General features: G+C 49.0%; 5 protein-coding genes across 26 annotated transcripts; 4 read left to right on the top strand and 1 right to left on the bottom strand.

The window, feature by feature from the left end:
• Positions 1–25,933: 25,933 nt before the first annotated feature.
• LGI4 (leucine rich repeat LGI family member 4) lies at positions 25,934–75,965 on the bottom strand. 7 transcript variants are annotated; one of them, XM_060185711.1, is made up of 10 exons: positions 53,542–56,910; positions 53,194–53,265; positions 52,903–52,974; positions 50,321–50,392; positions 50,129–50,200; positions 49,828–49,997; positions 46,941–47,105; positions 46,340–46,845; positions 44,258–44,590; positions 25,934–28,642 (listed from the first exon to the last, which is right to left on the bottom strand). In XM_060185711.1, the coding sequence occupies exons 1-9, from the start codon at positions 53,709–53,711 to the stop codon at positions 44,276–44,278; spliced, it is 1,614 nt and encodes a 537-aa protein (XP_060041694.1). In that variant the 5' UTR covers positions 53,712–56,910; the 3' UTR covers positions 25,934–28,642; positions 44,258–44,275. The 7 variants fall into 7 exon arrangements, with proteins under 7 accessions (XP_060041694.1, XP_060041700.1, XP_060041696.1 ...); XM_060185717.1 differs by lacking the exons at positions 25,934–28,642; positions 52,903–52,974; positions 53,194–53,265; positions 53,542–56,910 and adding exons at positions 66,847–66,983; positions 75,758–75,803; positions 75,916–75,965 and having other exon boundaries at positions 43,716–44,590; XM_060185713.1 differs by lacking the exons at positions 25,934–28,642; positions 52,903–52,974; positions 53,194–53,265; positions 53,542–56,910 and adding exons at positions 63,551–63,770; positions 66,847–66,983; positions 75,338–75,458 and having other exon boundaries at positions 43,716–44,590.
• FXYD3 (FXYD domain containing ion transport regulator 3) lies at positions 35,751–42,673 on the top strand. Of its 6 annotated transcripts, none has more exons than XM_060185705.1 (7): positions 35,774–35,883; positions 38,628–38,681; positions 40,035–40,067; positions 40,156–40,179; positions 41,795–41,869; positions 41,953–41,989; positions 42,321–42,673. In XM_060185705.1, the coding sequence occupies exons 2-7, from the start codon at positions 38,642–38,644 to the stop codon at positions 42,514–42,516; spliced, it is 405 nt and encodes a 134-aa protein (XP_060041688.1). In that variant the 5' UTR covers positions 35,774–35,883; positions 38,628–38,641; the 3' UTR covers positions 42,517–42,673. The 6 variants fall into 6 exon arrangements, with proteins under 6 accessions (XP_060041691.1, XP_060041688.1, XP_060041693.1 ...); XM_060185707.1 differs by lacking the exon at positions 35,774–35,883 and adding an exon at positions 35,948–36,068; XM_060185706.1 differs by lacking the exon at positions 35,774–35,883 and adding an exon at positions 37,193–37,270.
• On the top strand, positions 59,000–63,350 carry FXYD1 (FXYD domain containing ion transport regulator 1). 7 transcript variants are annotated; one of them, XM_060185719.1, is made up of 8 exons: positions 59,000–59,138; positions 59,792–59,914; positions 60,264–60,328; positions 60,715–60,747; positions 61,332–61,406; positions 62,564–62,613; positions 62,801–62,852; positions 62,956–63,350. In XM_060185719.1, exons 3-8 carry the CDS (start codon positions 60,268–60,270, stop codon positions 63,348–63,350), a joined length of 666 nt encoding a protein of 221 aa, XP_060041702.1. In that variant the 5' UTR covers positions 59,000–59,138; positions 59,792–59,914; positions 60,264–60,267. The 7 variants fall into 7 exon arrangements, with proteins under 7 accessions (XP_060041702.1, XP_060041701.1, XP_060041704.1 ...); XM_060185718.1 differs by having other exon boundaries at positions 59,765–59,914; XM_060185723.1 differs by lacking the exon at positions 59,000–59,138 and adding an exon at positions 61,660–61,696 and having other exon boundaries at positions 59,765–59,914; positions 62,801–62,819; positions 62,956–63,081.
• Positions 63,318–74,795, top strand: FXYD7 (FXYD domain containing ion transport regulator 7). The gene is made up of 6 exons (XM_007539491.3): positions 63,318–63,426; positions 68,122–68,151; positions 71,384–71,458; positions 71,610–71,652; positions 71,788–71,828; positions 74,378–74,795. The coding sequence occupies exons 1-6, from the start codon at positions 63,396–63,398 to the stop codon at positions 74,398–74,400; spliced, it is 243 nt and encodes an 80-aa protein (XP_007539553.1). The 5' UTR covers positions 63,318–63,395; the 3' UTR covers positions 74,401–74,795.
• Positions 75,082–91,611, top strand: FXYD5 (FXYD domain containing ion transport regulator 5). Of its 5 annotated transcripts, none has more exons than XM_016195354.2 (9): positions 75,088–75,217; positions 75,938–75,998; positions 79,747–79,815; positions 80,466–80,534; positions 84,094–84,195; positions 87,974–88,048; positions 88,997–89,026; positions 89,126–89,200; positions 91,292–91,611. In XM_016195354.2, exons 1-9 carry the CDS (start codon positions 75,110–75,112, stop codon positions 91,339–91,341), a joined length of 639 nt encoding a protein of 212 aa, XP_016050840.2. In that variant the 5' UTR covers positions 75,088–75,109; the 3' UTR covers positions 91,342–91,611. The 5 variants fall into 5 exon arrangements, with proteins under 5 accessions (XP_060041708.1, XP_016050840.2, XP_060041709.1 ...); XM_060185726.1 differs by lacking the exon at positions 75,088–75,217 and adding an exon at positions 75,558–75,690; XM_060185727.1 differs by lacking the exon at positions 75,088–75,217 and adding an exon at positions 75,707–75,792.
• Positions 91,612–117,710: the final 26,099 nt, after the last annotated feature.

The following is a 117,710-nucleotide window of genomic DNA, read 5'->3' as shown; positions in this document are numbered from 1 at the left end:
TGGGACCTCAGCATGAAAGATTTTTTTCTTTTCTTTTTCTTTTTTTCTTCTTCTTTTTTTTTTTTTTTTTTACCTCTAAGGTTATTGCTGGGGCTTGGTGCCAGCACTACAAATCCACCACTCCTAGTGGCCTTTTAAAATTTAATTTAATTTTATTGTTGTTATTATTATTTTTTTTACCAAGGCTCTGGTTTATGATGGTGCTGGGGATTGAACTTGGGACTTTGGAGCCTTAAGCATAGGAGTCTCATTGCATAACTACTATGCTATCCTCCCACATCCATTTTTTCTGATTTTATTTGATAAGACAGAGAAACTGAAAGGGGAGGGGGAGATAAAGAGAGAAAGAGAGATGCCTGCAGGCCTGCTTTATCACTTGTGAAGCATCCCCAGTGCAGGTGGGGAGCAGGGGCTTGAACCTGGATCCTTACACATAGTACTGTGTGCTTAAGAGGGTGCACTATCGTCCAGCCCCCAGGCATTTGCAGAACCACTATGCTATCTCCCCAGCCCTCAGCTATTTTCCATCAGGACTGACTCTCATCTCATCTCTCAAATCTGACAAATGTCTTTGTGTCAGTTTCATTTCTAAGAAATCTCCCTGGCAACCAGACAGAGATATGTCTTTCCCACTCCCCCACCCCCACACTCTAAGCTTTTATGTTGTGACCCAGTTTAGCAGTCCTGCTAGGAAAGAAATGAGTGTATTCTCACCACAAAAGAAAAAAAAATTCTTAGCGGGTCAGGTGGTGGCAAACCTGGTTGAGCCCTCAGTTCCCAGCTGCAGGGGGAGCTATGTTCACAAGTAGTGAAGCAGGTCTGCAGGTGTCTCTCTTTCTTTCTCCCTATCTACTCCTCCTTTCTCAATTTCTCTCTGTCCTATCAAATAAAATAATAAGAGGAAAAAATGATCACCATGAGTAGTGAAGTCATCATGCAGGAACTAGCTCCAGCAACACCTTGGTGGCAACAAGAAAGAAAGAAAGAAAGAAAGAAAGAAAGAAAGAAAGAAAGAAAGAAAGGAGAAAAGAAAAGAAAGGGAGGGAGGTTAGTCGTAAGCTTGAATCTCATTGGACCCATTTGGGTCACATAATCATCTCTGGTCCTATTACTGTGCGCCTGATTATTGGGGTGAGAGGGGAAGGCTTGGCCCTTGAGAGTAATGTGACTTACGTGTGTGTGTGTGTGTGTGTGTGTGTGTGTGTGTGTGTGAATCCCCAAAGGAAAACGGTGTACTGTTTCAAGAAAAAAAAAATTATATATATATATATATATCTCCAGTAAGAAAAAGAAAGAAAAGGCACTACTTTGTAGGATGGAAACAGGACCCCAGATGCTGTTGGTTCAGCCCTGAGGACCATTTTCCCACTCAACCAACCATCCACAAACATCTCTTCCTTCATCTGGGCTGGAGGCTAAGGTGCAGCTTCATCTGCTTTGGAAGCTTCTGCAGATGGTGTAGGAGCACCCCAATGGCCACTAGAGGGCGCTGCTCCCTCACACTCTGAGACAAGCTCTTTCCTGCCTAGTTGCTGCCAGGTGCTGCTGGAGATTGGAAGCTCTGTGGAAAAACTCACTGGGCTCTGGTTTCCCAAACCTTGCAATAATAAGTCTTTTTAAAAAAGATGTATTTATTTATGAGAAAGAGGGAGATAAAAAGAGAACTGAGCATCACTCTGACACAGTACAAGGGATCAAACTTCAACACCTCATCCACTGCACCACCTCCTGGCCTGCTCAGCAATAAAGAATTTTAACAAGTTGCCCATCAACCCCATCACCTGTCCTAATTTAATTAGACACAGGATACATACATTTTGCCTCAAGGGTTATCACCGGGGCTTAGTGCCTGCACTACAAATCCACTGCTCTTGTGGCCATTTTTTTTTTTGGGGGGGGTAGGACAGAGAGAAATTGAAAGGGGAGGAGAAGATAGGGAGAAAGAAAGGTAGACACCTGCAGAACTGCTTCATTGCTTATAAAATGACCCCCCCCCCCCCCGCGCAGGTGGGGAGCTGGGGGATTGAACCAGGATCCTTGTGCCATACTATGTGCATTTAACCCGGTACCGCCCAGCCCCCGTTGTAACCTTTCAGTAGCGGACAGATTCTTGCTCCAAGAGCCAGTCCCTGAACACACAAAACAAGGCTGAACCCTGCCATGGCTCTGCCCGGCCCCCTTCTCCACTTCCTCTTCTCATTCTGTCTTCCCAGCCACTGTCATGTGGTTGTGTCGGAGATATAAACTGAGATATGACTGACAGTTGCTTTGTTAGACTTGCATCGAGTTACAAGGATGTGGGTACACATTTGCCTTTGTGATTGTCAACTGAGAAATGTACTCTGCTTGTGCTTACTGGAGTTACTCAGGGTGTGGCCTGTCCTGGGGGTTCTGAGCTGCTGTGACCCTGTCCCAAAGGGCTTGAGGGGACACTGCCCATCCGAGTAGGGACAGGGTCCATCTGAGCTGATGTAAACCCATGGGGGTAAGGAGGGTTGACTATGGTCCTATCTGGGGATCCTGATTGATGTAGCCTGATTGGGGGAGAGGGGGCTCTACTGGAATTGTGGGTGTTTAATCTTTGGGGGCCAGATTCCTAGAATCATACCATCTGCCAAACTAAACCCAAGAAGAAGCAGAGAGCTTAAATAGGCCAATCACTAGAACAGAAATTGAATCACTAATCAAAAATATTTCCAGGGTGGGGCAGGTGGTGGCACACTGGATTAAGTGCACATAGTGTGAAGTGCAAGGACCTGAGCAGGGATACCGGTTCAGGCCCCCGGCTCCCCATCTGCAGGGGCGTCACCTTGGTGAAACAGGTTTGCAGGTGTCTATTTTTCTCTCCTCCTCTCTGTCTTCCCCTTCTCTCTCAGTTTCTCTGTCCTACCCAACAACAAAAACAACAGCAACAAAATGGAAAAAATGGTTGCCAGGAGCACTGGATTCATAGTACAGGCACCAAACCCCAACGATAACCCTGGAGGCAAGAAAGAAAAAAAAATCTTTCCAAGAATAAAAACACAGTCCAGATGTCTTTACTAGTGAATGTTATTTTTTAAATGATAACTTTCTTTTTTATTATCTTTATTTATTGGATAGAGACAGCCAGAGAAAAGGGGAGATAGAGAGACAGAGAGACACCCGCAGCACTGCTTCACCACTTGTGAAGCGTTCCCCCTGCAGGTGGAGACCGGGGACTTGAACCTGGGTCCTTGAGCAGTGTAATGTGTACGCTCACCACCCGGCCCCCAATAGCTTTCTTTTTTAAAAAATATTTTATTTATGTTTTACTTTATCCAATATTATTGGACAGATAGAAATTGAGAGAAGAGGGAGAGAGAGAAGGAAAGAGACAGAGAGACACCTGTAGCCCTGCTTCACTACTCATGAAGCTTTCCCCGTGCAGGTGGGGATCAGAGGTCCTTGTGCACTATAATGTATGCACTTGCTTAAGTAGGTGCGCTACCACCTGGCTCCTTCTAATGAATTCTATTAAGACATTTAAAGAAGAATTAATTCTCCTCAAACTGTTCGAGGAAAAAGAAGGGGCTAGCCCTTCCAAACATGGCATATAAGGCTAACATCACTCTGATCCCCAAAGCAGTCAGTGACTGTACCAAAAAGGAAAACTATATCCCTGATGAACATTGATGCAAAGATCCTCAACAAAATCTTACAAAGTGAATGAATGAATGGTAATAATTTAAAGAAATATGCAATTGTCTGAATTTGAGGAACTAGTGAGGTAATTGACATAAAACTGTCATTACAAGCACAAGGACTAGCGGAAGGATCCCGGTTCCCCACCTGCAGGGGAGTCGCCCCACAGGCGGTTAAGCAGGTCTGCAGGTGTCTGTCTTTCTCTCTCCCTCTTTGTCTTTCCCTCCTCTCTCCATTTCTCTCTGTCCTATCCAACAATGATGACAACAATAACAACAACAGTGAAAAACAACAAGGGCAACAAAAGGGAAAATAAATAAATAAATATTAAAAAATTAAATAAATAAGACTAAAATTAAATTAAAATTAAATAATTAAAAAATTAAATAAATAAGTGTCATTACTACCTGACACGTAGGAAGTTCTCATAAACCAGCCTACATACCCACCCTGTAGAATGTGCTCCTCACCATGTGAAAGGCTCTGGGTTTGAGTGCTGGCTAGCACCACAGGAGTGTACCACAGCACCAGGGGAGGCTCCATGGATGGTAGAACAGAGCTATGGTGTCTCTCTTTTCTATCTCTCTCTCCTCCTCTCAAAGAATAAAAATATTGGGAGTCCGGCTGTAGCGCAGCGGGTTAAGCGCAGGTGGTGCAAAGCACAAGGACCGGCATAAGGATCCCGGTTCGAACCCTGGCTCCCCACCTGCAGGGGAGTCGCTTCACAGGCGGTGAAGCAGGTCTGCAGGTGTCTATCTTTCTCTCCTCCTCTCTGTCTTCCCCTCCTCTCTCCATTTCTCTCTGTCCTATCCAACAACGACAACAACAATAATAATAACTACAACAATAAAAAAACAACAAGGGCAACAAAAGGGACAAAATAAATAAAATAAATATTTAAAAAAAGGTTAAAAAAAAAGAATAAAAATATTGGCCCATGAGTGGTGCTCTCACATAAACTTGAGGCCCCAGTGCCCTATTACAATTATTATTATTTTATTTATTTATTTATTTATTGGTTATTATTATTTAGAAGTGCTGAAAACAGGCATTTCTGTCAAATACCAACTAGTTGAGTGTCAAAAAACAAGACAGGCACAGAGTTGAACACTATCTGAGAATGAATTTCTGAGAGGCAAAAACATTGGGGAGCCAGGCAGTGGTGCACCCGGTTAAGCACACATGGTACTATGCACAAGGACCCATGCTAGGATCCAGGTTTGAGACCCCGGCTCCCCACCTGAACGGGGGTTGCTTCACAAGCCTTGAAGCAGGGCTGCAGGCATCTCTCTGTCTCTCTACCTCCTCCTCTCCTCTCAATTTCTCTCTGTCCTGTCCAATAAAATGGAAAAAAAAAAAAAAGCTACCAGGAGGAGTGGATTCATAGTGCAGGCACTGAGCCCCAGCGATAACCCTGGAGGCAAATAAAATAAAATAAAATAAAAGGGGTCAGGCAGTAGCACAGTGGGTTGAGCTCAGCACTTGGCGCGAAGCCAAGCACAAGGACCCGCGCAGGACCAGCGCAATGATCCCGGCTCAAGCTCCTAGCTCCCCACCTGCAGGGACGTGGCTTCACAAGTGGTGAAGCAAGTATGCAGATGTCTGTCTTTCTCTCCCCCTCTCTGTCTTCCCCTCCTCTCTCCATTTCTCTCTGTCCTATCCAACAACAACGACATCAATAACAACAACAATAATAACCACAACAATGATAAAACAACCAGGGCAACGAGGGGAAAAAAATGACCTCCAAGAGCAAGTGAATTTGTGATGCAGGCACCAAGCCCCAGCAATAACCCTGGAGGCAAAAGTAAAATAAAATAAAACAAAAATAAAAAAAAAATTGGGAAATGTTTTAAAACTTTATTTTTAATTATTTAAAATTATTATTATTTAAAATATTTATTTATTCCCTTTTGTTGCCCTTGTTTTTTTATTGTTGTAGTTATTATTGTTGTTGTTATTGATGTCGTTGTTGGATAGGACAGAGGGAAATGGAAAGAGGAGGGGGAGACAGAGAGGGGGAGAGAAAGCCAGACACCTGCAGACCTGCTTCACTGCTTGCAAAGTGACTCCCCTGTAGGTGGGGAGCCAGGGACTCAAAACCAGGATCCTTAACGCTGGTCCTTGTGCTTCACGCCACCTGTGGTTAATCCACTGTGCTACTCCTTAAAACTTTATTACTTGGGGCTGGGCGGTATCGCAGTGGGATAAGCGCACATGGTGCAAAGCGGATGGGCCGGCTTAAGGATCCGGGTTCGAGCTCCCAGCTCCCCACCTGCCAGGGGTCGCTTTGCAAGCAGTGAAGCAGGTCTGCAGGTGTCTATCTTTCTCTCCCTCTCTCTGTCTTCCCCTCCTCTCTCGATTTCTCTCTGTCCTAACAACAACAACAACAGATATGACAACAATAACAATTACAACTACAACAAGGGCAACAAAATGGGAAAAATGGCCTCCAGGAGCAGTGGATTCATAGTGCAGGCACTGAGCTCCAGCAATAACCCTGGAGGCAAAAAAACAAAAACAAAAAAAACCCCAAAACAACTTTATTAATTAAAAATATATATTGACCTTGCAAAAGAGCTCACCTGGGAAGGTGCCTGCTGTTCTCAAAAGCCAGATTTGAGTCCAGTCTCCACTGCACTGAAGGAAACTTCCCTCTGCTCCTGTCTCACAGTTTCTGTTTCTGTTTCTGTAGAAGTTGGCCCAGAGTGGTAAAGCCCTGGGGACAATAATTAATTAATAGGGGTCGGGCGGTAGCGCAGCGGGTTAGTCTCATGTGGCACAAAGCACAGGGACCACCGTAGGGGTCCCGGTTCTAGCCCCTTCTCCCCACTTGCAGGGGAGTCACTTCACAGGAGGTGCAGCGGGTCTGCAAGTGTCTGTCTTTCTCTCCCCTCTCTGTCTTCCCCTCCTCTCACCATTTCTCTCTGTCCTATCCAACAACGAACAACATCATCAACAACAATAATAACCACAACAAAGCTACACCAGGGGAAACAAAAGGGGAAAAATGGCCTCCAGGAGCAGTGGATTCATGCTGTTAGGCACTGAGCCCCAGCAATAATCCTGGAGGCAAAAAAAAAAAAAAGAATTAATTAATTAAAAACAAGCACTGTCATATTTTTATTCTCCACAATCACAGCAGGCAAGTCTTACAGGTCAAATACTTCAGTAAGGGGGTAATCTTTCTTTTTTTTTTAAATGATTTATTTATTTATTTGTTTGCTTATTGGACAGAGACAGAGAAATATTGAGAGGGAAGGGGGAGATAGGGAGAGAAAATGAGAGATACCTACAGCACTGCTTCACCATGCATGAAGCTTTCTCTCTGCAGATAGGGACCTAGATGCTTGAACCTAGGTCCTTGGGCACTGTAACATATCCATTCAGCCAGGCATGCCACCACCGGGCCCCTGGGGTAAGTTCTCTTTATCAGCTGCTTGTGTGCACCTATGGCCAATCAAGTCCTCATGTCAGTGACCCTGAACTTAAAAAAACTTTTTGTATTATTTAATGAGAGAGGGTGAGGAAGAATCAGAGCATCATTCTAACACATGCAATGTCGGGGGTTGAATTCAAGACCTCATACTTAAAGGCCCAGCTTTTTATACAGTGCACTGTCCGGGCTGCAGCCCTGAACCTTTGGACATACCAAGAGGGGAGCAGGCTGGCAGGTGAAGGCAGTACTTTCAGGAAGCTCCCTCCACAGCCCAGACCCATTTAGAGAAACTCCGGAGTCTTGAGGTCACTGGGCTGAGTGGGGACTGTGAGCCAGCAGCCCCAACCAAGCTGAGTCATGTCAACCTGGCAAACAAAGATGGAGCCGAAAGAAAGAAGCCTCTTTTTTCCAGTTCCTGCAGCTCAAGTCACTCCACCTGTGGGGCCTTCCAGCCCAGGACCTGGCCACCAGGAGAGTGACTTTCTGTCGTTGATACCCCCCCTTCCTGATCCCCAGGATTAGCCAGCATAATCAAGGAGCTGCTATTTTACATCTCGGGGTTTTGAGTGGTTTATCACACAGCCAGGGAGCTGGGACAGCTGCTCACTTTTTAACTGAAGGATTTAATAACTGGCTTCTTTCTCTTCTTCCTTCTCCTTCAGACACGGAGAGGTAGGAAAGAGTAAGAGGCCACAGCACAGGACCTTCCTCCAATGCGGTAGGGGCTGGGATCAAAGCTGGGTGGTGCACATGGCAAAGCAGTGTACTATCCAAGTGAACTATTTGAACTGGCCATCAACCTGGCCCTCTGGAGAAGGGTGGAATTTTTGCGGGGCGCTTGTCCTGGGTGAGAGGTCCCTGTGCTGACCCTGCTCCCAGACCATCTAGCTCCACCCACAGGCCTCAGCCTCGAAGAAAACTCCCCAGGCCACTGTGCCCACCAGCAATGGGCTGCAGCCGCACCCAGCCCCACCCTGGGCCCCTCTCAAACCCCCACCTCAGCCATGCCTGAACTGGTCTAGCTAGCTACCCAGGGCTCAGGGCCACCTTGGGGTTGCCTTGGCTGAAGGGTCTGGAGGATGGTCTGTCTGTCTGTTTTTCTCTCTTCTCTCTGTATCTAAAACAGAAAGAAAACAATAGCTACCAGGGAGTCCGGCGGCAGTGCAGTGGGTTAAGCGCAGGTGGCAGAAGTGCAAGAACCGGCTTAAGGATCCCGGTTCGAGCCCCCAGCTCCCCACCTGCAGGGGAGTCTCTTCACAGGCGGTGAAGCAGGTCTGCGGGTGTCTGTCTTTCCCTCTCTCTGTCTTCCCCTCCTCTCTCCATTTCTCTGTCTTATCCAACAACAAGGACATCAATAACAACAACAACAATAACTATATCAAAAACAACAAGGGCAACAAAGAGGAATAAATAAATAAATATTAAAAAAAGAAAACAATAGCTGCCAGAAATGAAGTTGTTGTAGTTGTGTATTATTATTATTTATTTCTACCAGGGTTATCACTAGAGTTTGCACAATGAATCCTGGTGGCCTTTTTCCTAATTTGATAGGATAGAGAGATGATGAGAGGGGAGTGGTAGTTAGAGAGGGAGAGAGAGACACCTGCAGCGCTGCTTCACCAATCATGAAGCCTTCCCCTGCAGGTGGGGCCTGGGGGCTCAAACCTGAGTCCTTGTTCATGGTAGCATATGTGCTCAGCCCATATAGTTATTTAAATAAAATGCCTATTTACTAATGGGAGACAGAAAGAGAGAGACCCAGAGCACAGCTCTGACACATGTGCTTCTGGGGATTGAACTCAAGACCTCATGCTTGAGAACCCAACACTTTGTCTACTGAACCACCTCCCAGACTACTGAGCTGTGGAGGGACCAAACCCCGGTGATAACCACATTAGGAAAAAAAAATAAAGAAAAGAAAAAGAAAACTCTATGTATGGAAAGTTGGGAAGATAGTATAGTGGTTTATACAACAGACTTTCTTTTATGTCTGATGCTCTGGGGCCCCAGGTTCATTCCCCAGCAACACCATAAACCAGAGCTGAGCAGTGTTCTTCTGGTCTAAAGAATAATGATGACCAAGGACCCGGGTTCAAGCCCCCTGCTCCCCACCTGTATGGAGGTCACTTCACAAGCCGTGAAGCCGAGCTGCAGGTTTCTCTCTTTCTCTCTCCCACTCTATCTCCCCCTCCTTCCTCAATTTATCTCTGTTCTATCCAATAAAAATTGGAAAAAATGCTGCCAGGAGCAGTGGATTTGTTGTGAGGCACTAAGCCCTAGCGATAATCCTGGAGGCAAAAAATTTAAAAAAATAAATGGCAGTAATGGAGTGGGAGTGAGCTGGAGACCTGGGAAATGGGTCAGGAAGCTGACCTTGGCACTGGAAATCAGAAATCATGGATGAAGCCAGCCCCCACCCCAGTCCATGAAGGAGGGGCTGCAGTGTCCAGCTCAGCCCTACCCCCAGCCCAGCCCAGGTCTTCTTCCTCCTCCTCACCTCTCTTCCCTGCAGCCTGCCACCTTCCTGGTCCTGGCCGTACAGGTACTGTTAGTCTACATGGACACGCTATGCACCATGGGCCAAGAGTTCAGTGATCTGAGTACATCAGGGAGAGGATCAGGGCTGAACCACCCTGAATGGAGTTCCAGCAGAGAAGGTCCAGAGGCGGCCAGCAGAGGGCGCGCGTCACTTTCTCTGTGGCACTTGCACGCGGAAGTCCCTGACAGCTGGGTCTTAATCCAGCCCACAGGGACCAGGGTTCCAGGCCCCAACACTCTCCTCCTCCAAGACCCACCTCTAGTTCATTTTCATTCTCAGCCCTTGAAATCAGGATCCCCAGTCCTCCTCTCTCAGGATCTGGAATTCTGACCCACCCCAAGCCTCCAGCTCCACTCTGTACTGCTCAGTTCGGGTCCCCAGATCACTTTCTGGAACCCTGGGCCAGTGCATTTATGATAGAGAGCCTGGAGAAGCTGGTTGGAGGGCTGCAGGTGGGTCAGCTGGGCCCTATGCGCCCAGTCCTGTGTGCCAGGCCCCTCCTGTTCCTTCGGGTCCCCAGGGAGTACTCCCTGGGACTGACAGCTGCAACTCCAGCTTCATCACTTGTCCTGGCCCTGCTTCCTGGTGTCAGCGTGGAGGTGAAGCTGGGCATGACAACTCCACCTCCAGAGGCCCTAGTTTGAAATGTGTGGAATGATTTTTTTTTTAAATGACACCAGAATTATTGCTGTGGCTCAGTGCCTGCATGAGGAATCCACCAATCCCAGGGGACACAGACCAAGAAGAATTGACAAGGGAGGAGAGAGAGAGAGAGAGAGAGAGAGAGAGAGAGAGAGAGAGACCTGCAGCACTGCTTCTCTCCTGCAAATGAGGATGGGAGGCTTGAACCCTGGTCCTTGTGCAGGTAACGTGTGTTTTTTGGCTAGGTGCACCATCACCTGCCCCCCTCGACTGTTCATTGCTGATTAGACTACACATTCTTAGCTTTCAGGCTATGGAGAAGCAGGTGCCCTGGCAGGTTTGGATTTTGAGGCAGAGAATGTTGACACTCCCGCCCCCTCCACCAGAACACCTGCTCCATGTCAGGAATTTCTGTCTTGTCAGTTACTGCCCTGAGACAGACCCTGGCATCTAGTTCGTGTTTAGGTAGATGCTAAAGAGAGGGATTTTAATACTTTCATTCATTCTTTTCTTTTCATATCGATACACATGAGAAAGGGGCAGGATGAGGAGATGGCTCACTGGTAGTGCACCCCCCCTTTTAAAAAATCTTTTAAAAATAGAGACAGAAAGTGAAAGAGACCACAGTACCAAAGCTTCCTTCAGTGTGGTGGGGGCCAGGTTCAAACCTGGTGGCACACATGGCAAAGCAGCACACTGTCCAGATGAGCTGTCTTGCTGACCCAGCTAGTGAAGGCTTAGCTGTGCATGTGAAGATCTGAGTGAAAACCCTTAGCAACATATGAAGGCATCGTCCGTGGCACCACAGGAAGCTCCAGGAGTGGCAGAATGGTGCTGTGGCACCTCTCCTCTCTGCGGTTTAGTATTGCCCTTTCTGTCTCTTTACATCTGAAATACATCTGAAATTAAATTAAAAAAAATTCCACCACTAAGAACAGTGGAATCCCACAGATGTGAGACCCTAGTAGGAGAGAGAGCAAGAGCAACAGGGAGAAAGAGAGAGAGAGAGAGAGAGAGAGAGAGAGAGAGAGAGAGAGAGAGGCCATGCATCATTCAGCTCTGGCATATATGATGGACCAAACCTGGGGTTCTTGCACCTACCCCAGCCAGTTCCCCAACCTTCACTCATTCACTCTTTCAGCTAATAACCATCCAGGCTTGCCTTTGCTCTTGGGTCAGCCCATTGGCATCCTCATGTACAGTGACTGTGCCTCTCCAGGGCTGGCCGGCTCTCTCCACCACCATGCACTCCGCTGCTGCCTTCTCCCTGTTTCCATGCTGCACAGGGCTAGAGATTGGAGGCGAGCCAGAGAGAGGAGAGAAGAGGAGAGGAGAGGAGAGGAGAGGAGAGGAGAGGAGAGGAGAGGAGAGGAGAGGAGAGGAGAGGAGAGGAGAGGAGAGGAGAGTAAGACAATACAAGAAATGTTTATGACTTTAGTTCTGCCCTCACCCTCCTCTTAAAAACGTATGTGAGGGCAGCCCAGGAGATGGCACAATACCTAGATCGCCTGACTTGCAAGCGTAAGGTCCTGAGTTCAGTTCTTGGCATTGAATGCTCCAGAGTGGTGTTCTGGTTCTTTCTTTCTTTAATAAATAAATAAATAAATAAATAAGTAAATAAAACACATAAAACTATCTTTGGGGCTATGGAGGTAGTGCAGTAATGGAGCCTGGGACTCTCAAACCTGAGGTCCTGTGTTCAATTCCTGGCATCCCATGCGTCAGAGTTTGCTCTGGTTCTCTCTCCTCTCCGTGTATTAATCGAACAGACCTTAAAAAGAAAAAGTGTTTGACAAGTGGTAAAGCAGGGTTGCAGGTGTCTCTGACTCTTTCCTTTTCTTTTTTTTATAGCCTTTCCCAGTTTTTTAAAATTATTTTTTAAATATTTATTTATTTATTCCCTTTTGTTGCCTTTGTTTTTTATTGTAGTTATTATTATTGTTGTTATTGATGTCCTTGTTGTTGGATAGGACAGAAAGAAATAGAGAGAGGAAGGAAGACAGAGGGGGGAGAGAAAGATACCTGCAGACCCGCTTCACTGCTTGTGAAGCGACTCTCCTGCAGGTGGGGAGCCAGGGGCTCGAACTGGGATCCTTAGGCCAGTCCTTGTGCTTTGCGCCACGTGCGCTTAACCAACTCCCATATCTTTCCTTTTCTATCTCCCTGTCCCCTCTAAAGTTGTCTCTGTCTTTATATAATAAATAAATAAATAAATAAAATATTTAAAAGCAAGTACTTGAAGGAGGCTGGATGGTGGTGCAGCTGGTTGAACACACATTATTATGTGCAAAGGACCCACTTTCAAGACCATTGCCCTGGAGAGGAAGAACAAGCTTTGGAGGCCACCATGGGGCTACTTCTCTGATCTGCAGGGACCGGAAGCAGCTTGTGTTAGGAGGAAGGGGGCAGCTCCTGCAGGACACCCCAGGGACCCTTGGACCCTTTGCCCCCCAACACATGCAGCCAGCAGGAGCAATGCTCTGTACCTTTCTGGAGGTAGTGGCCTTGTAGACAGAGCCCACGGTCTGCCAGGGAACAGATGGCACCACTGGGCATGGAAAGAAACCTTCTGTCCCTGCTGAGTGACAGTGGAGCAGAGGGACTTATCTGTTCTCTGATAGCCACAGCCTTTGCCATCAGTAAAAAACACTGCCCCTGCTCCTGTGCCCCCAGACACCTGTAGCACTGCTACAACGAAGGCTGAGTGGTGGTGCACAGTTACCATATGCAAAGATCCAGGTTCAAGTCCCAGCCACTCAAGCATTGCAAAACCTAATGGAGAGGAGCTTGGCAGTGGCAGGGGTTTCTAGACCTTGCATCATCAGAGTCTGGTCTGAGTGGTATCTACTTTTCTAATTCCAGGAGATGCTTCATAATAAGCCCGACACCTGCTAATGCTTGTTGAGCACTGTTACCATCCTGGGTCTCAAGCTCAGGGCTCCTGGTACTGACTGTCACCTCCTCACTGAGAGAGATAATGGTTGTGCTCATTCCCATTTCTCTCTGCTGGGAAAACAGAGACTCAGAGAGGGCAAGTCACTCATCTGATGCTAGTTAAAAGAAGGAGTTGAGACTTGAACCCAAGAGTAATTTTTCATAATTTACCTCAGTTTTTCTTTCTTTCTTAATTAATTAATTAATTTTGGATAGAAACAGTAAATTGAGAGGGAAGGGGGAGATAGAGAGATAGAGACAGAAAGATATCTGCAGACTTGCTTCACTGCTTGTGAAGCCTACCCCCTGCAGATGGGGACCTGGGGCTTGAACCAGGGTCCTTGCACACTGTAATATGTAAACTTAAGCAGGTGTGCTGCTCACTTGAATAGTGCACTGCTTTACCATCTGTGTGACCTCAGGTTCAAGCCCCACCCCCTTGGCATTGAAGGAAGCTTGGGTGCTGTGGTCTCTTTCACTTCATCACTGCCATTCAATCTAGAAAGAGAGAGAGAAAGAGAGAGAGAGAGAGAGGAAGATAATCAAAATGTACTGGGTATTTACTTTGTGTCCATGCTGAGAACATTTAAATAATCATAGTAATCATATTGCTGTTACACTATTACCATGTCACTGTTATTATATGCTAGTAATAATAGTATCAATACTATTTGAACTCATCTATGCTTGTGAATGAATCAAATAAATATAATTATGAATTGTAATAATATACAATAATGGCTAATGTGTTTTGAGCATTTATTATGAGCCTGGGTGCAATCACAGTGACATAATGTGGGTGATGGTGAGAATTATGCTGGCCAGAGTGTGCCAGGCACTTGTGCTGAGATTGAGAAGTATATAATACTACAGTGGCGAGTAGATTCTGGTCACCCACTGTGTGTGCAATCCTGTCGTAATAGTGGTTATTTGCTGAGCTCTCATTATGTACCGAGCACAGGGCCAACACACTGTGTTAATGATAATACTCAGGACTGTAAAGAGCTTTCTTAGGCCAGCTGGGTACTAAATGCCTCCTATTCACGTTTGCAGCAAACCTTAAAGTCCTTTCCCAGCCAGCCCTCAGGATGGAGCAGGGTCTGCACTGCGGGGCTTGGACCTCAGACTGCTCTGAGCTTAGAGTTCTCTCTCACAGGGGTGCTGCTCTCTGTACCTGCCAGGACCACCAGCCTGTCCCCTGTGGACTTTTGTCTTAGCTTTTATCCCCCCTGGGAGTTGGCTCTGACCTCTTGGCTCCTACCCTTCCTGGTGGAGCTGTGAGGGTCTGGATATTAGGGTCTAGGAATCAGGGACCTGGGCTGGACTGTGAAGGCTTATGGGATGGTTCCTGTATGGAAAGTGCTGAGACTGAGTGAAGCCCAGTGCGGGGCTGCAGGCTTTTAACTGCAGACCGACCCCTCTTGCAAGGGAGCCAGGGAGGGGCGAAGATGTGCAGGGAGCATCCCAGAGAAGATCTCAGCACCTAGCCCTCTGCGCCTCCCCTACAGGCACCTGCACTCTCTGTCACTTTGTCGTGGAGGGGGGAGAGACTGGCTGGGAGCCAAGCAGAATCCTGGGACCATCAGTCAATCCCAGGAGGATTGTTTCCATGGTGCCATCTTGGATTACGGGGCTGGGCAGTGGCACACCTGATGGAGCACACACCTTACAGAGAGGTAAGGACCTGGGTTCAGGACTTTGGCACCTTCTCTCTCTCTCTCTCTCTCTCTCTCTCACACACACACACACACACACACACACACACACACCTGCAGGGGGAAGCTTCATGAGTGGTGAAGCAGGCCTACAGGTGTCTGTCTGTCTCTTTCCCTCTCTATCTTCCCCTTTCCCTCTCTTTCTCTATTTTTTTGATGAGACTTTTTTGTATTATCTTTATTTATTGGATAGAGACAGCCAGAAATTGAGAGAGAGGGGGGAGATAGAGAGGGAAAGAGACAAGAGGGACTCCTGCAACACTGATTTACTGCTTACAAAGCTTTCCCCCAGAAGTCGGGGCCTGGGGGCTCGAACCCGGGTAACATGGTAACATGCACGCTTAACCAAGTGTGTCACCACCTGGCCCCTCCCCACTTCCCTTTCAGTTTCTCTGTCCCTATCCAAAATAAAGAAACAATTAACATGAAAAAGGAAGGCAACACAGGAGACTCCACTATGGGGTGTGTGTGTGTGTGTGTGTGTGTGTGTGTGTGTGTGTGCGCAAAATTTCAAACTTTTCATTACAAAGATGTAAATCCATGCAGAAATTCTTCTTCTTCTAGCGTTTGCCAATGCAGAAATGATATTAAATTACAGAAATGCAGAGGCAGCTCCCGAAGACACATCCATGAGGGCCACAGAAAGGAAAAGGCAAGTTCAGCCCTGTGGCTATCCCTCTCTTAAATCCCTGATCCTCATCCCTGATTTACTGCCTTCACTCATCTTTCTACAGCCTTCCAGGTGTAGCTACCTTCCCCAAACTCCCTTAAACTGTGCAAGGTGCTTCAAATCTCGGTTGTTTGAGGTGTCAGCCCTCCCATCTCTGCACTGTCCCGAACAACCTCACCCACACAGGCACCTGCAGGTCACTGGTCTCTGCCCTGTCTGCCAGCATGCAGCCACACTCCCCACAGGGTGTAATATAATTTATTTATATATTTTCATTTTTTATTTGTTTATTGTCACTGAGGTTATCATTGAGGGGCACAGTACCGACACTACAAATCCACCACACCAGGTGGTCACATTTTCCTTTTTTTTTTCTCTCTCTTTCTACTTTATTTGACAAAACAGAGAGAAATTGAGAGGGGAGAGGAGATAGAGAGGAGGAAAGACACCTGCAGAACTACTTCACCAATTCTGAAGCGTTCCCCCCACCCCCGCCTGCAGGTAGGGAATTGGGGCCTGAGCCCAGGTCCTTGCACATGGTGGTATGTGTGTGTGCTTAACCAGCTGCTCCATCAACCCAGGCCCTATTTTGTTTTATTTATTTATTTATTGGATAGAGACAGATGGGGAGCAGGGTCTTGGCCTTGGGTCCTTGTCCATGGTAATGTGTGCTTAACAAGGTGTGCCGCTGCCTGCCCTTCCCTATGGGGTTTTAAAGAGGATCAGGGGTGGCAAAATGACTTCCTTGGTTAGTGTGCTTTTTGCACCAGTCTTTTTCACTCCCTGAACTCTGGAAGAATAGATCAATCAAACCAGGGAGGTTGGAAGCATGAAGTTATGAGTTCAATCCCTGGCATCCATGTGCCAGAGTGATGCTCTGGTTCTCCTTCTCTAGCCCGTGCTAATAAATGCATCCTTTTAGTAAAAATGAAAGAAAGGGAGAAAGGAAGGGAGAGAGGTGGGGAAGGGAGAAAGAAAGAGTGAAAGAAAGAAAGAAAGAGAAAGAAAGAAAGAAAGAAAGAAAGAAAGAAAGAAAGAAAGGGAGAAAGAGGGGATGATTTAGAAAAAGATAAGAAGAATAGAATAACCATGGAGATGGTTAGGACACTCTGACCCTAAACAATGATCCAGCAACTTTCTACTTAGTCCGCTGCACCACCGCCTGGCCCCCAACTTTCTACTTTTGACTAAAGTCTTGGAACCTCCACCCAACTGGAGTTGACCACGCTGAAGCCATGACATGTGACACTACTTGGCAGCAAAGTCAACCACATAGGATATTTAGAACGCTTGCCGACTATGACAACTCCACCTGGCATGGGGAAGGACCAACCCAAGACTCTGCTATGCCATCCCATCAGACTTTGGGGGAGGGCAAGGAGGACTGCTTGGAGGAGGAGCCCCTGCTAGGGACAGAATGACTCAGCTCCACCACCAGCAGTATCTATGGGCTCTGGTGTACTGTCCTTTAAAAAGTTCTGCCAAATTTGATCTGTTGTTTCCTCACCTTTACATTTGATGCTCCCTTGCAATAAACCTCTGCTTAATCATGTTGTGAGGGAGAGACTCCTGGAAGGTGTTGGAAAGATATTAGTGAGTATCCCCCCCACTTCCCTGAGTACTCTGCAGGTTGCCTAGAAGAGAGGCCAGACACCAAGATGTCTGCATCCTGCACCAGTATTTCTTCCCCCTGATTAAGCCCATAAAATGCAGATGAATGCAGATTGCACACCTGGAGACCAAGGCTGAAGTCAGTCCCCTCAGGGTCCATCTCAACATCCCAGAAACCCATGATAAAGTTAAAAGACAGGGAAACTAGGTTCTTTCTCTCTCTCTCTCTCTCTCTCTCTCTCTGGCCAACACATGTTTTTGCATGCATCTGTCTCTCTTTTTCTTTCTGTTTCTGCTTGCTTCATTAAACGCTTGCCTTCCTGAGACCAATGAGTCTCTTGTGTTTTTTTCCATATGGTTATTTATTCCTACCAGGGGAGCTTAAAGGGGCCCTCTATGCCCTTTGCCCTGCCCTGCTCCCTCCTGCTCCCCTGCAATGATGTGAGAGTTCAGACCCCAGCATTGCATATGCCAGAATGGTGCTCTGGTGCTCTTTCTCTCTTCTCTCTCTCATTAATAAATAAATAGATCTTTAAAAACAACAAAACAGAAGGGCTGATTGTTTTCATATGCACAACTATCTATTTTTTAAAATAATCTTTCTTTAAAATTTATTTTATTATCTTTATGTATTGGATAGATACAGCCAGAAATCAAGGGAGTAGGGGACATACAGAAGGAGAAACAAAGAGAGACACCTGCAGCACTGCTTCACCACTTGCTAAGCTTTCCCCCTGCAGGTGGGGACCAGGAGTGTGAATCCGGGCCCTTGAGCACCGTAACTGTGCTGCACTCAACCAGGCGCACCACCACCTGGCCTCTTCTACCTATTTTAATTGCCACCAGGGTTATGCCTGGGGCTTGGTACTGGCACTGTAAATCCATAACTTCTGGTGGCTATCCCCCCTATTTTTTCCTTTTCCATTTTATTGGATAGGACAGAGAGAAATTGAGAGGGGATGAGGAGGTAGAGAGAAAGGGAGACACCTGCAGACCTGCTTCACTGTTCATGAAGTTTCCCCATGCAGGTGAGGAGTGGAAGCTCAAACCTGAGTTCTTCATGGTAATGTGTGTGCTCAACCAGGCTGTGCCACTGACATGCACACCTTTTAAACAGCTGTGACTGTGATGCCATTGAGCCAGCTAGAAAGAAAGCATTAGCCAGGGGGTATGGGGCTCTGGCTCATCACAGGCTAGCTTTTCCCCCTTTTAGTTGAGAAACTGAAGGCTTCAGGGTGGAGGTGTGGCACATCCATCCAACAGTTGCTATGACTTCTGAGGGCTGCCCTGCATTTGTACGAGGTGTTGCCCACCTGTACACTTTTTTTTTTTTTTTAACCAGAGTACTGTTCAGTTCTGGTTTATGGTGGTGTGGGTAATTGAACCTGGGACTCTGGAGCCTCAGGCACAATAGTCTCTTTGCATAACCATTATGTTATCTGCGCAGGCCCCCTGCACAGCCTTAACCACTGAGGCCCTTTACTCATGGAGCAGGTGGCTGCTTCTGCCCCAGAGGCATTGCCTTGGAGACATGTATCTGCCTGTCCCAGGCACTCACTGTGGCCACCACCTGTGGAGCCACTGTGTGCCCCTGGATATCAAGGCACTGCCCTCAGTCACCTGTGTCCAGAAGTGTGTCTCCAATGGGCCTGGATACCTGCTTCAGTGCCCCCCTCATGCCCTTGGGTCCCAGGAGCTGTGTCACCTGTGTGTGTGTGGGGGGGGATAGGTTGTCACCTATGCATCATGGGAGCTGGTGGAGGTCCCTCTCATCACCTTTAATGGGACCCCTCTCCAGCCTCAAGTCCAGGCCAGCAGGTGTGAAAGTCTGGACAGTAAGAAGGAACCTTGAGATGCCACATCCATTCTCCAGCTGGACATGGATGTGACTTGTGGCCATCGCTGCTGGCAGGACAGGTTGGGGTGGCTCAGGGATGTATGGTGGGAGAGGGATCACAGTTCTCATCCTGCCTGGGGCTCAGAGGACCCTGGTGACAATGAGTGTAATTAGCAACAGGCTGTAGCAGGCTGCAGGGCACCTCCTTTGGTGAGGGTGCTGCCAAGACTCTGTCTCTTAGAGCTGGCCACAGGAAAGAAAAGGAGGGCAGGTAGGTGATGGCTCACCTGCTTGACTGCACATGTTACAGTGCACAAAGATCCAGGTTCAAGCCCCTGGACCCCACCTGCAGGGGAGAAGCTCCATAAGTAGTAGAGCAGTGCTGCGGTTCTCTCTCACCCTCTTCCTTTCTCTCTCTTTCCCTCTCTGTTTTTCTGTCTCACCTTCTTAAAGAAATATTTAAATAAATAGGGGTAAAATGGTCACTGGGAGCAGTGAAATCATTGTGTAGGGACCGAGCCCTAGTGATAACCATAGTGGGGGAAAAAAGGAAGAAAAGAAGAAAAAGAAAGAAAGAAAGAAAGAAAGAAAGAAAGAAAGAAAGAAAGAAAGGAAGAAAGAAAGAAAGAAAGAAAGAACCAGAAGTCTTATTTTCTCCCTTTACAATTTCCTTCATTTCACAGTTGGAAAAACCAAGGCATAAAGATGTAAAACTATGGGAGTGGGTGTTAGCACGTCTGATTGAGTACGCACATTATAATGCTTACGGACCCAGGTTCAAGACCCTAGTCCCCACCTGCTGGGAAGGGGGCTTCATAAGTGGTGAAGCAGTGTTGCAGAAGTCCCCCCTGCCCGCTGTTTCTCTCTCTCTCTCTCTCTCTCTCTCTCTCTCTCTCTCTCTCTCCTTTTTTCCTCTTAGCTTCTTTCTGCCTCTACCAAAACAATTTTTCAAAAAAAGTACTAGGTCAAGGTTAATAACTAGCAAATGGCACAGTGAGATTTGAACTCAGATCTCCTGGACCACACACCTTATACACTCAAGCACCAAACAGGCAACTCATGAAGCCTGACATCAGTTTGTACGCATTCCCTCTCCATCCCCTACTCGAAGGCCCTGGGCCTAAGGCCACATCTTATCTAATTCCTGCTTGATAGTTACAGTTCATGGATCAGGAGGATAGCTCACCAGGTAAGGTATCTGCATTGCCATGCACATGGCCCCAGGTTTGAGTCTCAAGACCACATGCAAAGCACCGTGACCCCAGAGGAAGCTCCAATGCTGTTAGTATCTCCCTGCCTCTCTCTGTCTGTCTCTACCTCTCTCTAGCCACAGAAAACAGTCCATCTGGCACAGGCGTGAGGCTCCAGCAATACAACAACAAAAGTTATTATTCAGAGGCCAGGTGGTGACTCACCTAGTAGAGTGCTGTTACCATGCACAAGGACACAGGGTCAAACCCCCCCTCCCCATCTCTGCTTACAGGGAAGAAGCTTCATGAGTAGTGGAGCAGTGCTGCGAGTGTCTTTCCTTTTCTCTCTCTCTCTCTGTCTCTCCTCTATCTCTGTCTCTCATTCTCTTTTTAAAAAGTATTTGCCTGAAGCAGTGGAGTCATGCAGGCAATGAGCCCCAACAATAATCCTGGTGGCAAAACAAAGAAAGAGAGGAGAAAGTTACAGTGAAGCTGCCAAACTGCTTCATGAACTATGTTCTGTCTTCTTGTCTTGACACATACCTCCCAGAGGCCCCAGAGGCCCCAGAGGCCCCAGAGGCCCCAGAGGCAGGCTGAGGATTAGGAAATTTCCACTCCTCATAGTTCCTAGTCAGGAGTTGGTGCCCAGGAGGAGCTTCCCTGGGCCTGAGTCTGTCTCCCCAGGCCTCTGATCTATGCTGCAGGGCCCCTGTATGCTCAGGCCACCCAGCCTGTGCTCCCTGGCCTGGTTCCCCCCTACCCACTCACATCCTGCAACGTGCCCTGGCGTATGCCCACAGCCTCGTGGATGGGGCTGGGCCAGGGCCAGCAAGGGCCCTGCAGGGAATCTTTCAAGCAGGGAACTCAGGCTCCTGAAACACAATTTGCAAGGGGACTGGGGACAGCACATACTCCCTGGGGCTTGCCAGATGTGCAGACAGCTGTGGGCTCTGCAGCCCCCACAGGAAAGTATAGTGGGGAGACCATGCTTTGCCATGTGCATCACACACGTTCAAGCGTGGCCCCCACTGTACTGAAGGAAGCTTCTATGCTGTGATCTCTTTCACCCTATTTATCTAAGAGAAAACAGAAGATATTCCTATCACCCATAAAAGTCCAAGTGATTAGGAAGCTCTGTGCATCAGTCACCAGGGCCAAGGAGCAGATAATGGAACCATGGATGCTCCTTACACACTTAGCACTCCAAATCCAAGGGCTTCCACATGGGAGCACTGGGGAAGGCTTCCAGGCTGTGCTTTCCTTAAAAAGAGCTTTGCACGGGAGTTGGGCGGTAGCACAGTGGGTTAAGTGCACGTGGCGCCAAGCTCAAGGATCCTGTAGGGATCCCAGTTTGAGCCCTTGGCTCCCCACCTACAGGGGAGTCACCTTCATAGGCGGTGAAGCAGGTCTGCAGATGTCTAACTTTTTCTCCCCCTCTCTGTCTTCCCCTCCTCTCTCCATTTCTTTCTGTCCTATCTAACAACAACAACATCAATAACAACAGCAATAAAAAACAACAGGGGCAACAAATGGGAAAAATAAATAAATATTTAAAAAAAGTAAAAAAAAATTTTAAAAAGAGCTTTGAACTTGGAAACATGGGGTTCCAGGCTTGATGGGAAGGCTTCACATACAACAGAGTGTTACTCCCTTTCTGTCTCTATCTCTACATAATGGAACAAATAAATTAAACTTTAAACAAACAAACAAAAAACCAGAGTATCTGCCAGCATCTTTTCATTTAATTATTATTTATCTTTGTCTCAACGAAATAATTCCCCAGGGTCAGGGGCTTTATTTTTTTGGCAAATAGACAAAATTCCTTTGGAGAGAGGAAATAAATGCCTGTATAAGTAAATTTCTAATGAGTCAGAGGCTAATATCTGTGACCAGGGAGATGGTGCCATAGATAAGATGTTGGACTCTCCAGCTTGGGGTTCTGAGTTCAATCCTAGTTCAGTGTTCCAGAATGGTGCTCTGATTCTCTCTCTCATAGGTAAATACATAAATCTAAAAAAAAGAAAAAGAGAGAGAGAGAGAGAGCTAATATAAAGCAGGAGAGGAAGCAAGAAAGTGTAGTGGGGTTTGATGCTTCCAGACAGGGAGGGCAGGAAGGAGCTGGAACAGACCCAGAGGAGATAAGAGAGGTACTCACCAGGGAGCCAGGTGGTGGTGCACCTGGTTGAGCAAACACATTGCTATGCACAAGCGAGCCCCCTCCTGGTCCCCACCTGAAGGGGGAATGCTTCATGAGTAGTGAAGCAGGTCTGCAGGTGTCTCTCTTTCTTTCCCTATCGACCTCTCCCCTCTCAATTTTTCTCTGTCTTGTTAAATAAAATATATATATAAAAAGGGAAAAAATAGTCACCAGGAACAATGGGTTTGTAGTGCCAGTACTAAGCCCCAGTGATAACCCTGGTGCCTGGTGGTGAGAGAGAGAGAGAGAGAGAGGAAAAGAAAGAGGAGGAGGAGGAGGAGGAGGAGGAGGAGAAGAAGAAGAAGAAGGAGGAGGAGAAGGAGAAGGAGGAGAAGGAGAAGAAGAAGAAGAAGAAGAAGGAAAGGGAAGGAGGAGAAGGAGAAGGAGAAGAGAGGGAGGGAGGGAGAGAGAGAGAGGTGGGAACACTTTTATAAATATACCAGAGGACAGAAATCAGGCAGAAGGAGCAGCGAATGTAAGGGTGCAAAATCTGGAAGGGTGCCTGGTATGTGGTTGGAGCAGCGTGGGTGAAAGGGTGAGTGAGAGTAGGTGAGGGCAGAGAGGCAACGGATGTGAGCTTTATTAGCTGCTGACCACAGTGAGGCCTTTGGGTTTTGTCTGAGTGTTCGAGGAGCCATTGAGGAGTGTTGAGCAAGGGAGGAAGATGAATCTGACTTGTGATTGTAAAAGACTCATTATTGGGTGCCAAGTGGAGACTGGATGACAGCAAGTAAAGCCAGCAGGACCGCCTGATACCATGGGGGCAGTTCTAGAGGAGCAGTTCCAGGCTGGCCTGCTCCTAACCTTGGCTGGAGGCCCACTCTGGGTCAATACCTATACTGTGTATCCTCAGGCAAGTCACTTAGCCTCTCTAGGCCTAGGTTTCCTAATCTATAAGGAAAAGAAGATGATGCAGTTGCAGCAGCCTAAATGCCCATCAACAGATGACTAACTAAAGAAATTATGGCCCGAGGTAAAAAAGAAATTATGGGATGTGTATTCCATGGAATACTACTCTGCAATTAAAAATATGATACTGGGTCCTTTGGGACAAGATGGGTGGAACTGGAGGTGATTATGCTTAGTGAAATAAGGAAAGAGGTGAAAGACAACAGATGACTGCACTCATATGTAAAATCTAAAGAACTGACATCATTATCTTGGGGGAAAAAAAAAAAAAAACAAAACCAGAAACAAACAAACTGTTTCTAAACTTGTGAGAACTATGGTGGTTACCTTTGGGAGGTGGGAGTATGAAGGCACAGAACTTTTGTGGTGGGTGTGGTGTGGCACTGTATACTGTAACCTTATAATCTTGTGGCCCACTATTAATGACAAAGAAAAAATGGGAAAAAAAAAAAAAAGAAAAAGGAGGTGGTTAATGTTCCTACCCTGTGGAAATGTTGTGAGGAGTAAGCCAGGTGGCATGTGGAAGGCCAGGCCTGGTAACTTCTCCCTTATGGGCAGTGCTTCTCATGCGTGAGATGACTGTGACCTTTCACAGTTCCTGACTAACAGTTTTCTTCAGTGAATCCAAGAAGAAAATGTGGGGAATTGGGCTGGGGAAATAGCACAGCTGTTTACTCAACAGACTCATGCCTGAGGCTCTGAAGTCCCAGGTTTAATCCTTGGTATTAGCACAAATCAAAGCTGAGCAGTGCTCTGGTAACTCTTTCTCTCTCTCCCTCTCTCCCTCTCCCTCTCCCTCTCCCTCTCCCTCTCCCTCTCCCTCTCCCTCTCCCTCTCCCTCTCCCTCTCCCTCTCCCTCTCCCTCTCCCTCTCCCTCTCCCTCTCCCTCTCCCTCTCCCTCTCCACCTTCCCCTTCCCCTTCCCCTTCCCCTCCCCCTCCCCCTCCCCCTCCCCCTCTCCCTCTCCCTCTCCCTCCCCCTCCCCCTCTCCCTCTCCCTCTCCCTCTCCCTCTCCCTCTCCCTTTCTCTCTTTCTCTTATAAGATAATATCTGGGAGGGACACAGTGAAAGTCCTGGATATAGTGAGTGATCAGAGGATGTTTCAAGCTATCATCATCTTCATCATCAGTATAATTATCATTCTTCCCTCCATGATCTCCAATTTTACCCTCACCACCATCAACTCCCACATTACCATCACCATCTCCATAATCGGTCGTGATGTAATTAGCATATGGCTGATGACTTGGATGTAATTAGCATTCGGGCTGACATCAGGCTGATGTCAGGACTGAACTTAAGTGAAAGAGGCTTTCTCTCTTCCTGCTCTTGGCTCCTGATCTCTCCTGGCTCCAGGCTTTCCTGCCTGCTTGAGGTGCCCGCCATGGCTGCTTCTCAGGGGAACTGCACACGTGTAACTGAGCTAGCTGGTAAACTCCAAGACTCCTCTCCAGCCATAATGGGTAACCTAAATCTCTGCCGATAATTGCCTATCTTGCTGTACCTAAAATACACCATTCAGCACTGCTGTAGTAAACTTTGATAGTTCTCAACCCAAGCCAAGCTGCCATGAAATTCCACCAAACTGCATTTTTAAATACAGTAATAATCACCAACATCACTGTTGTCACATATCTTCTTTCTCTCTTTCTTTCTGCCGCCAGAGTTATCAATGGGGTTCTATGCCCGCTCTATGAATTGACCTCTCCTGATGGCCATTTTTTTCTTTTTTCTTTCTTTTTTCAATTTTTATTTTTTTAATTTTTTTGTTTTCTTTTTTTATATTTATTTTCCCTTTTGTTGCCCTTGTTGTTCTTTACTGTCGCTGTAGTTATTATTATTGTTGTTATTGATGTTGTCGTTGTTGGATAGGACAGAGAGAAATGGAGAGAGGAGGGGAAGACAGAGAGGGGGAGAGAAAGACAGACACCTACAGACCTGCCCCACTGCCTGTGAAGCGACTCCCCTGCAGATGGGGAGCTGGGGACTCAAACCAGGATCCTTATGCTGGTCCTTTCAGTTTGTGCCACGTGGGCTTAATCCACTGCACTACCGCCTGACTCCCTATTTTTTATTTTAATAGGACAGAGAGGAATTGAGAGTGGAGGGGAAGATAGAGAGGGTGAGAGAAAGAGAGACACCTTTCCCTGGACACACGCTGCCTTCCCCACCAGCACTGAATTCTGCACTGCCTTGTGTCCAGCTCCTGTGCCGAGCCTGCCCTGCACCCACCAGCTGTCCCACCGGCTGCCCCTGCTATGCTAGTGTGACTAGGCTCCATGTTCAGTGGCACTACCTGCCTCCCCACCCCACACCCAGTATGGCGGCTCCTGGGGAGCAAGTACAATTCAGCTGGGGGAGCCTCTGGGATAGGGAGCACTCTGAGCAGTTCTGTTGCTGCCAGGCTTCCACCCACATGGATACTGCTATATCATAACAGTATAAATAAAGGCCTTTTGCCAGGCTGACAAGATAACAGCAGTTCAGTGGAGACCCCTGAGCTTAATGCATTTACAAGACAAAAAAACTAATAGTCAGCTCTTAGACACTCTGATTTTCAAAAGATTCACAGCTTCACACTTTCTTCTTTAAATTTTTTTTTGATTATCTTTACTTGTATATTTGATAGAAACAGCCAGAAATCAAAAGGGAAGAGGGTGATAGGGAAAGAGACAGAGAGACATCTGCAACACTGCTTCACCACTTGCAAAGCTTTCCCCTGCAGGTATGGGGGGGCAGGGGCTTGAACCCGGATCATTTCGCATTGTAACATGTGTGCTCAACCAGGAGCACCACCACCTGGCCCCCTCATTTCTTTCTCAGAGTGGAAATTTGGAAGGAGAACAGGCTTATTTCAAAGCCAGGTGAGTGGGACCTGGATTTGTCCACACAGAGTCTTGACCTGGCTGAGACCTTCATTGGCCTCTAGAGCTATCTAGATGGGTTGATTGATTGATTGATGCTAAAAGAAAAACATTGGCTTAACCTAAGCAGAAATCATGTAACAAGATGCCTATCAAAGGGCAGTGAGTCTGGATCCATGGAACTCCTTCCTTAAACCTTTTTGGTTGGCACTGGTTACAAACAACAGAAAATGTCATGAAAACTACCTCAAACAAGTTACAAATCTTAGATTATGTAGCTGAAGATTCCAGAGGGAGATCAGGCCTGGTTTGATCAGGGTGCTAACTGCCTGTGTTTCTCTTGACTTGTGGTCATTACAGCATTAGTTTTTCCTCCAGCTGGTGTTTCCATGGTGGCAAAATGACAGCAACTTCCAAGTCTCAAATGTGACTCTCCCACTCTCCATAGCAGACCTCAAACCTTTGCTCTTCATCCAATTTTGTTTAATACAAAACTCTAACACCTCTCTTTGGATCAGACTCCAGTGACCCAAGGCTCAGAGATTATCTTAGGATACTATCATAGGGAGAGAACCCACCCCCTCTCAGTTGCTGGTCACAAGGAAAAGCCTCATACTTCCCCAAACCAGGATTTCTTGTTGCAGTAATCTTCAAAAAGCATGAAGGGCCTGGCAGGCTCCCCTTGGAGACCTGAGGCTTTTGTCTGGATCCCACAGGGGTGGATGTGTTTTCCATGCCCGAGGGCCCCTGCCCACAAGAGCCCCATTGTTGGTGGTTGGAAAACACACAGCCTGCCCTTCCCACTCCACCCCCTTCCAGGATGGGAAGCAGCTTCTAGAATGAGTCATGCTGCCAGCCTCCGCACAACAGCCCCATTGAATCCAAAGGGCAGCCCTGGGGGTGTGGGACGGGGAAGATGAGCTATTCTTATCTCCAGACCGCAGATGGAGAAACTGAGGCCCACAGGGAGAGACATGCTGGCTGGAAGTGGGACTGTGAGAAAAAGATGGAGCTGGGGCTTGAACCAGCTGTGGTTCCAGAAGCTATGACTGACTTAGGGGGAATAGGGGTATTGGTTGATGCTTTGGTGGGACCTGGGGTAGAGTAGCTCTCAAGTATGCTTTTCAGAGGCTGAGAGATAGCTCAGTGAGTAGAGTGCATTCTTGGCTGTGTGCAGTGCTGGGCTTGATTCCCAGAACCACCTGAAAGCACCATGGACAGCAACAGGACTCCAGGAAGGGTGGAGCAGTGTCTCATCCTCTTCTTTTTCTGTCTCTCTCTCTCTTTTTTAAAAAAGATTTTATTTATTTATTAATGAGAAAGATAGGAGGAGAGAGAAAGAACCAGACATCACTCTGGCACATGTGTTGCCGGGGATCAAACTCAGGACCTCATGCTTGAGAGTCCAAAGCTTTATCACTGCGCCACCTCCTGGACCACTGCCTGTCTCTTTCGAAAGATACAGAATTTAAAAACAGGTCAGGGAAGGGGGATGCATGTGGTGGTGCACCCAGTAGAGAGCACATGTTACCAGGTGCAAGGACCCAGGTTTAAGCCCCTGGTCCCCACCTCATCAGTGGTGTCTCTGTCTCTTTCCCTATCTCCCCTTCTCCCCTCTCAATTTCCCTCTGTCTTTATCCAAAACAGAAAGATAGGAAAAAACAGTAAATGTCTCCAGAAGCAGTGGATTCATCATGCAGGCACTGAATCCCAGTGACAATGGTAAATAAATAAATGAATAAATAAAATTTTATGAAATAGGTCGGTGTATTCAGTGGTATCATTCATGTACAAGGCCCTCGGTTCACCCCCTGGGGATGCATAAAGAGAGAAGATAATTTCATTCACTCCATCCACAAGCATTTCTTCAGCACCTAGTATGTGACAGACTGTGCTCAGATCCAAGCAAACAGAAAGTGGGACAGACAAGGCTCCTCCCTTTCCGAGAAGAGAGGCAGTGAGCAGGGCAGGGTAGGTGTGTGGTTGGCAGTGCAGCTACAGAAAAGTCAAGGCAATGATGGAAGGGGGGAGGGCTTCCAGGCGGAAGACATAGTTTTAAACAGAAGGGCTATGGCCCAGGAGGTGGCATGGTGGCTGGAGCACTGGACTTCAAAGCATGAGGTCCTTAGTTTGTTTGCCAACATTGCTTGTGCCAAAGCTCTGTATCCCATCCCCTCTCCTGATGGCTTTCCTATTCTTTAACCCACTTGGGAGTATGGGCCCAGGGTCATTATGGGGTGCAGAAGGTGAAAGGTCTGGCTTCTGTAATTGCTTCCCCACTGAACATGGGCATTGGCAGGTCGATCCATACTCCCAGCCTGTCTCTCTCTTTCCCTAGTGGGGCAGGGTTCTAGGGAAGCGGAGCTCCAGGACATATTGTCATCTGTCCAAGGAAGTCTGGTTGGCATCCTGGTAGCATCTGGAACCTGGTGGCTGAAAAAGAGTTAACATATAAAGCCATACAAATTGCTGATTAATTGTGAACCTAAAGGCTAGAATATTGCAGATGAAGATTTGGGGTCTCCGTTTTGGAAATAGCTAGTAGGTCTATTTTAAGTATATTCCAAAGGGCCCATGACTTTAATAGCTTTTGCCTGAGCCTGACATCTGATATGCAGGTGGACCCAGGTTATTGTCTGGGGAGATGATGTTATGGCTGGAAAAAGGGCTAGAAAGCTGAACCAGGGAAGAGAGTAGCACCCAAGTATGGAAAAAGTGTATAAATATTGTTGACTATAAGCGCCATTGATTTGATCTGGGGCCTATATTCAGCATAGGAACCTATCCTTTTTTTTTTTTTTCTATCATCATCAGGGCTTCACTGTTCTGACATTTTTTTTAGATAGATGGATAAGTTTATAGGTAGACAGACAGGCTGATAATTAATAGATAGACCACACACTGAAGCTGAGTAATTGAGAAGGGAAGGGGAGATAGAGTGGGCGAGAGAAAGTGAGACACCTGCAAACATGCTTCACTGCTCGTGAAGCATCACCCCCTGCAGGTGGGGGCCGGGGGCTCAAATCCAGGTCTTTGTGCATGATAATGTGTGTGCTCAGTCATATGTGCCACCTCTTGCCCCCCTCCCCATTTTATTAGTTATTTAATGAAAGGGAGAGAGAACCATAGCATTGCATTGGCAACTGCAATGCCAGGGATGGAACTTGGGACCTCATGCCTGCAAATCCTGTACTCTACTACTGCTCCACCTCCCTGGCCTCAAGACTTTCCTTTTGACTAGAGTGAGGTACAGCTTATGGGTGGGGTGGGGTGGGGTGGGGGTTCTGGCCTGACTCAAGAGTGCCCAGGGTCCTCCCCAAGTTTCATGGGGGGAACAGACTGTGGGAGACACCAGGTAGAGGCTGCTGTGCCACCTGGGAAGATGTGGCCTGGGGGGGGGAGTAGTTATTTTTGGATTAGTCTCTGGGTCCTTTTGGAACCTGCTGCCTGTTTTTGGACCTTTAAATTTTGGCGGGAGAGGCTCTCTGTTGTTCTCCGTTACCTCCCCATCCAACCCTCACAGGGCATGGATTGGAATGATATGACTGAGATCCCAGCTCTTCCTATGAACTAACTGTGTGTGTGTGTGTGTGGGGGGAATTTGGGTGGTGACACCTAGTTAAGTGTACACATTACCATGCACAGGGACCGGGGTTCAAGCTCCCAGTCCTTAACTGCAAGGGAAAGCTTCACAAATGGTGAAGTAAGTTTGCAGGGGTCTCTCTGTCTCTCTTCCTCTCAACCTACCTTCCCTCTCAGTTTCTCTTTATCCTATAAAATGAGAGAAAGAAAGGAAGAAGAAAGGAAGGAGGGAGGGAGAAAGAGAGAAAAATGGAATGGAGGGGGAGAAAGAGAAAAGAAAGAATGAAAGAAACAGAAAGAAAGAAATAAGGAAAAGAGAGGAAAGAAAAGAAAAGAGAGAGAAAAAAAAGAAACAGCCTGGAGTGGTGGGTTATCATGTAGGCATGGCCTCAGCTGTGAACCTGGTAATAATAAAATAAGAAGAAGAAAGAGGAGGAGGGGGAGAAGGAGAAAGAGAAGAAGAAGAAAAGAAAGAAAAAAAAAAGAAAGGAAAGAAGAGACAAGAAATCAAAATAGAGGCAGCCAAGTGACCAGGAATGTACAGGTGAGGGGAGCAGCCCCTCTGAACCCCTGAGTTTCAGGGAGCACAGGCATGAAGTAGGATGTTGGCTGGGCTGCCAGGTGGCATCTGAGCCAGCACCTCCCATGTGATGCCTGCTGGGTCTTTGGAATTGCAAACTCATCTCCCCAGTTCCTGCAGCCAGAAGAAGCTGCCAAGCCTGAGCCAACCTTAAGCCTTCCTCCCTTCCTCCCTCAGCTAAGGAGGAGGACCCCAGGGTCTGGGAGCAACCACTCACTCCAGAGGAAGGAAAAGGAAGATGGGGGTGGGGGGTGGGTATGGGGGGGATGCAAAAAAGAACACAGGCTATTGTCTAAAAGGATTTTTTTTCCCCTTTCACTCTCTCTACCCTCTATTTTTTTTTTTTTTTTGCCTCCAGGGTTATTGCTAGGACTTGGTGCTGGTGCGAATCCACTGCTCCTGGAGGCTATTTCCCCCCCATTTTTGTTGCCCTTGTTGCTCCTGTTGTTATTATTATTGTTGTTATTAATGCCATTGTTGTTGGATAGGACAGAGAGAAATGGAGAGAGGAGGAGAAGAGAGAGAGGGGGAGAGAAAGATAGACACCTGCAGACCTGCTTCACCACCTGTGAAGTGACTCCCCTGCAGGTAGGGAGCCGGGGGCTTGAACCGGGATCCTTACACTGGTCCTTGCGCTTTGTGCCACCTGTACTTAACCCGCTGCTCTACCACTTGACTCCCAAGGAATTTTATTTCATTCACGTGGTAGCGTTTAGATTCTGTGACGCCATGTTACTGTACTGATCACACTAGGTAGTACTGTGCCACATGCCGTGTACTATGTAGCCATATGCACCGGCATACAGGGTTTCCTCAGTTCAATTAAATTCTCTTTAACTGATTCGCTAATCCTGAAGTTACATCCCTCTCAATTCTTTCACTGTCAGTTTTCATCTCATACTTTATTATTTTGTGTTGACTTCAGTATTATAATACCATGAAACCCAAAGCCCTTCACAAGGATTCCCCATTTGCTTCTTGTCTTTGTAACTGCACCTATGTTGTTCCTCCTTCTCCTCCCTCTTCTTTTTCCTCCCCGCCCCAAGATATATCTATTTATTTAATCAGAGAGAAGCAGTGCGTCATCATGCTGGCACATCCATGCCAGGGATGGAACACAGGGTCTCATATTTGAGAGTCCAATGCCTTATCCACTGTGCCACCTCCCAGGCCTATTCTTCTTTCCTTTCTCTGTTATCCTTTCTTCCTTTTTTTTTTTTTTAGATATTTATTTATTCCCTTTTGTTGCCCTTGTTGTTTTATTGTTGTATTTATTGTTAGCTATTGATGTCGTCGTCGTGGTTGGATAGGACAGAGAGAAATGGAGAGAGGAGAGGTAGACAGAGGGGGAGAGAAAGACAGACACCTGCAGACCTGCTTCACCGCCTGTGAAGCGACTCCCCTGCAGGTGGGGAGCCGGGGGCTCGAACCGGGATCCTTACGCAGGTCCTGGCTATTTGCGTAAGGCTATTTACGTGCGCTTAACCCGCTGCGCCACGGCCCGACTCCCCCTTTCTTCCTTTATTTATTTCTCTTTCTCTTCTCCTTCCTCCCTTGCTCCTTTTCTCTTTCTTTCTTCCCTCCTTTCCTTCTTTCTTTCTCTGCCTCCCTTTCTCCCTTCTTCTTTTTCTCTTTTCCTTCCTTTCTTTCTTCCCTCTCTGCTCCTCTCTTTTCCTCCCTTCCTTCCTCCTTCCCTCCCTTCCTCCCCTTCTCTCCTTTTCTTTCCTCCCTTCTTTCTTTCCTTCCTTCTTTTTCTTTCCTTCCTGCCTCCATTCCCCTCTCCATTTCTGCCTTTCTCTCCTCCCTTCCTGCCTTCTTCTTCTTTCATCATTGTGTCAGCGTTTGGAAAGGCTCAGTCTTCTCTGTCCCTAGCTCCCTGTCAAAGCCTTTTCAGGAGGGAGCCACACAGCACCACCAAGCTTTTCCTTATGGAAGCCTTCTCCCTAACCTGGGCTGGCTTTAAACCTTGAAGGCTGGGCTCCCTCCAGCAGGAACTACACCTCCAATGTGCCTGTGGAGCCCGTGCTGCAGCTAGGGAGAGGGGGTAGTGGGAGAGGGAGGCTGGAGATACAGGCAGCAGGAGCTGGACCAGGGATGCCCTCTCCTTCACTCCCTCCCAGGAAGACACAGACCAGGAGTGGGTGGGGCCTGGGCTGCCCTGGGAGGTGGGGAAGCCCCTGCCCCTGCCCCTCCAAATCAGTCAGGTCTCTCATGCAGTGTAAGAAGGCCTCCTGGTGTGTTGAAACAACCCCATGTTTCAACGTTGGCAGCTATTCGTTTTGCCAACACTTCATAAACCAGAAGAAACACAGACAATGGTTGGTTTTGTCCCTGGAGCCACTAGTGTGAGAGTCTTTTTTTTTTTTAAGATTTATTTATTTATCTATTTGTATCTATTTATAAGAGAGAAGCATGCAGTGCTGGGATCACATTTGGGGCCTCATGCCTGAGGGTCCAGTGCTTCATCCACTGCGCCAGTGTGAAAGTCTGAAGGAAGCTGGGAGGAGGCTACAAGGGCCACCCATGAACCCTCAGACCCCAGCTTTCTCCTGCTGGCTGCTTCTCTGTAATCTCTGCTCATGCCAGAGCCAATCAATAACCCCTCTGTGCCACGCCTGACAGCAAGCCTCACCTCAGCACCTGCCTCCCAACTCCTAAGGCCTGAAGGGCTGAGGAAAGGGTAACCAGGACTTCCTCTAGGTGCTCTACCCTGTGAGATATATTCCCCCCAACAGCCTCCAGCATGAAGCAGGCAAGCTCTTTCTCCAGCCCAAGGGTGTGACCTGAAATTGAGTGGTTATAGTGGGCAGGTGACTGCTGAGCTGGGACTTAAAATGCCAAGGGACTGAACTGTAGGGAACTGTGGGAACAGGATTCCAGGCTGAGGAAACCATTGCTGCAAAGGTTCTGAGGCAGAGGTGTGCTCCTGTGCCATCATGATCCAGAACCTGAACCCTCCCCCCACCCCTCAGAGTCTTTTACTTTGGTGCAATACATCAACTCCAGCCCAGGTTCTGCTTAGTAATTTCCCTTCTGATCTTGTTTTTCAACTTCTGCCTATGAGTGAGATCATCCCATATTCATCCTTCTGTTTCTGACTTATCTCACTTAACATGATTCCTTTCAAGCCCTCCAAGATGGGCTGAAAAAAGTGAATTCACTATTTTTAACAGCTGAATAGTATTCCATTGTGTATATAGACCACAACTTGCTCAGCCACTCACTCATCTGTTGTTGGACACCTGGGTTGTTTCTAGGATTTTGCTATTACAAAGTGTGCTGCTATGAACATAAGTATACACAAATCTTTTTGGATGAGTATGCTTGGTTCCTTAGGATATATCCCCAGGAAAGGAATTGCAGGGTCATAGTAGAGGTCCACTTCTAGCCTACTGAGAATTCTCCAGACGGCTTTCTACAGGGATTGGGTCAGTTTACATCCCCACCAGAAGTTCAGGAGGGTTCCTTTGTCATTGGGATGTTCTTGAGGAGACCCTTAACCTGCCTTCAACATGCTGAGATGGTCCTGAGATGGGAGACTCCAACTGGTGGTTCTGGGGCCTGATCCAACCATGGAAAATATCTCTCCTTCGGCCCACCTTCCTTCTCAATTTTGCTGTCTCTAACAATAAATAAATAAATAAATAAATAAATAAATAAATAAATAAATACAACAATTAAGAGGTGAAGGGCAGAGCCCTCTCTTAGTGATTCCAGATAGGGTATGTCACCGCTTCTTGCTCTAGGATGCCTGCAGTTCCTGAACTTCCAGAAGAGGGCAAACCTACTCTACTCCCAAGACACTGAAGGGGCTTCCCAGGGGTGCAGGGATCTTGAGCAAGAGATGAATGTGTCCAGATACAGAGATTCACTTCCACTAAATCTGGACTAGGGTCCTCCCCTGCAGACATTGGCTCCTTCTTACCTGGGAGGAGGAAAAGGGGTTCAGCTTAGCCCAGCACCTGAAGCTGTGGAGAAAACCCCTTACAGAGAGCATGCGGCTGGGCCAGTGTTCCCTGCCTTTCTCTTCCTCCCCACAGAGAAGTGGGGGGCCTTCCTCCTGCCCCTAGCAGATACTGTCCAGCAGACCCCTGGCCCCAAAACCTTCTTTCCTTGTTCTTCACTCCCCGTCCCCCCAGAATCCCTCCCCTTGTCTCCTTCCCTGCCCTCCCAGCCCCTGTGATGGTGTTGGGGGTCGACTGGAGTCCAGCTGGTGGCCAGTGCAGAGCCACCCCTTTCCTGGCCCTGCCCCTCCCCATGACCCCAATCCTCCGCCAGATATTCAAAGGCTCCTTGTTCTCCATCCAACCCCCAGACAAAAGTCCCTCTGTCTTAAAAGGCGGAATTGGGGGGAGGGGGCACCCCAACAGGGATTGTGGGGAGGACTGGACAGACCCCTAGCCGGAAGGAAAGAATGCCTTGAGGAGGGGCTGGAGTGGGAGCAGGGAGGCTAACACAGAAAGGCACCATATCCATCCGGAAAGGAAGTGACCCCCCCCCCACCGGAGGGTCCAGTGCCCACCAGGAGAGGCTGGGCTACCAAGGTCTGCCCTGGCCCTTGAGAGCTGGTTCCTAGTCTCCCTTGGGTGCTATGGTGACAAGGCCTAAGGCCCTGCAGTGCCCACCCCTGCTCCCACCCACCAGCCTCATCCCCCTTGTAGCTATAGGCACCTCAGCATCTTCTGCTGACCCTCCAGCTGTGTCAACAGCTACTAATGGCCTGGAAGGGGACATTAGAGCTCCCATGCTGGCCACCAACCCTTCCTCTCAGCAATACACACAATCAGAGTAGAAGAAATGAGGTTTCCATGTTGAGTGAGAGCAGCCAGAAGGGGCAGGACGTATACAGGATGAGCTCACTTACACATGAGACTTAAGAGACAAGGAAAGAAAGGGACAACATGGGTGAAATTTGGGCCTGGTGTCACCTGTTGCCGCAAAGCTAAGGACCCTGAGGGTTGGGGGACACACTGCTGGATGGATGGTGAAGGGGAACTGAAGGAGGTGGTGGAAGAGGTGGGTAGATACCTGTCACAAGGGGATAAGAAATTGTATCTGTGACAACTGTCTTGTAAATTATTCTTTCTCTAATAAAACAATTTTAAAAAAGAAATTAGATTTTACCAATGAGACGTACACACAGACATGCTAGACAGAGGCACTGCTAGGAAAGATCCCCAAATATTCCCCTTTCTGGGGGCAGGAGATTAGAGACAGCTGTCTCCCCTCAAGTGAAAGGCTGAGTTCCAACCCCACCTAGTCTCCTACCATCTCACCTGGGACTGTTGGACCCCTGGAGCTCCCAGGGACCTCCTGCTACCTACCAGTGGTTGTGTGTGTGGTGTGTGCGTGTCCCTTTAAGAGCAGGCACGGGCTGAGAGAGCCCCTAGCTTTCTGGAGGAAGGTTTGTTCTCTACCTGTCCAGGTTTGCTTAGGGTGTGGCAGCTTAGGATAAAGGCAGCACTGGGTTGAGCAGCCCACTCGGTCCCGGAAACTTGTCCCTGTAACCTAGGTAAGTGCTGGGGGGGGAGGGGGGGGGCCTCCAACCTTCCAGCCCCCTCCTGACTGCCTCCCAACTAGCTTTGCTGTGAAAAGCTCTGGAAACTTCCTCCTTCACAGTTCTCTATTGGGGGGGGAGAGCATGGTTACAAGAGATACAACCCCTTCCCCATTCTCAGGAGACTGGACTGGATGAGGGTAAGTCCCATAGTGGGCTTGGGGTGTCTTGAAGACTGATACTGTCTGGGAAAATCGGGGTGTTCCAGACCTCTCTCATCTGGGAGTGTCTGGGGAAACAAGGCTGGCAGGGGCTGCTGATGGGTAGGTCAGTTTTCTATGTTGACCATAGCTTGGGGGGTGGGGTGGGGGGAGTATCAGGGGTGACTGCGTAGACTTGGGGTGCCTCTGAGTTCAGCATGTGTGGGATCTGGGGACCTCTGGGTAAAGGGGACAGTGGCTTCCTGGGGGGTGTTGTTTAGGAACTCCAGGGGCAGATTTCCCGGATCCTGGGATCAGGGAGCAGGGGAGGGAAGAGTAGAGGGTGGGAGTGCAAACAGTCCTATGGAGGCATGGAGGTTCCCTCCCATTGCCAAGAGAGAATGGGGGAAAAGGCATCAGATCTGGGGCAGCCAAGAAGGGGGTAGGAGGGAGACACCCAATAGCAGCTCCCAGTGGCATGTGGGGAAGTATGTGTGTGTGAGGGGAGGGGTTGGTGGTGGTGCAGTTAGGTTGGTGCTGGGGATATTCTACAATGGAGTACTGAAGCTCTCCCACTCCCCAGGCTGTGATGTGTGATGAGCCTGCCAGGCCTAATCACAGTGCAGACACACAGGACAAACTGTGAAGATGCCAGAAAGGCGGAGTGTAGGATAAACACAGACCCCTCTCACTGGCCCATGGGCTTAACCAACATTACTTGGCAGACCTGTGTCTAGGCTCTGGGCCTTCCTGTCCACACACGCAGGACCCACCAGGATCTTGAGGGGTCCTAGACATCTCTCTGATGCTCCCCAAAGCCACAGACCCCTCTTCCCTGACCCATGCCTTTATGGGCACTCCAGCTAAAGAGATCAGCATGTGAGCACAAAAGGGAAACTGAGTCCCAGGGAGATGGGGGGTGCCTGTGAAAGAAAACAGGAAGCCGAAAGGAACTTGGGGCTCAGATACAGAGAGAGTGGGGAAGGGAGTATTGTCCAGCTGTTGACAGGGTCTCCTGGGGACACAAGGAATGAGGGAATGACAGATAGGCTTTCTACCTGGCTTAGGGGGTGGAGTGTCTTGTGGGTGGAACAGGGGTTGGTAGTGACTCACCTCAGGAGATGGAGTGAGTGAAAACCCCGCAAGGTCGCCTGGCAGTGCCCAGCACAGAGTGGAACAGAGTACTAGCTCCTACCCTAGAGGTTAGTGCAACATGTGCTGAGTGGCATGCTGTGTGCTCATGGCAGCTGGGCAGGGAGAGAGTGGGGGCTGCAGACCAGGAGGCAGACACAGGATGGTGGGTGGGCTGACTGACAGCTGACCAAGAAGGGATGGGAGGGCTCTCTGTGCTGGGCTGCTTTACCTGGGGCAGAGGAAGTATTTGCTGACAGGAGTGTGGAGGGAGACAGGCATGGGCAGGGACTTGGGTTGGGGCTAGGATCAGAGTTTGAATTTGGAGCTGGGATTGGGATGGAGTTTGAGGCTGGAGTAGGCTCTAGGGTTTGGAGTTGGGATAGGGGCTGGAGTTTGGGGTTGGGGTAGGGGATGGATTTGGGAGCTGGTGTCTGGGGTTGGAGTTTGAGGCTTGGATAGAAGCTGGAGTTTGGGGTTCAGATAGGGGCTGGGGGTTGGGGCTGGAGTTTGAGCCTGAGCTAAGGGCTGGAGTTTATCATTGAGGTTTTGGACTGGAATTTGGGGTTGGAGTTTGGGGCTAGTGAGAAGTTGGAGTTTAGGGTTGGCATAGGGGCTAGAGTTTGGGGATGGATCTTGGGGCTGGAGTTTGGAGCTGGAATTGAGAGTTGGAGTTTGGGATTTGGGGTTGGGGCTGGAGTGGTGGCAGGGCAGAGAAGGGGAAATACAGTGGGAAAGGTGGTAGGAAGGGGAGAGACAAGGGCTGGGTCCAGAGTAGAATCAGGGGCTGGGTGTGAGCAGGGCTCAGTGCAGGGTGGGGCAGACAAGGAATGGTGCTAGGGGGTGTAGCCAGACCCCATCCACCCCCTAGGCCTGGCCTCTGCTCCCCTACCCTGCTCAGCAGCCTGAGGAACCAGCTTTGTCCCTGCCCTGGCCCAGCCCACACTGAGCCTGGGCAGGCAAGCTTGGAGCTGCCTTTGCAGACACTCCCATGAACCCGGGCCTCCTGCCACCTGGCTCCCAGCACCCCATTTCCCAAACACCCCGGGGCCTTGAGAGTCCTGACTCAGAGCAGGCACTGCGGAACTAAGCCTAGTGTCAGACCCACTGCCAGGCAGGGTGACCCTGGGTGTCTACATTCATCTCTCAGCACCTCAGTTTCCCCATCTATGAGTTGGGACTAATAGCAGGCAGCATTTCCACTGTAGTTGCCTGGGGGATCCACTAAGCACCTCCAGTTGCCTCTGTCAGACCTCAGCACCCCACTTCACTTCTGCGCTCCCAGCCCAGGGTCAAGGCCAGTCTTCCTACCCTAAGTGAAGTAGATGTGCTGAGTGAGACATGAGGGGAAGCAGCCTGGGAATTCCAGGCATCCGGGCATCTGAGCTCGCTCGCTAAAGCTAGACCCTCCTTTGCTGCTCCCTCCAGGCCAGTGCTCCAACATGCAAGAAGTAGCCCTCCACTTGCTGGTCCTCTTGGCAGGTGAGTGTCCCTCCTCCTCTGAAGGCCTTTGGGCTGAGAGGTGGCCATACCCAGGATGCCTCGCTCCTGCTTTCTGCTTCCCCATGGGGGTATGGTCACTCTCTTCAAGAGTGAGAAGTGTGTCCCTGGTGATATCAAGGGACATTTCAACAGAAGAACCCTGACAGCAGGGTGTTGCAGTCAGAAAGCCACTGTCTTCATGTCCCCTGGGGGACATCAAGGAGGAGGTGCAGCCCTGAGCCACTGGGTCACTAACACCATCCTGATGGTGGAAGGAGCTGGAAGCTTAGCAGTTATGTCGCAAGTCACCAAGTCACAAAAAGTCCACATGCTTCAGTTTCCCCATCTGTAAAATGTGAACAATTACAGCTAATGACTCACTTTGCAGAGTTATTATGAAGGTGAAACAAGCCAATGTAGGACCCTGAGAGGTGGCATAGTGGCCAAAGTTTTATTATTTATAGAAACAGAAAAGTCAGAGAGGCAAAGAGCAAGAGACACCACAGCACCAAAGGGCCAGGCTCAAACTTGGGCTGCCCTCATGGCAAAACAGTGCACTTTCCAAGTAAGCTATTTCGCTGGCCCTAAGAGTTCTGCTCTTAAAAGCATAAAATCCCAAATTGGATCTCTAGAATAGCATATGCCAGAGTGTTCCTCTCGCCCTCTCTCTCCTCTTTCTCTTGTTAGTAAATAAAACATTAACAAAAATAAATAAACAAGTCAGTACATGGGAAGCACTTAGAACAGTGCCCAGCATAAAGTCAGTATTGTGAGTCCATGCTCAAAATAGAATTTAAAAAGTATTAAGTATTAAGAACAAAACAGAGACTTAGAGCTCACTGCTTCCAGCCAGGATTTAATTCTTTGCTTTGGTTGTTTTCATTTTTTTTTTTAAGTCATTCCACTGGGGCAAAAGTTCAGGGCAGTGATGTGAAGTCACATTTCTTACATAAAGTGCATGATGTTTGTCATTATTAAGCCATCTCATGAGGTGGGGATGCAGCTGTGTGTTAGCAAAAGCAGGGCAGGTGGGAGTGTTAAGGCACAGATGAGTTGTGAGAATAACTGGGTACATCTGACCACTGATCTGTTTCCGAAGGATACCTGGATTAGCTAGGTGTCTGGAAATTTGGAGGCCAAATAGGAGCCAAGAGACACCCAACTGAAATTGTTTCAGGTGGCAAAATACTGGCATGGTTCTAAGGTGTGTGGTGATGAGGGGGTACAGAGGCAGGAGGCTGGGCTGAACCCCTGTGCCTGGCATCCTCAGGGGACCCTGTCCTGACACCCCAGAAGCTCTATGCCCCCCCAACCCCAAACCATCATCTCTCCTTCTCTGATTCTCCCTCCCAGGCTTGCCTGCCTTGGAAGCCAACGACCCAGAAGGTGAGTCACACTGGGGGTCCCCTCTCCCTTACCCTCCCTCAGAATCCCAGTTGTCCTGGATCCATGTTCTGTTTTTCTTTCCTTGCAGATAAAAACAGTCCCTTCTACTATGGTGAGAACTGGTACCCCTTCCTCATCTCCCCTGACTCCATACAGTTCTGTGCCCAGAGCTCCGTGTAGGGTAGAGTGGGCTGAGGGTCTGTCGTGTGTGTATAGGTGAAGCAGGGATGAGAGCAGCAGGAAGGGGCTGGGTGGGGGGGGGGGGGCACAGACACTGAAGACTAAGTGTGGTGGATTAAAGGAATGAGGGAGCCAGCCAGATCTTTGGGGAGATTCCAGGCTGGAAGATAGCTAGGCATCCCTGGAAGTAAGGATGGTCCCAGGAAGCTGTGGCTGTGGTTTAGATCGACTGCTGGGAAAGGGGTCTCTGGGAGGGGTGAGCTATTGGGCACCCCACCTGGTCTTCCAGTGACCTCCAGGCTCTACTTGATCTGCTCCTGTCTCATCTCCACGCTTACCCTGTCCCTTCTTTGTCACTGTGCAAGGCTCAGACAGGCTCCTGTCCTGGGGGCCTTTGTGCCTCTTGACACCTCTACTTGGAACATTTTCTCCCACAAGACCTCATCCCTTACCTCTCCAGGCTCAAATGTGGCCTCCTAGGGAGGCCTCCCCCAACCATTTGTTCTAAAAGAAAAGTCACTCTTGGGCTGGAGAGACAGATCATTTGAATCTGTGTACAACCCAGGTTCTACACCAGCCACCACTGAATTAAAGGAAGCTTTGGTGCTGTGGGGTTGGTTTCTGTCTCTGTCTCTCTCCCTTTCTGTCTCTCTCATTAAAAAGGGGGGCATGGAGGGACCAGCAGGCAGTGGCACACCTGATCGAGTGCACACATTATTGTGTGTGCAAGGACCTGGTTCAAGCTCCCTAGCTTCACCTGGTTCATTTGGGGGCAGGGCATCTGGCCAACTCCAGCAAAGCCTTTGGAACTGCAGAGCATGGGTGCAGGCAGGAAAGCTCGGAGGCCCTCAGTGCACACTGTGGCTGGGGATTCTGAGTTCCTGTGCTGCCACCTGGGTCAAGGGGCAGAGCTGAGGGGGCCAGGCAGTGGCACACAAAGTAGAGTTTACATGTTACCATGTGCAAGAACCTAGGTTCAAATCCCCAGTTCCCACCTTCGGGTGGGGGAGGAAGCTTTAGGAGCAATGAAACAGTGTTGCAGGACTCTCCCTCTCTCTCTCTCTCTCTCTCTCTTTCTCTCTCTCTCCTGCTCTAACTCTCCCTACCTTCTTAGTTCTTGTCTTACCAAATAAAAAGAGGAGGAAAAGGAAAAATGGCTGCCAGGAGCACTGGATACTTCTAGGTACTGAGCCCTAGAGAACCCTGGAAGCCAAAGGAAGGAGGAGGAGGAGGGGGGAGGGGGAGGAGGGGAGGGGGAGGGGAGAGGAAGACAGGGAGTAGGGGGGGAGGAGGAGGAGGCCTCTAAGTCCTCTAATCCTGTGTATTTATCTTCTGACCACTCATACCCACCTGACCGTCCAGTGAACCTCTTGTCCGTGACTGTGTACAGACTAGGACGAGAGCTCAGAGCAGAGGGCTGAGGTTTACTCTCCCTGCTTCACCCTTACTCCTGCCCACCTGCGTGCCCAATACCTATCTAGCAGCTGTGTGAAAGCTTGACTGAGAAGGATGCGGGCTGGCACTGATGTCCCCTGGTTTTCTCCTAGACTGGTACAGTCTCCGGGTCGGTGGGCTCATCTGTGCAGGTGTCCTGTGTGCCATTGGCATCATTGTGCTCATGAGTGAGTGGAGGGGAGCCTCTGGGGTAGGGGGGCAGGCTGGGGGCTTCGGCCACCCCCCTTGACAGCTCCCATCTCCCCGACAGGTGGGAAATGCAAGTGTAAGTTCAGCCAAAAGCCCAGGTAAGGCAGTCCCTGCCCAGTCTTCCTCCAGCTGGATGGGCACCACTGGGGAGTGAAAAGCCACGTCTTGCTGAAATAAAAATGGCCTGGCCTCCAGGTTCTACTTTGGAGGAAGACCACCACTAAGATTGCCCATATTTCTCCCTGGGGGCTGCTTCTTAGAGAGCCCCAAATCCTGAAATGCTTCGGTGGCTAGGATGGGGCAGCCCTATGGTGGAAGAACAGTCATGTCAGGGCAAGTGGGGATGGGGTGTGTGTGTAGGGGAACTCTACTCTTGAAGGAGGGGACAGATGGGAAGGGACATGGATCTTACTGCTTTTATTTTTCCAGCCACCGTCCAGGGGAAGCCCCACCTCTCATCACTCCAGGCAAGATGGGACAGCTGGGGGCTGGTGTGTGTGTGTGTGTGTGTGTGTGTGTGTGTGTGTGTGTGTGTGTGTACACAAGTGTCAAGGAGATAAAGAGCTTGATCCATACTCACAAGCTGATCCCTTCATCTCCCTCAGGCTCTGCCCATAGCTGTTGAAGATGGATCTGTCTAAAGCCTTTGCCTTTCCATTTCCAAAGCCTGGATGGACCATTTCTTCCTCTCCAAGGACTGCCTTGCCAGGACTTCATTCCCCTACCACTGGAGAGACTGTTCTGTTCAGTCACTGATCTAAAGTGGTCTTGCCTCCTGCTCAGACAGCCTCGAGACTCCCTGTGTGTAGTGGGGGAAGCAGTGTGTGTGTGTGGGGGGGGGGGTGTTACAGGAGAAGGTGGGTGTCTGCTGGGCGCAGCCACTGACTGTTGGGAAAAGCTTAGAGGTCTGTTCTCTTGTGACTTGGCAGATGGCATAGTGCCTGCCATCTGTCTCCATGGCTGTGGCAGCCACAGGTGAAATGTAGTTTTTTTTTAAATACTTTTTTTCCTTTTTATTAATTTATTTATTATTGGATAGAGACAGAGAGAAATTGAGAGGGAAGGGGGAGATAATGCTTGAGACATAGCAACACCTGAAGCACTGCTTCACCACTCATAATGCTTTCCCCCTGTAGGTGAGGGCCAGGGGCCTGAACCTGGGTCCTTGTGCACTGTAATTTATGCACTCAACCAGGTGCTCCACCGTCTGGCCCCAAATGTAGTATTTTACAGCAACCCAAAGAGGGGACACTTTTGAGGGAGAAAAGGAGCCCAGACGGAGTGTGGGACACTCAGCTGGGCACTAGGACCATTCTAGGAAAACAAGGGTGTGGGTCACTCTACTAGGACTTGAGTGCCCAGAGAGGTCATGGTTATGACAGGGAGGCCACATGCCCCTTACTCCACTATATTACAGAAACCCTTCCTTATATTCAGTGCCCCTAAGAAACCTCTTTAAGTAACTCCCAAGGATATATGGTCTCATGGTGTGAGATCTCCAAAGGGCCTGAGCGCCCCTGAGACTCTGTTGCCTAATAAGCTCTTCCAGGTGTCCCCTGGAGCCACTCCATAGACCGCCTAAGACCTTCCAAATTACCTCCTGCAGGGCTAAGACAGGTCCCCGGAGAGACCCACAAAGCTCTCTTAATAACACCTTTATACGCCGGCGACATCCCCAGAGGCTGCCCATGACTCTCAGAGTTGGAGTGGTGAGCAGCCCAAATGCACCCTTGGGACCCCCCCCCCCCCACCCCGACCACACAGACCTCAGTAAGGACATTCCCCCCCCACCACCACCACCACCAGTAACCCTTCAAAAAGGGGTGGGGTAACAGCACGTTTATTGAGCTCTTAGCTTTCCACCCTTCAGAACAGGGCACAGGGATCCTCACCGCGCTCCTGCCAGTCACACCCCACCCCCTACCTCCTAACCCCGCGCACGCGCTGGAGGGACGAACCGCGGGCTGGGCCGCGAGCATGCGCGTAGCGGCAGAGTCCCCCCCCCCCCCGCCCCGCCTGGCGCTGGTGATGTCACGGGGCGGCACTCTGCAGAATAGAGAGGAGAGGAAGGCTCTTTCCACCGCAGTGTGTTCACTGGGCTCAGGTGATAGGAGATGGAGGGGAGAGGGGGTCACTTCCAGCTTCATTACCCCCACCGTGACTTCTGGATTCCTGCTCAGCGCTGGGCCCCAATATGAGCCCCCAAGTCACCCTTGGTGGATTCTGCCCCAGCTACCATGCCGCAGCCTTTTAGACAAGCTAGCACCTTGCAGGGTCCCTGCTTGCCACTAGTAGGAATAGGAGGCCAGTCAAGGGGTCGTCCCATGCAAGGGACTCCCCAAGCCAGCCCTTAAGGTCCCGCCTACCCGGGGTCCCCTGCGATGTCAGGCGCTGAGGTCCAGCTCGTGATGCTGATAGATCTGTGTGGGGCCCTTGAAGCAAGCAGCAAAGAGGAAGCGCCTGCCAACCACCGCGAGGTGGGCGAAGGCTCGTGGGGCCACCAGGGCTGGGGGCCCCAGCTCCTGCAGCGGCTCCAGGAGCCCCTTGTCAGGCTCAAGGCGCAGGACCTGGCTAAAGGCGAAGTCGCTGCCCAGAATCGCCAGCTGGTCCCTGGCGATGAGCATCGGCTGGAAGACGTGGGCGCCACGGGAGGGCAGCAGCTGCAGCAGGCGGAACATGGAGCCATCCCAGCGCATGACCTGTCAAGGGCCAGGCGGTTTAGTGCCTCACTAGGCTTTGGAAACAGCCTGAAGACACAGGCCTGTAGGTCCCCAAAGTACTGTGGCTCTCTTATCTCCTTAAGTGCCACCCACCTGTCCACAAACTCATAGTCATTTTTGCCCCTTCTCTATCTCTCATAAAGAATCAGCCAGCAGTTGTGCTGGATGGTAGTTCAGCTGAGGGCACAGGTGGCCATGTGCAAGGACCTGGGTTCAAGTCCCAGATGGGAAGCTCACAACAGGTAGAGCAGTACTGATGGTACCTCTCCTCTCTCTCTATTTATCTCTCTCTCACCCTCTCTTAAGAAAAGGAAAGGAGTGGTCCCGGAGGTGGTACAGTGGCTAAAGCACTGGACTCCCTAGCATAAGGTCCTGAGTTCAATCCCTGGCAGCACATGCACCAGAGTAATATCTCATTCTATTTCTCCTCCTATATTCTTCATGAATAAATAAAAAAATTTTTATTTATAAAGGAAAGGAAAAGAAAGCGGGGGGCGGGTGGTGGCACACCTGGTTGAGCGTACATGTTACTATACTCAAGGACCCCACTCCCTACCTGCAGGGGAAAAGCTTTGCAAGTGGTGAAGCATTGCTGCAGGTGTCATTCTCTCTCCCTCTCTATCTGCCCTTATCCTCTAGATTTCTGGCTGTCTCTATCCAATAAATAAAGATAATGATAATTTTAAAAAAGGAAAGTAGGGTGGTGGCACACCTGGTTGAGTGCACGTGTTCCAGTGTACAAGGACTTAAGTTTAAATCCCCAGTCCTCACCTGCAAAGTGGGAGTGGGGTGGGGGTGTTCATATGTCTCTCCTTTTCTCTATCTTCCACTCTCCTCTCAATCTCTGTCTCTATCCAAAATAAATAAAATGTTAAAAAGAAAGCTGCCAGGAATGAGGGGGTCTCACAGGCACTGAGCCCCAGAGATAACCCAGGTGACTAAAACAAAGCAAGACACAGCAGGCAGTGGAATCTGTCCTTTGACCCATCACAGTGTACATTTCTCCCACTTCTGGCCACACACTAGCCAGGCCACCACCACCCCCTCCTGGACCTCACAGTTCTTCCTCTCCAGGCTCCCTGTCCCTTTCTCTGAAACCTGGGCTTGCACTCATCTCACTAGCTACCCTTCACTCCAGAAGGACAGTGTCAGCAGGCCTGGGCTGTCAGCTTTGGGGGTGCAGAGGGCAGTGGCTGTGATCAAAGGTAAGCCTTAGAGTGTAGGGGGATGGGTGGTAGTACATCCAGTAGAATGTACACATTACCATGCACAAGGACCCAGGTTCAAGGCCCCTGGTCCCCACCTGCAGGGGAAAAGCTTCTTGAGTGTCGAAGCAGGGCTGCAGGTCTCTTTTCTGTTTCTCTCCCTATCTTCCCTTTCCCTCTTGATGTCTGTTTTTATCCAATAAATAAATAAATAAATAAAATATTAATTAAAAAAAAGACTTAGAGTGCATTAGAGCTACAAAGCCACCACTTGGAACACAGAATTAGAGTCCTGGGGTCAGTGTCAGTGTTGGGGTGTGTATGTGTAGGGGGGAGTGGTTTAGGACCAGCCAACCAGTTAGACCCCAGTAGGGTGGTGGGGTCCGAATGCCAAGGTCAATGCATCAGGTGGGGTCAGAGTTGAAAGGTGAGCCTGTGGGATTGGATCAGAGTTTAGAGGCCAGCATGCAAGGCGGGGTCAGCCCACACTGGGGGCCCGGTAGCAGGCCAGGCCCAGGCTCACCATGGAGTCCCCGATGTAGCGGGTCAGGCACAGGTACACGTCGTCGCCGTCTCGGAAGTGGCGTGTGGCGTAGACATCCTCGGCCTCAGGGATGTCTGTGCGCCTCTCGAAGCGGCCCCCGGCCCAGTGGAAGAGCACCGGCCGCTGTGAGGCGGAGGCCAGCAGCAGGTGTGGCCGTCCATCCAGCTCCAGAGCCTCGGCATCCGTGTCGCGGTGCCAGATGTGCAGGCTCTGGCGCGGGTAGAAGCCGGGCCCCTCGCGGCACAGCAGCGTGGTGCTGCCCGCCTTGGACGCATCGACCACCACGAAGCACGGCTGCCCATCCAGCCACAGCAGCTCAGCGTCATTGGGCCTCAGCAGCTTGCGGGGGGCCAGGGCTTGCGTAGGGGCCAGACGCAAGCCGGGACCTGGACGCGCCCACAGCTGTGAGCCCCCCCACAGGCGGGCTGCCAGCAAGAAGAGGCGAGGGCCCAGCACTAGGGGCTTGCAGGCCACCACCGAGGGCGCTGCGGGGGAGGCAGGAGCCAGGTCAGGGGGGGGGGGAGGGTGCAGAAGGGATAGGTAGGGAGCGCTGGCAGAAGTGTGTGCGGGTGGTGCTCACCTGACAGTTCCTCCTCTGGCCGGAATCGCTGCAGGCTGTAGTCCCAGGCCAGGATCAGGCAGCGGCCCGCGAAGGGCTGTGCCAGAACCATGTGGGGCTCCCCCTGGTAGGAGAAAGGCTCCACGCCCAGAGCAGACTCCCCCACTGTCTGGAACCAGGACAGCTCTGGAGGGGGGTGCAAGGGAGAGTCAGGTAGGCCTGGGGGACCCATAAGGGGCCAGGTCTCCCCACTGGACTTTGGTTTGCACATCTCTGAAGTGAGGACTAGCAGCTCTTCACCAGCTGTGAAGTAGTGCTGCAGGTGCCTCTGTTTCTATCTCCCCTCTCCTCCTCCACCCATCTACTCTCTGTGGCTTATAAAAAATAAATAATAATAATAATAATAATAAATAATAATACACTGGGGCCAGGTGGCGGTGCACCTGGTTAAGTGCACACATTAGAGTGCGCAAGGATCCAGATTCAAGCTGGGTGTTGGGTGGGGGTGGGGTGGGGGGAAAGCTTCACAAGTGGTGAAGCAGGGCTATAGGTGTCTCTCTCTCTCTCAATTTCTGGCTGTCTATCAAATAAATAAAGATGATTTTAAAAAATAACACTAAAGGGCTGGGTGGCGGTTGAGTACACACATTACTATGTGCAAGGGCCTGGGTTCAAGCTCCCAGGTCCCACCTGCTGGGAGTGTGTGTGGGGGGTGAGGGGAGCTTCACTAGCTTCACTAGTGGTAAAAGAGTGCTGCAGGTGTCTCTCTCTCTCTCTCTCTCTCTCTCTCTTGCTATCTCTATTTCCCCTTCCCTCTCCATAACTCTCTGTCCTACCAAATACATTGAATAAATACTATAAATAAATGCAATGAAGACCCTTATGCTGTTCAAATCCTAGTGATATGTTATGGAGTCCTCTTATCCGTAGATTAATGAACCTGACAGCACCATCAGATCTGTCCGTCTTTCTCTCATTCTTTCTTTTGCCATCAGGTTTATTACTGGGATATGGTGCCTGCATGATGAATCCACTGCTCCTAATAGTCATTTTCTTTTCTTTGTTTTCTTCTTCTTCTTTTTAAATAAAAACAGAGAACTTGAGAGGGAAGGTGAGGGAGAAGGAGAGAGAAAAAGGGACACCTGCAGCACTGTGTCACTGCTTGTGAAGCTTTCTCCCCATACCTGGAGACTGGGGACTTGAAAATGGGTCTCTGCACATGGTAACATAGATTTATTTTACCAGGTGTGCCACCACCCAGCTCCCCCCAGATGTGATTTCCTATGCTGTGGGGGCATTGTTAACTGCTCAGAAGCAGTGTCTGCACTGATTCCCTTTCATGGCATCCTTGTGAGGCACATGCTATCATTATACTCCCCATTCAGATGGGGGGCTGAGGCTATGGCCAAGGCAGCTAGTTGTCCAACAGAAGCCCATCTTCCCCATCTTCCACATAGTGCATACAGTTTCCCAGCTAGGGAGCTCCAGTGGCGCAATCGGTTAGCGCATGGTACTTATACAGTTTCCCAGCTAGAAGCCACATTTATCCTACCCAGTGTCCCCCTCCCTATAAACGGGCTCCTTTGGAACACAGTCTAGACATGGAACCCATTTATAGTGAGCACCATGCCTGCCTCAGCTGTGTGACAATAGTTAATCCTACCTTTGGTCCCTGCCCCCCTTTCCCCATGAACTTACACGTGAACATGCCACATCTCGGTTTCAACCCTCTCCATGCCTCACCTGCCTGGACATCTCACCTCAGACCCTTCTGTCACCCCTACTTCTCTGTATTTTGAGTCTGTTACAGTGACTTAGCTTTTGTGGTGATAGTGTGCTGAGGCTGTCCAGCTCAGTGGTGGTGGCAGCTGACTTGAGTGGCTGACTCCAGGTTAAATAGAATTTTTCACTCTATATGCCAGGCCCTGCTAGCAGGTGCCAGAGTTGGAGCAATGAACCAACCACCAAGAATGCTCAGCTGAAGGGAATCCTAAAAAAGGGGGGGGGGCAGCAAGGATGCCTAGGAGGTGGCACAGTAAGTAAAGCACTAGATCTACAAGCATGAAGTCCTGAGTACAATCCTCAGTACCGCATGGGCCAGAGTAGTGCTCTGGTCTATCCTCTCCTACTTTCGCTTCCTCTTGTGAAATACATTTTTAAAAAACGAGGGCTAGGTGGTGGCACACTCGGTTAAGTGCACTAGGTGCAAAGACCCATGCAAGAGTCTGGGTTTGAGCCCCCTGCTCTTCACCTGCACAGTGGACACTTCACAAGCATCCCCCTGGATGGTGAGGGTGACAATGGTGATGACAATCATAGCTTTCACATCTAGGGGATGAGGAGACAGCATGGTGGCTATGCAAATGACTTTCATGCCTGAGGCTCCAAGGTCCCAGGTTCAATTCTAGCACTACCATAGCCAGAGCTGAGCAGTGTTCTGGTAAAAACAAACAAACATTCTAAACCCCCATGCCCACTCTTTCAGAAGTTCCCGCTGACTGTCCCAAGTGACCCTCACTCTGCCTCTGGATTCTCCCATCTTTCCTCCAATCTTTCTAGCTATCACCCTTTGGGCCATTGATCTGGGCCTTTCTCTGGACAGTGGGTTCCTTAAGGGTGAGAGCCAGACTGTCCTCAAGGTCACCGGGCCTTCTGAGCTTGCGGGTGCCCTGACAGGTAGCAATGCTGTAGGTGAAATCAGGACAGTGGGCAACTTTGAATCATATTAACAATGGGGAGCTCAAACGTGGGTGATGCCCTCCCACCCCAGTCCCCACTTGCCAAACACTCTATAGGCCTGGACCCATTTTTTACACATTCCTAAGTATTTATCACCCCATTTCACAGATGAGGAAACCAAGTCTTTGGGTCTGGCAGTCACCTCCCACCCTGCCAGGAAGGCACCCACCGATGGCTCTGCACTTGAATGTCTTGGGATCCAGGTGGTGGAGCTGCTGCTGGGCCAGTGCGGTAGGGCCGGCGCAGACCCCAGTCCCCACGCTGGCGTTCACCATGGGGATCCACTGCAGCAGCCAGAGGATGCGGCAGTCACACTGGAACGGGTTTCCACGGAGGTCCCTGGGGTGAGAGGTCAGGGTGCAGGGTACAGGGTGGGCCCCGCGGGCAAAATGAGAGTTATGTGAGAGTCACTGCAGCCATGTCTCTTTCTCCAGCCCTCCCCTCCCTGCTTAGTAACCCCAGAGCCTCACACATGAGTCAGGGTCTCCAGGCCTCGGAACAGGAATCTGGGGAGGGTCTCCAGGTGGTTATTGGCTAGACTCCTGGGGGAGGGGGAGGAAGAAGAGGGGGGGTTGTCAGCAGCCTCCAGGAGTCCCTGTGTGATGGGGAGTAGGGTGCACCATGAGGGGCTGGGCTGGTGGAGGTGTCTTGGGGGGACGCACAGGTGCGTGAGTGAGCGCAGTCCTCTGAGGGCGTTCTTGGAGATGGAGCCAATCTTATTGTCCTCGATGAAGCTGTGGAGGGAAGGTGGGATGAGGGGGACAGGCAGGACTTCCTGTGGTGCCCCCCTGTGCTGGAGAGAACTCACCCCATGGAAACCATAGGCCACTGGGGCCAGCTGAATCCCTACCCCACCACCCCAATACCTTTCAGAGTTCCAGAGGGAAGTCTTCCAGAAACCCAGGCCCCAAGTAAAATCCCAAGAGCCAACAACCTAACCCCAAGGTCTCTGCTTCACAGAGGACACTGCCACCACCCCTGCACCAGTATTTCAGCACCAGGATCACAGATACCGCCACCATCACCTGCATGACCAGCGCCCCCGCCTCCATCACTGTTGTCTTCACCAACATCATGCCATGTCACCATTATCACCAGCACTGCCACCAGTGCTGCCAAAACCAGTATCTCCATCTGTTCTCATCAATGCCATCATCACCAAACCAACCCCCAGCAGCACCGATAAGCATCACTGAGAACCCAGCCCTCAAGTCTACGCCAAACAGCCACCACTGTCACCAGCAACACCAACATCACCACTGACCTCAGCACTCACCTCTCCACCTGCTTCCAGCATGGCTCCTGCTACATTTTTTTTTTATTTTTTAACCAGAGCACTACTCAGCTCTGGCTTATGGTGGTGCGGGGGATTGAACCTGGTACTTGACGAAGCCTCAGACATGAGTCTGTTTGTATAACCATTCTGCTATCTACCCCCGCCCCCTGCTACAATTTTCACACCCTACCAATATTCTTAACCACCCCCACCAATGCCGTTGCCATTCACCCAACACCATCACCCTGCCACAGCCCTCACCGGCATCAGCGCCAAAGCTGAGACTGCCAATGCTTTCAATGCTGATGGCAGCACCAGCACCACCGACTCCTTGACCTTTGTCATCTGTGTCACCACCACTTTTTTTTTTTTTTTGTCATCATCACCACCATCACGTATATGGGCTGATTTGTACAAAAAGAGACAGAGAGACTGAGGGAGAGAAAGAATGAGAAAAAGATAGGCCGAGAGAGGGAGAGAGAAGAAAACGGTACTGCAGCTCCCCCCTTGGGCTGTAGTCCCCCCATGCTATGTGCCGGGGGTCAAGCTTGGCTCATTTGCCTGGCAGGTCAGGTGCTCCGGATGAGAGATCTCTCTTCACCTCTCTCTCCCATTTTTTAAACTTAAAAAAATATATTTTATTGGGGTTGGGTGGTGGTGCACGCAGTTGAGCACACATGTTACAGTGTGCAAGGACCCGGGTTCACACCCCCAGTCCCCACCTGCAGGGGGAAAGCTTTGTGACTGGTGAAGCAGTGTTGCAGGTGTCTCTCTGTCTCTCTCTCTCTCTGCCCTCTAGATTTCTGGCTGCCTCTATCCAATAAATAAATAAAGATAATTTATAAAAAATATTTTATTTATTTATTATTAGATAGAGACAGAGAAATTGAGAAGGGAGGGGGAGATAGAGAGGGAGAGAGATAGAGAGATACCTGTGCAACACTGCTTCACCATTTGTGAAGCGTTCCCCATGCAGGTGGGGACCAGGGGCTTGAACCTGGGTCCTTGTGCATTGTGATATGTTCTGACCAGGTGCACCACCTAGCCCCCTCCTTTTTATTTTATTTTTAGATAGAGACAGAGAGGTAAAGAAGCAGAGCCAGACAGAGAGAAATACCACACTACTGAAATTTCCTTCAGTGAAGTGGGGACTGGGCTTGAACCTGGGTCATACACATGGCAAAGCACTCATTGTCCAAGTGAGCTCTTCCATCAACCTCTGCCTCTTTTTAATCGCTATCATTTCCAGCTCATGGCCTTCAGTGATGCCATCACTTCTTTCTTGTTATTCTAATTTTAAATTATTTATTATATTTATTTATTTATTGGATAGGGACAGCCAAAATTCAAGAGGAAAGGGGGTGATAGAGAGGGAGACACTCTATCTCTCCCGTTCTCCTCTCAACTTCTATCTCTATTCAATAATAAATAAATATTAAGGAGAGAGAGAGTGCACTGTACCACTCACGAAGCTTTTCCCCTGCAGATGGAGACCAGGGACTCAAACCTGGGTCCTTGAGCATTGTATAACATGTGCCCTCAAAAGATGCACCACCACCGGCCCCTGATGCCTCCACTTCTCCAATAATTACAGCGCTAAATGTCCCCTTGTCCTGTGGGTACAGCACTGTAGCACTGTCATACTGTCGTCATGCCACCACCACCACCACCTAATTCAGAGTTCTTCACTTGCAAGTTTGTGTCCTTCATTTCTTTACTCCCCCAGGCCAGACAAGGTCAGAAATAGTCTGGGTTTCCTCCAGACCCTTGGCAGGTTTTGATGCACCAGACATGCCTTGGGAAGCATCGATCACACAGCCTAGCAGAAGAGCTGGTCCCAGACTTCTTGTCCAGCCAGGAGGGCCGAAGGCCTTACCTTCCCTACTCAGGGAGCCACAGAGGACACCCCCTTTCTCTCCCAGGCCCCCATTCCGCCCCTGGCTCCCCATGGCCTCTGTTCTCACTCACAGGTACTGCAGGTGAGACAGGCCAGCAAATGCATCATCCTCGATCACGGAGAAGGAGTTGGCTGTGAAGAGACTGTCCAGGTGGCAAGACAGATGCTGTTCCAGTGGAGCTGTCCCACCTGACATGGGAAGTGCAGCCCCATCCACGTGGACACACACACACACACACACACACACACAGGACGTGGGATTGTGTGGACATGAGCACTTTCACAGGCGCACAGGTGCTCCCCCACTCACTCATGAGTCCCCAATGCCCCGGGGAGGGGGGAGCCTGTCAGGCCTCACTCACAGCAGGTGCAGTGATGGAATCCGCAGGAAGCTGCCAGCCTTCAGTTTGGGGACTCCAGTGTGGACCAGGGAGCTGGGACAAGGCATGACACTGGAGCTCCAGTCCCACCCAGAGCCACAATAGTCATGGAGGGGTGCCCCCCCTCCACTGTGCCCTTCCCCTGTGCCCCACTAACCACAGGGCACAGGCCTGGGTCACTTGGCAAGGATCCTGTTCCTCCCCTCGGCCCCAAATCTTCTGCTGCTTCCAAATTCCTGTGCTTCCCCTTTGCTGTCCCCCACCAACCCCCCCCCATGGGTTCTAGGACTCCCACCCACGCCTGCCAGCTCTTGGGGGGCTGGCACTCACAGTGACAGCAGGCTCGGGGAGAAGCTCTCAGGCAGTTCCAGGGCGCCCTCGCACAGCGCACTGTCTTTAGAGCAGGAGCAGCTGGAAGGACACTTCCCCTTCGGGGGTCTCCAGGCTGCCCCTGCCCCCACTAGTAGCAGCAGCAGCAGCAGCTTGCTTGCCCCTCCCATGCCCCCAGCCCCCGCCCCTGAGGCCCCACTTCTCTCTGCCCACCCAACTCGACAGCCTGCTGCCACTACATCTCCCCCGCCTAGCGACCCTCCGGGCTGGCCAGCTGGGCGCTGGCCCTGCCTCTCCCCCTTGCCTGCTCCCCCTCCCTGGCCTCTCCCTCCTCTGTGTCTCTCTTTGGTGTCTAACTTTCTGATTATTTCTGTTTCTCTTGGACTCTGAGTTTAGTCTCTGTCTCTCCTACTTTGTCTCTTTTTCTCCTCTTCCTTCCTGGTCTGTGTCTCTGTCAGCTTTTCTTTATGTGCCTGTCTATATGTCCCTCTCTCTCTCTCTCTCTCTCTCTCTCTCTCTCTCTCTCGGGTGTCTTTATTTCTTGCCACCCTCCCCTTCCTCTTTCCAGCACCCTGTAAGCAACCTCACCTCCCACGCCCTTTTCCCCTGGCGGTTTGGGAACAGGACTCCTTGGGCAGCACCAGGGTAAGGAGTTGGGGGTCAGCACAGATAGCCGTCCTTGGAAAAGGATGGGGTGGCCACTTGGGAGGAGGGGGTGGAGGGCTGCAGAACCCTAGCCCCTCCCAGCGTGTCCCCTCTCCAGGATCCCCTACCACCTATTCACTGGGGTGGGACAGGATGACTCAACAGATGGGGTGCGGGGGGGGGGGGTAAAAGGAGACACCCCAGGGCTGTTTGGTTGGGCAGTTGGATGGTGCCGGCCACTCCCAGGCAGCCCCCTCCCCTGGCTTCTGAGGGCAGGGCGTGGTGGGCGCTGGCCCTGGGGCTTATAGGGGCCAGCAGCTCCCTCTGGTGGCCACACTTAGCAGGGCAACTATGCTGCCCCAAACACATAACCTACTCCACCCACTCTGCCAGAAATTAACCCTGTGAGTCCCCATCATCCTCTGGGGGACACAGAGAGAGAGAGTCAAGCCAAGGGAACAATGAGTAAAGATGCCATGTCACTCTCCTCTTGCGCACTGGCTCCATGCCAGAATGTCCTGAAATGTCACCTATTAGCTCATTCTGAGCTCAACCCCAGGCCCTGGGACCGGCACTATTCCGGCGCTGTTTTACTGATGGAGGTAAACTGAGGAGAAAGGTCAAGTAATTCGAGGTCTCGGTTACATGGCTCGGGAGGAGCCAGTCCTGTTCCAGGCTCCTCTCTATGTGGCTCTGTGCTCTTACTCCATGGAGCCTGGAGCACTCGAGGGGGGTGCTGTCTCCATCTGGACGGGTCTTCTAGTTTTTTGAATAGATCTCAGCATCACTCTTGCCCCACTCTGAAGGAGTACTTAACAGAGCACCTTCCCTGAGCTGGTCTTCATGTGGATTGACTGACTCGGTCCTCAAGTGGGAGGAGAGTAAAATTGCACACCTCCACTTGAATACAGGGGAAACTGAGGCACAAGGTGGTTCAGCAGGTGGCTTCATGGCACCTGGTGGGTCTAAAGGGATTAGTACCCTGTGTTTCTGGGGCACATGGAGCCTCTTCTCACTGCTGCACAGCCCTAAAGGCCTGGGGACTTCAAGGCACTCACTGGCGGGGGGGGGGGGGGCGGGACACAAATCTGGGTTCCCCATCTCTCTACCATCCTGACCCTTAGTTTTCTTCTCTGTCAGGTAGAGTGATTTTTTTTAATCATAACTGGGGTTTCACTGCTTCAGGCCAACATTCAACATTTTCAGAAAGTCAGAAATAGCACTGAGGAGATAGCATATTGGTTAGGCCAAAAAAATTTTATGCCTGGGCTCTGAAGTCCCAGGTTCAATTTCCAGCATCACCACCATAAGCAAGAGCTGAGCATTGCTCTAATGAAAAAAAGGAAAGAAAAAGAAAGAAAGAGAGAGAGAAAAAGAAAGAAAGAAAGAAAGAAAGAAAGAAAGAAAGAAAGAAAGAAAGAAACTAGAGAGAGAGTGAAAGAGATCACAGCACTGAAGCTTCCTTCAATGTGGTAGGGACCAGGCTCAAACCTGGACTGTATGCATAGCAAAGCAGCGCACTGTCCAAGTGAACTGTCCAAGTGGGGCCCTTTGAACCGCACTTCCCAAGTGTATAGAGCACTTGGGAAGCTGACAGAAGTCACCACAGTGGTCAGAGGCACGGGGTGAGACCTAACCTGCAGCACTGTTTCATCACCTGCAAAACTTTCTCCCTGCAGGTGAGGACCAGGGACTCAAACCCAGGTCCTTGTTCACTGTAACATGTGCGCTCAGCCAGGTGTGCCACCACCCGCTCCCTCTCTTGTTATAATACATAGAATTCAAGTATATAATAGTTAGCATTTAAACTAACTAACCAAAAGAAGAATGACGGTAACAATCATAGCTACCTTTTCTTGGGTCAATTTCTATGTGCCTGACTTTGTTCTGTTATCCATGGGTCATTTCTCAGAGCCATCCCTCCCTCCCTCTGATGGGCATAGTATTCTTATCTCCTTTCTCCCAAAGGGGAAATTGAGTCCCCTGCTGGTCGAGTCATTACAGCATCATCACACATCTGAGAACAGTAGAGCCCTATGCATGGAGGAAGCCTGGATTGGCCAGAGCAGGCCTGGTGTCCCCCTCTCCACCTTCCCCTTACACCCTTGTCCCCCTTCTCTGGGACTGCATAAACATCAGGATTATCATTAACCAGGGATGCTGATGACCGGTGGCCTTAGGCTTGGAAGAGGCAATCTTTTGAAGCTGCCTGGATCCTCAGAGGCTGTGTGTGTGTGTGTGTGTGTGTGTGTGTGTGTGTGTGTGTGTGTGTTGGGGCAACTTCTGAGCCTGAGTGTGAGCATGCCTACCTGCACCCGACTTTGGGCCATACCGCACAGGGTGTCTGGCCAAGTTTGACCCTTTGGGAACAATTCCTGTCTTTAACCAACAGGGGGTGCTTGGGAGCATTAGCTTCACCTTGGTTCAACCTCTGTTGTCCCACCTCTAGAATGGAATTAATAGGTGACACTGGAAATAGTTCAACTAGTGGAGCATTTACATGGACCAGAGTGGTGCTCTGGCTTCTCTGTCCCGTGAAACTCCTCTGTCATAAATAAAGTGGGTTTTTAAAATGAAATAAAATGCAGGAGTTGGGAAGATAGCCTAATGGTCATACAAAACACTTTCATGCCTAAGGCCCTACAACCCCAGCTTCAATCTCCAGCACTACCATAAGCCAGAAGTGAGCAGTGTTCTGGTGTTTTTCTCTGTATCTCTCTTATTAAAACAAATAAAATATTTTTAAAGTCTATTAAAAGAAGAAAAAGGGAGGCGGGCAGTAGCACAGTGGGTTAAGGATTGGCTTAAGGATCCCAGTTCAAGTCCCTGGCTCTCCACCTGCAGGGAAGTTGCTTCACAAGCGGTGAAGCAGGTCTGCAGGTGTCTATCTTTCTCTCCCCCTCTCTGTCTTCCCCTCTGCTCTCCATTTCTGTCTGTCTTATCCAACAATGACAACATCAATAACAACAATGATAAATGAACACAACAATAAAAAACAAGGGCAACAAAAGGGCAATATTTAAAAAAGAAGAAAAACAATAAGATGCAATTAATAATAAGACAATGTTAGGCCACCGACACTGAGTCTGTCCCAGGTTACACATATGTGATTTCTCTCTCTTAAGTGTTTTTACAACTGAATTTCACCCCCTTTATTGGGGATTAATGTTTTACAATCACCAGTAAATACAGTGGTTTGTACATGCTTAACATTTCTCAGTTTTCCACATAACAATACAACCCCCACTAGGTCCTCCTCTGTCATCCTGTTCCAGAACCTGGTTCTCCCCTCAACCCACCCCAGAGTCTTTTACTTTGGTGCAGTCACCAACTCCAGTCCGGGTTCTGCTTAGTGATTTTCCTTCTGATCTTGTTTTTCAATTTCTGCCTGTGAGTGAGATCATCCCATATTCATCCTTCTGTTTTTGACTTATTTCACTTAACATGATTTAAGTGAAATCATGCCTGCTTTGCCCCCTCCCAGTAAACCACATGGGGTCACTACAGCATGGGGGTGGAGGGAATGACAGCTTTATTGCCATGGTTTCCCTCTGTCTCTGCGTTTCTATCTGAAAAAGTCACCCTAGTAAAAGTCACCACAGTAAAGCCCCGATGATGATAAACATAAAAAGATGTATTTGCTTTGTGTTTTTTAATCTGTGTATATGTATTGGCTACATGCCCGTGTCATTAATTTTTTTAATTTTACATATAGACAGAGAGGCAGCACCAAAGCTTCCTTCAACGTAGTGGGTTGGGGACTGGGCTCAAACCTGGGTCATGCACATGGCGGAGCAGTGCACTATCCAAGTGAGCTATGTTTTTTGTTTGTTTGTTTGTTTTTGCCTCCAGCATTATGCTGGGGCTCGGTGCCTGCACTATCAACCTACTGCTTCTGGAGGCCATTTTCCCCCTTTTGTTGCCCTTGCTGTTATTATTGTTGTTATTGCTGTCATTGTTGTTGGATAAGACAGAAAGAAATTGAAAGAGGTGGGGAAGACAAAGAGGGAGAGAGAAAGATAGAAGCCTGCAGACATGCTTCACCACTTGTGAAGTGACCCCCCTGCAGGTGGGGAGCCCAGGGCTTGAACGGGATCCTTACACCAGTCCTTGGCTTTGCTGTGCTACCACCCAGCCCCCTGAGCTACCAGGTGAGTTATTTTACCAGCGTCTGTCTATTTAGGCAGTCCCTATGGGTGTGTCACACTGTGTATCTGCTTCTGTTTATACATATATGCACACATGTATTTTTTTGGCTTTGTCTCTGGGTCTATGGGGTTCGATGTGGGGGTGGGGTAGGGGGTACCATGTACCCCATAGCTGGCAGCAGCTGACACACTTGAACATGGACACAACCTCCCCACACATGCCCGAGATACTGACCAGGGTTCTGCAGAACGCTGGGGTCAGAGGTCAGCGGGCTCCAAAGCTCTCAGGCCGGGTGACCTTAGGTCCTAGCTGGATTGAGTTCCCAGGCAGCTGAGCAGGAAAGAAGGACACGGGCGGTGTCACCCCAGCTCAGAAGCTCCCCAAGTGGGCCTGAGGCACGCAGGTTGGTGAGGATGTGTGTGTGTGTGTGTGTGTGTGTGTGTGTGTGTGTGCATGCCTGTGTCTGTCCCTTATTTACTTCCCTGAGTCTTGCCTGCCTATATCCCCTCTTCCCAGCCTTCCCCAGTGCCAGCTGCCTGCTTCCCTCATCTGAGCAGAGAGAGTTAACCTAGCAGGCCAGGGCGGTCTGGGCTCTGGTCTGGGGGCCGCCCCCTGGCCCCCCTCCAGTCCCGGCTCCAGTTACAGCGGCTGGTTGGGGAGGACAGGCCTGGGGTGGGGCTGGGAGGGGATACTGCCAGGGGCGGGGCATCCAGCTTTGGGCCAGGGGGTCCAAAGTGCTAGGCCCCTGCCTTGCCGGACGTTTTTTTGGGGTCCTTCTAGCAGCTGGGGACAACTTGATTGGGGTGAGCTTTACCCACCCTTCCCTCAGGGCTTCAGTCCTGGCCTGGCTGGGAGGCCTATTTTGAGAGCAGGAGTGGCCAGCTTAGGGCAGGCCAGACCAGGAGCTAGGGACTGTGGTTTGGACGCTGGGGTGCCCCCAGGGGTGGGAGCGTGGGAGCAGGTACCCCCTCCCCTGCTGCTGCATGTGTACCCAGCTGGGTATGAGTTTTAGACATGCACGTGGGGAGGCCTGGCTCCCTCAAGGGGCAGCAGAGGCCCAGATGGGTGCCTGATGGGGCCTCTCTCAAAGCCTGCTTCAAACATGGTGTCTTGGGGGGCCAGGGGGCGGTGCATTGTCTCTATGCCAGTGTGTCTGTGGGGGCATTTCTGTCTCTTGGTCCCACCAACCTGAGCCTCCTGTCATACCCAGTCTGGTGCTGCCCTCTAGGGTGAACGATGTCACCCTGAGGAAGGTGGAGGAGATGTTTTTTCCCCCTTTCTACTAACTTGGGAGTGGAGGGCTATTCCCCCAGGGGTGGCCTGTGGAGCTCCAGTGGCTGGGCCTCAGCCGGCAGGACTGTGTGTGACCCCCAGAGTGGGGGAAGGCAGGCTGTTGCCATGGTGGCCTGTGTAAGGCAAATTCCTCCAGGGTGAAGTTGGAGATATTTATACCCAGGGTCAGGCAGAGAGCAGACCAGCTGCCGAGGGCCAGAGAACCGGGAGATAGGACTCAGGAAACCTGGGTGCAGCGGTGCAGGCGGGCCTCGGGCGTGTCCAGTTTGTCTGTCTCTGAATCCAGGTGTGGTAAGGCATCCTGCTCTCCCCGTCAGGGGGGAGGTATGTGGGAGTCTGGGGCCTGCTCTGGAAAGGACCCATGGACTGGGCCTCACCTCTGCCCTCTGCACTGGGCTGCTTCTCTGAGTGCCACTATTGTGTGGGTTGTTTTGGTGACACTGTGTCCCCGTGGAGCAGAGGGTGGCCTTGTTCCGCTGAGTGACCAAGCTGGATGACTGTCGCTTTGGAAATGAAGTCTCAGGACTTTTCTCATACTTAACCAACTTGGGCTCAGGTCCTGTCCCCCTGGGTGGGTAGGGGGTGGTAGGCAGAAACACACATTTCCTGACCCTCAGTATGTCACCCCCCCCCAGGATCATGAGAGTTCTGGGCCACATCTTGGTTCTCTGTGCGGGTCTTGCTGCCATGGCCAATGCAGGTGAGTCTGGGGGAGGCAGCCCACTCCCCACTTTAGCCCTGAGGACTGCAGGGACTGGGGAGACTCTTCAAAGCAACCAAGTTAGAAGCTCCAACAAAACTGAGATAGTGGGGTCCAGGCAGTCAGAGGTTGGATGATGGAGAGGATGCCCCACTTCAGGCAAAGGTGGAGGGAGAGAGGATGAAGGCTGTCTCCCCTTGATGGATGGGATCTTAGATTCCCCCCCTCTCCCTACCATCCACCCAAGATAGGACAGAAAGAGAACCCAAGACCCAGAGTGTGAGCAACCTGCTTGGGGTCCAATAGCCCCCAAACTTGTGATGGCCTTGTCCAGGGCTCCAGGAAGCAGCCAACTCTGATTTATATCTGTCTGTCTTTCTTTCCAGAAGCTCCTCAGGAAAATGACCCATTTACTTACGGTAAAGGAGGGGATGTCTTTGGGGAGGGGGTTACCTATCCTCTTTCCTCTTTTCTCCTCCACCTTTTGATCTGTGGCTCTCTGTGTTCATATATCTATGTTATTCTCTTCATCTGACTCTCTGCCTTGATTTCTCCTTGTGTTTCTCTCTCTAGGTCTCTGATTCTCTTATTTTACCTCTCAGTATTTTTTTTTTTAAGATTGTATTTATCAATGAGGTGAGAGAGAGAGAGAGAGAGAGAGAGAGAAAGAGAGAGAGAACCAGAGCATCACTCTGGCACATGTGATGTTGGGAAATAGAACTTAGGACTTTGTGCTTGAGAGTTCAGCATCATATATATCCACAGCACCATCTCTGGGGCCTCAGTATCTTATGGGCCATCCTCTGCTGGCTCCTGTCCTTTCTCCTCTCCCTGTCTCTGGCCCCCTACCGCCTTGTTTCTCGCTCTCCTTTTTCCTTACACCCTCTCCTCTCCCTACCTCCTGCCTCCATCATCCAGAACTTGCTCCCTCCTTTCACTAGTCTCTAGTATCCTCCGGATCCCTCCCCTCCCTGCGCTCACCTCCCTCCCTGGCTACCCACAGACTACCAGTCCCTGCGCATCGCAGGCCTGACTGTGGCGGGGGTCCTCTTCATCCTGGGCATCCTCATCATTTTGAGTGAGTACCCCCAACTCCGCCTCCAGCCCCGCCCCTACTTACTGGTTATAGGCCCGCCCCGTCCTCTTCCGCGGTCCCGCCCCCACCCCCGCCGCAAACACCCCCGCCTGCCAAGGCCACGCCCATATGGCCACGTCCCGGATCCACCCACCGGCTCCACCCCCTCCTATCCTCCCGGCCTGCGCACGCTGGTGCAAGTGCGCCCCCCGGTGACCGCTGGGAGCAGCAGCTGAGGCCTCTCCTCCCCTCACAGGCAGAAGGTGCCGGTGCAAATTCAACCAGCAGCAGAGGTGAGAGGCCCATACCGCCTCGCGCCCCTCCTCCTCCGGAGCTGGGATAGCCCCAAACTGCACCCCTACCCCAGTGGGCAAAGGCGCCCTAAGCACTTACTACAACCAAACCCCAAGCCAGGCCTGGGGATCCAAAGGTGGATCACTGTCCACCCCGCCTGGCAGGGCGCCCAGCTCCAGGGAGGGGGATTTTCGGGGGAGAGACACAATGAGTTCCAGCTGCCCCCACACCTTTCAGACGGCACAGCGTGGCAAGTGCTGGGGGGTGAGCTCAGCCAGCCCGTGGCCCGGTTTAGCTGAGCGCTGGGCAAGGAACGCTGAGGTTTGTCTGGAGGGAATGTGCAGCCGGGCTGGGAGCGCCCCTTCCCGCATTCAGGCCTCGGCGGGTGTTGGCCGGCACTTCACTGCGTGTGCCCCCGCCCCACTCTGCTGTACTGTGGTGTTCACCCCTCACTCCCCGCCCCCATAAGGCGGGTGCCGCTCTTAACCTCCTTTGACAGATGAGGAAACCGAGGCCCCGGGAGCTGGTTTCTCTGGCCCAGGTTCACTCCCTTCAGTAGAAGGACAGGGTTCTGGGGCCCCTATAGCCAACCCGTCTTTCCCACTAACTTCAAGTCCCTTCTCCAATCCCGAGCTGGGGGTGAAGGTGGGGGGGTACTTAGATTCCAGCGCCTCCAGCCACAAGCACTAAAACTGCTGCTGGCAGTGCCTTGTGTTCTGGGGAGCCCTGGATCTGTTTCTTCCTCCTACCACTCCCCGCCCTCGCTTTGGATCTCAGTTTCTGGGGCTGAGGGGGGACAGCAGGATGCACTGGGGGCGCCCTTCTGCTTCACCACCCCCAATTCTCTCCTGCCCCTCCTTTCCCAGGACCGGGGAACCCGACGAAGAGGAGGGAACTTTCCGCAGCTCCATCCGCCGTGAGTCTTGGGGAGACTTGGGGTGCACTGAGGGAAGGTGAGAGTGGGTTCCCAGGACCCCCTGTATTTTCCCTAATCTCCCTGGACATTTGGAGAGGGGGGCGGGGACTTCCCTTGCTGCCCCCACCCTTCCACAGGAACCCGCCGCCCTCTTGACACCCCAACTCTGTGCCCCCTCCCCCACCAGGTCTGTCCACCCGCCGGCGGTAAAAACACCTGGCGCGATGGAACACAGCCAGGTTCTGCAGCTCTGTCTGGGCTGGGGGAGGGAGGGGCGAGGTGCTGGGTGGGTGGGTTGGGGGCCTGGACTCCCCAAACCTCTCACTCTCCTCTCGCCCACAGGAGTCGCGGGGTACCTGACGCCCCTGACCCCCTCCAGCCGCCTGGACCGCCACCTCCCAGGTCCCGCCCCCACCCGACTCCCCTCAGCTGCTGCTCAGATTCTCAATAAAACTGCTTCCCTCTCTCCACCGCGCTTGGTGACTCCGCCGGCCCTCTGCGGTAGAGAAGGGCGCCCGGCGCCCACCCCCCACCCCCAGCCTTGCCCCAGCAGGAGGTGCCCCCACCCTTGGGGAAGGGGCGGGGACGTCGGCAGTGGGCGGGGGCGGAGGTGGGGTGTCCCGGACCCGGGCGGGCTCTCCGGGCCCCCATTGGCTAAGGCCCCCAAGCTCCAGGGCTCTCCCGGTACCCCCCCCAACACACGAGTCAGTCCACCCCGCTTCCAGCTGCTGCAGTAGCTCCTTGCCGGTCTCGCAGTCTAACCGCCCCTGCTTCGGCCCAGCATGGCGACCCCGACCCAGGTCCCCACAATGGGTGAGCGTCGCCGGGGTAGAGGGCTCCGGGGGGCTCCGGGAGCTTAAAGCTTAGGTGAGAGTGTCTGGGGGCGATTCCAGCAATGGAGAGGGCAGAGGGGGTGGAGAAGGGGGTGGTGGCTCACCCATGGGCGGTGGCCGGCCCGCGCATCCCTGGGCGACCCTGCGGGACTCCTGCATACCACTTCCTGGCTGCGTCTGTCCTGGCTAGGACCCGCGGCTGGAGAGCAGAGTCTCAGGAGAAAGGATGCTCGGGCTTGTAGCTATGGCAACCGGGTGACTGGTCCAGCACCACGCTGGTAGTGGACGGGGAGAGATGGATTTTGCGGGCGGGAACGGGTGAGTCTGTGGCCAGAGGGATTTTCACACATTTCTGAGTGTCCGCAGTGGGAAGGGAGGGAGAGCTTCCTGTCCCTCATTTTGTCACCACCACCACCACCACCACCCCCCCCCACACATACACATCCTGTGCTGGTTCCTATGGTGGATGTTTTCTGAAATCTCCCTGGCTGGCTGGTTCAGGGGGAAGGGGCAAAAACGGGAGAGGGAGAGCTGGAATGAAGGGATGGGGAGATGGGGAGAGACAGCAAAAGACAAGCTAAGAGACATAGACTGTTGGAGATCCCCGAATCAGAGACACCAAGTGAGACCCAGAGAGGAAGGTAGTGGGTGTGAGAGATTCCCAGATTCCGAAACAGTGAGGGGGTAGAGGCTGAGAGAACCAGAGATGTAGAGACAGAGAGAAATCAGAGATAGAGACAGATGAGCAGACACAGGGACCCAGGCATAGAGAACAGCATGGAGAAGGGGAAAGGGACCCACCAGTGGAGGAGGAGGCACAGGGTGGAGCCGAACCACTACAGTGGGCAGGAAAGTGGGTGGTAGCAAGACCATTCTCCTCGCCAGCCCCTCCACCGGCCCCTCCCCCAGCCAGCCACACAGCAGGGCACATTCCACACCTGATAACCCACTTAGGCATCCACTCACTGCCTGCTAGCAACCCCTTTTGAAGAGACCACTCCAACAGAGGAGCGAGGATAGATGTATGAGTGCTTTTATAAGGGGCCAATGGGGGCACGGGAGTGGGCTCCTCATATGGACAGCAGGCTTGCAGATAGAAGTGGGTGCCCTTAGCCTCCCTCTGGGGTGAGAGAAACCCCCATTGCACTCCCAGCCCCCCTTTCCTGGCAAGGGGGGGGTGCTGAGCCAAGCCGTGTCTGCAGAATTTGAAGGGGGGGTGGAGGGGGGGCTGCAGAGTCTGGAAACCACCCTGGGGAGAGGGGGCAGGGCTGAGCCAGCAGCCCTGGCGGGAGCCCAGAACTTCATTTTTTCAGAGATGATAGTTAGCAGGATCGATGGCAGGAGCCAGAAAAAGGAGGGAGGGGGAGAGGGAGAAGGGCAGGGCAGTGCCTCAGCCCCCCTCTCACGCCTGGTCCCCAGTCGCAGTTCTGGGGAAATCCCAGGGGAGGAGGCGTGTTGTGCATCACAGAGCGCTGCAAGCAAACTAATTAATGAATTGCAGGGGGTGCGCGGGGTGGGGGGTAGGGAGCAGGAGAGAAGGATCTTGCCACACTGCCAGAAAGTAGGAGGCTGAGAGAAAGGAGACTCTGAGCCCCCCATCCCCTTAGTGGCTGTGAACTCCTGGCCAGGAGAAGGACCGCATTTTGGGAGCAGAAAGCACCCTGCAGGAGCCAAACAACAAAAGCAGCAGAGTTTGGATTTGGGGAGTTAGAGACACACAGGACCCCACCCAGCCTGGGGTGGCCAAATCCATCACCTCTTCTCACCTCAAGAGATGCCCCAGTTGCCATAACAACTACCTCCTTCTTCCTGATATCTCCCTGGCAACTGGCCAGGAGTGTACACATTCCTTCCTCTGCCTCCAGGGTTCTCCCTGAGCCCAGCCTTGCCCCAAGACCCAGATTGCTACTGGGTGGAGGTAAGCAGGCCCCAGGTGAGAACCTCCAGGTTGCAGGGGAGCAGAGAGCACCCCAGGATCCCTAGTGGGTTCTGGGACAGGGCCTCACAGCAGTGTGCAAACACAGGAGGCAGAATGGATTATTCAGCTGCTCTAGCATCTCTGCTGCAGCATCCTGCAGCCTAGGATGAGAGCTCACATTCATTCATTCATTCACTCATTCATTCACTCCAGAATACTTCTTTGAGAGTCAGCCATAAAAGCCAAGATGAACAGCTGAAATGAGTCAAAGGAATGCACTTCCCATCTGGTGGGGCAGCCAAGGTGGAGCGCAGATGATGCTAATAGTCTTTCCCCATCTTGAGGCATGTCACACACCCTGTGTGAGGTTTGTCCTGTCCATATGTTCCCCCCCCCACACACACACACACACACATGGCTCCTTAGTATTTTTTCCTTTTTTTCTTTCTTCCTTTTTTTTTTTTCAGTACTTTTTTTCTTCAAAGGACTAACTTAAGAAAAAAATAAAACAAAAAACTTACCTGACTTCATCTTCTATCACCACCACAAATGGAAAATGAGGGATTTTGGTGTGTGTGTGTGTGTATAAATGGTCTGTCTTAAGTGGGGGAGATTGCATAATTGTTCTGCAAAAGACATCCATGCCTGGGGCTCTAAAACCCCAGGTTCAATCTTTAGCACCACCATAAGCCAAAGATGTGCAGTGCACTGGTAAAACAATACAAAAGCAAAGCAAAACAAAACAAAACAAAAAAACCCAACCAACCAAACAAACAATAAAACTTCAACAAATGACTTTGCTTTGGGGGATGGGGGTTGGCTCAGTTTCCCAAGATGAAGGCTGCACCCCATCAGAGCTGCTATGAAAATGCGTCTCTGGAAAGGGCTTAGAAGGTGGCCTGGCTGGGAGCCAGAGCTGTGCAGTGCTGGCGAGGGAAGCAGAAGAGACAAGCAAATGCCATCACCCACAGAAGGCTCTGAGCCCAAGGCTTTTCTCTTGGGAAAGGGGGAGGAGTTTAAACATGAGCTGAAAGGTGTTAAAGACACTTCAGCACTTACCTAGGACTTCCCCTTTGAAGACTGGGCTGAGACCTTGCGACACCTGAACACTGTGAAGTTGGTGCTACCCAAGGTCTTGCCTGGGCATCTCCAGGATCAATCAGTTTAAGCCAGAATGTGTTGTGGTAATGAAGAGAACCCCCTCAAACCCAACATCTCTGACATCCAGCACTGATTCCCACTCATACCACCTGCCTATGGAAGGCTGAGGTTGCCCAGAAGCCTGTGCTCATGGAAGAAAACTGTCACCAGGTCAGAAGCAGGTAGGAGCTGGTGCCCAGGCACAGAGGTTCTTCTGCCTGGAAGCCATAACAACAGTTTACTAGGGCTCATTGGCCAGAACCAGACACATGGCCACATTCAGTGTCAAATCAGCCAGACAGCCTCCACTGAGACCAGAAGGGGATAGGTCAAGCCAAATACCTGCTGTCCCTTGGCATTGATGTCCTCAGCTCTGCAGAACTCTGCTTCTGGCCAAAAGAATGCACTAATAGTTGTCAGAGGAGTTAGGGAGCCATCTTGACGGGTTTCTTGAATGGGGAGGATGGTCTAAAGCACTCCTGAGGGGGAATATGGTTAGAGACTGGCAGGCAAGAGATGGGGAAAGTAAATGCACATACACACACACACATACACACGTATGTGTGTGCATACATCCATCTTATTTTTAACTTTATTTCTTTATTATTGGTTAAAGACAGGGAAAAATTGATAGGAAAGAGGGGGGAGAGAAAGAGACACCTGCAGTACCATCTCAGTGCTTGTGAAGCTTTCCCCCTGCAGGTGGGGACAAGGGGCTTGAACCTGAGTCCTTGTGCATTGTTACATGGGAACTCAACTGGATGCACTACTGCCTGGTTCTTATTTTCTTTCCTTCTTTTAATAGAGACAGAGAGGTAGAGAGGCAAACAGGAGAGAGATCACAGCACCAAAACTTAATTCAGTGCAGTGGAGGCCAGGCTTGAACCTGAGTCTAACACATGGCAAAGTAAACACACACATGTATTTTATTCACATGTTACTGTCTATGAAATTGGGGTGAATTTTCCAGTGGATGGGTAGGTTTCATGCAGGAAAGTTACATACATATTCACATACACACAGAGAAGTAATTATGATGTCAATTTTGAATCTTAAAATTGATAGTGCCTTTTATAAGTGAGATAGGATATACTATGTCTATGATATGTATATGATACCTATATTACAGAATGACACCCCTGTGTTGGATCAGTGGCAAAAGTGAGTGAATGAGAAAGGACCTGCCTTTCAGATGATTGAGATGTGTTAGATATCTTCAGGGAAACCAATGCACGCAGCAGTCCACGGGTGGGATTAGAATCTGTTACCTCTCATGCCCAGCATGATATGCAAGTAAGAATGTGTGTGTGTGTCTGTGTGTTTTCCAGGAAATGAACCTGTAGTTTGCATTAGACATCCACTTGGATGTATTAATTAGATAGGTTGTGCACTGCACAAGGGAAGATGTATACAACTGGCATGAAAGAGACCAGAATCTAGATGACACATTGAAATTGAAGCCCTGAGTCTTGCCCTGAGGCTATAATATCCATCACAAAGGGCTTTGCTTTCTACCCAGAAACCACTGGTCCCATCTTGGTCCTCAAAAATGCTCAGCAATCTGTACTGAAATACTGAAATGCCTTCCCTTTTTTTTCTCTCTCTTCCTCCCCACAGCTCCTCAGGAGCCTGACCCATTTCACTATGGTGAGTGGTGGATTCTACAGTGAGGGTGGTTGGAGGGGTGACTCAGACCCTGGTGGGTCACTGTGGATGGATCCTCAGAAGTGGCTATGGGAGTTGTGCTCAAGACCTTTTAGCTGGGCTTGTGGAGGGCAGAGCTGGTTTAAGGGAGAGTGAGAGATACCCTCCCTGCCCTCCGTCCAGGCCATCAGGACTCTGGGCTTCTACAGTGGTGTCATCAGAGGATCAGGCAACTCTGAGGTCAGGCTATCTGGATTTGAACCTTGGGCAAGGAGCTTTGGCTCTCTGAGTCCTATAAATAAGGGAACGTAACAGCTTTCATCTGTGACAATTGTGGGATCTACCTGGGCCTTGCTGTTAAACTGTCCTCACAGACCTGAAACTCAAAAGAAATTATTCTGGGGCCCGGTGGTGGCACATCCAATAAAGTGCGTATGCTACCGTGCCAAAGGACCCGAGTTCAAGCCCCTGATTCCCACCTGCAGGGGGAGAAATGAGTGAGTGAATCGTAAGTGGTGAATCAGTGCTGCAAGTGTCTCTCTATCTCTCCCTCTCTATCTCCTCCTCCCCTCTCAGTTTCTGTGTCCATTCAAAAAATGAACTAATAAAACACAAATTTCCAAAGAAATTATCCCCAGATCTTGTAGACATGCCCACTCAATCTATCCCCTTGGCTCTTGTGTACTGCTCCTCCAGTTTGCTGAGTTCTCTCCTACCTCAGGGCCTCTGTACTTGTTCCCTTTCCCAGGAAGTGTCTGACTGGAGCTCTGTACCCTGCTGGCTAGAGCTCCTTTCTCTTCCAGCCTCACTGACTGCCCTGTTCTGAGAGGCCCTCTCAGATTCCCAGTAAAAGGAGGTGCAGCCACTTGCAGCCACAGTCACCAGGCACCGACTTTAGGCTTTAGGCCTTTATTGAAATTCAGGTGTCAGTCTCAAAGAGCTGTACCTGTGCTGGTACAGGCTGGTGCTCTAGGAATAAGCATCTCAACAAATACTTACGGGTCATATTAGACTGGATGAATTCTTGAGAGAGGAAATAAATGAGGGAATGAGATTAATGTGTTTTGGGGGGCAGGTAGTAGCACATCACAGTGTGCAAGGACTCAAGTTCAAGCCCCCGGCCCCCACCTGCAGGGGAGGAGTTTCAAGAGTGGTGAGGCAAGTCTGTAGGTATCTCTCTTTCTTTTTTCCTTTCTTTTGTTTATTTAATTTTTTTATATTTATTCATTTTCCCTTTTGTTGCCCTTGTTGTTGTTTTTTATTGTTGTAGTTGTTGTTATTGATGTCACTATTGTTAGATAGGACAGAAAGAAATGGAGAGAGGAGGGGAAGACAGAGAGAGGGAGAGAAAGACAGAAACCTGAGATCTGCTTCACCACCTGTGAAGCGACTCCCTTGCAGGTGGGGAGACAGGGGCTTGAACCGGGATCCTTAGGCCGATCCTTGAGCTTTGTACCACATGCTCTTAACCCACTGTGCTACCGCCCGACTCCCTCTTTTTCCCTTTCTATCTTCTCTTTCCCTATCAATTTCTCTGTCAAAAAAAGCCACTAGGAGCAGTGGATTTGTAGTGTAGTCCCCAACCCCCAGCAATTACCCTAGTGGCAATGAGAGAGAGAGGGAGAGAGTGAGAGAGAGAGAGGAAAGGAGATAGATTAGAATACCTTTAAAAGGGGGACAGATAGAGCAGTTTTCAGATATTTGAATAAAGCCTAAAGGTTGGTGAAGGAAGGACCCATGCAGATATTTAAGGGAAAGACTTTCAAGCAGAGCGTCCAGCAAGTGCAAAGGTCCTGTGGCTAAACCATACCCTATGTGCCCCAGGAACAGCAAAGAGACCAGTGTGCTCATAGCAGGGACTAAAGCAGGGAGACGAGGGCATGAGGCCTGGGAGCTGGCAGGGACCAGCTTGGAAAGGCCCTGTGAGCTGTGTTGGGAGCTTTGGCCTTTAGAGTTCAATGGAGGCTGGCAGCTGGCTCTGAGCCCAGGGGGACCCTGATCTGACTCAGGGATTCACAAGATCCCATTGGCTGGGGGTCACAGAATGAGGACAGACCATATAAGGGGTACCTGCTTTAGTGTCCAATGGATCAACCACCATGGGCAGGAACAGGGAGGAGATGGAAGAGGTCATACATGTGCAGATATACACAAAACTATACATATGTGCACATGCATGTATACATGGGAACTGTATATTATGTTGCTAGAATCTACACATAGTCAATATGCATATTCTATAACAATATAATACAGTATATGTATTAAATGCTATAGGATAAGCATAGATAATATACTTATGTATATTAATATGTAATATGTACATAATATACATATGATGCCTGTCTAATATATGCATAGTTTGATTCAGAGTCATCTGCTACTCTGATGACACTAATATATGTAATATATGCATGTGATGCATGTGCATGATCTGTGCACATAGCATATACATGTAATATATGCATATACTATAATATGCTTATAACATAGTATGATCTATAAATTAGGAACATAATATACTCATGTATATTAATATACTACATATAATACACATATGATTCTTGTCTACACAGCTTGACCTGCTTCTTTGATGACACTAATATATAATACATGCAAGTAATACATGTGCAATATATGCACATAACATTTACATACATACCATATACATATAATATATGCATTCAGTCATGCATATAATGTAACATGATATGCTATGCTATATTCTGAAAGCAGAGCCGTAGACCGCTCAGCAATCTTGACTGCTTGATGATATGCTATATTCTTTTTTTTTTTAATTTTTTTTATATTAGCTTTATTTATTTATTGAATAGAGACAGCCAGAAATTGAGAGGGGAGGGTAAGATAGAGAGGGAGAGAGACAGAGAAACACCTGCAGCCCTGCTTCACCACTCATGAAGCTTTCCCCCTGCAGGTGGGGACCAGGGGCTCGAACCTGGGTCCTTTTGCACTGTAATATGTGTGCTCAACCAGGTGCGCCACCACCTGGCCCCAATATGCTATATTCTAAGGTCAGTGAATCCAGAGGGTGGATGTTAGAGAGGTCAAGGGGAGCTGCCAACACCCAAGTCCTTGTTCTAGGCCCTCCCCCTCCAGACCTCTCTCTGCATCCTTGAACTCTGACTCCCCAGCCTGGCAGTCTGGAGCAGGCCCCAGGGTGGAGGTGGAGGTGGAGGTGCTGCCCCGCCTTGATGCCCCCTACTCTCTTTCTCAGACTATGACACTGTGCAGACTGTGGGCCTGACCCTGGCTACCATCATGTTCGTGCTGGGCATTGTCATCGTCCTCAGTAAGTGACACCCCCTCCCAGGTGCCAGCATCCCTCACAAGAGGGAGCTAAGTCCACCCCCCACCCCCCTCACTGCCAAGTCTATGCTACCCCAGCTGCTTTGCATCCAGTCCCCTAGTCCCTCATGGTCTGTCTCTCTGTCTCCCTACAGGTAAGAAGGTGAAGTGCAGGAAGGCGGACTCCAGGTCTGAGAGGTCAGGCAGCACAACTGAGAGGGAAGGGGGTTGGGCAGCCTGGGGGGGAGGCCTGCTTCTGTAGCGGATTCCCTGCACCGCCCCCACTCCCCCAAAGCAATTCAGCCTCTTTAAGCGCCTCTTTATTTTCCACAGCCCAACGTGCAAATCCTGTAAGTCCGAGCTGCCTTCCTCAGGTGAGAGTAACAAGTGTGTGGTTATAGGGGGTGGGGGATATAGAGGAGTGTCCTTAGGATTCCTCCACTGGATTCTTTGAGGCATGGAGTCCGTGGGCTGTGAACTGTCCTAAACAGCCTCAAGGCTCCCCAGACACAAGGACAGAAGCCCCTGAGAGTAAGATGGAACCAGTCTTCTGGGGGGAGAGTCAAAGCATAGGAAGAAAGGGTCCTAGTGGGGACAAGATGTCTGCTGATCAGAATCTCTGCTAATCAGCAGAGGCAAATGACAGAGAAAGGGGATGGGGAGGGGAGATATAGATTGCCTTCCAGATTTTACCATTTGGTCAGGGAGGTCTATGTGAGACAATGGAGAGAATAAGAAGGAAGGCAGGAGAAAGAGCTTGGGAATAATTGCATGTATTAACAAAATGAGAGATTCCTAGAACACAGGTTTGAAAAATGGGCCAAGAGAGAATAGGGAGGACTAGACTAGAAAGATGAACAGGGAAGGAGGAAAGAGGCAGGAGGACCAGAGATGATAAGATTTGGAGGGGAGTCGGTGGTAGCACAGTGGGTTAAACGAATGTGGTACAAAGCACAAGGACCGGCTTAAAGATCCCGGTTACAGCCCCAGGCTCCCCACCTGCAGGGGAGTTGCTTCACAGGTGGAGAAGCAGGCTTGCAGGTGTCTATCTTTCTCTCCCCCTCTCTGTCTTCCCCTCCTCTCTCCATTTCTCTCTGTCCTATCCAACAATGACAACATCAATAACAACAACAATAATAACTACAACAATAAAACAACAAGGACAACAAAAAGGAAAAAAAAAAAGATTTGGTGGAGAAGTTGCCAGGCGGTGATGCACTCAGTAGAGCAGACATATCATGATGAGCAAGGACCTGGGTTCAAGCCCTGGGTCCCCACCTGCATGGGAGAGGAAGCTTCATGAATGATGATGCAGTGCTGCAGGTGTCTCTCTCTCTCCCCTCTGAATTTCTCTCTGTTCTATCCAACAAGTAAAGTAAAATTATTGTAGTAGTTGGAGGATGTGTTTGGAGAAGAAGGTGTAAGAGGAGGTGAAGAGCACCAAAGGAGGTGAGATGAAGGAGGTGGGGTGGTGTGGAGGAGGGGTAAGGTGTGGGAGGAGAGACGGTCAGGTGGACAGAGGTGAGGGAAGTCAGGCAGAGATGTTGGATTCAGGAGGGGGATATGCTTTGCATATGAAAAATCCTTGAGGGTGTTAATTTAAACTATGTAAAAATATCTCGACCTGCTTTTACTGGAACTGTGTCCTTTCTGGAAGAGTTCTTAAAAAAAAAAATAACCAGAGGTGGGGAATCTCTTGGCCTCCTTAAATGGTTCTTGTTTTTTGCCTCTAGGGTTATTGCTGGGGATTGGTGCCTGAATCTACTGCTCCTGTGATCATTCTTTTGATTTTTTTTTTTTTTGGATAGGACAGAAAAATTGAGAGAGGAGGGGGTAGATAAAGAGGGAGAGAGACACCTGCAAACCTGTTTAAGTGCTTGTGAAGTGACCCCCCTGTAGGTGGAGAGCAGGAGGAGGGGCTCGAACTGGGATTCTTGAGTGGGTCCTTGTGCTTCATACTATATGTGCCTAACCTGGTGTGCCATGGCCTGCCCACCCTTAAATGGTTCTTTTTTTTTTTTTTTTTAAATATTTATTTTATTTATTTATTCCCTTTTGTTGCCCTTGTTGTTTTATTGTTGTTGTCGTTGTTGGATAGGACAGAGAGAAATGGAGAGAGGAGGGGAAGACAGAGAGGGGGAGAGAAAGACAGACACCTGCAGACCTGCCTCACCGCCTGTGAAGCGACTCCCCTGCAGGTGGTGAGCCGGGGTTCGAACCGGGATCCTTCTGCCGGTCCTTGTGCTTTGCGCCACCTGCGCTTAACCCGTTGCGCTACAGCCCGACTCCCCCTTAAATGGTTCTTATAAGTAAATAATGGGCTTTGGGGGGATACTCAGCATGTGAGGGGGGGTGGTCAAGCACTGTGGCATTCACATGTCCTGTTTTGCTTTCAAAATGAGATTGAAGAGCATTATCTGAGCACTTTGTGGGTGATTTTTGGGGGGTAACTCTGGCACAGGCTGAGAATATGCATGTGATCTGACCCACTCCAGTGGGTGACAGTCCTGAGTGGGTGGGGATTCCCACTGTATCCAGGTATATGGGTTTAGGGGGTCCCCAAAGGGGTGGGGGTATAGGAGGAAACTAGGAGTAAGGAGGAGATGGAGACTCTCTTTTTGGTGGGGGGGATGGGGGACAGGGTCTCAGAAAAGCCTAGGCTGGTTCAGGGGTCCTCACCCTCATCACAGATGTGCCCCCTCTATGACAGGGCAACAGCCACATGCACAGGCATCCTGATGAACCAGATATTAGGGTGAAGGGAGGCAAAAGGGCTCCCCAAGTGCCAGCTAGAGGTTGACAGTTGGGAGGACATCCTGGTTTCTGTGTTGGGGGTCCAGTAGCCACCGCCACTATCCACCTCATGTTAACCACGACACACACACTCTATTCCCTCTCTCCCTCTCTCTCTCTCTCTCTCTAGCTCCTGGAGGTGGTGGTGTGTAGAACCAGCACGGGTTACCTCCACTGCTTTCCCTGCCTGAATGCGGCAGCCTGAGGACTGGGTGGAGGCGGTGGGAGCCCCAGCCGTGTGCCTGGGAGGGACTCCACACCCAACATGAGCCACCCCACCCATCCAGAGGCTGGAGCCACTGCACCCCATCAATGCCCCTCCCTAGGCCATGGCAATGATGACTCCTTTTCCCCCAATGAACCTATCTGCACCCGAGATCCAGGGACTCAGGCCTGCAGCTCCTGGGCTCCAGGAGTCCATCCCCAGCACCCCCAGAGTCTTCTGGGTACTGCTCTCTTGCACTTCTTTGCCTCCTCCAGGAGTGACCCTGCCCTGCACCCTCGGTGTCTGTCTTGAGCTGAATAAATGTGCATTTGGTTTTTCCCTCTGTTCTGTCTGTGTGTTCTCCTCTGTGGGGATAAAATGGGAGGCTGGATGGAAACTCAGTTTGGGGGTGCTCGCTGCCCCAGAGTCCTTTCTCCTCCCTTAATGTTTCCCTCCTCCTAGAGACCCCCGCTCCCCGGCGCCCCCATTCTCCAAAGGAGCTCTACCCAGGGAAGACCTGCTCCCCAAGCCCAACCTCCCCAACCTTTCCTCTCCCTTACCTCGCCCGCAGCCCTCAGGGTCCTCCTTCCACCACCACACTCCCCCCACCCCCCGCAGCCAACCGGCTCCCACCCAGGCCAGGAAGCCCAGGAGGAAATGACTGGGTCTGGCTGGGTCCCGCCCGCCGGCTCCCCTGGCCACACCCTCCGCCCGGCGCAGCCTCGTCGCCCTGCTCTCTCCGCCGCCAGCGACCCCGGCTCGAAAGTAAGTCTCCACTCGGCCCCGCCATTCCTGCGGGTTCACACCTCCTCCTAGCCCTGCTGGCTGAGGGGGGCAGAGGGCTGACCTTTCGCCTCCCCACTCCAAACCCCTATTCATGCCCACCTCTCTCCGTCTCTCCATGCCCAGGGGCTGCAACTGCTCTCCGCCTTCTGCCTCAGTTTCCCTCCTCGGCGCCATCCTTTCACCCCTTTCTCCCTCCAGCTCCCCCAACATCGCGTCTTCCGTCGCCCTGCAGCAAGGCCCCTGACACCGACTCACTTTTTCCTCTGAGATCAGGAGCCTATTACTCACTCTTCCTCTTTGAGGCTCCTCGGGGGAGCGCTCCCCCTTCTTCCTCTGCTGCACCCCACACCCGGGCTGGCCCGAGCAGGGTCTGTGACGCCGGAGGGAACCGCGAGCTGCTTCTCCGCTCCGGGGTGTACTGGGGCAGCCGCTGCTACCTGAACCCCAATTTGGTTGGATGCTCTAGCAGTCTCCCGGGACCTGCAGAGGGGAGGAGGGGCGTGGTGCCTGGGGACTCACGATTCTGAGACCTTCCTCTTTCCCCGGCAGCTTCTGTTAGCCCTGGCTGGGGGGTCGGGGGAGGTTAGTCCCCAAAGTCAGTGGGGTGCAGGGAAGGAGGCTGCAGACCCCCCCCCCACCCCGACCTCACCCCAGGACCTCGGGCCATCATGGCTAACCTGGCGCCTCCTCTTCCCCTAGATGTCTCCTTCTGGTCGCTTGTGTCTCCTCGTTGTGCTGGCTCTGATGCTTCCCGCCACAGGTAAGGTGGCCCCACCCCAACCTGTCTCCACCTTGCTTCCCAGGCCCAGCCCCTCCTCCAGTGCACCCCTCCCACCCAGCTGGCGTGCTTGGAGGCTGGGTCCCCTGCCATCAAGCCCTGACTGCCTGTACTGGTGACAGGAAGCTGGTGTCCTTCCCAGGGAGTAGGGCTGCCCCCTCCCCCCCCCACAACCCAGACCTGGTTAGCTGCTTCCAGCAAGTCTGGCTGAGGCTGTCCTGCTGAGCAGCCTCAGGTTCACCTCCAAGAAGCACTTGGGGAGTTTGGTTTGGCAGGGAGGCTAGTGTCCACGTTCTCCTTAGCAGCCAGGAACCCCGGGCTCTCAGCAGAGCAGCTCCCAGGGTGCCCAGAGGGGCAGCAGTGAGGCAGAGGGTGGGGCTTGGGACCAGTCCTGGAGTTGGAGATATCCCCCACCCTCAGACCTGGATAGTGCCTCTGGTGGGCAGTACCTGCCCTGGGAATTGCCTTGCTAAATGGTAAGTGCTGTGGGCGTTGGCTCCTCTCTGCTTCTGTCCAGATTCTGTGACAGATCAGGAAACTGAGGATCAGTGGTAGGCGGTTTTGTCCAGAGGCTGGTGAGCAGAGGAGCTAGAACCCAGAATAGACTTTCCAGTGAGGCTCCCTGCCCACGTTTCTCTTTGATAAATGATTCTCACACAGTCCTTCAGTCATTTGACAAGTGTTCACTGAACAGCTACTATGCACCAGCGTTTATTCTGTGGGCTGTGGTGGGGTGGGGTGGGGGCTTTGAAACTGGAGCTCACATGCTAGTTTTGAAATGTAGACAAAAAAGCAACCTGGCAGGAAATCATCACTAAGTGCGAGGAGGTGGTGGTGCCACAGAAGAAAACCAAGGAGGGCAGGGAGGACGATTTATATATGGCCACAGGGCCAGGCCATGACTCACATCCGGTTCAGTGCACACATTATCATGTGAGAGTTCAAGTCCCCCAGTCCACACCTGCAGGGAGAGAAGCTTCAGGAGCAGTGAAGTAGTGCTGCGGGTGTCTCGCTTTCTCTCTGTCCAGCTCGCTCTCCCTTTTTTGTTTTCTTTTTGTTATTTATTTATTTATTATTGGATAGAGACAGAGAGAAATTGAGAGGGGAGGGTAAATAGAGAAGGAGAGAGACAGAGAGACACCTGCAACTCTACTTCACCACTCATGAAGCTTCCCCCTGCAGGTGGGACCAGGGGCTTAAACCCGGGTCCTTACTCACTATAGTGTGTGCACTCAACTAGGTGCGCCACCGCCTGATGTGCTCTCTCTCCCTTTCCCTCTCTCTCTCTCTCTCTCTCTCTCTCTCTCTCTCCCTCTATGAAAAAGAAAGTAAACCTAAGGGATGGGTAGTGGCATACCTGGTAGAGTGCACACATTCTCATGTGCCAGGACCAGGATTTAAGCTCCTGGTCCCCACCTGCAGGCTAGTAGAGGCAGGGAGTTTCACAAGTGATGAAGCAGTGCTGTAGGTCTCTCCCCCCCCTGCCCCCCCCCGCCCCCCCGTCTCCTCTTCCCCTCTTTGTCCTATCAAAAATAAATAAATGTTTTTATTTTATTATTTTTAAAGGTTTTATTTATTTTCTTTTTCTATTAAAATTATTTATTTATTTATTACTGGGTAGAGACAGAGAGGAATTGAGAGGGAAGGGGGTGGTAGAGAGGGAAAAAGACAAAGAGACACCTGCATTCTTGCTTCACCACTCACAAAGCTTTCCCCCTGCAGGTAAAGACTGGGGGCTCAAACCTGGGTACCTTGTGTAGTGTAATGTGTGTGCTTAACCAGGTGCACCACCACCTGGCCTGATAGATAAGTGTTTTAAAAGACTGTCAGAATTAATGAACTGAGAGGCTGGAAGAAATGATCCAAAATAGAATACAGAAAAACATAGAAAATATATATACCAGGAGAACAAAAAAGGCCCCAGTCCCCATCTGCAAGGGGAAAACCCATGAATGGTGAAACAAGCCTGCCGGTGTCTCTGTTTCTTTCTCCCTCTATATCTCTCCCTCCCCTCTCAATCTCCCTCTGTCCTACCAAAATAAGCATTGGGCTGTTGGAAAAATCATGACATATTTTTTTCTAAGTTTTTCTTTCCTTTTTTTAAATTTTTATTTATAAAAAGGAAACACTGACAAAACCATAGGATAAGAGGGGTACAATTCCACACAACTCCCATCACCAGAACTCTGTATCCCATCCCCTCCCCTGATAACTTTCCTATTCTTTATCCCTCTGGGAGTATGGACCAAGGGACATTACAGAAAGTGGAAGGTCTGGCTTCTGTAATTGCTTCCCCATTGAACATGGGCGTTGACAGGTCGATCCATACTCCCAGCCTGTCTCTCTCTATCCCTAGTGAGTTGGGGCTCTGGTGAAGAGGGGCTCTGGGAAACACTGGTAGGGTCATCTGCCTGGGGAAGTCCAATTGGCATCATGGTAGCATCTGGAACCTGGCGGCTGAAAGAACAGTTAACATATAAAGCCAAACAAATTGTTGACTAATTTTCTAAGTTTTTCTACACAAAAATGTGCCATGACTTTTCCAATAACCCAATAAAATACAAAGAAACATTTTCTAGAAAATTAGATCTTTGGGGAGTTGGGCGGTAGCACATTGGGTTATGCACAAGTGGCACAAAGCACAAGGACCTGTGTAAGGATCCCTGTTCGAGCCCTCAGCTCCCCACCTTCAGGGAAGTCGCTTCACAGGCAGTGAAGCAGGTCTGCAGGTGTCTATCTTTCTCTCCCCCTCTCTGTCTTCCCCTCCTGTCTTCATTTCTCTCTGTCCTATCCAACAACAGAGACATCAATAATAACAACTACAATAATAAAACAACAAGGGCAACAAAAGGGAATAAATAAATAAATAAATAAGAAAATTAAATCTTTGGGAGTCAGGCAATTTCTCTCTGTCCTATTGAAAAAAAAAACATAAAAAAATGTCCCCTGGAGCAGTGGATTCCTAGTGCAGTCAGCAAGCCCCAGCAATAACCCTGGAAGCAAAAGAAAGAAAAAATAATAATAATAAAAAGAAAATTAGATCTTGAAAGAAAGGAAGGAAGAGAGAAAGAAAGAAAGAAAGAAAGCAAACCTGTGCTAACCCTGGTGACAATCAATCAAGAAAGGCTCAGTCTCAGGTGACAGATGGGAAGACACCACCGGAAGGTGGTAGATATAGCTAGATGTACTGGGACTGGGGGTGGCTGCTTAGTGGTAAGTGGGAGGGGCCGCAGGAAGGCCAGTTTTATTTTATTTATTTATTTATTTATTTATTTATTTGGTGGAGGGGATGCTTTGGAAGTACTAAGACGGTGGAAAGGGCAGATGACAGGGGATTGGATGGAGAGGACAAGTGTGGGCCAGGTGAGGGCTGGGTTTTGATTGGGATCAAGGTGGAGCAGGGTGGGGAGGAGGAGGAGGAGGAGGAGGAGGAGGGAGAGAAGTTACCACACCAAAGCTTCCTTCAATGTGGTGGGAGCCAGGCTCAAACCCAATACTCACATGACAAAGCAGTGTACTGTCCAGGTGAGCTATTTTGCAGCCCCATTTACATCTCAGAGCATTTTCAGGGACACGGATTGATGTCACCCAAACCAATCGATCTGCTTGCTAACAGCAGACGGGACCTTCTGAGCCACCCCAACATCTCAGAAGGGAGGACAAGGTGGGAGTGTTGTTGAGAAATGGGAAAACCAGAGGTTCCTCCCTGACTGAATTCTTGGTTTCCTAGGACAGGACACACCCATTCCTCCTACAGACTCAATTACTGTGAGCGATTATGACAAGACTCCAGTCCTAGGTAAGGGAAGAGGGATGAGTCATTGCTGATGACAACAGCACTGAAACCTACCTCAAGCTTGAACCCAAGGAGAGCATTTTTGAATTCATGCAACTGAAAAGACTAGGGAAAGACCTTCAGGTCTGGCTTGATCTAGGTGTTCCAATGATGCTATTGGGAGTGTGTTGGCTTAATTCTTAGGCAGCTTCTTTCTCAGAGGGGTCAGATGGCCCCAGCAGCCCGGGACTTCTGTCCTACTTGCTAAGACTCCAAAAAGAAGAGGATTCCCTCTTCTACAATCCCAGCAGGCATCCTCAAACTGATGATTAGGACCAGGCTGGAGTCAGTTGGCCACACAAAACTTAGTTACTGTGCCTGCTGGCACAAAAAGTTAATAAGGTCCTCTGTTCACTTGCAACTGGAGCAGGTACCAGCCCTGCTGGATGGAGAGGTGGGGGGGGGGTTCCCAGAGGGGGAGTTCAAGGGCAGGTGGAGGGGAGGCTGGAGCCCTGCTGTTATTGTACTGGGGCAGGGTAGCCAACCACCAGGGTCAAGAAGTCGCTTCTGTTGCATCAAAACTTGAGCTCCCATGCACCGGCCCTGCTCGACCATCCTTGACTTCTTCTCGCTTCCTCCCTACCCCTCTACCCTCCCCCCCCCATGCTCCCCAGTCCAGACTCCAGGCACAGGCCACTTGGAAGAGCAGTCCACACCTCCAAACCCACCCCCACAGCCTGAAGGTGAGTTGCACGGCAGGGGCAGGGCTCCCCTGCTTCCTCTGCCACCCAGAGCGCCTGCCCCCTGGCTCCTTTGGGGGCAGGGCATCTGGCCAACTCCTGCAAAGCCTTTGGAACTGCAGAGCTTGCATGCTGGCGGGGCACGCTCAGAAGCCCTCAGAGCATGGTGTGGCTGGGGACTCTGATGGCGCCCCTGTGCAGCCACCACCTGGGTCAAGGAGCAGAGCTGAGGGGGCCAAGCAGTGGCACACTGCTTGTAACATGAGTGCACATGTTACTGTGCTCAGGGACTCTGGTTCAAGCCCACAGCCCCTCCTCTGCGGGGGATGCTTCACAAGCTGTGAAATAGTGCTGCAGGTGTCTTTCTCTCCCCTCCCTTCTCAATTTCTCTCTGTCCTATAAAATAAGGAAAAAGGGGGACAAAAAAAAAGCCCCATCAATAACTTCGGTGGTGGCAATAAAAATAAATTCAACAACAAAAAGTAGAGCTTTGTGGGAACCCAGGTCACTGTGGGTTGCTAACTTATGTCTTCCTTTAATCTCTTTTCTGGTGTGTGTGTTGATGGGGCTGAGTTCTTTTCATTATTATTATTATTGTTATTATTATGACAATAGGCATATACACAGAGGTAGGCTCTACAGCACCAGAGCTGCCTCCAGTGCCATGGCACCTCCTATGTGGTGCTGGGGTTTTAGCCTGGGCAGTGCATATGGAAGTCAGGCATCTTATCTAGGGAGTCGTCCCTCCACCCTCCTCTTTTCTTCTTTGAATTTTCAAAACAGTTTTTTAAAAGATGTGCTTAGGGTGATCCGGGAGGTGGCACAGTGGATAAAGCATTGGATTCTCAGGCATGAGGTCCCAAGTTCAATCCCCAGCAGCACATGTACCAGAGTGATGTCTGGTTCTTTCTCTCTCCTCCTATCTTTCTCATAAATAAATTCTAAAAAAAAAAAAAAGAAAGAAAGAAAAAGAAGAAGATGTGCTTAGGGTGGCTGGGTGGTGGTGCACTGGGTTAACCACACATAGTATGAAGTGCAAGGACCCGTGCAGGGATCCAGGATTGAACCCCCAGCTCCTCACCTGCAGGGGGGTCGCTTCACAAGCGACGAAGCAGGTCTGCAGGTGTCTGTCTTTCTCTCTCTCCCTCTCTGTTTCCCACTCCTCTCTCAATTTCTCTGTTGTATCCAATAAATGGAAAAAAATGTCTTCCAGAAACAGTGAATTCATAGTGCTGGCACCGAACTCCCTTGAGAACCCTGGAGGCAAAAAAAAAAGTTCTTTGTAACAGTGGGGGAAGGAGAAAGAGAGTGAGAGGGAAGAGGGGGGAAAGAGAGAGAACCAGAGCATCACCCTGGAACATTCGATCATTGGAATTGAATTCAGGACCTCATGTTTGAGAGGCCATTGCTTTATCCACTGCACCTTCTCCCAAGTTGCTGAATCATTGTTAACTGTTTTCAGTAATAAAATAACTCAAAAGTGCTCTTCATTTGTATTTAGTGACAATGGCCATATATAAACATATTCTCCTGAGAAACAGTAGAAGCTCTGCAGGTGGCACAAAAGCCTTTGTTTATTTTCTGTCCTCCTCTGTTCTGTCTCTGAGAGATTCCCTATTGTCAGCATTGGATAGAGGCAGTTCCCAGTGATGCTGAGTCTATGAGTGTAAACTCCCTGGAGGACATATACTGACAAGGAGATGTGCTGACATAAGCTTAAGGACACTACAACTTGCTTTTTTATTTTTATGTACTAGTATGTTTGGATGATCTTCTCACACCCCTGTATAAGCACCAGTTTTGCTCTACTGGTGCGAAATATTCCCCAAGCCACCACTGCTAGTAAAATCACATGCGTTTTAATGAGCGTCTTGGCAGCCTCCAGTCTTTCCTGATGTCACAGCATGCACACTTGCCCCCTCCTCCGAGAAAACAGCACTTATCACTAAGGGCACTTACTGACTGCTGATCACAGTCCTTTTTTCCCTGTGTTACTTAGTCCTTACACAAACCCTAAGAGATAGAAACCACCATTATCCTCACTTTTGCTTCTCACAGAGAAGCAAACAGGTTCAGAGTCTGTCCCCCAAGGTGTCACAGCAAGTGAGTGGCACAGCTGGGACCAGGGCCCAGGAACATGCTTTTTTTGCTTTTTTGTTATTGCTATTGTTCTGAGGCTTCATTGCTTCCAGCTGACTTTTTCAGATGGGAAGGTGAGATAGAGAGTTAGTGAGAGGGCAGGAGATATTCTCACACCTGAGGCTCCAAAGTCCCAGGTTCATTCCCCCACACTACCTTAAACCAGAGCTGATCAGTGCTCGTGTGTGTGTGTGTGTGTGTGTGTGTGTGTGTGTGTGTGTGTGTATGAGAGAGAGAGAGAGAGAGAGAGAGAGAGGGAATGAGTGAAAAGACTGCAACACTGAGACTTCCTCCAATGAAGTGGGGAGCTGAGCTTGAACTTGGGTCATGCACATAGCAATGCAGCACACTATCCAAGTGCATTATCTTGTCAGTCCCTGGGAACCTGCTTTTACTCAATATGCTATGAGGTAAAGGAGAAGAATACTTGCTGGCATTTTTTTACTTCTTTCTTCTTTCTTCTCCTCTTTCTCTTTCTTTCTTTCTTTTTTTTTATATTTTATTTATTTATTCCCTTTTGTTGCCCTTGTTGTTTTATTGTTGTAGTTATTATTGTTGTGGTCTTCGTTGTTGGATAGGACAGAGAGAAATGGAGAGAGAGGAGGGGAAGACAGAGAGGGGGAGAGAAAGACAGACACCTGCAGACCTGCTTCACCACCTGTGAAGCGACTCCCCTGCAGGTGGGGAGCCGGGGTTCGAATTGGGATCCTTATGCCGGTCCTTGTGCTTTGCGCCACCTGCGCTTAACCCGCTGCGCTACAGCCCGACTCCCTCTTTCTTTCTTTCTTTCTTTTTTTTTTTTTTTGCCACCAGGATTATCATTTAGTCTCATTGCCTGAATGATGCCACAATTCCAGGTGGATTTTTTTTTTTTTTTTAGAAAAACTGAGAGATAGGAAGATAAAGTTAAGATACCTGTAGTCCTGCTAGTTAAGCTTACCCCTGCAGGTGGGGATGGGGGTGGGGAGGTTCAACCTGGGTCCTCGAATATGCTTAATGTGTGCACTCCACCAAGTGCACCGCCACCCAGCCCCTTGTTTCATTTTAAAATTTTATCTATTTAACAAAACATACTATATGTAAACACACACACACAGAGGGAGAGAGAGAGAGAGGGAGAGCACCACCCAGGTACATACAATGTCAAGGGATCAAGGGATGGAAACAGAAATTGGGGCATGCAAGGTCGATGCTCTTCCAGCTGAACCATCTCCTGGCTGTCTGACATTTGCTTTAAGAGCCATTCAGGAAAATGTGCCAATGGGCGTCTCCTTAGCCCCCACAGTGACACTTGGTTCATGAGTGGCTGTGACTCTGCCCTAGGTGGGGAGGGGCCCTGCCACTCTAGAGCACCCCCTACCCTCCCATCCCTGACTCACCATTTCTTCCCTGCATCTCCTTTTCTCTCTCTTTCTGACTGAAGAAGAAACAACTCTGAACCCAAGAGAGAGCCTGACTCTGAGCCTGACTGAAAGAGACGTGCTGCTCACTCCCACCACAGGGAAGGACACGCAGTCCACGCAAGGTACTACCTGAGACTCAGCATGGCAGCAGGGGGGGTTTCTTACTTCCATCTGGGAGACTGGGGAGAGAGCATAATGAGTCTGCAAAAGACTATCATGCCTGAGACTCTGAGGGTCCAGGTTCAATCCCTAGCATCACCATAAGCCAGTGCTGAGCAGTGCTCTAGTCTCTCTCTCTCTTTTTTTCTCTATCTCCAATAAATAAATAAAATATTCTAAAAAATTCCATCTGGGTAGGGGGTGCGGAGGGTGGCAGACCCAGTTAAGTACCCATAGTACTTATTAAGTGCAAGGACTCAAGCAAGGATTCGGGTTTGAGCCCCTAGCTTGACACCTTCAGGGGATATGCTTCACAAGCTGTGAAGCAGGTCTGATGGTGTCTATCTTTCTTTCTCCCTCTCTGTCTCCTCCTCCCCTCTCAATTTCTGTCCTATCAAGTAAAACAGAAAAAAAAAAGTTAAAAATGGCCACCAGTAGCAGTGGAGTAATAGTGCTAGCACTGAGCCCCAGCAATAACCCTGGAAGGAAAAAAAAAATCCATCCAGGTCAGCCCCGCCTGAGTGTCTCCTCAGACACCATACGGGGGAACTGTTAATACATTTTCCAGCACTTTTTTTTTGTTTTGGTCTGGACTGTGCTCAAAGGTTCTTGGGAAGCTCTGAGTTAAAACAAGATATTTCTGGGAAGCAGGGCTACTTGGAGTCTCCATAAAGTTTATTGGCAGCCAGTAATCCTGTCTAGCTCAGATTGCTCCAGGGCAGGTACTGTGAGTGTTGCTCTGGGCCTGTCTTTTTGTTTAAGCAGGAGCATTTCAGTTGCAAAAATACAGAAAACCCAACTTAAAAGGGGGGGGGGGAGGACAGGCAATGGTGCATTGGGTTAAGTGCACATACTACAAAAGTGCAAGGACCTGCGAAAGGATCCCAGTTTGAGCCCTTGGCTCTTCACCTGCAGGGGAGTCACTTCACAAGTAGTGAAGCAGGTCTGCAGGTGTCTATCTTTCTCTCCCTCTATCTCCCCCTCCTCTCTCAATTTCTCTCTGTCTTATCCTATAAAATGGAAAAAATGGCCACCACCAGGGGCAGTGGATTCGGAGTGCTTGCACCAAGCCGGTGATAACCCTGGAGGCGATAAAAAGGGAAAAAAGAGACATGTTGTTTGTATATCTACTGTTAAGTCCAGAGGTGTGGATTTCAGGTATGGTTGGGTCAAGGACCTGGAGCATGGGTTACCATCACTGATTTGCTCCCTTTCTGTCAGCTCTGTGGTCCACACTTTCAGGAAGCTTTTGCCAACTCTTGATGGCAAAGATGGCTCATAGTTCTAAACTTAGGCTGCAACTTTCACAGCTATTTTTTTTTTTTCTACCAGAGCACTGCTCATCTCTGGCTTATGGTAGAGAATTGAACCTGGGACTTTGGAGCCTCAGGGATTAGAGTCTCTTTGCATAACCATTATGCTATCTATCTCTGTCCTGCAGTTTTGTTTTTTTTTTTAAGGTGTTCATTTATTTCATGAAAGCAAGGGATAGTTAAAGAAAGGAGGGAGAGAGAGAAAGAGAGGCCAGAGCAGCATTCTGATATATGTAGTGCCAGGAGTCAAATGTGGGACCTTGTGCTTGGAAATCCGAAGCTCTACCACTGCACCCCTGAACATACCATCCCTCCTTCCCCCTGACCCAGGTGGGTCTCTCATTATCTGCAGCTCAAGGCCTAGCACTGGCTCTTATTGGTCCACCTGGGTTCACATGCCCAAGTCTGTCCAATGGGAGCCAGGCAGTCAAGGACTGTTAACAGGACGTCAGGCCCCAACCATGAGGATTGGGGAACAGGGATCTAAGGAATGGGATCCAGACTGCCAGAACCAGAACCACACAAACCAAGAAGAGTCTGGAGAAAGATGGCTCCCTGGGGACCACGGCACTAATGTTACCAGAGGTGTGGGAGAGGGGGCTGAGTGGGAGTGCCCCCAGTATCTCCTGTGTCATTCTGATGACTCCTATTAGAGAAGCAACCCCCACAAGCAGTGAAGCAGAGGGTTTGCAGGTGTCTGTCTCTCTCTCTCTCTCTCTCTCTCTATCTGCTTCTATCCAATAAAAGAAAGAAGAAGAAGAAAAAAAAAGGGAAACATGGCTGCCAGGAATGATGGGTTTGTTGTGTAGGTACAGAGTCCCAGAGATAACCTAGTGCCAAAAACAAACAAAATGGATCTGTCTTGAAAGATGGCAGTTATTCTGTTTTGCACAGAAGTGCTTCTGAAGGGAGGTGTCTGCACTTCCAAACTGAGAAAATATTTCCTTCCTTCCTTCCTCCCTTTCTTCCTTAACTTCCTCCCTTCCTCCCTCCCTCCCTCCCTCCCTTCCTTCCTTCCTTCCTTCCTTCCTCCCTTCCTCCCTTCCTCCCATCTTTTTTAGATGGAGACAGAGTCAGAATGAGGAGGGGGGGAGAGAGAGAGACTATAGCACTGAAGCTTTCTTTAATGTGGTAGGGGCTGGGCTCAAACTTGGGTGGTGCACATGGCAAAGCAGCACATTATCCAAATGAGCTATTTTACTAGCCCTATTTTCTCATCTCTGAATTTGCTGACTTTTGGTTCTTGCTGACCTGAATTTCTCTTGTGTGCTCTTTTTGGCCATTGGTAGCAGAGATTCACTTAAGTGGAGGTTGCCAAGAGTGTTGAGAGGCTCGGAATCTCCCAAGATTGTGCACAAAAGACACCACCCATAGTGCCCCTTCCTCCCGCACCTCTGCGTCCCCCACCTTTGTTGTTTCCCCAATGCTGAGCTTGTCTTCCACAGAGCAGGGCTGTGTGCTCCCCCTTGTGGCTGGGCTAGAGCAGAAGACTACCTACCTGGGAAGCAGGAGAAACATTTAAAAATGAAATAGGGAGTTGGGCCGTAGCAGTGGGTTAAGCGCACATGGCGCGAAGAGCAAGGACTGGCATAAGGATCCCGGTTGGAGCCCCCGGCATTGGAGTCGCTTCACAGGCGGTGAAGCAGGTCTGCAGGTGTCTCTCCTCTTCTCTGTCTTCCCCTCCTCTCTCTTCATTTCTCTCTGTCCTATCCAACAACAACAGTAATAACTACAACAATAAACAAGGGCAACAAAAGGAAATAAATAAATATAAAATAATAAAATAAAATAATAAATTAGATGAACTCTCTGGTGTTTTGGCCTGGGAGAAGAGGCGATATTCAAAATGTTTGTTTTTTATTTTTGGATAGAGGCAGAAGTTGAGAGGGAAGGGGGAGATCAAGAGGGTAAGAGAGACACTTGCAGCCTTGCTTCACCACTTGTGAAGCTTTCTGCCTGCAGGTGAGGACTGGAGGCTTGAACCCTGGTCCCTGAGTATTGTAATGTGTGTGTGTAGCCAGTTGTGTCGCTGTCAGGCCCTCAAAATGTTTTGTGGCAAATAGTCTCAGTCTATGTAACTGGACCCTGGGCCTTGGAGTACCACCTACCCTGTAACAGGGAGGACCTTTTACTTCCTGGGTTAAGGAGTTGGCCAGAAAACCCCAGGAATGGAACCAGAAGCTCCTCAAGGGTTTATGCTGTTGGTCTCAACCAGAGGGTCCAGTCTTGTTTCAATATTTCCATACCTGCTACTTCCTACTTCTGGAGTTGGAGGGTGGGTAGCTGAGCCTGCACATTGGATGTGTAGGCACGGGAGAGGGATTTCTCCCAGATACAGATGTTCAATGGTGTCCCCTTGTTTCTGTTCCCACTGCTCACTCCTGCCACCCCATCATCTGCTGGCCACTCCCTGGCAATCCCACAAAAGGCACCACACCTTCCAAGAAACAAACCCCAGACAAAGATTCCAGGATGAACCCTGCCCCACAAGATGGATCAACTGGTGAGTAACTCCCTCCCAGATAAGAAATAGACCCTTTCCTTCTGTCTGTGTAGTACCTGGGATGCTCTCTATTCCAGCTTCTGAAATACTGCCCAGCACAGAACAGACCTCAGTAAACATGTGTTGGGTGAACACATGGCTTCCAGCTTGGCAGGGGCTGGAAGCAGAGTATAGGGTAAGCATGCACTAAATGTCCAAGTAGATGATTAAATACCAACCACTGTGAAGAAACTCAGTTTCAAAACAAATTGTAGCCATGCATTTGACTGCAAGTTGGAAGTGGTATCCTGGGCCCAGCTGGGTGGTTGTCTGCTCTTAGTTGGTTCAATTTGGGGGCAGCAGGAAGGTCTGCTTCGATAGCATCTTGATAGTCCCTTCAAGGTCTTCACTTCTTGCCCAGCCAAACAGTGCACAAAGGGAAATGATAAGCCCACAGGTCACATAGAAAGTTCATTCGTGGGAGTCGGGTGGTAGTGCACCGGGTTAAGCTCACGTGGAGCAAAGTGCAAGGACCGGCGTAAGGGTCCCGGTTCCAGCTCCTGGCTCCCCACCTGCAGGGGAGTCGCTTCACAGGTGGTGAAGCAGGTCTGCAGGTGTCTATCTTTCTCTCCCCTCTCTGTCTTCCCCTCCGCTCTCCATTTCTGTCTGTCCTATCCAACAATGACGACATCAATTACAACAATAATTAAAAAAAGAAAAGAAATTGAGAGGAAAGAGGATGAAAGAGAGGGAGAGAGACAGAGACACCTGTAACACTGCTTCACTACTTGCAAAGCTTTCCCCCTACAGGTGGGGACCATGGGACTTGAACCTAGGTCCTTCCTTGTGTATTATAACGTGTGCTCAACAAGGTGTGCCACCACCTGGTCTCCTCCCTGACTCTCAGTCTGAGACTCACTCCACAAACTGTTGCTGATCTCCTACTTGTTTCCTGTCTCTACCCTCCAGGTTCAAATGAGGAGAACCCTTTCTACTATGGTAAGTTCCCAGGTAAGGCTGGGGTGGGGGGTGATTTGGAAGTAGGGGAGAAAGAGCGAGGGGCCCTCTCACCAAGTTCCTCTGCTTTTCTCTCCACAGATGTGTACACGCTCCGGAAACGGGGTTTGCTGATTGCAGCTGTGCTGTTCATCACGGGCATTGTCATCCTCACCAGTGAGAAGGGAGTCGGGCAGAGCAGAGGGGCAACAAGTTGGGAGGCACAGGAGGGGGAGCCTGGGTTTGATCTCTGAGTGAGGGGTAGTCATTTATTTATTTGTCTCTATTTATTTAAGTATATTTTTATATAGAAGCAGAGAGAGAAAGAGAGAGTAGTGAAAAGATGGCACCGAGGCTTTCTTCAGTGCAGTGAGGGCTGAGTTCGAACCTGGGTCAAGCACATGGCAAAGAAACACTCTCAAGTGAGCTAAATATCTTACCAGCTCTCTGGCACATTTTTTTGAGAGGTAACTTCTTTATAGTTGCTGAGCAAGGTTGTTAGCCCTGCATTTATACAAAACCACCCTAGAAATCCTGATTCCATAGAAGAATCTTATTTAGCTCTCAATTCTATAGTTTGGAGATGTAGGCTGGGATCAGCCACATGATAGTTTTATTCATAGGACAAAGGTTAGCAGGGAGTTCTGCTTCTAAGGGTATCTGGGGTTCTTTCTCACGGTGTGATTTCATCCTCCCGTGGGCTAGCCTGGGCTTGTTCACCTGGTGGTGACAAGGGTCTAAGAGACATGCAGGCTCAGAGCTTGCCGTTGTAACTTTCGTTGGGCAAAACAGGTCTCATAAGCCAGATTCATTCAAGGGGTCAGGAAGTAGATACCACCTCTTGATAGTTAGAGGGGCAAAGTCATATTGCAAGGGAGCAGGGCACTAACAAGGAGGGGGCCATTTCTGTAGTCAACATTCCACGCCAGGGATACATTGCACACTACCCTGGTAGAGGACATAAGAAGTGAATGAGAGGGAGTCGGGCGTAGCTCAGCGGGTTAAGCGCAGGTGGCGCAAAGCACAACGATTGGCATAAGGATCCCGGTTCAAGCCCCCGGCTCCCCACCTGCAGGGGAGTCGCTTCACAGGCGGTGAAGCAGGTCCACAGGTGTCTATCTTTCTCTACCCCTCTCTGTCTTCCCCTCCTCTCTCCATTTCTCTCTGTCCTATCCAATAATGATGACAGCAATAACAACAACAACGATAAACAACAAGGGCAACGAAAGGAAAAGAAAGAAAGAAAGAAAGAAAGAAAGAAAGAAAGAAAGAAAGAAAGAAAGAAAGAAAGAAAGAAAGAAGTGAATGAGACTCAAACCTGAGTCCTGTGTGAGGTAATAGAGACACCCTGTGTGGTGAGCTACTCCCTTAGCCCAATACTCAGTTTTTTATTGTTACAGATTAAGTAAGGCACATGAGGGTCCTGCGATTGCAAGCTGTCTGTTAAACTGTAACTACACTCAGTTTCATTCGTCTCTGGTCCAACCTCCTTATCAGGCACACTGGCACTGCTGTGTGTTTTTACCCTAAGGCAGAGGCGAGGGAGAAACATTAATGGACATGAGGAGGTGGTTAACCCACTTTTGATCTGCTTTGAATCTGGGGTAAAACACTGAGGGTTGGGTTGACCTCTGTCAAGGTCAGCATGTGTTTAGTGCATCTGTCTTTGTGTAAGGTGGTATTCTCCCCTATGGGAAAGGTGAAGCTCAGAGAGGTGAGGGGTTTACCCAATACATGTGAAGCCACCACAGGCAGGTAAGCCTGGTGCCCTGCCGGTAGTACTATCTCCCCATCACCCACTGCTGCCTTAGTTGTTGTTCTCATCGCTGGTCTCCTCCGTGAGAAAGTCACCCCAGCAAGGTTTCTGTTTACATTCTGACAGAAGGTACAAGATCTGTATTTGCTGAGTGGTGAATGACATAGAGTTCAGACTTTTTTTTTTTCAGAGAGAGAGACCAATACAGTACCAAAGCTTCCTTCAATGTAGTGGGGACAGGGCTCCAACCTGGCCCTCTCACATAGTCAAGTAGTGCACTAGCCAGATGAGGTATTTGGCTGGCCCAGCATGGGTTTACAAAAGGTTGCTCTGTGGGAATTGGAGTCTCCTCCCTGAGGGGAGTGTGTGTGTGTTGTGTGTGTGGGAGGGGTCGGGGTAAGGGGAGACTGGGCTGCCCCCCCAGTGCTTTTCCCAGAGCTGGTGCCTCCTGGAGGCGGGATTGCAGGGCCTCACCCCCATCCCTGCTTGTGACTTAGCCCCTCTTCCTGCAGGTGGCAAGTGCAGGCAGTTGCCTCAGTTATGCCAGAAGAACCGTAGGTGAGCCCATCAGAAGTGGGGGCAGAGGACCTACTGAAGCCCTGACACCCAGCCGCTACCGCCTTCCGTGCCTGCTGCCCCTTTGTCCCCCACCACTCCCTCACCTGGAAACTACAGAGTGGACAGTGAAGCCCCACTGTGGAGACAGAAGCAGATGGATCCCGAACTGGGTCAGAGTCCCTGACCCTGGCCTCATGGCTGCCCAGTACCCCTGGTGCTGCCCCCCAAGTTATTGATGCTGCTCAGACAAAAAGTAAAACTACCGTGGTCCTTGCTCTGTGGTCTCTGGTCGTTCCACAGGAAGGTAACAGTCAAATAAGGGGGTTACATTCATTGTGAATTAGGCCAGCCTGCAGCGAGGTGGGAGGGGCTGAGGAAGGCTGCACGGGCTTTCTCATGGGCTCAGAGCTGGATTCTGGATTTGCTACCACCCTACCCCCACCCCCACAGTTTGACCCCTGGTCTGGTCTGTGCACAGAGTCCCTGGAAACTGAGAGAGCACAGATGGAGGTTCCTGGCTTGCTGTGGCATCCTTTTCCTTTCCTTCTTCCCAGAGCACTGTTCAGCTCTCACTTCTGGTGGTGCAGGTGATTGAATTTGGAACTCAGAGCCTCAGGCATGAAAGTCTTTTGCAGAACCGTTATGCTCTCTTTTCTCCTCAGTCCCTTAAAAAAAAAGTTTATTGACCTGCCAACACCCATGTTCAACGGGGAAGCAATTACAGAAGCCAGACCTTCCATCTTCTGCAACCCATAATGTCCCTTGGTCCATACTCCCAGAGGGATAAAGAATAGGAAAGCTATCAGGGGAGGGGATGGGATATGGAGTTCTGGTGGTGGGAATTGTACTCCTCTTATCCTATGTTTTTTTGTCAGTGTTTCTGTTTTATAAATAAAAATTTTAAAAAAATTTAAGTTTATAGCATGAATGAGAGAATCAGAGATTAAACTTAGGACCTCATGCTTTTAAATCCAGTGCTCCAGCTACTTTCCAGGCCACTGATTTTTTTTTCCTCTTTTGTTGCCCTTGTTTTTCTTTATTGTTGTTGTAGTTGTTATTATTGTTGTTGTTATTGATGTTGTCATTGTTAGAACAGAGAGAAATGGAGCGAGGAGGAGAAGACAGAGGGAGAGAAAGACAGACACCTGCAGACCTGCTTCACCACCTGTGAAGTGACTCCCCTGCAGGTGGGGAGCCAGGGGCTCAAACCAGGATCCTTATGCTGGTCCTTGTGATTCACGCCACCTGTGCTTAACCTGCTGCGCTACCACCCGACTCCTAGGCCACTGATTTTTAAGGTATAATTTATTTCTATATGAAGAGAGAGAGACCCTAGAATACTGCTCAGTTCTGGTGTAAAGTAGTCCTGGGTATTGAACCTACAACCTCTAGGGACATCAGACATGCAAGTTGGTGCTCTTAAGAGGCTGAGCAATCTATCTTTTGTCTCTTCCTTCCTTCCAATTTTGGTTCCCCTCAGTACCTTGAGGGGTGTCACCACCAGTGTGGACACTCCAGTGCACTTCTCATCTTTATCCCCACCCCAATCCACAGGTGACCTGGTTTTAAATTATTTATGGGAGCTGTAGGTAGAAATTCCAGAGACCTAGGGCTCAGCTAAGAAAGGCACAAGTTCTGGTGGGCCCTTCCAGAAGGCTCTCGAGTTCTGCACCCACAGGAGGGCTCAGACAGATGGGCCAGAGTGGGCCTCTGACGTGCAGGTCGGGACAGGGACCTCTGCTCACATCCAGGGTCACAGCCAAAGTAAAGAGACAAAGCTCTGGCCACAGGTGGTTGCATAAGTGTTTCACAAACGTCAGGCTCCACCGCCTGAGGATGGGTTACAAAATCAGTGGACTGTGGGGAGCAGAACGAAGAATAAAACGAACCGTGAAATGAGAAAATCTCAGTCTATGTAATATGATCGTGGTCTATATGTAAATATACATTTTCCACATTTCCATCCCACCCCTGTTACTATTCAGTTTATTTATTTTTATTTTTTATATTTATTTATTTATTCCCTTTTGTTGCCCTTATTTTATTTTTTAATTTATTTTTTATTTAAGAAAGGATAAATTAACAAAACCATAGGGTAGGAGGGGTACAACTCCACACAATTCCCGCCACCAGCTCTCCGTATCCCATCCCCTCCCCTGATAGCTTTCCCATTCTCTATCCCTCTGGGAGCATGGACCCAGGGTCGTTGTGGGTTGCAGAAGGTGGAAGGTCTGGCTCCTTGAGTCAATTCTCCTTTAACTTAAATACATTTAGAAAAGTTCTTTTTTAGGTTTATTTATTTATTTGTGATGGGGAAAGAGAGAGAGGCCCAGAGCATCACTCTGGTGCATTGCAGTGACAGGGATTGAGACCTCATGCTTGAGGTTGTTTTACCTGCTGTACTACCTCCTAAGCCATTATATCTGTTTTTAAAAAAAACCCACAAGAGGCTAGGTGATGGTGTACCCAGTTGAGCACACCCATTGCCATGTGCAGGAACCCAGGTTCAAGCCCCCTATTCCCACCTAGGAGAAGCCTCACAAGTGGTGAAGATGTCTCTTCCCCACCCCCCTCTCCCTCTCTATTTCTCTCTGTCTGAAAGAGAAAGAAGACAGAATAATATGTAATAAGCAGCACTGCTTGAAATAAACAAGAGAACATTTTAAAGATAAACCCAATGAAAAACAAACAAAGGAAAAACTAGCAAATCCTTACTGATAAGCAGCTGCTGGCCAGGGCTATGAGCCAGAGGCCAGAGTTTACCCAGCTAGAGGAGACAATCTAGTGTCAGGGGTGTGATTGTCAGTCACCCAGTTACCCAAGGAGTCTAGGCTTCACTTCTGGCACTAACTGTGAGCTCCAGGGTCCCCAAGATCACCCTGGGGTCAAGAGCCATGGAACCCATGGATAGCTGTTTTGTCCACAGCCGTGTTGATTATATGACAGCAACATATTAATAGCACACATATTATTACAGTGGAAACAACCAGGTTAAAATTAGCCAAGATGTTTGGGACAGAGTCCAGGAGAGGGCCAGGCACAGTGCTTCCAGCCTTTCTTCCCAGTGGAGCTGTGGACATGATTGTCCATCCATGTAGTGCCTTAGTTCTAGCCCCTCCAGAGGGTCCCAAACTCCACCATCAGTCACCTTGTTTCTAAACTACTCATTGGGCTGGGTGGTGGTGCACTCTGTAGCGTGTACACATTCATGTGACAGGACGTGGATTCAAGTCTCTAGTCCTTACTTGCAGGGAGAAATCTTAATGCATGGTGAAGCAGGTCTGCAGGTGTCTGCCTCTCTAGAGCCGTCTCTATCTCTTCCTTTTCTCCGAATTTCCCTGTCTCTATTCTATAAATAGATACATAAATAAAATATAAGAAGAAGGAGAAGAATGAGAAGGAGGGGGAGAATGAAGAGGAGGAGGAGGAGGAGGAGGAGGAGGAGGAGGAGGAGGAGGAACTACCCAAGAGGACCCAAGCTCCCTCAGGGAAAACTTCTGAGGAAGATGTTCTCAGATTTTAGAGATCACCTTTCAGGAACTGAGGGTAAAAACCAGATATCTCTTTGACTGAAATTAATACCTTGCTGCACAGAAGCTTTCTCCTTCATACCCATTTGGTGGATGAAAAGATACTCAGAAAGTGTAGTTCAGCAGGTAGAGTGTAGAACTAACCAGAGAGAGAGAGAAAGACAGGTGTTTTATAGACTGTAAGAGTATTATTATGGGCAGGAAAGATAGCACAAAGTTAAGCAAAAAGATTTTCATGCCTGAGGCACCAAAGGCTCCAGGTTCAGTCCTCAGCACTACCATAAACTAGAGCTGAGCAGTGCTCTAGTTTTTTTTTAAATATATTTATTTATTTATTCCCTTTTTTGTTGCCCTTGTTTTATTGTTGTTGTTATTGATGTCATCGTTGTTGGATACGACAGAGAGAAATGGAGAGAGGAGGGGAAGACAGAGAGGGGGAGAGAAAGATAGACACCTGCAGACCTGCTTCACCAATTGTGAAGCGACTCCCTTGCAGGTGGGGGGCCAGGGGCTCAAACTGGGATCCTTACACTGGTCCTTGTGCTTTGTGCCACCTGCACTTAACCCGCTGCACTACTGCCTGACTCCCTCTGTTTTTTTTTTAAAGTATTATTATATACTGTATATATAAGGGAATCATTCCTTTCTATCATCATTTAACTTGACCAGTCAGGGTTGACTTTTTCACATGGATAAAAAGAGACTGAGACAGAGGGAGAAAGAGACATCACAATACTGAAGCTCCCCTCAGACTGCTGGGGGCTGGGCTGGAAACTGAGTAGTACACACAGCAAAGCAGGCACACCATCCAGGTGAGCTATCTTTTTGACCCACAGTAATTCTTTATTAAGACTAGAGGCTGTTAAGACCTCCATGGGAACATTCAGAAATCGCTCCAATTATGCCCCCAATGTTTCCCAAAGGCTGAGCATCCAACCCCTTTGTGATAGAAGATACTTTCTTCTTTTATAGTGTCTGTACCACTTTACACTGGGAGAGAGACTTCTTGCTAAGTGCTAATGGAGTGGGCCTTGTAAGACAGCCAGACTCCTCCTCTGTACAATACTGATGAAGTGCTTATTCCAGAAGAATTAAGGCCGAGTCACATTAACTGGAAGAAACCTGCTTTTCTTATTTAAGACTAGATGGCTATTATTATTTTTTTATTTCAGCTTATTTATTATTAATGAGAGTGATAGAACCAAAGCATCACTCTGGCACATGGCATTGTACACACTCGGAACGTTATTCTGGAGAATCCGATGTTTTATCCACTATGCCCACCCCCAGGCCACAAGACTAGATGATTTTTCATCTGGGGTGTGGAGAGGTCCTCCAGCGTTTGCTTCAGCTAGGTATGCTTGCTTCTAAAGAGGCTAGTTGATGAGCCCCAGCTGATTAAACTGAACTTGAAACACCTATGCAATTGCTGTTCTGTATCTGCTTGACTAGGTCAAGCTTCATTTCTCAGAATACTCCTCTCTGTATTCCATAGTGCTTCTTTTCAGGGTGGGCCCCAAGAGAGGTTCTTGTGGGTTATTTACAGAGGCTGAAACAGAAGTTTCAACAGTGGTTGAAACAACAGCCATGATTGGGGAGACAACATAAGGGTTATGCAAAAAGACTTCCATGTCTGAGGCTGAATCTGAGGTCCCAGGTTCAGTCCTCTAAACCATCATAAACCAGAGCTGAGCAGTGCTCTGGTTAAATAATAATAATAATAATTTATACTTATATGTAGGCCAGGGAAATAGCTCACTTGGATAGTATTGGCTTGTCAAAAAAGTCATGACATATTTTTCTATGTTTTTATACAAAAATGCATCATGACTTTTTTAACAACCATGATGTTTTGCCATCTGTATGACCCAGGTTCAACTCAACCCTCACTGCATTGAAGGAATCTTCAGTACTGGTCTCTCTCTAAACAAACAACCAAAAATAAACAAACAACAAAAAAAATTCAAGAGAGAGCAAGAAACAGCAACTAGGTTATGGTCACCTGCCCTGCACTGATCTACTGTCCCCAGCAGGTGTCTGGTGTTTGTTGGCATAGGGACATCACTCTCCCCACTGAGGAAAGAAAAGATGTATTAGAAATAGTTTCAGGAACACCATATTGGCTGCCTTCCTTTCTTACTTCCTATCTTTCTTTTTTAAAAGTTTATTTATTTATGAATGAGAGAGAGAGAGAGAGAGAACCAGAGCATCATTCTGACACATGCAATGCTGGGGACTGAATTCAGGAGTAGGAGTTCTCTGCTCTTAGTTGCTCTAATTCCTGCACCACCTCCCAGGCTAAACAGATTGTCCTTACTGTATCAACATATTTATTTGTTTATTTTATTCTAGATACTAGTCCCTTGCCAGATATATATTTTATCCCATTATGTGAGTTTTCTTTTTTACTCTCTTAATGGTGCCCTTTGAAGCAAAAACGTTTCTTCATTTTTGACAAAATCTAATTCACCCAATTGTCTTCCTTTTGTTGCTGTGTTTCAATGTGTGTGAGATTGGGACACCATAAAACATATATGTGGGGTCTTCATCTTGATTTCTGTGGGGCACAGAACTTCTAAAACTCCTGGAATCTCCTGAGTGATAGGGACCAAGAAGTTTCTTTAAGAATTCATAATATGCCCTTTCGGTCTCATCAGAACTTATGCTGATGAGATGGATCGTGGTCAGTAGCTTCAGGATGGGGACTGGTTTCTGAAGACAACTCCACCTGGCATTCCCCCTGATGTTGCCCATGATGCTTTCCTGTGGTGCCAGGGCTAGAACACAGACCTTTTTCACACACATAATCAGGTGAGCTACCTCTTGGCCTTCAACACTTCTATAAGAACTTCTCACAAGTCCTTTTTTAATATAATTCCAACACATGTGTCATGACAATGAAATCTATATTCCCATGAGAGGTAAGATTTGGTGGATTATTCATATGCCAAGTAATTTTGGAGTATATCCTACCTATTTGGAACATAATCTTATGGTACTGTGGGTCTTGTTTAACTCTTAAGAAGAATGATCATACTTGTGTGTTTCAGTGGCCAAAAGATCTGTGTCAACACAGAGTGCATGTTCCCACCTGCCTTCTGTAACTTGTGGTTCTTGTGTTGGCTCACCTGCTGAAGTGTTTGTGTTGTTATTCTGATTGGTCTCACTCATGTGTCACTCCATGGTTAGTCTGGGGTTTGGGCAGACGTCTGAAGATCCACTCAGTTCTCCATGTCTTCACTATGCTAACCAGGATCAGATGAACCTAGGAATGGATGAATGAATGAATTATATATTTTTTTCTTGGCCTTCAGAGTTATCACTGGGGCTATGCACCACTTCTGGCAGCCATTTTTTTTTCTTTTTGTTCAATAGGACAGAGATAAATTAACTGAGGATGGGAAATAGAGAGGGAAAGAGAAAGATAGACATCTGTAGACCTGCTTCACCACTCCTGAAGTGTAGTGTCTCCAGTGCTGGTGGGGAGCTGGATATTTGCATGTATCTTTTGTGGTTAGTGTTATGTGCACTTAACTGGGTGCACCACCACCTGACCCACGAACACAGGAATTTATAAATAACTTTATCAGGTGACTTCTTCCTCTACTATCTTCTTGGCACTTCCTGGTTTCTGGAGCTTCCTTTCTTGACCTGTCAGAAATGGTCTCTCTCTTTCCATGATAGTGTAAGCTCTAGAACCAAAAACTAGGACAATAAACAGGAAGAAAACAAGATGTGGGACTTAGAGCTGTCCTCTGGGATCCACTGAATGGGGAGAAAGTTCCATCTCCTGGAAAATTTTGGTCTCTACCAGCCACTTGCTGTCATGAGCTGTTTTTGTGGGGTCTGTTTCTGTTTCTGCTCACCCATAAGTGTTTCTGTTTCTGCTCTCCACAATTACTCTGAGTGCTAAGAATTCCCTTTTCTGGGACTGGAAAAATCATTCAACTGAAAGGGCACCTGCCTTGCCATGCTTATGGCTCAAGTTTGAACCCACTGTCTCCCCACCCCTTGCAATGGGAAAGCATTGGTGCTGTGTTAGCTGTATCTTTCCCTCTCTCTGTCTCTTGTCTATCTGAAAAAAGTCAGACCACAGTAGTGAAATCCTAATGACAACAGCAACAACATTCCTTTTTCTGGGGCTGATGAGTCAGCTCACCTGGGGGCACCTGTCTGCCATGCCCGTAGCCCAGGGTCAGACACCTTGAGCACACCACATGGGAGCACTGTGGCACTGGGGGAAAGCTTCTTCAGTGGTGTCTCTCTCCGTCTTCTCTCTCTCTCTCTCTTTCTGAAAAAGTCACCAAAATCAGTGAAATCATACATAAATGAGGCCCTAGAAACAACACAGGAAGAAACAGAGAGAAAAAAGAAAGAAAAAAACCAAGAATGTCCTTGTCTACTTCTTGAGTCAGTTTCTTCTAGATTTTTCTGTCTGCACCATAGCACTTACTGGGTGTTGGACTTCGTTCAGTTCAGATGATGGGGTACAAGAGAAAAAGAAAATGGTGAACTCACCAGTGACTCAGCACTACATCAAATTCTTATGTCTTTCCCCAACCCACCTCTTGTAATTTGTTTTTCAGTATCTTCAAACAGCTGCTTCACATATTCTGTCCTGATGTATATTTAGGCAGGGAAGAAGGAATACCATGTATTTACTCCTTCTAACCCAGAACTGCAACTTGAGCAGATTCTCAAACACTTGAGAATCTGCTCCAGTTCTGGCGTGGTGGTGCTGCCTGTAGAGGTAGAGCTAGGACCTCAGGGCCATCAGTGGCTGGAAGATGATCTCTCCCCCCGGAATATCATTCAAGGGCTCAAGAAGCAAGGGATGGAAAAGAGAGTTGCTGCTACCTGTTACTCTTGCTGATTCACATTAAGAATTTTTTTTTTTTGCTCCCAGGGTTATTGCTGGGGCTCACTGCCTGCACCATGAATCCACTGCTCCTGGAGGCCATTCTTTTTTTCTTTTTTCTTTTTTTTTTTTTCCCTTTTTGTTGCCCTTGTTGTTGTAGCCTTGTTGTGGTTATTATTGTTGTTGTTGATGTCATTCGTTGTTGGATAGGACAGAGAGAGTGGCAAGCAGGGGGCTTGAACCGGTGTCCTTACACCGGTCCTTGTGCTTTGAGCCACGTGCGCTTAACCCACTGCTGTACCGCCTGACCCCTCACATTCAGAATTTTTGCTGCTGGCGGAAGAGACAGCATAATGGTTATACAAAGAAACTTTCATGTCTGAGACAACGAGGTCTCAGGTTCAAAACCCTCCCCACCCCCCACACACACACCAACACCACCACTATAAGCCAGGGATGAGCAGATTTTAAAAAATTGCTTCTGGGAGTCGGGCAGTAGCACAGCGTGTTAAGAGTACGTGGCGCAAAATTTAAGGACCAGCATAAGGGTCCCAGGAGTCCCGGGTTCCCCACCTGCAGGGGAGTCGCTTCACAGGCAGTAAAGCAGGTCTCCAGGTGTCTATCTTTCTTTCCCCCCTCTCTGTCTTCCCCTCCTCTCTCCATTTCTCTCTGTCCTATCCAACAACAACATCAGCAACAATGACATCAATAATAACAACAATAATAACTACAATAAGGTCAACAAAAGAGAATAAATAAATAAATAAATATTTTTTTAAATTGCTTCTGCAGTCAGGGAGGCAGTGCTTTGGACTCTCAGGCATGAGGTCCCAAGTTCAATACCCAGCAAGGCATGAACCAGAGTGATGCTCTGGTTCTCTTTCTCTCTCTCCTACATTTCTCACTAATAAATAAAATAAAATAAAATAAAATGTTGCCTGTTCTCCCAACTTCATCTGTTTTTTAAAATATTTTATTTATTGGGGTGGGACGGTGGTGTAACTGGTTGAACACACATATTACCATGTGCAAGGACCTGGGACTGAAGCCCCCAGTCTCCACCTGCAGGGGGGAAACTTCAAAAGTGATGAAGCAGTGCTGCAAGTGTCTCTCTTTCTCTCTACCCCTCTATCTCCTCCTTTTCCTGTAAGTTTCTCTCTGTTTCTATCCAATAAATAAGTGAGTTTTAAAATATTTTATTTATTAATGACAGAACTATGAGAGAGAGAGAGAGACAGAGAGAGAGAGGTGAACCAGAATGTCATTCTGACATACATGCTATTGGGGGTTGAACTCAGGACCTCATTTTTGAGAGTTCAACATTTTATCCACTGCATCACCTCCCAGACTGCCTGTTCCCTCAACTTTCAGGGCTGCTGTCTAGTGGCACAGGTAGCCTCTTATCAGCCAGTTGTTTTTTTTTAATTTTTTATTTAAGAAAGGATTAGTGAACAAAAGCATAAGGTAGGAGGGGTACAACTCCACACAATTCCCAACACCCAATCCCCATAACCCACCCCCTCCCATGGTAGTTTTCCCATTCTCTATCCCTCTGGGAGCATGGACCCAGGGTCGTTGAGGGTTGCAGAAGGTAGAAGGTCTGGCTTCTGTAATTGCTTTCCCGCTGAACATGGGCATTGACTGGTCGGTCCATACCCCCAGTCTGCCTCTCTCTTTCCCTAGTAGGGTGTGTCTCTGGGTAAGCTGAGCTCCAGGACACATTGGTGGGGTCTTCAATCCAGGGAAGCCTAGCCAGCATCCTGGTGGCATCTGGAACCTGGTGATTGAAAAGAGAGTTAACATATGAAGCCAAACAATTTGTTGAGCAACAGCCAGTTTTTTTAAACTTCATTTATTTAATTAATTTGATAGCACAGAGAAACTGAGAGGAAAGGCATTTGGAGAAGAGAGAGACAGACATCTACAAGCCTGTTTCACCGCTAATGAAGTTTCCCCTCTACAGGTGGGGACCAGGGGCTTAAAACTGTGTCCTGGGGAGTCAGGCGGTAGTGCAGGCGGGTTAAGCACACATGGTGCAAAGCTCAAGGACCAACGTAAGGATCTCGGTTCGAGCTCCCTGCTCGCCATCTGCAGGGGAACCGCTTCACAAGTGGTGAAGCAGGTCTGCAGCTGTCAATCTTTCTCTCCCCCTCTCTGTCTTCCCCTCTCCTCTCTCCATTTCTCTCTGTCCTATCTAACAATGACTATATCAACAACAATAATAACTACAACAAGGGCAACAAAAAGGGAGAATAAATAAATATAATTTTTTGTTAAAAAACTGGGTTCTGGTGCACAATAACATGGGCACTTAACCCGGTGTGCCCCTTCCACCCCCTCTCAGCCAGTTTATTTCATTGGTTCTATCTGCCCTGCCTCCCCTGGGATCTCCTTCAGTATCTCCACCTCCCAGACTAGCCATGACCTCAGCTCTAGGATCAAGGACTCTGTCAGTCATCAAGATTAACAATAACAAGAACTGACCTGGGGCTCAGTCTCTTTGGGGGACTCCAGCTTGTGTTGTGTGTACCAGATTGTTCTTACTCTTCTTTGACTTTATCACATCTTCTTTTCCTGCCTGCTTTCTTCGTGTTCCAACATCAGGTTCAAAGACAACACTCAGCAGACACTGTTTAATCAGTGCCCCAGTTTGCATGATATCAAAATCCAGAGAGAGAGAGAGTCCTGTCACTTCTCTATCTAGACAGTTGGTGCCCACTTAGTGACCAGGCTCTGCTCCTGAATCCCACTTGAAAAATGAATTTGTCACTAAATGAGGAGCTGTTTCTCACTGGGATTTCATTATAATACATTATACTGGCAGTGGGTTTGTCAAACATTTTTTTATTACACCTTTCTTATATCTGATAGGACAGAGAGAAATCAAGATAGGAGGAGAAAATAGGGAAAGAAAAAGAGAGATACCTGCAGGACTGCTTCACCACTCAAGAAGATTTCACCCTAAGAGGGTGGCTGGGGGCTTGAACTTGGGTCCCTGTGCATGGTAATGTGTGGGCTCAACTGGCTGCACCACTGCCTGATGCGCTGTCAGTTATTATTATAATTATTACTATTACTATTGCCTCCAGGGTTATTTCTGGGGCTCAGTGCCAGCACTATGAATACACTGATCCTGGAGGCTATTTTTCCCATTTTGTTGCCCTTGTTGTTGCCCTTATTGTGGTTGTTATAGCTGTTGTTGTTGTTGGATAGGACAGAGAGAAATGGAGAGAGGAAGGGAAGATAGAAAGGAGAAGAGAAAGATAGACACCTGCAGACCTGCTTCACCACCTGTGAATCAACCCCCCTTCAGGTGGGGAGCTGGGGGCTTGAACCAGGATCCTTACGCCATGTTTGCACTTTGCGCCATGTGCGCTTAGCCTGCTGCACTACTGTCCAGTTCCCTCAATCATCTTTAGATAGTTTGTTACCTTTGTATCATTTATAACATTTTAATATATTCATTAAGGGGCTAGGGAGATAGAATATTAGCCTGTGAATGGTGACAACACAGAGATGCATGGAGCTAACAGGGGACAGAGGCAGAACCCCGATGTTGTCCTGATGATGCTTCAAGCTGGGCCTTGATGAACCTGGGTCCTTACACATGGCAATATGTATACTCAGTGAGTAAGCCACTGCCTAGCCCCTGTCAGGCGCTCTTAAAATGGCACACATATTATCTCCTGTAGTCCTGTAATCCTTAGGATGGACATAACCCTGGAAGCAGTTAACCCATCACCTCATGAATTCTATCCTTTCCTGTCCTATCCTATCCTATCCTATCCTATCCTATCCTATCCTATCCTATCCTATCCTATCCTATCCTATCCTATCCTATCCTATCCTATCCTATCCTATCCTATCCTATCCTATCCCATCCCAGCCGAGCCCAGCCTAGCCCAGCCTAGCCTATTTTCACCAGACCTCTGCTCAGTGATGGTTCTGGGGACTGAAACTGGGACCTTTGGTGCCTCTGCCATGAAAGTCTCTCTGTATAACCATTATGCCATCTCCTCACTGCCCCATGTTTTATATTTGGCCCCAAGGGTGTAGGTAGCCCCCCTTGAAGCTGCACAATAAACAAGGAGCATGGGCAGGAATGCATACCAGGCTGTCAGGAGAGGACTGTGTGGGAGAGTGGCACAAGAGACTGGCAGGTTGCATCCCCAAGCTCACTGGCACAGGTGAAACATTGTTCCCCTGAGAACAATGACTGGCCTGTTCTCTCTAGTGTTGTGGAATAGGGGTGTGGAGGAAGACCTTCTCCATCGGAGGCTGATGGCTGCTTCCTTCTAATGGAGGCCCTGCAGTTCTCATTGTGGCCTCTCTGTGGTCAAATAAAATGCATTCAGTGTCAGGGGACCTTCTGTGAGCCCCAACCTCTCCACTGTCCCCCTCACCCCCACGTTAGGACAGCCTCTCGAGCTTGTAATTAGAGTTTAGTGAGCTGAGCAGCCTGACTCATTAGTGGTTCATGAGCTCAGTTCAGGAGGCCACACCAAGCGTGCTGTTTAATGACATGGAAGAGAAGAGGAGAGGAATTTCAGGGTGCCTGCCAGTGCTTGTCTGGGGTCATCAGGAAGCAAGTTTCCTCTGGGGCTGTGGGGTAAAGACAGTTTGATGCTATTATGGTTGAAAGCAGTGCTTTTTTAAAAAAGAATAAACTTAATTTTGGAGAGTGACTTCTGTTTGACAGTAAAACTGGAGAGGACAGAGCATTCTCTATCTGTCTCTATCCAATAAATGAATAAATAAATAAAGATAATCAAAATTAGAGAGAGAGAGAGAGAGAGAGAGAGACACCCGCATCCCTTCTTCAGCATCCGTAAAGCTTTCCCCCTGCAGGTGGGGACTGGGGGACTGAATCCAGGTCCTTGCACATTGTAACATGTGTGCTCAGCCAGGTGCACCACCATCCAGCTCTATTTATTTATTTATTTTTTTATTTGATGGAGTGGAGAGAAATTGAGGCTGGGGACAAAAGAGGGAGAGAGAAAACAAACAAATAAATCACTGCCCGTCTGCAACCTGGAGCTCGGCACTAGACATTTCATCAGCATGAGCCTATTATACCTGCAGCATGCTCGTGTGTGTACATGGATGTGAATGTATGTACTGTGTGCACGTGTGATGAGTAGCATGGCAATGCTGCAACTGAGCCCCAGTTACAGAGTAAGAAACAGCTTCAGAGCAGGGAGGTGACTTCAACAGGGTGACACAAACAGAAAGCCACAGTCCAGCTGGACTCTGGGCTCACCTGTCTTAGACTTTATAGGAGCTCTGGGAGGTAATAATGATGTTGGGGGTGGGGGCATGGCACAGTGGTTCTGCAAAATTCCTTAATGTCTGAGGTTCTGAGGTTCTGGGTTCCATTTCCAGCACTGCCGTAGCCAGACCTGAACAGTACTCCGAGAAAAATAATAATAATAATAACAATAGTGACAGAGACCCTTATGAGGCCCTGACTCCATGCTCAGCTGTCACCCCAAATATGTTAGCTAGGTCACCTCCCCATGCTGCGTACTTTGCTAGACTCTTTTTTAAAAAGGTTTATTGTATTTATTATATATGAGAGGGACAGTGTCACATGAGGAAGAGAGAAGGAGAGAGAAGTTAGAGCACCACTCTGATACATGCAGTACAGGGGATCAAACCAGGAGCCTCAGGCAAGCAAGTCCAGTGCTCTACCAGTTGAACCATCTTCCTAAACACACTAGGCATGTTTTTTAAAATTTTAATTATTTATATTATTTGATAGGATAGAAAGAAATTGAGAGGGAAGGGCAAGTAGAGAGGGAAACCGAAGGAGAGATATCTGCAGCCCTACCTCATTACTCATGAAGCTTCCCTCCTGCAGGTAGGGACTGGGGATTTGAACCTGGGTCCTTTTGCATGGCAGCATGTAACATGTGCGCTCAATCAGGTGCATCACCACCTGGTCCCCTAAGCTAGGCCCTGTGTGTGTGTTTGTTTCCTTTTAATAGAGAGATAAAGAGATACAAAGAAAAAAGTACACACACACACACAGAGAGAAAGTGAGAGAGAGAGAGAAGGAGAGGGAGAGGGAGAGGGAGAGGGGGAGAGGGAGAGGGAGAGGGGGAGAGAGAGAGAGAGAGAGAGATCCGAAAAGTTACTGAACCTGTGACCTTGGAGCCTCAGGCATGAGGGTCTTTTTGCATAACCATTATGCTGTCTCCCCTGCCTGCTAGGCTTATTTTAAGGAAGAAGGAACTGAGGCACAGAGAAGGGTTGTCAAGTCCAGAGGAGCAGACCAGGAGCCAGGGTGAAGTTAGTCCCTGCCACCAAGGGGCTCTGAGTGTCTTCTCTGCTCCAATGTTTGTGGGGATGGAGACAGCAGCTGTGACCACAACAGGCTCACAAACCACGAAGTTTCAGAGAAAGAGAGGAAGCCAAGTGGGGGTGGTGTGAATACAATGGTTCTGTGGGGGTTGGGGTGAGTGATTCAGCCAGGTAGTCAGGAAGAGCTCCCCTGAGGAGGGTCCATAGCTGGGTCCTGAGAGTTATAGAGCCCATCTTGCAAAATTTTCAAGGGAAGGGTGTTTTGGGCAGAGGGAACAGCAAGACCAAGGCCCTGAAGTGAGATGATTGGTGGATATGAGGAACAGAAAAGGGGAAATGAAAATGAGTGGGAGAGAAGGGAAGGGGGGGGAGCTTTGGGCTGGGAGTTGGGGTGGGGCTCCCTGCAACCCTGGATGGGTTTGGGGAGCCTTGAGGTGGAGGGAGGGAAGTGGGGTGTAGCCTGCCAGGATGGAGGAGGGAGTGAGTCCAGATACTCCCCTGAGAGGTCTCTGGATTCAGCCCAGTTCTCCATTTCTGTGAGAGCTCACAGGTTTCTTCAGATGTATACTGTCCTCTCAGAGTCATTCGTTAGTGAGTATTTCTCCACTCACCTACCACATGTTGATTTTATTCTTTCAGGTCACTCTGCTTAGTACCCTTCTTGTGTTCCTTTTCTTCCAAACAGCCATTCCTGACCTCCCCCCTTCCCCTGGGAATTTAACCTTCCCTGAGCACTTAACTACTCATCATAAATTAGGACAGGCTGGCACTTCCCAGGGTTCTTTCTCTCTCTCTCTCTTGATTTTAAAACATTATGTATCGCATTGGATAGAACAAAGAGAAATTGAGAAGGAAAGGGAGAAGGGGGAGAGAGACAGACATGCCCGCAGTACTATTCGCTGCTTGTGAAGCTTTCCCCTTGCAGGTGGGGACTGGGGGCTTGTAGGTGTCTCTCTTTCTCCCCCTCACTGTCTCCCCCTTCCTTCTCAACTTCTCTCTGTCGTTATCCAAAATGAATAAAATAAATTAAAAAAAACTTAAGGGTGGGGGAGATAGCATAGTGGTTATGCCTTAGGTTCAAGCCCCTGCACCACCATAAGCTAGAGCTGAGCAGTGCTCTAGCTTCTCTTTCTTTCTCATCCTCAAACAAATAAAAGAATATACATTAAAAATAAATAAGTAAAATTTAAAAAGAAAAGAAATCCAAACTGTTCCCAGATGTTTACATTTCAAGAACATACATGGCTCCTTTATGTCCCAGCAATAGAAGGCTGGGTGGGTAGTGATGCCCTGTAGGTATTGCTCAGGCAATTTCTGATGGAAGAATGTGGGCAGGTGCTTCCTTCACTCAGAAATTACACCCCCCCCACCCACATCCACACTCAGGCTGGGATTCCAATACACCTGCCAGTTTAGGTTTCGTTTTGGTGGAGGCTGAGAAGCAGATGCAAAGCACCAGGCCAGAAGCTGGCTAACTGCAGATGTAGCTGCACAACAGAACTGGGAGCAGACCTGGGAACTTGCATTGTTCATAAGCAGAATCTACTTCCTGTGCTCTTCTCCTGTGGCAGCAGGGCCCTTGTCTGGGGAGCCTGGGCTTACTGGATTGGCTCTTCCCTGTCTCCAGCATGTGTCTGCACAGTCAGTCCTCCAATCTCCTGGTCAGCGGTGGGTTCTGGAGGGGGTGTGGCACTCTTTTGGCAAGAAGACACCAGGGGACATCAGCTCAGCTGTGTGTGGTCGGTGGGCAGTTTCTGGGGTAAAAAAAATTATCAGAGCACTGCACAACTCTAGTTTATGGTGGTGCTGAAGATTAAACCTGGGACTTCGGAGCCTCAGGAATGAGAATCTCTTTGCAAAATCATTATGGTATCTACCCCAGCCCTGGGATAAAAAAACATTTTTGAACAGATTTAAAAATTTTTAATCTTTATTTATTTGTTGGATAGAGACAGTCGGAAATTAAAAGGGAAGGGGGTGATAGAGAGGGAGAGAGACAGAGAGACACCTACAGCACTGCTTCACCACTTGTGAAGCTTTCCTCCTGCAGGTGGGGACCAGGAGCTCGAATCTGAGTCCTTGCGCACCATAACTTGCTCAATCAGGTGCACCACCACCTGGCCCCAAGTAAAATGTTTTTATTCTTAAAAAGTAGTGCATGTGAAATAAACTTTAATTTTTTCCTGCTTCTCCAGAAAGTATGGCATGTGGAGAGGCATTTACTGGTTTGATCTTTGATTCTGCAGAACTCTTAGTCCAAAGCAGGTCTGAGTTGCTGAGTGTTAGTTTCCTTGGTAGACTGTACCTGCAAGGGGGAAGCTTCACAGGTGGTAGAGCAGTGCTGCAGGTGTCTCTCCTGTCTGTCTGTCTCTTCCTTTCTATCTCTCTGTCTCTCCTCTATCAAAATAAAAAGAGAAAAAAGACCATTGGGAATGGTGTTGTGCAGGCACCAAATCCCAGAGATAACCCTGGTGGCAAAAAAATTAACAAGCAGGAATATAATAGGCTCTATGTTTGTTTTCCTCTCCATCTGCAAGGAAGAAAGGGGCTGCAAATAACATCCTTTTGGTTTGGCAAAGAACCCCCTCCCTGTCAGAGAGAGAGAGAGAGAGAGAGACTGACTTTTTTGCAGAACCTGCACGCCAATATAGTGTTCCCAGGGCAATTAATTATTAAGTTAGACAATAAATCAGAATTATAGATTTTGGAAGGTTCACAAGATGCACCAATCCTCTCTGAAGTCCCTGTGGCCTAAAATGAGTATTTGTGAAGAGAGTTTTTATGATGCATAGGTGTGCCAGATTTTTTTTTTTAGCTGCAAAGAAAAAGCAAATATCCATTTTTCTGTAGTGTTTTCTACCCGTACCCAGAATAGCCTGTCACCCTCAATGCCAAGAGCTTGAGTTCCATGAGTTAGTAGCAAGGACAAATCAATAGAGACACAACATTTTGGAAAGAGAATGGGCAGAGCAGAATTTTAGCAAAAGGAAGCAGAGGGTTGCAATGTGTTTTTTTTCTTTTCTTTTTAAAAATATTTATTTATTTATTCATTCTCTTTCTTTGCCCTTGTTGTTTTATTGTTCTAGTTATTATTGTTAGTTATTGATGTGGTCGTTGTTGGATAGGACAGAGAGAAATGGAGAGAGGAAGGGAAGACAGAGAGGGGGAGAGAAAGACAGACACCTGCAGACCTGCTTCACCACCTGTGAAGCAACTCCCCTGCAGGTGGGGAGCTGGGGGCTCAAACCGGGATCCTTACGCTGGTCCTTGCACTTTGCACCACGTGCTTTATTTATTTATTTATTTATTTATTTATTTATTTATTTCATCTAAAGGAAATGATGGCTGCAGCTGTGGCAGTCTTGCTGGCACCTTGAGTGATGAAACTCCAAATATGTCAAGGAATCATAGTCCAGCATCACTGACTACTGCAGATGCCCCCCTATCCTGGTGGGGCTGACTTATAAAATAATAAAATCTCTTAGTTATTAGATATTTACTCTTGTTCTTTCCTTACCCAGGAGTGGTAATACATTTGAAGTAGCACAGGGACTTAAACAGCATTGTCTGTTCAGTTCTCAGGCCACTGGCCTCAGTGGACATGGCTTCAGCTGTCAGCACTGAGAGCCCCTGGGCCCTAGTTGATGTTGGTCCCCATAGACTGCAGAAGGGAACAGTACATTTTTTTTTTTTGCCTTTCTGTTCTTATTTCTCACCTTCTGTCTATGAGTGAGTCCATCCCATTTCCCCATTTCCTTCCTTCCTCCTCCTCCTCCTCCTTTTCCTCCTTCTTCTTCTTTTTATGCCTCCAGGGCTATTGCTGGGGCTTGGTGCCTCCACTATGAATCCACTGCTCCTGGAAGCCATTTTTGTTGCTCTTGTTGTTGTGGGATAGGACAGAGAGAGGTTAAGAGAGGAGGGGAAGACAGAGAGGGGGAGAGAAAGATAGACACCTCCAGACCTGCATCACCACCTATGAATCGACCCCATTCCCTGCAGGTGGGGAGCAGGGGGCTGGAACCGGAATCCTTGAGCCGGTCCATGCACCATGTGCACTTAACCTGCTGTGCTACCACCTGGCCCCCCAGTTTTTTTTCAACTCTAGCCACTAACCTACAGAATTTTATTAAGGTCATGCCCAAGAATATATGTATCATCACACTTGATCATAAAAAGTGAAGTTGTAGGGCCAGCAAAATTGCTTACTTGGTTAGTGTTCTGCTTTTCCTGGGGTACAGCTCAGGTTTGAGCCTGGAAGCTTCATGCATGATGAAGCAGTGCTGCAAGTGTCTCTCTTTCTCTCACTCTCTCTCCTTTATATATCAGAGGGAAAAAAGAAAAGGAAAGAAAAGGTTGTTGGAAATGGAGTTGTCTTGCAGGCTCTGAGCCCCAGTGACAAACCTAGAGGCAGAGAAAAGAAACAAATGAACAAAAAAATGAACCAAAGATAGATAACAGAGTAGCCAGAACCAGTGAAGAAGATGGTAACACAATAACAGTAACTATCCAGAGTAAGACCCTGTTCTAAGGAATTCATGCAAATAATAATAATTATTTTTAAATACTTCTAATTTCTTTTGTAACCAGAGCACTGCTCAGCTCTGGCTTATAGCGGTGCCTGGAATTAAACCTGGGCCTCTGAACCTCAGCTTCAGCTTCAGGTACATAAGTCTTTATATAACTATCATGTTTTTTTTTTTTTTTTTTTACGAGAGCACTGCTCAGCTCTGGTTTATGGTGGTGCAGGGGATTGAAGCTGGGACTTTGGAGCCTCAGGAATGAGAGTCTCTTTGCATAACCATTATGCTATGCACCCCTGCCCATAACTAACATGTTATCTCCCCCACCCCATGCAAATTAATTCAGTCTTCAGAGCAACTTTTCGAGCTGTGTAAACTGAGGCTCAGGGAGATTGGTGAATTTCATTCTATCAGAGGGGTGTGTGTGTGGGGGGGGGTAGGACAGTGTTGCGGCAGGAATTCTCATCTCCCAGGACAAGAAGCCAACAAGCCTGTGGCTTTGTGCGTAGCACTGATGACTCAAACACCAGTGGCACAAAAAGCCTGTGGGGGGTGAGGTAGGGGTGGCAACGTCAGTGTGGGATGAGGGCAACTAAATCAGATTCTGCCATGGCGGATAGAGGCCGTGACTGAAGCTTGTTCACTGCACCTGCAGGGGTGGTCCAGCCCAGAAGCACCTCCTGGGAGCAATTCACATGGCTGCAGCCATAGGGCTGGGGCTCCCTGCTCCTGTTCTCCAGAGCCACCGTTTAGTGAAACAACACCAGCAAACAAATAAAGCACCCCCGGAAGCACATTCTCCTTGGCACTGTTCTTCACACTCCACTCTTAATAACTGATGCCTCTGATCCTCCTAACAAGAAAGACAGAGTGGGAAACTGAGGCACAAGAGGTGGTCCATGAAAGACCATTGCACTAGAAACTCCTTTGGGAACTGGGAACAGCAAAATTCAGGTTCCCTGACAGGTATATTTTTCCCCCATCAAGGTTATTGCTAGGGTCCTCTCTTTCTCTACATGACTACACTGCTCCCAGGAACCATCATTATTTCCTACTCGATAGGAGGTGAGTAATAAAGAGAACTAGAGAGGAAGAGAGAGACAGAGAAAAGGAGAGATACCAAAGCACTGCTCCACCACTTAGGATATTTCCCTCTGCAGGTGCTCCTATATGGTGACCCAGGGCCTGAACTCAGGTCCTCCAGCATGAGAATTTGTGCACTTGTTGTCCCCCTGCCCCCTTCCCCATTCCCCCGCCAATGGATACTATCTTGACTCACTTCTGTCCTTTCAGTTTCAGTCACAGTAAACACAACACACAACACCAGCTGGGAACATTCTGAGAGTGTTCAATGGAGCCCACCCTGGCAACATTCTTTTGAAATTTCTTTTCTTCTTCTTTTTCTTTTCTCCAGGGTTTCGCATCTGTGTGATTCCACCAGTCCTAGCAGCCTCTTTCCACCCCCCTTCTTTTTAATTTCATAGACGGAGTTAGAGCCAGAGAGGGAAGGAGAGAGGAGAGACATCATAGCACTACTCCACCACTCATGAAGCTTCCCCATGGTGCCATTCCTGGTGCTGGGGCTCATACCCAGACCCTCCTGCATGACAAAGTATGCGTTCTACTCAGTGGGTTATCTCCTAGCTCCTCACCTTGGCGTTTTAATTGATGTGAACATGGTACTTGCCTGTTTCTGTAAAGTGAAGGTAGCAAGGATGGAATTTACAAGAGTCAGCTGAGAGCAAGGAGTTTCTGTATGTGGAGAAAACAGGGGGCACCTGACCCCAATCTGATGCTTATTGTCCATGCTAGGGATACAGCCTTGATACAGACATGCAACAGAGGAAGACAGAGCAAGGCGGAGGAAGGGATGAAGAGAAAAGAAAAGAAAGCATTTGAATATGAAAGAGAAAGAAAGGGAATGAGGAAGGAGGGATGGGAGCAGGGGATGAAGAAGAAAGCAGGAATGAGAAAGGTTCCCATGAACAATGGGGGAGTTGGTGGAGAGAGTTACAGGGTTGATGAGGGTTTCTGTCTGCTCAGCCAAGGCTTTTGCTAGGTGGGTCTGTGGATAAAACATTGGACTCTCAAGCTTAAGGTCCTGAATTCCATCCCCAGCATTGCATGTGCCAGAGTGATGGTCCACCTCACTCTCTAATAAATAGATACATAATTAAAAAATATATATGGGGGTAGTGCTGGGGAGACAGCATAATAGTTATGCAAAAGACTCATGTCTGAGTCTTCAGGGTCCCAGGTTCAGTCCCCAGCATCACCATAAGACAGAGCTGAGCAGTGCTCTGGTCTTTCTCTCTGTATCTTCCTAAAAAATAAAATAAAATAAAATAAAATAAAACAAAACAAAACAAAACAAAACAAAACAAAACAAAACAAAAAATAAAGTCCTGTGTGCTATTCCCCATCCTGCCTTGCCCTGGCAATGAGACTGTTGACTACTGCCTCCCCCTCAGAGCCTTGGCTTCCCCATGCCATGGGCTGATGCTGCTGTCTTGTGAAGAAGGTGCAGCTGGCACAGGCTGGATGCAGCTTGTGAGAGGCCATTACATTCACCCACTTCTCACTCGGCAGACTAATCAAAAAGCTATAAATAGCCCCCTCTTGGGCTCTTGTAACCTCCTGCAGCAGGAGCTGGTGCCTCACCCAGGCTTCCTGTCAGGGCAGTGGCAACAGCCATGCTATAGAGACCTAATGCGTGTGAAGATTGGGAGCTGCCCCAGGACCCTGGGCTCTGTCCCCACCACCCAGGTCCCTCCTAGTCAGCAAGCCCTTGCTGGTGACTCATGTCTGTCTCAGCCTGTCTGGCCTCAGCTGTCTGGCCCGGTGTTAGGGCAGGTGGCTCACAGATGGGTTCCGGGAAGACTGTGCCAGGCCAAGGTGGAGGGGAGGTAGAGAGGCTCACTGTACCTCCAGCTAATTCGTGAGGGTCTCAGAGGCTGGCCTCACCCCTGGCTCAGGAGTGGAGTCTGGGACAGCAGATGTGGAGTCTCCTCCTCCTCCTCCTCCTCCTCCTCCTCCATCCTCCTCATCCTCCTCCTCTTCTTCCTCTCTTCTTCTTCTTTCTTTTTTTTTAAATATTTATTTTATTTATTTATTCCCTTTTGTTGCCCTTGTTGTTTTATTGTTGTAGTTATTATTGTTGTTGTCGTTGTTGGATAGGACAGAGAGAAATGGAGAGAGGAGGGGAAGACAGAGAGGAGGAGAGAAAGATAGACACCTGCAGACTTGCTTCACCGCCTGTGAAGCGACTCCCCTGCAGGTGGGGAGCCGGGGTTCGAACCGGGATCCTTATGCCGGTCCTTGTGCTTTGCGCCACCTGCGCTTAGCCGGCTGCACTACAGCCCGACTCCCCTCTTCTTCTTCTTTCTTGCTCCTTTTTCCTCTTTTCCTTCTCCTTCCTGTTCTTCCCTTTCCCCCTTCTTCCCCTCCTCCTTTTCCTCCTCCTTTCTAGGTTTATTACTTAATGAGAGAGAGAATCAGAATGAATTAGAGCATCACTCTAGCACATGTGATACCAGGAATCAAACTCAGGGCCTCATGCTTGAAAATCTAACACTTTTCTCTACTTCCTGGGCCACTTTTTGTTTCTTTTTTCTTTTTCTTTTTTTAAGATTTATTTATTTTGGGCATGGGAGCTAGCATAACAGGACTTTCATGCCTGAGATTTTGAGGTCCCAGTTCAATCCCCTGCATTACCACAAGCCAGGGTTGAGCAGTATTCTTTCTCTCTCATTAAAATAAATAATAAAAATATTTAAAATATATATTTATTTCACAAGAGAGACAAACACACAGAGAGAAGCAGAGTATTACTCTGGCATATGCAATACTGGGGATTGAACTCTGGACTTCATGTTTGCAAGCTCAGAATTCCACCACTGCATCCATTACTTCCTGGGCTGATTCTGAACTCCATTGCCTGGGTTCAAGTCCCAGCTCCTCTGTATATTAATCTGCCTTCTCAGTTCTTCAGTTTCCTTGTCTATAATAACCATGCCTGCCCTCTGTAGGCTGCTGGAATGATTTAAAGAATGATGCTGATGACTGTTATTCCCCACTATCACCACTTACTGGCCCCACCCCATATCTGTTTGCTGTGATGATTAGTTACTCTCTGCCAGCACTCGCTAGGCATTAGAAGATCCAGGGCTCTAGGGAACTGGGTGGTAACATATCCGGTAGAGCACACTTATTACTGGACACAAAGTGCCAGGTTCAATCTCCCACTCCCCACCTGCAGAGGGGAGGAGGCCTTATGAGTGGTGAAGCAGTGCTGCAAGTCACACTCTCTTTCTCCTTCCCCGTCTTCCCCCATCCCTCTTATTTACCTTTGTCTCTATCCAAAATAAATAAATTAAATTAAATTAAAAAAAATCAACCTTAAAATAAGAGCCAGGGCTCTGAAGTCTGCTTGCTTGGGTGGAGTTCCCAGCCCCATCACTTGCTCTCTACACAGCCTGAACCATGCACCTTACCTTCCCTGTGCCTTGTTTCCACATCTGGAAAATGAGGAGGGGCATAAGTTACCACCTGCCCAGTGCGCACAGTCAGCATGTGTCTGAGGATTAAGTCAATGCAGGAATACTAGGAGATAGCTCACCCATAAAGCCATATAGGTTACCATATACAAGGCTCTGGGTGCCACCCCCAAACACCACTGAAGAGCATCTTGGCACCAGGGGAAGCTCCAGAGGTGCTGGAGCAGTGCTGTGGTCTTCCTTCTCACCCGGAAATAAAAAGGTGAAAAAGACTAGTCTATAAGGAGTGGAATTGCTCATGTGCGAGGCCCTGGCATCATGATCAATCAAGCAAGAAATCAATCAATCGATCTGCAGAGGAAAACAATACCAAGCAGAGAGATAGATGAAGGAAAATAATTGTGGAGGCCAGGGCATGAACACCTGGATCTAATTTGGCCTGATGCAAAACCTACTCTTAGACTTCTCCATTCCAGCCACCAATCCAATCCACTTTGCTTGGATTTCTGTGATTTGCAGCCAGATGTTCTGATTTAGATAAAAGGCTGTTTGTTGGGAAGATCCCAAGAACGGACAGGGGAGCTGTGCCTGGAGGTGAGGGAGAGAAGGGGAGGAGCAGCACTGGTAATAGCACGGAGGGAGTGTCTTCCTGAACCAGAACCCCAGTGCATTCCTCACTGACTCACTGTGGGGAGTGGCTGCAGGTGGATATGACTATCATCTTTCCTGTCAAGGGGACACCTTGAACCAGTAAGATAGCTCACTTAGGAGACTGCCGACTTTGCTGCATGCATGACCCACGTTCAAGTTCAGCCCCTGCTGCACTGAAGGAAGCTTGGGTGCTTTTTTTCCTGCTCTCTCTTTCCACCTGAAAAAGTCTCAGCCTGGAAGGTGGTACAGTGGATAAATTATTGGACTTGGGAGAATGAAGTCCTGAATGAGATCATATATACCAGAGTGATGCTCTGGTTCTCTCTCTCTCTCTCCTCTCTCTCTCTCTCTCTCTCTCCCTCCCTTTCAATTTCACCTCATCTCTCTTATGAGTAAATAAATACACCTTTAAAAAAAATTTAGGGGCTGGGTGGTGGCACACCTGCACATGTTACAGTACACAAGGACCCAGGTTCAAGCCCCCAGTCCCCACCTGTAAAGAGAAAGCTTCACAAGTGATGAAGCATTACTGCAGGTATCTCTCTCTCTCTCTCTGTTTCTCTCTCTCTCTCTCTGTTTTTCTCTCTCTCTCTCTCACCCCCTTACCTCTTTTTTTATTGGGGGATTAATATTTTACATTTGACAGTGAATATAATAGTTAGTACATGCATAACATTTCTGTTTTCCACATAACAATACAACCCCACTAGGTCCTCTGTCATCCTTTTCCAGGACCTGTACTCTCCCCCTGCACCCACCCCAGAGACTTTTACTTTGGTGCAATACACCAATTACAGTCCAGGTTATACTTGTGTTTTCTCTTCTGATCTTGTTTTTTAACTTCTGCCTGAGAGTGAGATCATCCCATATTCATCCTTCTGTTTCTGACTTATTTCACTTAACATGATTTCTTTAAGCTCCAACAACCCCCTTACCTCTTAACTTCTGGCTGACCCTATCCAATAAATAAAGATAATACAAAAAATGGGAGGGGATGGGATACAGAACTATGGTGGTGGAAAATGTGTAGAATTGTACCCCTCTTATCCTGTGGTCTTGTCAATAACCCTTATTCTATAAATAAATTAATAAAAATAATTTTAAAATAATTTAAGAAAACAGGCCTGGGAACCTTAAAAATAATACATCTTACTAAAAAAAACATACAAATGGCAAACATATAAAAGGAGTCCCACATTGCATGTCTTCAGGGAAGTGCAGGTTAAAGCAATAATGAGGTCCCACCACACACACCTATCAGAGTGGAGAAAATCCCAGACACGACACCACTAACTTCTTGAGAGGAGGTGGAGCCATTGGAATCTCTTTAACTGTGGGTAAGAAGGCAAACACAGTAGAGTCACCAGAGAAGACAGTCTGAAACCTTGTTACAAAACTAAACACATTTCTAAAAAAAAATTTCCTAAAAATTCTTTATTGAGGGATTAATGATTCACAGTCTACAGTAAAATATAGCAGTTTGTACATGTATAACATTTCTCAGTTTTCCACATAACAATTCAACCCCCACTAGGTCCTCTTCTGAGGATTGAACCTGAGACTTCAGAGCCTCAGGCATGGAAATCTTTTGCATAACCATTTGCTATCTCCCCAGGCCAACATTGACCCTTCTATTGTCTCCATAGTTTTGCCATTTCTAGAATGTCACGTCATGGAAATCATGCTGTGTGCCACCTTTTCAGATTGGCCGTGTGTGTGTGTGTGTGTGTGTGTGTGTGTGTGTGTGTGTGTGTGTGTGTGTGTGTGTATTAACAGGGCTTCACTGTTCCAGTCTGATTTTTTTCAAATAAGAGAGAAACAGAGACAGAAAGAGAGATAGAGGAAAAGACACCATAGCACCAAAGTTGCCTTCAACTTGGAAGGAGTAGAGGTTAAACCTAAAACTCATGCATAGCAGAGCAGGCATACTACCCAACTGAGCTATTTTACTGGCCTCTCTTCCACCATAAGCCATAAATGAGCAGTGCTCTGATCTCTTGTATCTCTCTCTCTCT

Source organism: Erinaceus europaeus, chromosome 2 (assembly GCF_950295315.1).
Source record: "Erinaceus europaeus chromosome 2, mEriEur2.1, whole genome shotgun sequence".
Lineage (NCBI taxonomy): Eukaryota > Metazoa > Chordata > Mammalia > Eulipotyphla > Erinaceidae > Erinaceus > Erinaceus europaeus.
This window is presented reverse-complemented; position numbering and strand designations above follow the sequence as displayed.

Bases quoted from the DNA above. Each gene is read 5' to 3' on its own strand.
- FXYD3 (XM_060185705.1), top strand. From the start codon at position 38,642: ATGCAAGAAGTAGCCCTCCACTTGCTGGTCCTCTTGGCAG. The intron at 38,682-40,034 runs GTGAGTGTCCCT...TCTCCCTCCCAG, and splicing joins CTTGCTGGTCCTCTTGGCAG to GCTTGCCTGCCTTGGAAGCC. The intron at 41,990-42,320 runs GTAAGGCAGTCC...TTATTTTTCCAG, and splicing joins AAGTTCAGCCAAAAGCCCAG to CCACCGTCCAGGGGAAGCCC.
- LGI4 (XM_060185711.1), bottom strand. From the start codon at position 53,711: ATGGGAGGGGCAAGCAAGCTGCTGCTGCTGCTGCTACTAGTGGGGGCA. The intron at 52,975-53,193 runs GTGAGTGAGGCC...CCACCTGGACAG, and splicing joins ATTCCATCACTGCACCTGCT to TCTCTTCACAGCCAACTCCT. The intron at 46,846-46,940 runs GTGAGCACCACC...CCTCCCCCGCAG, and splicing joins GCCAGAGGAGGAACTGTCAG to CGCCCTCGGTGGTGGCCTGC.
- FXYD5 (XM_016195354.2), top strand. From the start codon at position 75,110: ATGACTGGGTCTGGCTGGGTCCCGCCCGCCGGCTCCCCTGGCCACACC. The intron at 80,535-84,093 runs GTGAGTTGCACG...TTCTGACTGAAG, and splicing joins CCCACCCCCACAGCCTGAAG to AAGAAACAACTCTGAACCCA. The intron at 89,027-89,125 runs GTAAGTTCCCAG...TTCTCTCCACAG, and splicing joins GGAGAACCCTTTCTACTATG to ATGTGTACACGCTCCGGAAA.
- FXYD7 (XM_007539491.3), top strand. From the start codon at position 63,396: ATGGCGACCCCGACCCAGGTCCCCACAATGG. The intron at 68,152-71,383 runs GTGAGTGGTGGA...TCTCTTTCTCAG, and splicing joins GCCTGACCCATTTCACTATG to ACTATGACACTGTGCAGACT. The intron at 71,459-71,609 runs GTAAGTGACACC...GTCTCCCTACAG, and splicing joins GGGCATTGTCATCGTCCTCA to GTAAGAAGGTGAAGTGCAGG.
- FXYD1 (XM_060185719.1), top strand. From the start codon at position 60,268: ATGAGAGTTCTGGGCCACATCTTGGTTCTCTGTGCGGGTCTTGCTGCC. The intron at 60,329-60,714 runs GTGAGTCTGGGG...CTTTCTTTCCAG, and splicing joins TGCTGCCATGGCCAATGCAG to AAGCTCCTCAGGAAAATGAC. The intron at 60,748-61,331 runs GTAAAGGAGGGG...GGCTACCCACAG, and splicing joins AAATGACCCATTTACTTACG to ACTACCAGTCCCTGCGCATC.